Source organism: Drosophila ficusphila, unplaced genomic scaffold (assembly GCF_018152265.1).
Source record: "Drosophila ficusphila isolate 14025-0441.05 unplaced genomic scaffold, ASM1815226v1 contig_198, whole genome shotgun sequence".
Classification (NCBI taxonomy): Eukaryota; Metazoa; Arthropoda; class Insecta; order Diptera; family Drosophilidae; genus Drosophila; species Drosophila ficusphila.
In genome coordinates this window covers 9,457,986-9,596,803 of record NW_025064092.1, presented here as the reverse complement: position 1 = coordinate 9,596,803, position 138,818 = coordinate 9,457,986, and the positions used below count along the sequence as shown (strand labels likewise).

Here is a 138,818-nt window from a genome sequence, read left to right as displayed (position 1 = left end):
GAAAACCCGCTCATGCAGCACAGTGTAAACAACTGCAAGCTGATGAACTCACAACTCAAGCTGTTCGCTCCCTTCGCCTCTCGCTCGAATCCCGAAACTCGAAACCCAAACAGTTGACAAGTGTTAATTGTGGCGACTTCATTCGCATTCGATTCCAGGAACTGCATGCGAACAGCAGATCGTTGTGTATTTTGTGAGTAAGTGAGTACTTGCACGAGCACTTCCCAAAAATATGATCGATACTTGGTTAAACTGAAAGTGTGTAGACTTTGCTGTGACTTGGAGGAGTATCTATAATGTACTCCATTAAAAACCAATAGGATGTCGTCTTATAATAAAATATATTGTTGCTCTACTAAGAGGGACAGAGTTTTAAGAATTTCATTGGCTAAAGAATTGCGCTCTGTGCATATTATTCTGCATTTTGAGCCGACTCCAACTCATTGTTCGTGTCGGGTCGCCGTTTGGGCCAAACAATTGCAACTGACAGCAGAAACGCAGAAACGGCAAAAGGCGTTTACAGATCTCGGATCTCGGATCTCAGCCATATGTCGCACATGGCGTCATTCGTGTCGTGCGTTCTGTTCTCTGCTATTCTTTTCGATCCGAACTCCACATTCAGCCACTCCCCTGGATCACCACTATCCCATATCCATTGACTCGTACTCCAGGGGCTCCAGTTCCCCTCGCTCTTCTCAAATTGCACTCTGCAGTGCGGCACTTCATTTGCCAGGCGTCAGCGGTTGTCAGGCGGCAACATTAGACCGCTTTACGGCGCTTACCGCTTACCGCTCACCGCTCACCACTCACCACTTACCGCTTATAGCTAACAGCAAACAGTTTACCGCTGACCGCTGCACATGCAATTCTGCGGCTCTAGTTTTGCAGAAACAGCTTTTAGAAACAGAAACCGCTGAGTGGACAATTTAGTGTTCAGACCTTTCTGGGGCTGGAGAACTTTGAGTTTGTGGATGTGGATTATGGACCGGTTTGCTGGCGAAACTTTCGATTGGCCGCAAATGAGGTCGAGAGCAGCAGGCCAAAAGCGAAAGTCAAGTCCAGTCGGCACTTCGGCTTCGGAATCGGCTTCATGAGTTCCATGTGGCTGCTGCTGTTAGGGTGTGCCAATTGGTCACTCTCCATCAAAGGAGTCCGAAAACCTGTCGCAGCTGTTATTGATACAGTGATACAATGATACAATGATACAGTGATACAATGATACAAGTCTGAAGTTCTCCACCTTCCAGTGGCTTCAAGTGAATTGCTTAGCTGCGAGTGTAGTACTTCCTCCTTAATTGCTGGGGGTTGCATTTCCCTTTCCACTTTCCCCTTTTTTTGGGGGCTGACTCTACACTTTTGGCCGCACTTCCGCTGGAATTCCAACTTCCCTTTAAACAGTTTTTTTGAGCTGACTAGGGAATATCTGAATATAGGCACTTAACACCCGGACTGCCAAAAACTCGAGTTGCTAGCGAAGAGGCTTGAAAGCTAAGCGATTTCCTAAACAAACCATTTCCACAGTGACAGTCTCGTGTTGGTGGAGAGAAGGCACTGAAGCCCCGACCACCGGAAGCCCAGCAAGATGATCAAGTTCCGCTACAAGAGGAAGGAACCCACCAATGTGGTGGGCGTGGCAAGTGCCAATCCTGCAAATGGAGCAGGATCAGGATCGGGATCGGGAGGCGGCTCGGGAGGATCAGTCAACCCAGCAGTTGCCACTCCGAATGTGTCCGCTCCCCTGCCCGTTCCCGTGACCCTCCACCACCCGCAGCTGGGCCACCTGATGAGCAACAACGGAGGCACCCTCCCGCGGAGCAGTCCCCGCAAGCTGCTCCTCGACGGAGGCGACAAGTCGGCCACTCTGACCCGCCACCAGTCGAAGCAGAAGGCCTCGGTCAGTGCGCTGGCCAAGGTGGCCAGCAGCGTGGAGCTGGCCGTGATGGGATACAACGGCAGCAGCAACATCAGCGGAAGCAACATCAGCAACATCAGCAACATGAGCAACATGAGCAGCAGCATCGCGGGAAACTCGGAGAGGGATCGCTGCATCAATGCGGTTATTGTAAGTCCAGGGAAAAGCACTGCAACTTTACATCTACCATAGTACATATTCCATAATATATAATATATTTATTATATTTAATGCTCATTCAAAGTCTACTATAGTAGATATTCCATATGATAATATGATAATACATAATGTATTTATTATATTTATTTTATATAATATATTTAATACCTATTGAAAGTCCAGGGAAATGCACAGAATCTATCATAGATCTACCATAGTAGATATTCCATTTGATAGTATACTTACCATTTTGTATAACTCATTGTAAGTCTAGGAAAAGGCACAGAAAGTGTGCATCTAGTATGGAGAGTATTCCATGCGAGTAATATATTTATAATTTTTTATGATTTATATAGCTTGATAAGCAGGTTTAAAGTTACCGGGTTTAATTGTAGGAAATGCTTTATATTTTGGCAACTTACACGTAACCGAAGATGAGATAAGCCAGATGGCAAACAAAGCCAACGAAGCTCACGAAAGTCAGTCAGCGATGTCTTGCGAAAGAGTGGTTCTTCTACGGGTAGAAGTAACTTTAAGAGAAATCAAGATAGATTTATGATATAATATGATTCTTCTGGAAGAAGAAGCTTTCAAGAGAAATCAAAATAGATTCGTGGTATAAGATGGTTCTTCTAGATGATATGATATGATATTTTGAATGAAAGTAGCTAACTGAATTCTCTTCCCCCTCGAACAGGAACTGTTCCAGCAGCTGCAGACCAGCTCGGAGCCCGCGTTGTGTCCGGAGCCACTGCGTCGGGCCCTGGCCAGTGGTCCGCTGGCGGGGAGGAGGTTCCCCCTCGGATGTCTGGGCGACGCCGCCGAGTGCTTCGAGCTGCTGCTCCACCGCGTCCACTCGCACATCTCGCCGGACGACGGGGACGCCTGCGAGTCCTCCGCCTGCATCGCCCACCGCCGCTTCGCCATGCGGGTCATCGAGCAGAGCGTCTGCAAGTGCGGCGCCAACTCGGAGCAGCTGCCCTTCACCCAGGTGAGTAGGGGGATTCCGAATGGGATTGGGCAGCACAACTGCATAGTTCAGAAGTTCAGATCGTAAAGAACATGTGTGCAGGGTATTCCCAATAAGCGGAAGAGATTGAAAGTGCGGCTTAGGTTAACTCTAGTATTTTAATACCCGCCTGACTTGTTTCTGCCTCACTTTGCATACCATTTGCATCATTATCTTCCAACCTAATGAGCCTTATATATATTTGGCTGTGAGCTTAGCTTAGATCAGCTTGAGTTGGCTTTATTACCCATCTAAGTTCGGGATTACATGTGTTTCTGTTGTCTTCTTGGCTCTTATCTTCCCAAGAAGCGCAATAAATAACTTCTAATTGCTCTGCTCTCTGTACAATCTCTTACAATCTGTTAGACAGACAATCCTTGAACTTTTCTGCGAGTGTAGGCAACTCGTTTGCTCCGCCAATCCACCAATCCACCAATCCACTGATCACAGATACCACAGATCGCTGATCGCTGAGTTGGAGAAGGAGAAAGAGAACTAGTGGCGTGGGCTTCGGTGTCTGAAGCTTGGAACACCTGCAACACTCGCTATTGCTGTTGCTGTTGTTGTTGCTGTTGCTGTTTATTTTGCTGTTGCTGCTGCACTTGTGGTCCGTGGCCTGAGTGTCTGCCACTTGTCGCTCCCTCCGAGAACAGAGAACAGTTACCCGGGTGACCAGAGCACCGATCGAAACGGGTTTACTCCATGCCAATGCATATGCCAATGCACATGGACATGCAGATTGGCCAGCGAAAAGCCGCCGGACCAGTTGGACCCTTAAAAGGGGGCACCTATTCAGATACTCAGATACTCAGATACCCAGATATTCGATGGCTCTTTTCCAATAGAGATACTCTTGCGAGTGTGTAGAATGTGTGTAGAAATCTCTCGGGGTGACGTCAGCAGTCCACTTAAGTCGCTGGGATGTGGGATGGGGGATGTGGGCGTTCCACTTCCGCCTTGACCATATTACTATATATTACTCGCTAATTGCTAATTGGCTTCTGGCTTCTCTGCTCTCCTCCTACAGATGGTGCACTACGTCTCCGCCTCGGCGCTGACCTCCCAGAAGAGCCTGGCCCTCCAGGCGCACCAGCAGCTGAGCTTCGGCCAACTCCTGAGGGCCGCCGGCAACATGGGCGACATTCGCGACTGTCCGGTAAGTAATCCACTAATCCTTAATCCCTCAAGGAATCCCTCCTAACTATCTACTATCTATCCATCTCCTTAAACAGAACACCTGCGGCGCGAAGATCGGAATCTGCCGGGCGCTGCTCAACCGACCGGACGTGGTGTCCATCGGGATCGTGTGGGACTCGGAGCGGCCGGCGGCGGACCAGGTGCACGCCGTGCTCAAGGCGGTGGGCACCAGTCTGCGGCTGGGCGACGTGTTCCACCAGGTGAGCGAGCAGCGGTGGGCCCAGCAGACGCAGCACGAGCTGGTGGGGATCGTCTCCTACTACGGCAAGCACTACACCACCTTCTTCTTCCACACGAAGCTCAAGGTGTGGGTCTACTTCGACGACGCCAACGTCAAGGAGGTGGGTCCCAGCTGGGAGGGCGTCGTGGACAAGTGCAGCCGGGGTCGCTACCAGCCGCTGCTGCTGCTCTACGCGGTGCCCCAGCAGCCCTCCTCCAACGGAGGAGGAGGTGCCTCCACCCTTGATGCCGCCACCATGCCAGCCATGCCAGCTATGCCGGCCAGCGTTCCCTCCAGCGGATCAGTGGTTCGTAGGGCGGTCACTCCCAGTCCGGAGAAGCCCATCCTGGGCAACACCCGGCGGGCCATCACGCCCACGCCCACGCCCACTCCGCTGAGGAGTCCGCTCAACGACTACCAGAACCTCAGCGTCATCCAGAAGAACATCTTCCCGGGCGGCGACGAGACGGACGCCTACATCAGCCGCAAGACGGTGGAGCACGTGCTGAGTGCCCAGTACCAGAACCTGAGCGTGATCCAGGACAAGATCGGAGGAGGAGGAGGGAGTAGCATACCCAGCATGAATGGAATTCAGGGCATTCCCCCCCAGAACGCGGACAAGGACGGGGGATTCCTCAGCAGGAAGCCCATCGAGGCGGTGCTCAATGCGCAGCTGGCGCGAAGGCAGCACCTGCAGCTCCAGCGGAGCCACAGCGCGGAGTCCAGCTCGGGCCACGCCTCCTCCTCCAACGGGAGCTCCCCGCCCAGCGACGGACTCACCATGCCGGAGCACCTGAACCAGCCGCGGCGGCGGGACTCGGGCAACTGGTCGGGCGACAGGAACAGCGCCAGCTCCGCCAGCTCGACCACCCTGGACAACCCGTACCTCTACATGGTGGCCAAGCGGGGCGTCTCCGGCTCCGTCTCCGCGGTGCCGCAGAGTCCCACGCGGCACGGACTGCCCTACGATCCCGGCTACGACTCCTTCTCGCTGAGCTCCACGGACTCGTATCCGCCGAAGCACGCGCTCAACCCGCAGCTGGCCAAGATCCCCGAGGCCTCCATGGGTGTTAATGGAGCTGCAATGGGAGTGGGTGCAGTGCAGCATGGGCATACCCATGGATTGCCAGCATTATCGGGCGACTGTGAGAAGCTCTGCCACGAGGCGGACCAGCTGCTGGAGAAGTCGCGCCTGGTGGAGGAGTCGCATGATTTGGAAACTGCCTTGGTGCTCTGCAACGCGGCGGCGGGAAGAGCTCGGGCGGCGATGGACGCGCCGTACAGCAACCCGCACACGATGACCTTCGCCCGGATGAAGCACAACACGTGCGTGATGCGCGCCCGGAGCCTCCACCGGCGCATCCTGGTGGAGAAGGGCGCCGAGGCGGAGGCCATGCCGGAGCTGAAGCACATGCGCGAGGGCAGCACCTCCAGCGTGAAGCACGTGCGCCAGAACAGCAAGGATCGCACTCTGGAGAAGGAGCAGCAGCAACATCAGTTGCAGCAGCATCACCAGATGCAGCAGCAACAGTTCCAGATGCAGCAGCAGCTGATCCCGGCCAGCATCGAGATCTACGCCACGCTGCCCAAGCGCAAGAGTCCGCTGAAGGCGATGGTCGCCGCCTCCGCCTCCGCCTCCGCCTCCGCCTCCGCCTCCGCCTCCGCCTCCGCCTCCGCCTGCGACGACTACGCCATCGAGTACGAGCAGGAGCGGCAGGAGAAGCCGGAGAAGCCGGTGGCCGCCAGTCCGGGCAAGCCGGAGCGGGAGAGCCGCTCCCTCTTCGGGCGCAAGGACAAGGACAAGGATAAAGAGAGGGAGAAGGACAAGGAGAAGGAGAAGCGCAGCCGCAGCGAGGACAGGAACAAGCTCACCCGCGAGTTCTCGCTCACGGAGACGCTGCTCGTGAACGCCAAGGACACGCTGAAGAAGCACAAGGAGGACAAGGACGAGAAGAAGGAGAAGGACAGGAGCGGCAAGAAGCAGCACAAGATCCGCCGCAAGCTGCTCATGGGCGGGCTCATCCGGCGCAAGAACCGCTCCATGCCCGATCTCACCGAGGCGGTGGACGACGTGACCACTGCCGTTCATCCTGGGATGGCCCACCACCACCACCACCCGCACGTCGCCTCCTCGGGAGCCGGGATCCTGGGCAGCTCGGTGGACGACAGCGGCGTGGGTCTGGGCAAGCACAGTGGCCATGGAGGCCACGCCATGAGCGGCTACATCTCCGAGGGGCACTTCGACTACCCCGGCTGCTCCTCCGCCGGATCAGGGGGAACTCCGGAGCGGGCAGCAACCCCAACCCGAACCTCGAGCGCAGCAAGCTGATGCGCAAGAGCTTCCACGGCAGCGGCCGCCAGCTGACGATGGTGCCCAAGGTGGCGCCTCCGCCGCCCATGCGCACCAGCTCCGCGCTGACCCCGCAGCAGCAGCAGCAGCAGCAGCAGCAGTTCCACCACGAGGCGAACCTCTCGAACCTCTCGGCGATGAGCTCGAACACCTCGATCAGCGAGGACTCCTGCCAGACGATCATCACTACCTGTGCGCAGGTGCACTCCGAGCAGAGTCCGCTCAAGGAGATGGTGCAGGCGCTGTCCGGCCAGGAGGAGCTGCCCCTCCCCCTGCCACTGCCACCCCCGATGGAACTCCCGCCCTATCCGAGTCCGCCGCACTCCGCCTGCCACTCGCGCCAGGCCAGCGAGGACTTCCCGCCGCCGCCGCCGCCGGAACTCGACCTGGAGCCCCTCAACCAGCAGCTCAGCCAGCTGCAGGCCCTGGAGGCGGCCAGCAAGCAGCAGCGCCAGCAGCTGGACTCCCTCGAGGGCACCACCAGCATCCTGGCCCAGCTGCAGCAGCGCCAGCACCTGCTGAAGCTGCGCAAGGAGCAGGTGGGAGCAGGCACCCCGGCGGACGCCACCTGGCTGAAGGAGCTGCAGGTGCGCCAGGCCAACGATCTGCGGGCCATGCAGCGCAAGCTGGAGGCATCCTCGCCAGCGAGCGTCCGCGATCTGGCCCACCGCTTCGAGCAGAGCTCCTCCACTTCCACCTCCTCCGCCTCCGCCTCCTCTGCATCCTGCATCCGCTCGTACGCCTCGCAGGAGCTGCTCTCCCAGCCACTCCAGAATGGCCAACAGCAGACTGGCGGCCAGCTGCGCACCCAGATGAACGGACTGCCCAGTGCCAAGCTGGACGTGGATGAGGTGGACGCGATGCCGCCGGCAAGGAACTCGATGACCGCCCTGCCCTCTTTGCTCCCCAGCCACCAGATGCTGCCGAAGCCCAAGTACGAGATGAGCCAGTCCCAGATCGCCGAGGAGATCCGCGAGGTGGAGCTGCTCAACACGATGGTGCAGCAGACGCTCGGCCAGAGCCAGAACCAAAGCCAAAGCGGAGTCACTGCGCCGCCCAAGCGGGTGAAGAAGAAGAGCGTCTCGTTCTGCGACCAGGTGATCCTGGTGGCCACCGCCGGCAACGAGGAGGACGACGACTTCATCCCGAATCCGATCCTGGAGCGGGTCCTGCGCACCGCCCAGCATCCCAACGAGAAGGTGACCGCCCAGATGATCCAGCAGCAGCAGCAGAACATGCTGCGCCTGCAGACGGAGGCCCAGCCCCGCCAGCAGTTGCAACAGCAGCAGCAACAGATGCAGCAGCAACAACAGATGCAGCAGCAACAGCAGCTGCAACAGCAATTGCAGCAGCAGCAGCAACAGCAGCCGTCGCCCATGTTGGGCAGACCAGCGGCACCCTCCGCGGAGATGCAGCGATATGTGCAGAGGATGCAACAGCAACAGCAACAGCAGCAGCAGCAACAGCAGGAGTTGTACCGCCAGCAACAGCAGCAGCAGCAGCTGCAGCAGCAACATCGCACCAGCATGAGCGGCATTGCCAGCCAGCAGCACTTGCAGCAGGTCGATGCCCAGTACACCAGCATGCCGCGTCCGTTGCACCATCCCCAGCTGCTGGCCCAGAGCTACTCCGTGCAGCTGCAGAAACACCAGCAAATGCAGCAACAGCAACAGCAGCAGCAGCAACAACAGCAGCAGCAGCAGGCCCCGCAGCAACTCAGCCTGGGATACTTCAGCAACGGCACCTGCAATGTGGCGACTTCCGAGCAGGTGCCTCAGCCGCTGCCCTCGCCCTACCAGCGCGTTCCCCTGCCCCATGGCTACCAGCCGGCGGCAGCGGGACCCTACTACCCCCTGCCCAACGCCCAGCAGCAGCAGCAGCTGCAGCAGCAACTGCAGCAGCAGCAACTCCAGCAGCAGCAGCAGCAACAGTTGATGGCCAAGCCCGTGCAGAAGAAGGTGAGCTTTGAGCCGGGAACGAAGGGGGAAACCGAGTGCCTGCCACCGCCGCCGCCGCCGCCGCAAACGAAGCTGGCCCTGCAGAACGGACTGCCGGAGGCGGGATCCGTATCGGGATCAGGGGCACCAGCAGCAGCAGCGGGGACTGGCACCGCCTCGCCCGCCATCACCGCCATTCCCACCCGCGTCTACAACAATGCCATCGTGAAGGCCTCGGCCAAGGCCGTCGAGTGCAACCTGTGCCGCAAGAGGCACGTGATCGCGCCGGCGGTCTACTGCACCAACTGCGAGTACTACCTGCAGATGCTGAACCAGCGCAGATGATGATTGATCTTCGATCGGCGATCCGCGCCCATCTCTAGTGCAACTTTCTAGCCGTACATGGAACCCGTTAATCTCAAGCAACGCAATGCTGCCACGTCGCCAATAAGGATCCGCCAAGGATGTACATACATAGCATGGATACAAATACGAATAGCTAGCTGTAAGGATTTAGGGTCGCGAGCTGCCAGCCAGGAGTAGAATAGGGGATCGGGCGGAAGGCAAATCGGAGGGGGGACACCACACAGTCCTTCTATGGTTCCACATGAGAAGTTCCCGCTGTGCCAGCCAGCCCACCACCACTGCCACCCACCACCCACCACCCAGTACCCAAGAATCCAAGAACCCAAGCACCCGCACACAAGCATATTGTACACGCTCATCCGCACCTACACATATACTTGCCCAGGAGCTGAGTTGGTGGCGAGCGGAGCAGCCAGGAGCAGCGGCATCCCGGAGTCCTTGCTGTCCTTGCCCCGTTTGCCACGGCATCAGCGCCACACGTCGCCCCATTGGACATCAATCGCTTGACTAAATGCATTCCCAGACACGAAAACATCTCAAGCCTGGCCAGCTGTTAGAATAAGTTTTTTTTTTTTAAGAAACCATTTTTAATTCGTTTTTTTTTGTCAACTAATATCGAATATGTTTTGTCTTTCTGTATGTGACGCCGGCAGTTCGAAACTCAGTCGCTGAGCTTCCTTGTGCGTGATGTTGTCCAACGACACTCGCATTCCCATTTTTTTTACTTATTTGTTTATAATACTTTTTTTAACTCGTATTCAGTTGTAGCATTTATTTTTTTACAAAGTGTGTACTTAATTAGATGTAAGAAAGTATTTTGTGTCTACTGCATTTACAAGATTCTTGTATTTATAGTGTTAATAATTCTTTTACAAATTACATATATAGTATTAAGAATATATATTTTGTATAAGGTTTTTTTAAATAGGAAATAAGCGCGAAAAGAGATGTCATCATCCACAAACACAATAAACAATTATTTTTTCTAAATAAACACATAAAAACAAAAAAGCAATGTCTTCTGATTTGGGAATAATTAAATGGGGGAATTCATCTAAAAACGATTTCAAGGAGCATTTTTGTCCATTCGGGCAGCCAAGTTGGCAGCCAAATTGGCAGTTTCTGAAAACGAAATACCAGGCGAACATAAGTGCCTAGAAGGTGGCTGCACTAACTGACGAACGAGCGTAGTCGAGACTCGAACTATTTCCTTTTTGGTGAATAACGTCAGCCACAACATAGTCGAGTTTCAAACCATGCCCTCTGGGTGGTCAAATTAGCCAAGTTTCAAACCATTTGATCATGCGGTGGCTGGTGTAACTCACCAAAAAGGAAATAGTTCGAGTCTCGACTAATGCTCGTTCGTCAGTTAGTGCAGCCACCTTCTAGGCATTTATGTTCGCCTGGTATTTCGTTTTCAGAAACTGCCAATTTGGTTGTCCGAAACATCTCCCACAGTCCAAAAATCAAGAACTTCATTAGTTAGTTTTTATAATCTTTAATAATGCGATTTCTACATAAATAATAATTTTGTTTCTTATGCTATATTAGAAATACATATATTGATATTATTATAGTGTAATGTAACGCTGCGCTCCTCCTCGAAATATCTGGTCCCAAGCTCTGCCATGCACGCCAGACTCTGCCACTCTGGTTTCCAGCTGCCCCCGTTGATCACTGAATCCTGCTCAAGCTGCCACATAGGTAGCAGTATACCCGTTAAATAATAAATATACACTTATTACTTTTTAGTTGTAATAAGGCCAAAAAGTGACTTACAGCGGAACCAAACACTGTTTTGAGCACCTTATGACCACAGTTAACGAGCCCAAACACTTTTTGGACGATTCAAAAAAAATGATTTTTGGCCAATTTTCGCATTTTTCATAAGTGGTAACACTTATGACTTTTTGCGAAAAATGGCAAAATTTCAACTTTTTTGGGTGTTTATACCATCGGATAGGAAATTTTATTGCGAATTCAACGATGTATGCCATTCCACATTTGGAAGAGTACTTCCTTAGATAATGCAAAAAAACTGGGGTTTTTTAAGCCATTTTTTGTAGTTTTGGGCAAAAAAAACTTTTTCCATTGGTAATTTGTCTGTTATTTGGGCAAGAAACAACTTACAGCCAAACAAAGTATAGTTTTGAAAACTAGAAAAGCCCAATATTCATGCCACCGAATGCAATTTCATTGTCATTTAACTGATCCTCTAGTTAGTTCATAAAAACTGATTTGGGAAAGATCAGTTGACAATTCCGGTAGAAAACACTATATTCTTAGTGGTTCGACCTTCTACCGTTTATGTTCGCTTGGTGTCTGAAATCTAATCATTCGATGGAAATCAATGAGTTCGAAGACCATTTTTGTCCATTCGGGCAGCCAAATTGGCAGTTTCTGAAAACGAAATACCAGGCCAACAGAAATGCCTAGAAGGTGGCTGCACTAACTGACGAACGTGCAGTAGTCGAGACTCGAACGATTTCCTTTTTGGTGAGTTACACTAGCCACCGCATGATCAAATGGTTTGAAACTTTGCTATTTTGACAACCTAGATGTCGTGGTTTGAAACTAGAATGTGTGCTGGCTATTGTTACTCACCAAAAAGGAAATCGTTCGAGTCTCGACTACTGCACGTTCGTCAATTAGTGTAGCCACCTTCTAGGCATTTCTGTTGGCCTGGTATTTCGTTTTTTCAGAAAATTTTTATTTGGTTGTCCGAATGGAAAAAATTCCTCTGGCCGGCCTTTGCTGTCTTTAATCGAATAATGAAAAAATCGTTTCCTTTCATTTAATTTTAACCCCCAAATACAAAATAAATAAGATAATGAGGAAAACATTGGACAATAAATACTCCTCGGGATTAGGTTGTCCGATTGGTGCTTAAAATTGCCAAATCTCCCAGACATCCATATTTTCGACAAATACCCACCCCCTCCCCCACCCAATTAAGCAAACAAAAATCATTTTTTTTATATTTATTATCGCCAATTCTTCAAATTCCTGTTAAATTATAAGTAAATAAAAGGTGATGCTTTAGATTTTAATTAAGCGGGTTATGCAATTTGCAATCATTTGAATCCCATGCCGACTCTCAAAAAAATCCACACAGGGTTCACATTGTTGTGCTCCATCAAATAAACATACTTTGTTTTTTTGTGAGTCGGCTCAGGCGTATAACGGTTCCATTATTTGCATTTTATTCTTTGGGCACATTGTGAAGATTCGTATAACGGTTCCACACACTTTTTATTGTACTGGCATTTTGTGTGTTTCAATATTCATTCATTTAGCAAATATATTTTCAAAAACTGCGTAGAACGCTATTGTGCTCTCGGTGCCATTTGATTTATTCGTTTTACGCAATTCAAAAATATTGATTCTTTCGTTTCTGTTTCGGTTAACATTTCAAAATTGCCCTTTTGACGCGTTCTCCGAAACACAAACTAATTTTAAAAGGCGAATGCGTGTCAAAAGCGAGTTTAATCTGATGCCGTGGGATTTTAATGTGTTTTGGGGTTTTATAAAAGCAGAAAGCATGCAAAGCATGTATCCAGGATAAGAATGATGAGTGCCGGATGGATAAGGATTTAAAAAAAATCAGGCGGCAAGTACACACATAAAAAACGACGGGACGAAATGGGTTCCAATGGGGGCACAACTGGGGAGATGTTAGTTTGGACAGATCAAGGATCTTAAAAAAAGGAAGAGGATTGGATCTCGAACAGACAAAAACAAACAGAATCACATAGAGGGTGGACCTAGAAATATGTTTAGAACGGTTAGTATTCTCTTCTCTTGTATTTGGCGGAGCTTCTTGGCTGTGGCCTCTAGTGGGAAGGACTGGGTTTCGTTGGCTCTATTTACATCTGCTTGCATATAAAATTCAAGGGAAAGCACAAGTTTTAATTGGATACCCTTAACTGCAGGACATTTGCATAAAACGGTTAATTAACCAGGAAAATTAAATAATCTCAACGTTTTAGTTCAAGCAGGTTAGCAATGTGATGAAGTTGAATGTTAATGAAAGCACAAGATCAAGAATCAGCTAAAGGATGTTAAATGAAATCTTTGAAAAAACTGGAAATCGCCTTTCACACCGACTATCAAATTAAAATTAATTGAAAACTATAGCTCGGCGAGGCTCCAATTTTCTCGTCTCTGCTCAAAACTCATCTGAAAAAACACAACACAGAAATATGTTAATAAGGATGGCCAATACGACAGTAGCTTTTGCTTTAAGCCCTGGAGGAAACGCTTTGTTGGTGCCAAGCAGGAGAAGTATTTAAAGTTGTTACCAAGCTTTATCCTAAGTTTAGGACAACGTGTTCAGTAATTTGCAAATCAATTGCAGGTCAAACGATTGACCAGCATTTAATTTTCTTTTTCATCGCTCTATTTTTTTGGCTCACGAAGCGCTCGTTTTTATCGAGCGTTTTATGAGCAATCTTTATATTTTATTTTAGTTCCACAACTTTTGATCAGCTTGTATAACAATTTATTGCTCTTTTTGGGTTTTTTTTTAGACAGGCTTTGCCTTGCCTGTCTTCTCTAGTTGGCACCAAAGCAACGTTGTCCAAGGACTAGAGACAAACACTCACCTCCTGGCAGTTAATCTAAAGGCTTTTTCAGCTAAAAAGCTGGTTAAATGGCTGCAAGTAATGTTCTGGTTATTAGAAACACAAAACAAAAAACTAAAGCAACAAAAATTGCAACGTTAAGGCGATTTCTAGGCACTGCGTCAGTGGATTGCCAATGGAAGGTTAATCTAGGCTGATTCTTGATTTGTTCGAGATGAGTTTGTGTTGCGTACAAGCCTGAGTTTCCAACGTTTCTGTGTTTTATAAGGTGTATTATTTAGCGGTCCCTTAGTCGGTGGGAGTCCGTGAAGACTTTTTGCTTACTTTTAGAACCTATGCAGTGGCAGTTTCTTCTGGGCGTAGCTTCTTGGCTTTAATATTATAGTAAGGCGGCGGCATGGCGTCTGACTTGAGTTCCCTAAACCCAATTTCCAGTTCGTAGTTCCCCTAACTTTGATGAGTTCCCTTGGCCAGTGACAGCAACTGAGGCTTATTCATTGAAATTTGGGGCTAACTACCGCTTGAATATCGCTTTGCTCCGACCAGAAATGGGATTTCGATGGACTGTGAGGTGAACGTTACGATGACACTCTTGGGACTTTCAAAAGAGCTCAAAGCTCTCGCCTTTATATCGTTACGGGGGTTATATCTGATAAGACAGTATTTGACTGATTTATGGCGACTCAACGCTCCTGGCCGGCTGATTCCAACGGGTGCGGAAACCTTCCTCGAACGCGGCGGTGTCCGTGAGTGCGGTCTGTGCCTGCTTGCTCGCCGAGGGACGTCCCTGGGTTATAGGTGAGCACATCTTTCGATGCGCTCCTTAGTGTTTATGGGGATTGTATTGCTTCACCGCTCTCTTTCGGGCCTTGCAGTCCACCCTATGGCCGTCTCGCTTGTCCGCTTGCGATGCAAACGCCTAGCCGGCGCGAGAAAGATGGAGAGAGGGAGCCGTCTCCCCTTGTCTACAGTATTGCCGTCTCTCTCGCATTCGCGTGCCGCCATATGCGCCCGATAGAGGTATGCGTACGCGTCTTCTCGAAACGCACATGACGCCAAGCGAATGCTCTGGATTCTCGGGGGCTTTCTCGTTCCGGTCAGACTTTTCCACCGCAAGCGTTTTCAGATTCTTCTCGTTTCGGTAGAGTGGTTCTTCTCATCCGATTCTGGGCCATAGGGAAGCAGGAGGTAAGACTGCAAGGTTGCGTTTACGGGGCTCGTCCGCTGCGCTCGCCGCAGCTCAAGTTGCACCACATGCACCACTGACGCTCTCCAAGGAGTCCGCGTCTCCGCGAGAAGACGCCACCCGAAAGAATTGCAGCTCAGGAGGAGAATCTCTCGGTTGTTGATGGTTTTTGGTCGTTATGGCGAAATGACTTGATGTGGCGAAGCTGGACGAGAAGTTGTGTAACTGGTCACGGATTCTGAGGGTTTCTAAATGGGGCTGAGGGCCCTGAAGATGTCGCTGCCCAACGGAACACATCTCGTCCTGTAACGTAGCGTCTTGCTGCAGGGTACACTCTCTAAGCTAATTTCACCTCTAAAAAATAACCACTTTAAAAAAATTAAAAAAAAGTACACTTTGAACTCTTTTAGGAAGAGTTTCTTACGAGAAGTTTTCACTAGGCCATGCCGCCGACGACTGATATTCGATTTAACGAGGACGGCGAAAATGTAACCTCGGTTTTCACAGTTTCTGGGCCTTTTGCCTACCTGAGATCCAGTCCTACCCCTATAATCCGTCTGGGCTCGGTTCCCAGGGGTTCTATTGTTCGGTCTCCTCAAGGCCGAAGGTCTGGCTCGGGAATGCAGCAGCTGCAGGCCCCTTTTCCGCATATGTGTATCTGCATTTCCACACTAAATGGCTTCTTTTCGCCTCGTTCTTTGGAATTTTCCGCAGCGCTGGCAATGCCGTTCTATGAGTTTTCATTTAATGCACACGCCGCTTCGAATGAATGAAATGTCCCAAATTAGGTGCAGTTCTATAGATCACTTTAGATGGAGTCTTATTTCTGATAGATAGAGTCTTGATTTGAACAACTAGCTAGCTGGTTTTTGGTTTCTTCTAATTTTTTTACTTCAAATAATTTTTTTAACGGAGAGGCCCTGTTTCTACAACTTTTCTTCGGCGACTACGCAGTATCATTGAATTCTTGTCGGCGAAAAAACGAGTGCCATTGGGGCTGCCACTTGTTAAAAGCCGAAGGCAATAAACCCCCTTTCAAACTACGCCCCGTTCAATATCAGCACGCTTTTCACGACTAAAGCAGTCGTATTAGAAATAACTGAAATTGTTCGAAGCTTGGCTTGCCAACATGACCATCAATTATTTTAAAAAACCGAGTTTCACTAATCACTTTTCATTATGCTGGTTTTTTAATTTTTAACAACGTAGGTAAATGTTCTCAAAGATACGTGCTTGGCACTACAGACGCCCACCACTGTATCTTTTCTCGGCGGCCTGGCAACACCGTTTCTGTTAACCCTAAATAACAGGGGCTGTTTAACATAAGAATAAAATGTTACTCACAATTCAAATTACTACTTTTCCGATTGTGCATTAACTACTCTTTTTCCTCTCAAACCGTCTTAGAAAATCCATTAAACGCGATTCAAAACATAAACGCCATCTACAATAAAACGTATAAAATGTATTTACAAGACAATCGGGTAAAAAAATGCATATACAGAATACTCGTCGTTCAACGAACGGATTACAGCCGACTAAACGAATAAATGCGAACGAATAAAATAAATACAAGAGTTAACTATAACTAAATGCGATTGCGATGATGAGGGGATGTGGGATTCGATATTTGAGATTTAAGTACGAGCCCTTAGGCCTCCGAGAAATCGTTGTCGTAGGCGTGATTGCGATAGGCCCCGTGGCCCGGCTCCTCCAGTCCCGCGGTTCTCCGCTGGGGAGCCTCCACCGGCCGGGGCTTCGACTGCACCACATCCTCGATGGCGTCGTCGTCCTCGTCCTCGTCGCGGTCCTCGGCCTGATCCTTGTACTGGTAGCTGCGGGTCAGCCACATGAAGATGAGCATGTCCACCAGCATGAGCGTGGCGAACAGGCTGAACTCGCCGGACTGCGAGGTGGTGAGCCTGAACTCGGCGATCACCACCACAATGAAATTGCCAATGGCCACCGCGAGCAGCCAGCAGGCCTGCAGGACGCTCTTCATGCTGGGCGGCGACTGCGAGTAGGAGAACTCCAGGCCGGTCACCGAGAACATCACCTCCGCGGCGGTCATCATGACGATCTGGGGCAGCTGCCACAGAATGGACACGGCACTGGGGCTCACCACCTCGAGCAGGTTGTACTGGTAGCCGTCGAGGGCGTTCCCCGCCACCAGCAGGCTGTAGAGAGCGCCGCCCCTGGCCTCGAAGTCGGCCACCTTCTTGCCGTTGATGTCCACCTCGAAGGAGCCGGCTGGGATCCTGTGCAGCTGCGACACATTCCGGCTGTCCAGGGAGAGCGGTGCCGCCTGGCTGCCAGCTGCCGATCGGCTGGTCAGCCGAACGGGGCCCTCGCCCTCCGGCGTATTCAGCAAGGCCCGCACCAGCGTGGGCCCACTGTCGCTCGGCGCCATCTGCAGTCCGTCGGCGAACTCGAGCAGCTTCTCCTGCGCCAGAAAGTAGCCCACGGACCGGCCCGGCTGCAGGCGCAGCTTGCCTTCGACGGCGGGACACACTCCCGAAACGGGTTGGGCCCTGAACGCGTACTCCTTGGCCGTGGGCACGGAAACCGAGAGGTCAGTCCACATCTTGAGCGGCTCAAGGAAGCCCGTCTTCTCAGCCACCTCGCTGGAGAACTCGTAGCGGCAGGGCATGCCGTTGTATATCCGCAGATGGGCCATTTCCGGCTCCGTGGGCAGGGCTTGGTAGGCGGCCTGCTCCATTTTCATCTCGAGCGCGGCGGAGAAGAAGAATCCCAGGGCGGCCAACAGGAGGCCGATGGCCAGCTTCTGCAGGGGTCGCCGGATGCCCACGCGGCGCAGCAGCGGGTAGACGATGTAGTCGAAGAGCGGCAGGAAGCCGAGGATGAGCAGCGGGTTGATCACCTGCATCTGGTCGGGCTTGATCTGGAGGCCCAGCACCCGGCCGTCCATCCGCGTGGCCTGGAAGGTCCAGCGCGATCCCTGCTGGTCGAAGAGGGCCCAGAAGACGGGGAAGGGCAGGAAGAGGCGCAGGATCCGGCCCAGGCACTTGGTCTCCCTGACCATCCGGGCGCCCACCGTCGGCTTGGCGTAGTCCAGGAAGCTCTCCGCCGGCTCCGAGTGCCTGCGCTTCTGCCATCCCTTGAACGCGTCCGCGATGCAGCGCGACACTCCGAATATCATGTTGCCGGCGGGCGGCTGGCATCTGTACAGCCTCCTGCCGGCCATGAAGATCACCACCGAGATGACCATCAGGACGGCCGGCACTCCGAAGGCCAGCGAGAAGCAGTCCTGGTCGCCGAAGCAGTGCACATCGGCCCGCAGGATCGGGGTGCACGTGGTCGAGATCAGGGATCCGGCGTTGATGGCGAAGTAGAACAGCGAGAAGAACTTGGCCAGCTGGAGACTCTGGGCGGGCAGTGTGAACTGATCGCCGCCGAAGGCCGCGACACAGGGCTTTATCCCGCCGGTTCCGATCGCAATCAGCAGGAGTCCCACAACGGTCACCGCTCTAAGGATACGATGTGTTAAAATACAAATACTCTTCAGTACTTATTAGAATAGAGTTAGTTACTCACTTGGTGGGCATCCCTGGCAGGGGAACGGCTCCGAAGGACACCACCATGGCGCCCAAGCTGTAGACCAGCGACAGGTACAGAATCGTCTTGTACTTCCCCAGCCAGCCATCGGCGACCAGGGCTCCGATCAGCGGGCAGATGTAGACCAGCATGGTGAAGGTGTGGAAGAGCACCGTCGAGGTCTCCTCGTTGTAGCCCAGCTTGTTCGTGAGGTAGAGCACCAGAATGGCTGGACAGCGAATTTAGATTCATTAGAGGGGGGTTTCTGGGAAACTTACTCGTACTTGGAACTTACTGCGCATGCCATAGAAGTTGAAGCGCTCGCAGAACTCATTGCTGATGATGAAGCCCACCGACTTGGGATACGGAATGGGCGCCTAGAAGGGAAGAGAACGGAGTCACTGAGTAATCTCGATCTAATTGCACGCATTTTCTTTATCAGATCCCTATCTCCGTGCCTTTCTTTATCGAATACCGCCCAGAATGTGTCGACTCATTCGCTGACCAGCCAAAAGTGGTACTACGTAAAACAGATTTTTAGTCTTAGGTGCACATTGGGTTCATCGGAAATTCCATCGTTCTTTCAGACGAAGAGCAGTCAAAACTTTCTAGTTAGTGCCACTTATCTTTGTTTCAATACTTGAATTAGTTTCTAGTTTACTTCAATACATTTCGACAAAGGACAGAGTTGTAAATCAAGTCTTTTGTGTGAACTCTTTTAAAGCTTGTAACTCTTAATCTGCTTATAATGGCCCCAAAGTAATAGGCGACAATTCCCTTCTAGAACAACAATAGAACGTATATGAATAGGTTTAAGGGTATTGTTAGGGTATTGTTAAACCTTGTACGTTATTAAATGCTGTGATTTAATGGAATATATTATATGAAAAAATCAACAATGTTTCACTTATCTTTGGGTGTAAGGGAATACTTTACGAGGGGATTTCAAACTTGTATGAGACTTTTGTTCAATCATCATTACTCTGGGGAAACTTTTACAAGACGCTTAATTGATTTAGGGGAAATCTTTGAAACTCTTGGATGAGATCATTTTGAGCTAGAGTATTTGAGGGTGCGGCTAGTGAGATACCCCTTATCTTTCTGGCTTCTCTATACTTATTCTCATGGTAATGCCGCTTTTTGTCGTCACAGCGTCTCGTTTCGTTTTGGCTTTCGATTTTGTTGTGATTCGTGGCGTCTGTTTTGTTTGGCTTGGCTAAAAGTATTTCTATTTTTTTGTTTTGATTTGCAGCGTCTCTTGGCCAAGGTGAGCAACGGAATGCAAACGGGTTTTCTCCGGCCGAAGCTTGCGATCAGTACTCGTATCTCCATCTGTCAGCGGGCAGGTGATCCATTGATGATTGGGAATTCTGCACGCACCACGGCCTAGGTTACCTCGCTCCCCCCTCGTTACTCCCCTGGCTCCGCACTCTCTAGAAGACTCACCGTTGCTGATTTGCAATTCTGCTGGCCAACTGCATCGCCGACAAATGCCATAACAAGCTTTACGTAACGCTCGCCTTAGTAAGACTTTTTGATTTTGGCTCAAACTTCGAATCTGGCCAAGACTTCAATGTACAACTCCACTTTAATTGGACCCCTAGCAGATCTGTAGCTCGACTGCCGGAGACAACGTTCGGTATCCAACTAAGAATTCTCCGGCGCTGGCGCCGAGCTTTAAAAGTTCGATTTGCCACCCGTCTTTCTTCGCGCCCTTTCTTCCGCCCCTCGCCCGCCCCCTTTGGCGGCAGTAACAGTTGTTAAGCGTAGGCAAATAAATTAACAAACAATAGTGGATCGGCGGAGAGTGGAGGGGCTGCGACTGAGGGGGATTGGGGGAGGCTCGGCGAGATTAAAGCTGTGGCTAACAGTCTCGGGCTCGTCTAGACCCAGTCTCCGGGAACTTCGGATAAGAAGTACGAAGGAGGCAAGCACAAAGTTGGGGGTAAATACGTTCGAGAAAAGTGGGTCAATATCAATCTTACCCCTTAGAGCCAGGAGTATATTCTTGAACCGAGAATTACAAGGAATGGTTTTTTAAAATATTTTTAAAAAAAAACTAACGGCGGAAATATTTGCTACTTTTTAACTGAATTATTCATTAAAACCCAACTATTAAACTTATTAATTTCATTTATACTGTGAGTTTCATGCGGCAAATTAGTAATTACCAAATTAGTGTATTAAATATATAATTATGTTTGATGAATAGAGGGTTAACGTTCTGGTTGACAGATGATGAGATTTGTACAATATCAAAAATTAAATTTTTAAATGAATTTTAATAAACGTGAACAAGCCTATTGATTTTTATGCAGAGTAACTGGAGTGCAATATTTTTACTTTATTTTTATTTAGAAAAGACCCTTTAATGGTTGTTAAACCTCTTCGACTCTTGTTTTGATTCTGACATTTGGCAATTAATTAAATCAATTTGCGTGTGATAAAAGGATCTCGATTTGGTTGACACACATTTCTCGATTGTTGGGGGGCGTTCAAGGTCGCCTGCGCTGCGACTGCGATCAATAGCCTTGGTGGGCAGAAAAAATAACGAACAAGAAGCGGAGAAAGAAGAAAGAAGAAAAGTCATTGGAACTTTGTGGGTTCGCAGCTTCATCTTTCGCTTTTGCTTTTTCTTGTTTTCTTTTTTGTTGAGCTTACACTGCAAGCACTCTAGGTACACTAAATTGAGGGCCTTTGTGGACACTGTACTTTCTCAATTGACAACTGAAAGTGATAAGTAGATGTTTTCCGATCTCTTCTCTTCTCTCACCGGAAGAATATTGGATTCGGTCAGTATTATATTTACGAAATTAAAAAAAAATTGTAGTTAAAGGCTTTCCAATATTTTAATTTGTTTATTTTTTACCTGATCTAATGTTGCAAATACCTGTATACTACGGCATCCTTTTTTTCTGTGTACTATCTTATTTCCTTTACAACTGAGTTTTTCTTATTCGCCTGCCTTATTCGGCATTGCGTTTACCGTTCTTTAAGAGCCCTAACCCTCTTTTGCCACTTACCGAATTTTGGGAATCTTCGGGCTTCCCTTTCTGTCCATCTTTACCGTTAGTTATTTCCTTTACCATTTTGGCTTTGGTCACCTTTTAATTACGCGACTTAATGAGAGCACAAATTTGTCCCCGAGTTGCTGGGCACTTTGGAATTTTATCAAAGTACCCCGAAAATCGGAGAAGCAGCGACAGAAACAGAAAACACACGCACACGTTTTGACAAAAGGTTTTTTGCACTGATTGCCAAAAAATAAAAACACAAAAGGTAAAAAGTGTAAAGCACAGGTGGAAGGGGCGACAGGTGGTGGGAAGTTGAGGGCTACGTTAACGCCACAAAACGATCGACGTCGCTGGCCGACGATAAATGATGCTCTGCCCATTTGCAAGCTGCGCTTTTAAGCTTGACTCGCAGTCGCAAGCGGCAGAGGCAGCGCGGTCGAGAAACCAACACAAAAAAAAAAAACAAGAACAAAATCAAATTAAATTTTTAGATAAACAGGTGGTTACGGTGGAGGGGAAGAAAGGGGATGTAAGAGAGCGTGCCAAGCTTTGCTCTTGCTCTAAGCGGTGCTCTCCACACTCAAATAAAATGAAACCTTTGGTTTCGGTTGTATAAAAATTACTTTTTCATTTACATGATTGTTTAACTGAGATATGTATGTAAACCGCAACGGATTCTACTATTCTAAAGAACTCTCTCCAACATGAAATTTATCTGCGACAACATAGGTTTTTTCTTGTGTAGTTCCAAGCCCCCCTCCCGCTCTTTCTTTTCCAGAGATCAATGCAGCTGCAGCGGCGAGTTTATATTTATGGGGGTGTTCCCACCTCCTCCTCTCTTTAGTGAAAAGCTCTTGCCAGTCAAGTTCAATGCTGTTGAAACGACGACGCGACTCTTTCGTTCTGCCTCTGCCGACGCCTCTGCTGCTGCAGTTCAGCACAGTAAGTGGATATGTCACCGATTAGCATTATCACTGCAGCTAGGAGTCCCCTATTGAATGGATAAAGTCCACTGGGTGTGGGAACAGCTGTTTGTGTTCCTCTTATCTTACTGCAAGGTTCTGGTTTGGTTTGCAAGAACTGGTGTATCTTTCAAAACAATATATGATACCCCTTGCCATGTTACAGAAAAGCTGGTTTCAAAATTCTAGTTTTATCTGAGCCGTTGGTTTAACTTTTCCTTGTTTTTACGCAGCTAACAACCTAAACTTACAACTTATTACGAGTCTAACGATTTATGACATTCCATAATCCGCCCAATATTTCACTTGTAATGGCTTAAAAACTGGGTTTTTTTTGGTGAAAAATTACAATCAGCCATTTTTACATTTTTGGTAAGGGGTAGGGTCACGTGATTTTTAATATGGCTAAAATACCGATTTTTGAACCAACAAATTTTAGATACTTTTTACATGAACGATATACATATGTTTAACTTATGTTATGTATGTTTATATTATGTTTTACGCATTGTTAAAACATCTCTATCTCTATATCTACACTCAGATAATTATTTTTTGGGCTTATTTGACGATATCTTGAACAAACCATCTTGTTTGCTTTGTGCATTATGGTTTCTACCTGTCTCCTTTTTCAGGCTAAGCTATCGAGCTGATAGGTCGATCGAAGTTATCTCCTTTCGATCCTATTCCTATTCCTATCTGGCGATCGGACCCCAGCCGTGTGCCAAGTGGCTGTTATCTATGTTTGCTTTCTTTACGGCTTTGAGTAATTTGTGGACTTTCCCAGGCGGCCATAAATCTATCTGGCTGTAAAGATTTACAACCCCTACTAGCAATTGTTTCGCAGAGAGATTACTGAGGTTTTTCATGAGAATATTGGACTGCGGAACGCCGTCTGTGTCATTAAGTTCGGCGCTCCAGGAAGAATGTACAGAGTATATGTCTAAATGGTTTTTAATTCTCTACAAATTTCTTGGGCTTACCTCCTCTTCATCATCCAAATTTTCTAGCTCATAGTGGACATGCTGTGCAGGACTTTGGTTTCTTCGACTGCGTTTACCCCGATGAACTGTAGGAATCGTTGAAGTCACCAAACATTTGTTGAGGTAAAACTCACTTCTGGTGAATTCGGAGCCGGCTATCAGGCGACTCAGATCGGAACTTGAGCTGCAGAGGGAGCTGCTACTGCCGGAATGCTCTGAATTTCGATGCCTGTAATACATGATTGAAGTATTAATAAAATTCTGATTAGTAAGTCAGAGGGGAAAAAGGAAAAGCAAAGAGTGAAGCCTTTGCAAACAAAATAAAAACATATTAAAAAGACAACCACTCAACGAGTTCACGTGAAGCCTTCATATCGGTATGCAAGTGCAATCAATTGGGCAAACAGTTTACCAGCTATCAGCATCGATATGGCAGAAGTGGGCCTTCGACCTGAGGGCTCCACGAGTGGCCTTATCGGAAACCCCTTGAGACACTGCCCCACGAAGTGGATCGATGACGGGGTATCTACCTATCTGAGGCAAGGACACGGCAACATCCTTATCTCGGTGTGGCTTCGTGTTTATGGCCAGGTTACTTAATCGGCACAAAGTGCGATTCGGCAAGCTCGTGAGATTGGGCCATTGATTAATGGTAGGTGGGCTCTAATCGGATGGAGCCTATCGCCTATCAGATTGATAAGGCCAAAGGCTGATCCCCAGGATCAGTCATGGGTTTCTTCACCCAGATTCCCCGCAGATCTGCAATGCCTGGGATGCCTATGGGTATCTGGGTTATCTGGGGGAAAGAGCGCACGACACGCAAGCCACCCGATCGACACACAGACACCGTTTTGATGGCTTTAATTAAGTGTTGCTCAATCGATCCGATCGCATAGCTCGCATTATACAGACTAGACACCATGCAATCTTGAGCGAAATTACAATCGTAAAACCGAACGCAAGAAGCAAAACAAAAAGTTCACTTGTCGCACAGTCAGGGCCCCTCGTTGAGCAATAATGGTTAGCAAAAGCAAAAACAATAACAAAAACAATAACAATAACACTAGCAATAGCAATAACAATAACAATAGCGCTGTCGGCGGCTATCGGGAATCGGCAATCGACTATGGCCAATAGATGTTTATACTTGTTTCTGGGCATGGCTATAATGATAGGCGGTCATAAATACTATTCGCAGCTATCGAACAGCGATTAAGTTCATAAAACAAAAACGCGACAAGTTTGCGAACATGCCGATTAGATGCCAATCAACTGGTGGAGAGCCCAAATGAGCTCTATAAGCTCTATAAGGGTTTCAGAGAAAGTAGGTCGGCAATACCAATCAGGGTGAAGGATCTCCACGTGTCGCAGAATCCCATTTTAATTCAAGGGTTAAAGGGTTTATCCTTTAAAGGGTTATCACATTGAAAATGGGCCTGTAATTCCTATAATTCTTTAAGTCTTTAAAGACATGTCCACCCTTATGATAACCCATTGATACGAACCTATCACTAATCTAGGCAATTGGCATCACACTACTTAACTCATTTCCAATGGCACTCGAAGTGTTATCAACTGAAGGGCTTAATTTAATTTATGGTAACGCAAAAATAATGACAGTCACTTGGGCCTTTAAAGGAGTTATTTACGCAGGGAAAAGTGTAAAAAAGGAAAGTCATTTAGATCGTATTGCCAGTCATGAGTTCTACTTGTTGAATCAAATGTATCAGCTATAATCTTTTGCTATTATTATTTACCCAGAGTGATATAAATCTGTCTTTTTTAACCTCCAAATTTCCAGTTGCACTATCTTCTCTATTTTTTGAAGCACTATCAGCGTGCAGACGTACTAGCTGTCTATCTTCGGAGCGTATAGTATACCAGCCTGCTCTTCGATTCATAACTTATGGCCGTTGGAAGGGGGAAGCTCCCAGCCCACAGATCTGCAAGTAATGCCCAGAGATAAACCATGGGACGTCGCAAAATATTTGGTTAATGACTGGGCGCAATCTGCACTGCCACCGCCCACCGGCTGATGTCAGACGGGGCGTGGCAGGTGCGATAAGCACACAGCCCTAAAAAAAAGCAGTTGGCGAAAGCAATTGTGATGGACGCTGATCTGGAATTGACAGGTGTCGGGGGGAGGGGGGCTATAACTATGGGGGTGGGGAGCTTGTGGCCAGCGGATCATAAATAACCAGCGCGAGAGCGAGCAGAACTTCATTCATTGTGGGTAGGCGAACACCGGGCCGTAAATAATTCCGCTTGCCTGTCGATAACACTGCGATTAGGCTTATCGCCCAGTTTTAACGCTTTTTGTTGTCATCCTCCGACGCTGCCAGCGGCGTCGACTGTGACTGCGACAGAGGCAGCGGCAGCGGCAGAGGCAGAGCACGCGCGCAGTCGCAGCGGGCAGAGCAGAGCTGAGCAGCGCCGTGAAACCGTTAACGGCTTCTTAGCCAAGCTCGTGGCCACTCGACTTCAGTCTGAGGCTGTTGATCGCCGCCGGCGGACTTGGTCGCGCATTACCCGATTCAAAACCGCTCCAAAACCGATCTGTCGATCCGACTACCCAGTTCGATCCGACTCGCGTTCTGTATATTTTTTTGCAGTTGTTAAATGATATAATGTGAGTTCCGAGTGCGCCAACAACGAAGGCAATTACAACGTGTGCTCATAAAACTTCCCCGGAGATTCCGAAAACAGACAATGAAAATCACAAGAACAGTAAACAAGTTGAAATAAATTATAACTTCGAACAAAAAATTGGGTTCAGTAAGAGCTAAGTTCAAAGTTAAATTATAACCATACAAAATTTTAGATATTTTTATTTAAAATTTATAGATTGTAATATTTTTGTAAGTGGTTGCAATTTACAAGAATATTTTATGTGCAATTAATTAATGGTAGTCCAAGTTCTCAGTTTATATCTACTTTCAAAGTAAATAAATTACAACTTAATTGAGATCGTAAATATATATTTCTCATATTGCAAGTGTAGGGCTTATTGAACCCCAAGCGAAGATTATTGATCTTTCTTTTTGTTTCATCTTTTGTTTCTCAATGAAAAAGCTACAGTACTTATTTTTTGCAATTCAAAAAGAAAGCTTGCTTTTATGCAACCCGTCCTACATATTATACATTTATAACGTAACGATTTTAAAATAAACGACATATTTCTCTTCGATTTCAAGTGACGCGTAACGGATGTAAAGCGATTCCAACATGACGGATAAGGAAAATGGTAATGCTAATCACAAAAACCCAAATGCATAATTATAGTTTTTCCAGCGGGTTGGTAATTATACAGACCACTGAACCGAGGTTATAGACCCATATTTTGAAGTAACACTTACTATCTTTTATGGTGGCTTAAACCGGGATTACAGGATTCTGAATCAGATGAGTACATCTGTTATCAGTTAGGAATCATGAGCTCAGGATCTGAGTCATAGCTCCGTTCTAATACAGTTGGCTAAACTGCAGAAATTCCCCTTTTTTCATAGATTGCGCTCGTTCTGAAAGTGAGGAAGCACTTTGTTCAATTTATGGCTGGCCTTTCCTTTCCAGCCCTTCTGCTTTTGCCCCCCGTCTTCAATGTGGGCCGTTGGGTAACGAGTTCGAGCTGTAAAGATTAGCGAAATATCTGGGGACACTTATTGGCATTAGTGACAGAAGGAGGAATGATTCTCAGAACGCTCGGCTCTCGCTCCTCGATTCTCTTGGCAGCGTGTGCAGGCCGCAAATCTAATCGCTCCGATAAGGCACTTCGAGTGGTAGAAAAATATCGACATCGCCCTGCGTTTCAGCCACTTGAGCGACTCCGTCGCAGCCAGGCCCAAATACGGATCCACGGACTTCGTTTTGCCGGTCCCCAAAACAAAAAAAAGAACTCCCAAACTTGGTCAATTGGCACGGACAGACCTTGCCTATATAAAATCTCGCCTTGCCTACTCTATGCCAACATGTATTCTCTGTTTTCTATTTTGTATAATTGTGGGCCTGCATTTCAATGTCAGAGACCCGGTCTCATTTGCATACTCATAGGCAACTTGCCATTGCGGGTGACTTAAACTCTGACTGCGGTTGCGAATGCGAATGCGACTTTTATTTTGTTATTCCCCAAGCGAACGAACAATCGCTGGGAATGCCTGTGCTCAGTGCAAGTGCTGGCAATTAGTGAGTAATTTGCCTGGTATTTGGTGTTTTGAATTTGTTATTCTGCTATTTGCTGGCTGCTCGCTTTCGGGACAGAACTTGGCCAAAATGGATGGATGGGGCGGCGACGATATCGGTAACATAATTGCCACTCCGAACGGAACAAGACAATCAAAGTCTGCGCACTACCGAATACACGGCACTTATCTGCCACTTGCACTGGCTGACAACTTCGGTTGAATAATTCTGTCTTTGCCTCAGTTGGTACCTCGGTTCCTCCATCAGCCAAAAACATTTGTAATTAAAACCGCCTTCTCAGCCAGCTATCATTGCACCGCATCTAATCGCTCGTAAATCAGATGGAGCAGGTGGATAGGCTCTCGGTTTTACCTGCTCTATATGGCGATTACGTTTTCGGGTCGGTGCTAAATTTACGACCGATCCGATGGGCAATCATGAAGCGAACTACATATCTGCAATGTCATTTAGCGCGTTTTATAGCAACACGTACGAATTTGCTGGATACTTTACACAAATTAGAAAATCATGGTATTTATTAATACATTTAAATCGTTGATTTTTATCCCCTATCTATACCCATCTATGGTTTCAAGACATAAGAGATTCGAACCCACTCAATTACCAACTAAAATATTACTTTTAAGCTCTATACTTCCATTTGTCGCATGTCAATTTTCCCTTTAAGTTGTAACAATCGAAGTGCCTATCAATCTGCTTAACCATCAATCTACTTCTTCATCTCCCTAAGAGCTTTTCGAAAAAAGAAATCTTGGGAAAGTGAAACTGAAATTGAGAACACTTTCACAACGCAACTGCACTCGGGCACTCCAGGCTTATCTTATTATTTATAGAAAAAGCCCTCGTATAGTATGTATTTGTTTTGTACTTATGTACCTTGTAAATTCCGGCGTATCAGCGATGCCGATTGTTCGGTCCCCGCCATCAAGCTATCGTATCGAAGAGCACTCCTGTTTGAATCCATCACCCGTGACACTGACATAGATCACCACACTCTATATACTCCTATGTGTACTGTGCAAATGCCGACTGGGCATGAATGAATGAGTGGATCGGATCGAGGGACTGCCAAACTGCCAAACTCACGACTACAAGCGGCCACCGAAGCGGGTCAATGCTGTACACGTCTCGTTTACGCATTTGCCTGGGTTCCCGGCGATAAGGCGCTTTAAGTTAATGGACGTTTGATGTGGAGTGCTGCGCGTGCAATAGCGATGTTTCCGCGCTTTATGGTCCCGTGTGCTTGCTGGCTTCATTGCTGCCTCGAATTGTGGCCATAAACGCTGATAAGGCATCGATGGATTAGCCCCAACCGATTCTGTCATTCTGGCATGGCCAATTCACAAGGCCCGTTGCCTTAGGGACTTTCCCTAACCACCCGACCACTTCCTGAACCAGTTGTCCGAATAAAGATGGCCATGGCCATGACTGCACCTCGATCACCGATCCCCGACTGCAATTACCATTCAGTCCGCATGGACATGACCATTTAAGCCGCGCCAGACATTCAGTCGCAGCATCGCGGGCAATCAGCCTGAGATTTATGGAGTGGAAAGCCTTGCTCTCAGATACTTGGCCGATCCCCGAGAGAGCGCTCCTCTCCTCTTTTCTGGCCGGGCTATCTGGCAGTCTGGCAGTGCCGTAATCCACGTATGTAAACCCGGCCGCTCGACGGCTAATGCTCGATAATTTATGCGGGGGCCAACGGAATTCACACGCCCGCCGATGAAGTAAAGGCCTGGCCAAATATAGAGCAGTCCTTATCTGCGAGGGAGGTGTCAAGCACAAGGCCACATCTCTCGTTCTCGTTCTCGTTTTGGGTTTCGGTTTCGGTCGCGGGTTCGGTTTACCTGTTCTGATGAAATGTCGCTCATCTAGCAGATCAAATAGCAGATCATCCGCGCCTCTTTCCAGGCAGACGAGATGGAACGCCCGGCGGAGCAAGTACCCCTCTTGGGTGGGCCTTTCGCAGTTCGAAACCCTATCGCACTGATTTCTCAACCGGACTCCTTTCTCCTCCGCAGAAATACAGCCCGCGGCTGAACCCGTGGCCGAGCCTGCGCCTTCTCCATCGGCGGAGATCGCTCCTGCGGATTCCTCGCCGAAGCCTTCGGTTGTAGAAGACTCCACCCCGATTGCTGTGCCAGTAGAAGAGCCTACCCCGACTGCTGCGCCCGTAGAAGATGTTACGCCGACGTCTGCGGTCTTCGAGGAAAGCCAACCCGCCGCCGAGAGCAATGGCAAGGCGCTGGTGGAGGACAGGAAGCTGCCCGTCCCCGCGGAACCCCTGAAGAACGGCAAGGAGCCGGAGCAGAATGGCAAGGAGCTGCAGGAGGTCAGCGACTTCAAGAACGTATCCGAGGCCGAGGGCCAGCAGAAGGTAACCACTTCACTCCACTCCATTCGCATCTCGAAACTAATCAGGAAACGTTTTATCTTGATTTAGAAACTTCCCTACCCCAAAGCCGTATTCTTCATCATCAGCAACGAGTTCTGCGAGCGCTTCAACTACTACGGAATGAGAAGTGTGTAGATCTCTGGGTCTCCCTGCACTTTCTGTCCTTCACCCAGTAAACCTATTGTGTCCTTGCAGCTGTTTTGGTCCTGTATCTGAGCCGAGTGCTGGGCTACTCCGACGACACCGCCACCGTGGTCTTCCACATCTTCACCATGTTCGTGTACTTCCTGTGCGTCTTCGGCGCCATCATTTCGGACTCCTGGCTGGGCAAATTCAAGACGATCCTGTACCTGTCAATGGTGTACATATGTGGCTCGGTGCTGCTGACCCTCGGAGCCATCGGACCACTCAACCTGCCCATCGAGACGTTCACGATGCTGGGACTGGCGCTCATCGCCCTCGGATCGGGTGGCATTAAGCCGTGCGTGTCGGCCTTCGGCGGCGATCAGTTCAAGGTGCCGGAGCAGGTTAAGCAGATCACCTCGTTCTTCTCGCTCTTCTACTTCTCGATCAACGCCGGCTCGCTGATCTCGACCACGGTGACCCCGATCCTGCGCGAGGATGTCTCCTGCTTCGACGACATCAACTGCTATCCGCTGGCCTTCGGCGTGCCCGCCATCCTGATGATCATCTCGGTGATCGTCTTTGTTCTGGGCCGATCCCTCTACAAGATGAAGCCGCCGGCGGGCAACATGGTGGTCCTGGTGAGCAGCACCATCTGGACGGCCCTGACGACCAAGTGCAAGGAGAAGAAGACCAATCCGCGGGAGCACTGGCTGGACTACGCCGACGCCAAGTACGACCGCCAGCTGATCGACGACGTGAAGGTCCTGATGCGGGTGCTCTTCCTCTACCTGCCGCTCCCCGTCTTCTGGGCACTGTTCGACCAGCAGGGATCGCGATGGACCTTCCAGGCCACCCGGATGGACGGCGACATGGGCTCGTGGAACATCAAGCCCGACCAGCTCCAGGTGCTCAATCCGCTGCTCATCCTGCTCTTCATCCCGCTCTACGATGTGGCATTCTATCCCGTTCTGCGGCTCGTCGGCATCCGCCGTCCGCTGCAGAAGCTCACCATGGGCGGCATCCTGGCCGGCATCGCCTTCATCATTTCCGGTGTGGTGGAGCTGAACCTGGAGGTGAGTGGTCCTTCGAGGGCATTGGTAACTTCACTCTGAAGTTCGCCCTGCTTCCCAGCTTCCTCCTTGTATATATACTGTAGTGTAGTGTTCCGTGCTCGCTCGTTCCGTACTTCACCTGCACTCTCCACTTCTCCTTCCTTCTCGTTGCACGTCGCTTGCTGTCGCTAGAAAACCTATCCCGACCTGCCCTACAGCCAGAACGTCCAGGTGCGCATCTTCAACCCGGCGAACTGCCCCTACACCTTCACCTCCAACCTGGAGGGTCTGCAAAGCGTGGCGGTGCCCGCGCTGGGTGTGTTCACCAACAAGGAGGTCTACGTGTCCGGCTCCTTTGACCTCCAGTACAGCCTGACCAGCACGGACGCGGCCTGCTCGATAAACGTCGCCGGGGAGAGGCACACGCTGACGGACAAGACGGCCTGGTCGCTGTTCCTCAATCCGCAGAACGTCACCACTCACTACTGGGAGGAGGACTTTGTGGACAAGCCGAGCGAGAGCTACCCGCTGGTCCGGAACGTGGCCAACGTGCCGCAGGGCCTGTCGATCAAGTGGCGCAGTGTCTCCAAGGGCGAGGTGGCCTACGAGGAGTTGGCCAGCCAGACGCTGCTCACCCGCGTGAACTCCGGGGAGTACGATGTCCTGGTGGGCGACAACTCAATCGGAACGTTCGATGTCCACACCGGCGGAGTGTACACGCTCCTGATCGCCACCGACGCCAGCGGGGAGTATGTGCCCGAGTTGCTCGTGCTCACGGAGCCCAACTCGATGAACATCCTCTGGCTGGTGCCGCAGTACGTGGTGATGACCCTCGGCGAGGTGATGTTCTCCGTGACCGGACTGGAGTTCTCCTACGCCCAGGCGCCGCCGAGCATGAAGAGTGTCCTGCAGGCCTGCTGGCTGCTGACGGTGGCCTTCGGCAACGTCATCGTGGTCATCATCGCCGAGGCGGCTCTGTTCGAGTCGCAGGCCAGCGAGTTCTTCCTCTTCGCCGGCCTCATGTTCGCCGACATGCTGCTCTTCATGGTGATGGCCTACTACTACGTGCCCAACGACCCCAACAAGGTCGAGGAGGCGCAGCCCCTGACGGGGGGCGACGCCAAGTCCGAGATCCCGCCGCTCGAGGGTGGGGTCGAGAACAAGGGCAAGGACATCGACGAGTAGGATCCCGGATCCCGGATCCCGGATTGAGGATGTAGGATGCAGGATGTCCTGCTCGCTCGTGCGTTGTGTATTATATGTATTTGTAGATCTGTTTACGTGAATCCTTAGTGGCCTCTGTCCATTCCCAAACTAAGTGTAAGTGAGCTCTGACCGGGCGTTGTTGCAAATGACAAGACATCCGTCTGGTTAATCAAATAAAAGAAAACTACCGATATAACTGCATGTGCGTTCTTACTACGTGCTCCTTCTTGTCGCTCCTAAATGTGTCTTTCTATCTGAACTTTGCTAGCTGTGCTGTAACGCTTGATGGTCTCCTTTGAGGGATTCCAGATGCTAGTTTGGGTATCACTCGAACTTAACAACTTCATGTGGGAGTTCCGACTCTGACTGTTTCTTTCAGAACACCTATCCCCTGATCCCGAGTATTGGCAACACCCAACTGCGGGTCTTCAGCGGAATTCCCGACTGCGAGTACCGCTTCAATACGAATCTCGGAGCCCGTGAGAGCTTCACCCTGAAGGGTCTGGACTACTTCTATTCGGGTAGTGTGGCCACGAGCACCGACGGCTCTTTCCAGTTGACCTACTCCGTCGAAAGTCTGACCGAGGGTAAGTTGTTGCATCAGAATCAAAACTAACATACCAACGGAAGGATGAAGTCGTAGATCGCTTTTAACCAGAATTAAATAACATACTGTATATTGAGCTGGGGTTCTTGAGAGTTAGTTGTTTTTATGATAGCTGTTTCCCATTGTCGAAACCCCTTAGGTTGCACCGTTTTGGAGGGCGGAACGCAGCAGCTGTACGAGGCCACCGCCCACTCGCTGTTCCTGCGACCCTCACACGCCATCGCAAAGTACTGGTACGAGGACGAGGTGCAGAAGTCGAATCGTTCGTGGGCCTTCGTGCGTAACCTGGCCAACCTGCTGGCCACCACCCGAGTGGTTTGGACCGAGGAATCCGGGGACGCGAAGGCGCTGGACCTGCCGGCCCGCAACCACGATCTCTACGAGCTGAATACCGGCGGGTACAGGGTGCAGGTGGCCGACCAGAATCTCACCCAGCTGGAGCTGCGGGCCGGCGGCGTCTATGCCCTGCTAGTGGGCCAGAGCCAGGGGGCCTTCGTGTCGCGACTGATCGAGGTCACCAGCCCCAACTCGATGAGCGTGCTCTGGCTGGTGCCGCAGTACGTGGTGATGACCCTCGGCGAGGTGATGTTCTCCGTGACCGGACTGGGCTTCTCCTACTCCCAGTCGCCGCCGAGCATGAAGAGTGTGTTGCAGGCCTGCTGGCTTCTTACGGTGGCCTTCGGCAACGTAATTGTCGTCATAATTGCCGAGCTCAAGTTCTTCGAGTCGCAGGCCAGCGAGTTCTTCCTGTTCGCCGGCCTGATGTTCTTCGACATGCTGATCTTCATGTTCGTGGCCTACTACTACAAGCCGTACGACGAGGTGGCGGCCCTCACCGAAAGGATCAGGGCTAGGAGGCGCGAAAGGCAGCGGACGTGGCAGGATCTCAACCGATTCAAAAGGGACTAACTATACTAGGGGCTTCTAAAATAACCAATAGTATGTGTATTTACTTAATAAATATTCACACGAAAAAAAGCTAACAAAATGTGTTCATTCAAGTCGGAGGGATTGAAAGTTTCAATAACTTTTATTTTGTAATTTTTATTATATAAATTGAAAAATAAAAATTATTCGATAACTTTTATTTTAAAAATTTAAAATAAAGATTGAATCTATATATCTTTTGATCCGTAGAAGCCAGATCCAATATATATGTATATATATGATCTACACATCAATACCTTTCAGATGGTATATAATAAGTATATATATATTTATATATATATATATGTTTATCCCCTTATGTGCCTATTTAAATTAAATAAATATATTATTTTAATATATATTTATATTAAATATATTATTTTAATATTTGATATTAGTAAAAATTTTTAAGTACACGCTAAAAAAGTTCGATGTATCGCGATACATCGATGTTTTTTTCTGAAAAACATCGAAACATCGATGTAGGTGAACATCGATGTTTTTCCAGCTCTAGTATTAATGTTAAGGTTGTCAAGCTTAATGAGATGCGGACACACTTCAGAAGGAGAAGCCGAACAGAGCGGTCGAAGTCAAGAGTTAAGTTGTGAAAGATGAAGCGTAAAAGAGGAAAATATATATATATATATACTTATTATATACCATCTGAAAGGTATTGATGTGTAGATCATATATATACATATATATTGGATCTGGCTTCTACGGATCAAAAGATCAATCTTTATTTTCAATTTTTAAAATAAAAGTTATCGAATAATTTTTATTTTTCAATTTATATAATAAGAATTACAAAATAAAAGTTATTGCGTAATTTTTATATAAAAATGTATATTTAATAATTATTACCAATTTTTAATTATTAAAATTAATTTTAAGTATTAAAAATCAATTTTTTTACGTAAAAATTAAGAAATAACTTTTATTTTGTAATTTTTTGCTTTTTTAATTATAACCGTTACAGTCCCTGATTGAAACTCAAAGGAGTCTTCAAAACGAAAAGATAGTTTGCTCGCAATTCATTTAAACAAATCTTTTTAAACATTTTTAGGAATATGAATACTTTCAATAAGAAATTGTGTTGTTGAGTTGTGGGGCGGGTCTTCCTTCCTTCTCAATTGTAAATTTAGGGTAGAATAAAAACGCGGGCGAAACTTCGATTGAACGTTATAAAACTTCACTCTTTATTTCACTTGTCGGTTACACTTGTAAATTAGAACTGAACTTAAAGCTACGGGGTGGAAACTTTAAGAGCCGCTAGGAGAGCGGATTGGAGACCCTTAACAGTGCGTATCTGCATGCTCCAGACACGACCCATCCAAATACCGTGCTCTGTGCGACGGGCAGCCCATCACGTACATTTATAATGAAAAAATTTATTTGTGAAATGATATTACAAGAAATATGGGAACTCCCTCAAAAGAGTCTACGCTTAAGACTTCAAACTTTTTTGAGATTGAGTTTTACTGCTCCCCATTCCTTTTTGCAAGGGTTGCAATTTGTGATACTCGATCAGCACTTTTTGCTGAACAAAAAGTGTTAGGTTAAGAAAAAATTTATTTGTGAAAAGAGTCTACGCTTAAGACTTCAAACTTTTTTGAGATTGAGTTTAACTGCTCCCCATTCCTTTTTGCAGGGGTTGCAATTTGTGATACTCGATCAGCACTTTTTGCTGAACAAAAAGTGTTAGTGAAAGAACGTCCGAATAAATACGTCTTTCTTTGTTGAGTTGATATTTCAAACTGATTTTATTTAAGAATATGTTCTACTTAAATAGCTAACATGAGATTTACAACTATTCTTATCTTTAAGGGCGATAGAGGAGATAGCAATTACTCCGATCGTACTTATCCCTGAACATGTGGTGACCACTCGCAGGAGGTCATTTTACAACCTTTTTATCTCGTTGTTTTTAGGTATGCACACATGTGATACATTTGGTGCGGCTACAATTCCGCTACCTAAATATACATTTGTATATATGCGTGTTCATGTTTGAACAGTTAGGTTAGGAAAAAATTTATTTGTGAAATGATATTACAATAAATATGGGAACTCCCTCAAAAGAGTCTACGCTTAAGACTTCAAACTTTTTTGAGATTGAGTTTAACTGCTCCCCATTCCTTTTTGCAGGGGTTGCAATTTGTGATACTCGATCAGCATCTTTTACAAGAAATCGTAGCTCAGCTGCTGTGTAGTCGTCTGCGCCAATATTTTCCATTTTTCTACGAACTTTTACTTTTGAAATAAACTTTTAAAACTCGTAGGCAGAGTTTTAGGTGCGAGAAAAAGAAATTTTCGCACTAATCCCAATTCTGAAATTGTAGTGATACAATCAGGGTCTTGTTTCTTCAGTGGTCGCAGCAAAAGTGATCTTTATTTCATCATCTCTCTTAATGCTTAGCCTATTTGACAATCTCGTATGTGCAAGAGAGAGACGTACATACTTATAGATGGGTTTACATGGTGTTTCTTAAAGGAGTAAGGGGGACAAAAAGGATGACTTAACTTAAGGGATACACAATAATGTTAACTGCTTATCAAGCAGTGCTTAATAATTGGTATATGTACATAGGGATGCTTGCTACAGTTGCAATTTGTGATACTCGATCATTCATTGGGTTGGTAAGCTCCAAGTTGCGAGTTTCCTGGCACTCCGGGTTCTTTGAATATCGCTCATCTGAATCTTGTGAAGTTTGAATTTTTTCTGGTGAGTGGCTGGTTAACTGGGAAAGGCTCCTCCTCAGTTCGTTGGCGGTTTCCTTGCTCGGAAAAGCCAGTAGGCGGTCCTGAAATTCAGTCGCACATGGTCGCACCTGGAATTGGTAATTGTGGCGAATCTCGGGAGTTATGGGAACTCCCTGCATCTCCTTCCTTTTTGCAGGGGTTGCAATTTGTGATACTCGATCAGCATCTTTTACAAGAAATCCGTTTGAAGCTAATTCTGATTTCCGCACCTCATAAGGCTCGTTCGGACATTGACCCTTAACAGTGCCAGAGAGCGAGATGCAAGCGATCTGGAAGAACTGCTCTCACGACTGTTAAGACTCCAGGGGCGGTTCAAAAAAGGACTGGAAAGCGCCGCTTTGGCGCGAACAGTGTTATAAATGCTGTATTGAAGTTATAAACTTATACCAGTTTTTAAACAACCCAAAAATATTTAAAATTTAAAGATAATTAAATAAAGACTTTTCGGTTGTAAATAACATTGATCGTTTGCAAACGCGGGCTGTTTTATGAGCTGTTGTTATTTTGAGTTTCTTTTAATTTTAATACGCGCTCGTTATGTTAGACAACACAAAACCTCTAAGGCGTCAATTGCATACATTTTTGAAAGCAACCAACTAACAAAAACCAACCAACTAGAAAGAAAAATTCAAATTAATATTCAAATTCCCACAGTGTTGCCAGACCAGCGGGCCACTTAACAGAGTGCTGTTAGGCGCACGTCACCTGACATTCGGTTATTTTTAGCCCCTTTTGCGCTGACGTTTGGTCAAGAAAAAAACAAGAAGAGGAAGAGGTGGAAATCATATGACTTGTCGATCGATAGAGAAAAAAAAGGTTGAATTTTCACCGTTGCTCCGTTCCGTTTCGAACTGCATACCTTTCGCCACACAATTCGCGCAACTTTCGGTCGAGCGAGAGCAGCAGCCCACTGAAAAGGAATTCTGAATCCAGCAGCCAGTGGAATTCGTCGCCTTTTTTCCAATTTCCAGCCAGCTCTGCGTGTTTGTGTGCGTGTGTCATCAAGATGAACAGCTCGGGATTTATGTTCAACATCGATAATGGATATCTGGAGGGTCTCTGCCGCGGCTTCAAGTGCGGCATCCTCAAGCAGGCCGACTATCTGAACCTGGTGCAGTGCGAGACCCTGGAGGGTGAGTACCAGGCCCCATGGTCCCCGTAAACCCCATTTTCCCACACGCCCCTGGGTCACATGACCAGCGATAACAGAGAAGTGCGTGTGTGTATACATGCACGGCTGTTACGGCCCCACTGCGCCGGTGTGTGTAAGCTTGTCTTGTGATTTGTTGACGTTTTTCAATTGAATTTCCACCTGGGTTCTCCCTGGTTATCAGCTCCTTCTTACTCATTTTGCTGGATTTTGCAGGTACCTGGCTGCAGGTGCTCTTGCAACTGATAATTTTTAACATATTTGTCAAAAGAACCCTAATTTCCGCACACTGACAATATTCTCTTCTTAAAGTAATCTTAGAATACGGACTTTTGTTCAGATTTAGTTAATGTATAGCTGCCGAAGGTCACTATATTCATGATTTGAAGTCACTTAGATTTTCCCTGGTCGTTTTTCACAGTTACGCTTAGCAAACATCTGTTGAAATAATATAAAATTGGCCAAACTCACCCAAATTACACAGCTCCAGGTCTCCAAAAGTAGCTTAAACTTTCCATTGCAATTGTTATTTTCTAATCCTGTGTTTTTCTGGATTTTATAGATCTCAAGCTGCATCTGCAGGGAACGGACTATGGCAGCTTCCTGGCCAACGAGCCCTCTCCTCTGTCAGTGTCCGTTATCGACGACAAGTTGCGCGAGAAGCTGGTCATCGAGTTCCAGCACATGCGCAACCACGCGGTGGAGCCGTTGTCCAACTTCCTGGACTTCATCACCTACGGCTACATGATCGACAACATCATCCTGCTGATCACCGGCACGCTGCACCAGCGACCAATCTCCGAGCTGATCCCCAAATGCCATCCGCTCGGCAGCTTCGAGCAGATGGAGGCCATCCATGTGGCGTCTACGCCCGCCGAGCTGTACAACGCCGTGCTGGTGGACACGCCCCTGGCGCCCTTCTTCGTTGACTGCATCTCTGAGCAGGATCTGGACGAGATGAACATCGAGATCATCCGCAACACGCTCTACAAGGCATATCTGGAGGCGTTCTACAACTTCTGCAAGAACATGGGTGGTGCCACCGCCGATGTCATGTGCGAGATCCTGGCTGTAAGTGGTTTTCCAATCTTTATTCTTAGCTAAAATTTCGAAGGGGAAAAATAGGGTGTTAATTCATAATACTTTGAGAGCATAACTAAGGTTTCCTTAAAAATGTCTTCAACAATTTTCTAAAATATTTTGATACATCAAAGCTTGATTGAGATGTAACATCAAAGTTAGTTGTTAAGTAGATAACAACCGGTCACAATAGTACTTAAAATTCTCAGCAATATGATTTATATGATGATATACTATTAAGTAACAATGTGTTTTCCTTTGCCAATGCAGTTCGAGGCCGATCGTCGTGCCATCATCATCACCATCAACTCCTTCGGCACGGAGCTGTCCAAGGACGACCGCGCGAAGCTGTACCCCAACTGCGGCAAGATGTACCCCGACGGCCTGGCCGCTCTGGCTCGCGCCGACGACTACGAGCAGGTGAAGACGGTGGCCGAGTATTACGCGGAGTACGCCGCCTTGTTCGACGGATCCGGCAACAATCCCGGCGACAAGACGCTGGAGGACAAGTTCTTCGAGCACGAGGTCAAGCTGAACGTGTACGCCTTCTTGCAGCAGTTCCACTTCGGAGTCTTCTACGCGTATCTGAAGCTCAAGGAGCAGGAGTGCCGCAACATCGTCTGGATCGCCGAGTGCGTCGCCCAGAAGCACCGCGCCAAGATCGACAACTACATACCCATCTTCTAAGCGTGCTAGAGCCCATCGCTACCCATTTTGGCATACAAATAATATTATATGTTTTTTTTTCCTGCCTTTTTCGATATGCGTTTTTTTTTTGTTTGTCCCCCCTACCCTTGTTATTCAATTGTTTAATGTATATTATATTATGATACTGTGTCTGTATGTTTGTATGTAGTTTTGTTGCGAGTATTATTGCCGGTCCAGGCAAATTTTTTGTCAAGTGTTCAGACCCAGACCCAGACCCAAAACCAAAAGCTAGAGTTCTCCGATTCCGCCCCTCCTCGCTCCTTCTCCGATTATTGTCAGAATTGGCGGCCCATAGATAACCTATAATATGTATTGTATTCGGGGGACCCAAAGTGTCCCTTCTGGGCTTCGTGTTTGTGTACATATGTATTATTATCGAACGGAACGAAAACAGTTCAAATTGAATGTAGAGAAAGAAAAAGAAAATCAGCACCATATGTTAACTACTATATAGAAAATGCATACTTATACAAAAACTACATATGTGAATGATAAATCAATTATTAAAACATGTTTTCAAACATTCCCTTAAACGGTTCTGTCTAATAACTTATTTGTGTGCCTCCCCAATTCGCTAATCTAACCGTGCGAAGCTATGCATTCGATGCACCTTTATTCGTAAACTGTAACCCGAAGTATATCTATTGATTATCAAGAGCGTAGACGAAACCCAGTTTTACAGCCGTCACCAAAATAAGCAACTCGGATACGAACTTTCTTGTTTGCATAATCTTCAAAGCATTATAGTTTGTTTTCTCTTGTGCCTCCTGCAAGTCTTTTGGGTGCTTCATTAGCCGAAGCTTGAAATGTCAATCGATTAGACAAATAATCACGGCTCGTTTTAGAGTTACATAAAAATTGGATAAGACGGAAAACGAGTTATTCGGTATCGAATGGTTTCGAGTTTGTTGCCGTAGAAAGCTTTACTAAACTCACATTCAGAAGTCTTTCTATTTCACACAACATATTCTAGTTTAAGTGGTTCTAATTCTGTCTTAGTCACCAATATTATATATGTTGTTCTAGAGGCTGATGGATTAATGATAATCACGAATATGAATGACTTCTTCAGGTACTTTTTTATACAAGGCATAAAGAACACTAGAGGTTGCGATCAGCAGAAACGTGCGATCACGTAGGCTTCACAAAAAAGGAGTGTCCAAGGATGTCGGAAGACATTCTTTGTCTCCTGGCTGAGTTCAAGGTTTTTATATACTCAAGGTGGGTCCCCTGCAGTATTAGTCATCGGGGAATATCGAACCCAGACAAAGAAAACTGCTTTTGCTATCCACCAGCAGTTTCAGGAAAGAGCACTTCACTTGGCTCATCAAGAAGAGTGACTGTGTATGTTTTGTAGATATGTATTTCTGATTCTATAACTAGTGATATTTGAATCAGATTATAAGATGTTGTTTTTTAATAAACTGCATCGTTTTTTCATTGATATCCGATTCCGAACAGGGATATCTCAAAAAGTTTGTTGTTAAATTCTCTAAGAAACTGCATCATTCGTTTATATTTTATTTTTTACTCGAGTTTTTGCTATTTTTATGACCCTTTCCTAATTTTCGGAAAATGTGGTTTGTCGCAATTTACCCAAAATTCATTATTCCTAGGTCTATAACTTTTTAAGTTGATCTCCGATTTTGAAGTGGGATACCTCTGTGACCTTGTACTTTAATTCTCCAACAAACTCCATCATTAGTTAAAATTTTATTTTTTAGCCGATTTTTTGCAATTTTTGTGAAAATTTCAAATTTTTTTGAAAATAGGCTTTCAAAAAAGTTAACAAAACCCAGCTATTTCAAAGCCCAAACCTTTTTTTTATTAAATATCCAATTCAAAGTGGAGTATCTCTAAAAGTGAAGTTTTTGATGGTGAAGATAGCGCTCAACGAGCAAAGATCACCGAGCTATAACGTTTCCTGATTTGATATCTTTTGAACCAGTTATAGCGTTGTAGAGTTGCCCCATTTTTCGGTTTGTTTGTGCACAGTGAGTCAATAGGAAACCGACGGTGATCGGTGTTCGGTGATCGGTGATCGAACAGCGTTTTTCTTTCTGTGCCGTGGGTTAATTGCATGCAGCGTGCTGCGAGCTACGTGCTACGTGCCCATAGATCGGCGCACAACCGTTAGGTGGGTCTTGGGCCAGGCCACAGCTTTTGGATCTTGGCCTAGTGCGTACTGTGGAGTGTGGAGCAGGTGGAGCACCTGCGAACGACCAACTGCCGACACGAACACGTTCGATGCGATGCGATGCGAAGAGAAAAGAAAGCTGCTGTTGTTGGTTCGATCAGCTGGCGGTCGGCAGTTGCAGCCCGTGGAATCGCCCATAACTCTGGCCTGGTGGCTCCAAGTCCGCGCAGTCGAGTTCCGCGTCCCCGAGCGTTGAGTTCAGTCTTATAAAGAGCAGCAGCACAGCATTTCCTGGCCAAGCGGAAAATCCATAACGCGCGCCAAGCCAAGCCAAGTTCAAATCCATCTATATATATCTCATTTTTTTTTTTTTTTACACGGAGTGCTTTAGTTTTTTTTGTGTTCCCAAGTGCAAAAGTCCGGAAGTGTGTCGCAGCAGCAGCAGCAGCTATATACTATATATATAGAGCTATATAGAGCCCACAGGATACCAGGATAACCCACTCAGAGGTAAAGATATGCGAAGAAGAGGTGAAACCTCTATCGGTCTATCAACACTTAACTGGGCCAATAATGAGGAGCACTCGAGTTGGAAAAACCAAAGACAGCCAAAGCCAAAGCCAAAGCCAAAGCGACAATTGCACGTAAAAGTCCAAGAAAAGGCCAGTTGCCAGTTGCGAGTCGGCAGTCGGCAGTCGGCATGGCATGGAATTGTGTCAACCAGTTTGGTATCCACTGTACACCATACATGTCCCCTCGAGTACCGCCGCTCCCAAAAACTCCCCAGATCTCCATCTACGTAGCCATCCGCTTCTGTTTGCGGTGTGCGTTCTTCTTTTCCTTGTCATTAACTCAACTTATTTGAATTTGGCAAAACAAAACGAAAACAGAAACAAAACAAAAGAAATGCGACGCGGGTTCTTCGTTTTACTTTCTACAACAACCTCATCAGCAGCACCGCATTCTTGGCCGTCCGATGGTCCGGTGTCCCAAGTGCTGGTGTCTCGGGTGCTGGAAAGTGGAACTGTCTGTCTGTCCGATGATTGTTGCCCATCTGGTCCACAGCCAACCAACTTTTGGCTCAGGTGGTTGCTGCTGGCTTGGTGGCTGGCTTGTGGCTTCTGACCAACAGGCAGCCGCGGGGGCTGCGGGGCTTAATTGATGATCAAAGCCAGCTGGAGTTTTCCAGTTATCCAACGGCTGACAGCTCCCAAAAAAAAGCTAAGCTTCTCCCCAAAAACCATTCAATAAAAACTTGAACACTCTTCTGCATCGTATCATTAATATTGTACAGACTTAAAACTTCTGAGCCCTTTAACTTTAGATACTTTGAGTCACTATATCAGCGAAAAGCATTTCAAAATGATAATATTTTTGAAAGCAAAAGGTATATCACAAAGAACATTTATTCGTTTGTGTGTTGATCTGAGCGCTGAAATCCAAGGTTTCCCAACCGAAAGCGGACTAATTTTCTGGTCCATCGGACCAGCCTTGACCGGAAATGTCGACCCCGACCCCTTTTCCCCTTTACCGCTTTTCCCCTTTACCGCTTTGCCCCGCCTCTTCACCTTTTCGCCCCGCCCACGCCAATGGCAAGCTGAAAATTTCACCATTGGCTGCAGCCAAAGAACTTAACCTTAATTTTGGCATAGGTATGGGCCTCTCGACATGGTCATCATTATTATGGTAACTTTGATTTTTACCTCCTCTTCGCTTTGTGCTATTGTTGTTGCTGCCCAGCGATTTCATTCACACACACACAGCAAGAAGAAAGTGGTAAGCACACACACACACACACTGAAAGTTAAGAAAAAACACAAATCAAGCAGAAAAATCTCACAGCAGCCGAAAAAACAAAAACAAAAACAAAGGCCGTAGAAAATTATGCAAATTTCTTTGGGCTTATACGAATGTATACGTATATAGTATATGGGGTTATATAAACCAAACCGAACCGAAGGATGTAAAAGTCTGACAAACTGTTTAGCATAATCGAAGCGCGCTGGTTTCGTAATCACCAGCGGTGGATTAGAAGCACAGATGCTGCTGGCATCGAGAAAAAATCAACAAAAAATCAACAAAAAAATCAACAAAAAATCAACAAGATATATCTACCATTATAATGGCCGAACGAGACGAGATGAGAAAGAAATCTTTTGAGGGAATTTTTGCATCACTCGAACACTTTCGCTGCCGCACTGAATAATTAACAGAGTTCGATTTTGGTTTCGATGAGCGAACCCATCGCCGCCCAAAAAAATCAGATTGTGTTATGATAATTTTCGATAAAAGAAGAAAAAAACCACACACTGTCTCACTTTCTATTTTCCTATGCGTTTAATAATTAATTAATGCTAATAACTTTTCACAACCGTTATAATTTATTGACAAAATTCGAAAATGCTCGAAAACAAACTGAAAAGTGGGAGTGAGAAAGGCCGCACACACGTGGACTCTTTTTTTTTTATTATTTTTTTTTTTCCGTCTGTTTTCAAATGCGACATGCAAATAAGGCGAAGGCCTAAAACTGGACTTTCGAGACCCTCGATTACGTATTGGAATTTGGTGAAATTATTATAATAATAATATAATAGATTATTTCACCTTTGGTGAAATTATTCAGAAGTGAGTGCAACTGAGTGATCATGCGGAAATGTCAGTTGACAAGCATCAAGAATGGGTGCAGTGGCCTCTTCCCAAACAAAAATGGGAATAACGATTCAATCACAAATTCATTCTGTTCTTGCAAAGCTTAAGGACCTTTAGGATTTGCGTCGAGAAACCCGGAATTTGAACCATTCAATCTCAGCCAAGTGGCTTTACGTTCATGGGCCGCCAAATGCCGAATGTCTGCGGTATTGGACACTGAATACGTGCACATATTGGCCAACCCAATGCCACTGGCTCTATTCCGAGCATTTATTCTTGGACTCGAATCGAGACTTAGACGTGGCTTTAGCTGCTGCCATATTTAGCCACACTTGGCCACTTTCTTCGCCCAAATGGCCGACGACGGTGGCGGCACCACCAACTGGGTCACAAATGGTGTTTGTTGTTGTTCCGTTCGAGCGGAAGGTCATCAACGGAATGTCCAGATACCACACATCACGCTGGGAGCCACGTACCATTTACCATTTACCATTTAAGAGGGCCAAGTAGCGAAGAAGTAGCCAGAAGGAGGCGGCGACCAGAAAAATGAAAGTGGAACAGAGTGGCGGCCACATGGAGCAGGTTCAGCCGCTTGGCCGGTCGAGATTTCTGCTGTTTATTATTTACCGTTTCCAGACAAATGATGGAAATGGAAATGGAAATGAAAATGATGTAAGGAAATGGGCGCCATTAGAATGGGTGGGCAAGCGCAGATAATACTCGGTAATAAGCCAGTTATGGAAGAATAGATTACCCACATCCCATGTGGTTTTGGCGGGGCAACTCGCTCGCCCAAGACTGCACAAATTGTCGTCTGAAGACAATGTGAGGTGGGCGGGCAAACGAAGTGCTGGGAAAAACAATAATCCACACAGCATGGTTACTTGGCTAATGCTCAATAAATTAGTGAGGGAAATTCGGTGGGAGTTGGTGAAATGTATTAACTAATTTGACAAAATTGTAGATGAATTGACTGACATAAATAGAAAGGAAATCACTGTTGTGTAATCATATTTTAAAAATTAAATCTAATAAAAAGGGTGTCGTAAGGCTGCATCGCTTTAAGCAAATTTTAAGATAAATATATACATCATCCAGTGAGAAATTAAAGCAAACTTTAAGATATATACATCATTCAGTAAGAAAGTAAAGCACACTTTAGGATGAATATATATACATCATTTAGTAGGAGATTAAAGCAAACTTTAACATAAATATATACATCATCCAGTGAGAAATTAAAGCAAACTTTAAGATATATACATCATCCAGTAAGAAATTAAAGCACACTTTAGGATGAATATATACATCATTCAGTAGGAAATTAATGTCCCCACCCAATCCAACTTCTGGCCGGAGCGTTATACATATTTATCTTTGAATAGTTCTGCTCTTGGCTGAACTGAAACCCTTGGGTTTCTCCACCAGTTGAGCTCCAGTTAAGAGCCGCTAATTGATTTGGACATCTTGGGGCGCTCCGGAGCGAAGCTCCCCCCTTTTGCCTCCGAGCACTTGAGTTAAATGAGTCAATAGCTGAAATTTCACTTTGCCATCGGTGCGGTGACTGGTGACTCCCCCTGCCGCCACCCGAGAGAAGAAGGCCCCAAAAAACAATGGAAGCGAAGTTTGAGTTGGCAACGAGCTGCAACTTGTTGGCTCTTAGGAAACGAAATGAAATGAATGAATTTCGGAGTGGATTCGGATGACTGGTGGCAATTCTAATGGGGCTAACCCAATTCGTCAATTAAATAACTTCGCGGAGAGATTTCACTCTCGTTTTCTCGTTGTCTCTTTCCGTTATTTTGGGTTTTTAGTTTTCAAAGCCATTGATTTTCGATGTTAATTTGTTTACTTTTGCATTTGGAAGCGCTGGCCGCGACGAAAACGATGCGAGAAGCGAAAAGAAGTGAGAGAAATTATGTCAATATTTATTTAAATTCATTTCTTTTGCAAAATACGAGGCGGCCAAAAAAAAAATGTGGAGGAAGAATGCGGTGAAATTTAATCGCTGGCCACTTGAAAGCGATTTCCGAGCTGTTGACTTTTGGAATACCTCTCAGTATTTATTTATTTTTTTTTTTGTGTGTGTGCTCGTATTCCCACCTTCCTCAACCGCTCCACTTTGATTTCGATTTCGAATTCCGATTCAGATTCGGATTCTGCCTACGCAGAGAAAAACAAAGCGAAAAGCTTGTGGTCTTTGTGGAGTAGTTTGCTTCGGTAGGTCAACCCACAGATGGTAACTAATGTATTTAATATTTTTCAGTGCATTCAACATAGTTAAACTCGTCTACAAACTATAAATTCTGCTTTACAGATGAATTAGGGTATATCCCAAAGGATTGCTCATAGTTTCACCCACTATTTTCGCACCATGATTACATATTCCTCTACTTTTGTTTGCAGATTCAAGATGACGAGCTCAAGGAGCACCCTGCTGATCCTGCTCCTGGTGGCCCTTTCGGCTGTTGTCCAACTGGAGGCCAAGACCGTGTTCCGGCGCACGGACAAGATATCGGAGAACTTCAAGCAGCTGGACCTGCCGCCGGAGGAAATCGATCCGAATGTGGCGCCACCAGAATCGGAGCCTCCCAAGATCGAGGACGTGGCGGACGAGGTGGCCGCTGCCGTGACTCCCGCCTCCGTGATCGATGAGAGCGCCAATGAGATTGCCACCGGCGAATCGGAGACCGCAAATGCTGTCCAATCCGTTCCAGAAGCCGCTGTCGAGGCTGCTGCCGCTCCAGAGGTTCCAGAGGCAGCTGCTCCTGCGGTGGCCACCACCTTGGCGGCAAAGCCCACGGCCGCTCCGACGACCGCCAAGCCGGAGAATCCCATCAGCAAGTTCTGCAAGTGCACGGAGAGCCACTGCGACTGCTGCCGCAAGATCGGACTGCCGCTGCTGCCCAGCGGACCGGGCTGCGCCAAGATCGCCTATCTGGGCAACGACGAGATGAGCGTGTCCCTGAAGTACGGCGACATCACCCTCGCCTCGCGCCGCATCTCCAGCAAGAGGGCGCGGCCCATCTGCGTTGGCCTCCCCGGCGGCTACTCCAAGTTCTGCGGCAAGGTCTACGGACTGTCGCGCTCCAAGGAGTCCAAGGACTTCAAGGCCTGTTTGGCCTTCGAGCTGCGCGCCGACGACGAGGTGGAGGCCTCCCTGCGCGTCTCCTGCTTCAAGTTCGGTCCGGAGGGACTCCGGGTTGCGGAGGCGGAACCGCTGCCCGTGAAGCCGAGCTCCGATGACGACGACGACGACGACGATGACATCTTCGGATTTGCCGGTAAGCGGAGGTTTCCGCAATTCAAATGGCACACCCACGCGTGGGCTTAACCCATGAGCAGGAAAACCCCCAAAACTTTGGCTGGCGAAACTATCTTTGACGTATACTTGATTTTTGTTTGCCGTATTACGCATCCGACTAGTTGAACAGCGCTTGATGGCCAAGACATTTACAAGTTTGCCAACTCGAAGCTCTCTTTTACTTGTTCGCTTATTTCAATCATAATTTTCTCGTTATGCAAAAAGTTAGTTGAACTCCAATTTTGATATATTCTCAAGGGAAATTGTTTAGTCTGAGGGTAGTGTAATATTTGGAATACATTAAAGAACTAGTTTTAGTTTCTCACCTATTTCCTCATAAGCCCCACTAACTTTTTCCGATGCTTTCCTGATTTTGACTTATTTTATATTATTTTCCTTATTTTGCCAGCTGGTGGCGACGACGACGAGGATGACGAGGACGACTACGACAACGATGCAGATGCGGATGCAGACACCGATTCGGATACCGACGACGATGAGGACTACGCCGACGACGACGAGGCCGAGGCGCCCGAGGACGCCGACTACGGTGGCTTCAGCTTGGCCGGACTCCTCGACGAGCTCGACGACGACGAGGACGAGAAGCCCGTGAAGAAGCCAGCGGCGGCGGCTGCGGTGGACCAGACCCGCGAGCACGTTGCCGCCACATCCACGTCAAACGGGGAGCAGGTGCAGGTGCAGAGCAAGGACGAATCGGGTGCTCCTGCTGCGGCAGCTGGCGAGGCTGCAGTTGCTCCCGCCGAGGGGGAGTTGGTGGCTGCGGCTGCTGCTGCTGCTGTGACCCCGGCACCCGCCGCCGCCGCCGATGACTCCACCACGCCCAAGTCCAAGAAGTCGAAGAAGGCGAAAAAGAACAAGAAGAAGAAGGCCGCCTCGGAGGCGACGGGAGACGAAACAGGATTCGCCTATGAGCTCCTCAATGGCATCCTGGATTTTTTCAACTGAGCGGCCAGCGCGAGTTTGCCAACATGCTGGGCAACAGTGTAAATACCTTGTACCGCCGCAGCTGGTCGGAGAAATAGTAGAGTTACATTCGTAGTGCTTAAGTGCTCCCCCTCCCCCAACTCCCCGAACTTTCACTTATTTATTCCCTATTTATTCGAACCATTAATTTATTTTTTTAAATTTACAACGAATAAAACTTGCAAATTGTCTACCCAATCCAATCAGTGAGTTGGCACTTCGATCTTTTGAATTATTTCTCCCTCTCGTGGGGTTCATTTACATCTAAATCGGAATGTGAGGCCTTTCTGGCCAAATATCTACACTTGGATTCGATTCAATTTGCATCGGAGTACCAGCTGCATTGCGGAGTTAGCCGCAAACCTGCTGAAGTTGACAGGATATATGCAATAAAGGCTTGTCTTGGTCAATGGTGTTTGTGGCACTGCAGTTGGCATTTGATGCACAAAAATCTGAGGTTCAGTTAAGTAAAGGAAAACCAAGGGAGCGAAAGCCGCAACCCGAGGCTGCAATTGATTAAGCAAACATATCATACAAGACCTTCATGAATCCCTAACAAGCAATTCCTGTTCACTCAATGTGAGAGAACCTTTATCTAAGGGAACCTTTGGCTATCCATATTACTTGTCTCTCCCTTAATTTAAAGTGAGTTCCTTACCTTGGGTTTAACTCCGGCGTTCCTGCTTCCGTTGCTCGTTTCCCATATGCCTGTAATATGTATGATAGGGGGCGACCATCGGATGAACATAATTAATGTTCCAGCAGCCAGTCAGCTATCCCAGTTATTTGGTCGCCCCCTTTTCCGTTTTCCGTTTTCCGTGGTCTCGGCTTCTGCTGGAATTTTGATTAGTCATTTATAGGGGCCACTTGGCCGCTTTGCCACTTGGCAACTTTCGCCATCGCCTTTCCTTTCCTGGGACTTCGAGGACGGACACGGGCATCCCAGCTAAGCCGCAGAAAACAACATTTTTGGCGGTCGTGGCGCTGCGTTGATTAAGTGCCGGACCATTAGTCTAATACTCTGTCTGCAGAGCCCGCATGGAGTAACTTTTAATTGGGAACTATGCGTTGCAGTTATGTGGTGAGTCGTGATGGATACCCTTCATCCTCCTTGAGATCCTTCCAAATCGTAGCCCTAATTGGCAACCGGGCAACCTGCAAATTTCCACACTCCCGCTCTCCGCATTAAAAGACTGAAAGTTAATGCAGATATAAGCTTTAATTCAATTGTACACACAGAGTAAAATATTTATTTATGGATAAAAGTGACCATTCAATTTGATTGAATGTGCCTCTCACACAAAAAAAAAAAAATAGAATTACAAATGCTTACGCATACGTACTAAATGTGGTCTTCTACATAATAAGTATATATCATATATATCCACGCGGAACCATCATTTCCTTTGCTTACCTAAATCAATTGCTTACTTGGAAAGTTTTAAATCGCTCGAAATCGTTTTTGGGAAAGGAGCAAATGTTCGTTCGGTTTATGCTTATATGGATTAATTACAATTAGAGTTTTCTTGCAAACACACACTTATCATAAATTGTATTTATCGTGTGAGATCTTGTTAATTAGAATCAACTAGAGTGTCTTTGATTTGTAAACAATTTCGTAAGTCAACAAAAATGTCTCCTTTGAGAAGTGTTCTAAGGTGATCTCTTGCCTTCGGATTCGATTCGAACGGAGTGAAAGGTGGAAAGGTGGCAAACTATAACAGCAGGAAGATAGTTTAGCTTAATTCATTCAACTAAACCTCCGTTCGCGTATAAAACTTAAATGGTATTTAAGAACAAGTTAATCATAGTCGTATGGTTTCCCATTAAAATGCCGCTGAACCTGTCCGAAATTCGTTTAATGTTCAACTTAACTTAGCGCTCTCGAATGGCACGGAGTAAAACTTGTGTGTAAATACTTAGTCGTATATATTCTGTATACATATATGTATAATATGGGTATATAATCGTTCGTATAAGATATATTTGTATTCAAGTAGTTTTGTATATTCCAGCCTATCAAAGCGATAGGCTCTTTAGTTTGTAAATGTATTCCTAAATCGTCGGTTTACCGGTGAATGCGAAATGTGTTGTTGGGATATGAAAGAGTTCAGGATGTCAGGATGTCCACTCTGTCATTTCTGATCTGGGATGAACCATACCTATATATGTTCTTTATCGGATGCGTTGTGCTGTTTGGGATAAGTAAAATCAGTCTCGATTTGAAGTAGTAGGTAGTGGGTTGGGTTCCGAAGTGATTCTGTCCGCAAGAGTGCCAAGTCTGAGTGTCCAAGTGGTGGTTCTGGGTCTCCAGGTTCCCTTTTCGTCGACCCAGCTTCCTGTCCAGTTCCCATTGCTTCCTCATCCGATTCAGGGACTCCTTTGAGTCCCGTCGCCTTGTCTGCCCCCTCACTGTAAGCTCAAAAGTGTCAGTTGTGTCCAGGATTAATATTAGTTAAGTTCAAAATAATGCTGGCAATAATAATGATAATATTTCCTGACTTGTGGTCACAGTCGGTGATGTCCGGTGAATGCTGGGTTCGCCGCTTTCTCCACCCAAATCTCAATCTCAAGCTTGGTGCATTCGCTATTCGTTGTTCCGAAACTTGTATTTATTTGTCCAATTTTAGTATTCCCTTTTTTTTCGGGAGCTTCGATCCAGTCACGTCAAGAATTTATTTTCAATAAAAAAAGAAGTCCTCTACCAGTTATTCTTTAAATTTTCCCTTGCAACGTCTTCTTACTTGGAGCAATATAATTTATCGTTCTTTGCATTTTCCACATTTCCCAATTGTTTGAAGTGAATGTTTATGGGGGAGTTATGTATGGATGGTTCAATGTGTTCTCTTTTCTTTTTTCAATTTTTCAATTTGTTTAGGTTTTTTCTGTTTGACTTTGTGTTGCTTTCGGTTGTGCAAACAGCCCAAAACAATGGGGAAACTGTGAGCTTGTTCTTTGTTCTCTTATACATTCAGTTATTTTGATCTGTTCTTACGGCTATTTACGTATCTCTTTTTTTTTGCAGACCTCAACAGGTATTAGCTACCATGTTTAGGTTGGTTTAAGTAAACAAACTAAAATACGTGCGTACAATTATCAGAAGTAAATGGGATTGGCATACACTGATTTCTGATTCAAATAGTTTCAATGGTATTCGAGGTAGCTTAACACAATTACCAAACGTAAGTTTACAAGTTGGTCATTAATTGGAGATAAAGCTGGATATGAACATACGTAATAAGGTAAGTAGATACAAACGATGAGTGTAAAGTTTACAATTCATAATCTGTCAATCATCTGCTTTCTGCTGGGAAACCTTTCATAATTTGTGTTACTCTGTGAAACCCCTCCTTCTGCTCCCGCATCCATATTGCCATGTCCTCCTCCTTTTCAGTGGTGCAGGCTTTGGTTAAGCTCATTAAGGATTTTGCTCGACTGGCTCGAGTACCATCGACTACCAGTGGAAACGAAAAGGGGGCGGAGCATTAGGGGGCGTGCAGATAACTATATACTTTCTAGATCTATTCAGTGTGTGTTTTGCCAATTGTAGGTCAGTCCCTTTTCCCTTTCCTAATTTGTAGTTTGTAATCTCTGCATTTTGATGATTAAGTTAGTTTTTTTTATTTAAAATTCCTCTGTGCACAATGTTTCTTGGATTGTAAATGGTTCTAAACTTCTTGCCGTTTTATAAGTGAAACACTTCCACTCGGACTGACCCGATATACACTTGTATAATCCTTTCCAAATGTTTGCATCGAACCCTGGTTCTGATTGCCCCTGTAATTGTGTTTGTCGTGTAATGTGCTTTCGGTATACTCAACCACACGACACTTAGAAATATGAAAATCTTATCTGTATACGCTTGGTTATGGGCGCCTCTAAAAAAAAAAATGTTCTCCATCCCACTTCATCGGGCGCTAGACGACTAAGTATTGAATAATCTTAGTTCAGCAATAGCCGAACGAGCAGCAGGTATAAAGGGTCACCCTTTACAAAAAGTTCTCACATTGCGTTTATAGTAAGATACGTTAAGGGTTTATAAACTAAAATTATGGAAAAACCAGATATATATCTACGATGGAAGGTCTAATAAGGAATCAACTACATAAGCTATCACAAATAAATGTAAGTATATAAATGTAGGTGTAAAGTAAACCATTTCAGTGTGCCCAATGTCGTAAAAGGTCATTCATAGTTGAGCAATTGAGCTGGTCACATTAAGAAAAAGTCGTAAAGTTTGCAATGGTGTGAAATTTTTGCACTGCTCTTGTTTTTGATCGTACTCTTGATTAGCTAGGATAAATTGTATTCGAGTGGTGCCTTTATCTTGTCATTATAAGCGATTCACTCTTTGGTAGGCCCCACTTCATAATAGGTTGAAACTCATCAGAAACCACGCGTTTGACAATAACCAGAAACCACAAAAAAATATAAAATTACTTATGGAAATAATTCATTCATTCATTTATATTGCCTTTGCCATTGTTGTCTGCTCTTGCGATTTCCACTGAATTTACATTTTTTTTAAGCGGATTGGATTCAATTTTGCATTCGCATACTACATGCATGCTCTTAATTTGTATTTCGAATATTCGATTTTGTAAAATTTTATGGTCAATATCTTTTTAAAAATAAAATTATTGTCCGCTTTTGCAGCGCCAACTACTGTTTAAGATTGGTTTCGTTAAAATGTTAGTATTCAAGTGCCCAAAGAATCCTCTAAGAGTTCAAAATATATATACGATCCAAGTATCGTTAAAATATAAACCGAAACACTATATTTTCATCTTAAAAATCATACTTTTTGGTTGATCTTAGAAGTCCCTAGAGATTTCTTTGGAAAATTATATAGTCTTAAACTTTTTGAAGGGTTTACCTGGCTTTACAAACTGCAGACGTCTTCTAAAATATTTCTTCTAATACTGCAATTTTCGCTGGCCTCTTAATAAGATTTAAATTTCCCTGTAGTTGTTGTTGTTTTGTTTGTTTTTCTTTTTTGGTTTTTATGGAATTCGTTGACCTCCTCACAAGCTGACTTCCTCATTCTGGCATCCGTGTTCGACTCCACCTCGGTTTGCGCTGCTGCTTCGATGTGCCTGGGTTTTTGGATCTCTGGATTTCTGGGTCTCCCGAACTTGCTCCTCCTTTTCCGTATTTCCGGGGGATGCTGCTGCTCCTCATCCTTTGTGCCTTCTATGTACATTCAGTCTATACTCAAATCCCTCCTCCTCCAAGCGATGCTTAGATCACGAAGAGATCGCTGCAGCTGGAGGAGTTGCGCCGCTTGAGGCTGATGGCCTTCTTGAAGCGCAGCACCGACGTGATGAACACCTTGGTGCGGGCCGTCAGTTTCTTGACCACCTTCCTGTTGCAGTTACCCTGCCGTCGGTTGGCTCCTTCGGTTCCCTCCTCCTCCTCCGCCTCTCCATCGCCATCCCCCTCTCCATTTGCATCTCCATCTGCCTCCGCCTCGAGCTCCTCCTCTTCGTCGCTGTCGGCGTGCAGGTTGTTGTTCAGTCGCCTATTCCCGAAGCGCTCCTCCGCCGCCCGGCGGTTCTCCAGCTGCAGGTCGTCCATCGCCCGGAGCTGATAGCGCCGCTGCAGCTCGGCGGCGGCATCCGCTGCCGCAGATGTGGTAACGCCGCCGTCGAACGAGCGACGCTTGCGAAAGGGCCGCCGATGCCTCAAAGTGGCCGCGAGCATATTGAATTTGCTCAGCTGCGACGGCTTCTGTCCCTGCCGCATCCGCTGACCCCGATGTCCGTGTGCCTGGTTCTGGTTCTGGCCATGGCCATCCTCGTCCTCCACCTCGCTCTCGCCCATCTTGAGGATGCTCTCGAGATTCAGTGGCTTGCGGTTGGGGTTCTCCACCCGCGACCGGCTCGACCTCGAAGTACCAGGCTGGGCGTCGGGATCGCCGTCGCCGTTCGGCAATCTCTCCGGCAATCCGCCATCGAAGATCTCCCCGTCGCCCTGGCACATGCTCATCTGGCGCACCATCCGCCGCGACTGCGAGTGCATCCCGCGGTGCTTCTGTATCGTGCTCTGCAGATTCAGGCGCTGCAGCTCCTGCTCCGTGAGCAGCCGGAGGCGCTGCGGGTTCAGCTTCACCTGGGCCACGATGCCAACCAGTAGCTCGTCCACATTGTGGTCCAAGCCGGAGGAGGTCTCGATGAATTTGCAAGCGATTTCCTTGGCCACCTTGCGACCCACTGCAGTTGGATTAAATAGAAGATTGGGAAAGAGAGGGTGTGAGTTAAAAATATGAGATATCATATATAGTTATGAGTTATATTTATATGAGTTATTATGTGAGTTATTATATGAGTTAGAATATGATTTAATATATGAGTTATTTTATAAGTTATATGAGTTGTTATATCAGTTATTATATGACTTATTATATCAGTTATTATATGACTTATTATATGAATTATTATATCAGTTATTATATGACTTATTATATGAGTTATAATATGAGTTAATATATGAGTTATAAGTTATTATATGAGTTATATATATATGAGTTATTATATGAGTTATTATATATAATATAATAAGACGCATTTTAGTTAAACAAGTTTGTGTATGGATAATCAGGGGAAGGTACTTACTTTGACGGGTGACCACCCGATGTCGCTGCAGATCCGTTTTGTTGGCCACCAGGATCGCGCCACGGGACAAGAGCATCTCGTTCTCCTTCAAATACTGCAGGACCCGCTCGGCTGCCGCGAAGGTGTTGCGGTCTATAACCGAGTAGACCACCACGAAGAGGTCGATGTTGTAGGTGGCACAGAAGGCCTCCGTCTGAAGGACCAAGCAACCAGGGAACCAAGCAACCAAGTGTGGTGGCGGCGAAAAGAATAAATAACAAAGGGACAGAGATGAAACATATGGTGCAGAAAACGGGGCTACAAAAAAAAGCATTTTAATGAAATTTCCAAGCGGCGAGAGGGGTAGGGAAAGTTGGCAGGTGGGTGGTGGGAGGTGGGATACCCACTCGAGGATGGGCCTTGCAACCCAGTTCGTCTGAGCGCTTTTCGCAGCTGCGACCAATGACCTTGGCCAGCTTAAAGAGACTTAAGATCCTCGTTAGACAACACATTTAAGCGGGCTAAAAAATGGAATATGGAATGTAACACGTAAGCAGATGCAATCACAATTTATCAAATCAACATTAAATGGTTTACCCAAATCCGCTTAAAAATCCAAATTTTTGATTTTCTCATTTTGTTAAAAGTTAAAAGTAAATTCAAACATTCACAACACTTAATTGTTTTTTTTTTTTTTTGATAACAATGTAAATAATTCCTTTGTAAGCACTTTTAAATTAAAATACAATTTTAATGGTTAGCCGCTTGTTAAATGATATTGAAATGTTATTGCCTGAACTTCGAACCCAGCCTTTTCAAGATTTATTAGAAGTGCACACTTTTAGTAGACAAACTGATTGTTCCAATAGGTGTTTTCCGTTTATGCAAAGTAAAGAGAGAGTTCAGAACTCGCCGAGGGAATATTTGATGGGAAAACCAGACTGCTGATGCTGCAGAGACAAATACCAAATACGAAACCTTTGTCCGCCCAGACCACACTCGCATCAGCCGTCACATCACTTTGTTTCATCTTTAAAGTGACAGGGAAGCAGGGAAGCAGGGAAACCGGGAAGGAACTCGGAGAAACACAGAAGTGTTAATGACATTTGGCAAATGTGTCAGAGGCAGACGGCTTGGCTTGGCTCTTAACCCACAAGCTGGCGCAGCTTGACCCACTCAGCCAGACGGGGGGGGAAATCGGAAAACGGAGAATGGAGAATGGAGAGTAGAGATTGGTAAATGGAGAACGGAGTATGGAGAACGGAGTCCCCGGATGAGAAGGGTCTGAACCGACGATGGACTCGTATTCGAAGGGTGTTCGTTTTTAGGGGGACACCATTATTAGGGGGTACTACCATTACTTTCTGTTTGCGGGGAGGAGGTGCCTTCCACCTCTCCGCTCGCTGCTTACTCACCGACATCTCGCATGCGGGATGATCAATAATTTCCAAATCCGTTTCAATGTTGTCGACTAGCACCGACACCGTCTTCTGTCCATAATCATCATCTAAAAGAACGCAGCCAAAATATTTGTGAGCTGGGGAACAACAGCCTTGTGCGTCAGACATTCCCTTAATGCTAGATCTTACTGGTTACTGGTTACTGGTTAGGTGTCGAATAAAATATGATGGATATTACGAGTATTAGTGTTATTGTTAGTATGAAGCTACTACCCAAGCAGGAGTGCATAGTTCGAGCGTGCCTGTGTTGGAAAACGACGTTTGGGGTGGGGGAGAACAACCCTACACTGGCGGGGACTTCCCGAGGACGTTCAAGGAAATTAAAACAACTCCCGGTCGCTGAGTGCAATGCCAAGGGTCTAAAATCGATCAAATTGCACCGCAGGCGGCGACAACCTTTGGGGGGCGTTGGTGGGCGTGCCGCCCATAAAACCGTAATCAAAGTGATTTTATTTGCCGGGCAAGTTAATGACGCAATTGACGCCCCTTCCCCCCTTTTTCTTTCTACCCAGTACCCAGTCTGCATTGACTCGTTTTTTACCACAATCATAAAACGGGGCAGGGAAGGCAGACAGTGGGCATGAAGTGGGTGAGGGACTTGGAACTCCAGTCTCGAAAAGCCTTCTTCTCCGGTGGTGCACACGGAAAGTGCTACGTCACCACAACACAGCCACAAAACACCAAGGGATTCTATATCCTCAAACTGGGAAAAAGAGGGGAAACTTTCCGCTAGCATGTTATTAATTTAAGCCCACACAAAACTGAGTTTAAAGGTGGGTTTCAGAACAAAACTTCGTGCTAATTTGGGTTAGTTTTAAATGTAGTGGCTAGTTACTGAACTAAAGAAAGAACTACTTATATTAAAATATATCATAGTTATGAGTTCTTAAATGGGTAAATGCTTTTATGAATTTGCATGCTATTCCAGTACTTTTTTCCCCGGTGCAGGAGCACCGCCCAATACACGCTGTGTCAGCAGTTCGACACGGGCAAACGGAGTGGGGGTGGCAACTCTGGGGTGGCAGGATTGCCACCACTGGAAAAAAAACGACGACGGGATGGGGAGGGGCAAAGAGCCGCAGGAGCAGACAATGACTGCAGTTTGCGACTCTGTCCGCCCATCTCTGTTTGCATTCAGCTGTGGCAAATATTTAGACGCCAGTCGACCCGCATCCGCAAGATTCCCCTTAACCCAGAAGCCACCCAGAAGACCCGTGCCGTGCCGAAAATCCATATGCGAGTAAACTCCGCCGTTGTCCCGGGTTAATTTGCATGTTGCCAGTAATTTTCAATGCGTGGGCGGTGCCGCACAAATTGAATAGGAAAAGCAAGCTTTTCCGTGTAGCGCCGCCGCACTTTGTGTGCCAGGCGAAGGTCCTTTGGGCGAAGGCTTAGCTGATTAGTCATGCCATTGACAAGCGGCGAAAGCCAACTGCGTCGACGGGTCATTGCAATGCAATTATTCAAATGCTACTGCAAACAGTCGAACTAACCGAAACCGAAGCCGAACCTCTTAAACCCCCCTCGACAACGATTTTCGGTGGGATTAGTGGCGGTGCAATTGCGGGTGTCCTTGAAAGCAAGGCGTTTCAAAGGGGCGCGTGTGTGGGCTTCGTTGGATGGTAAATTATTAACGCCAAATGGGATTATTAGAACTTAATAGTTCCTTGATGGTGCGGCGCCTCCTCTTACCCCGCCATTCACATCGCACTCTATTTGCGATGCCATTCAACAGGTACAGTCGTGCTCAAATCCTTTAAGGCGCTTAGCAGGCAACAGGTCCTTTGCTTTCAACTGCCATCGTTCAACTGCAATCAACTTGAAGTTCTGCGGGGCAATTGCAGCTTACAGCTGAGCCCGAGGAGCGCCTGATTGCATCAGCATAAATTCAAGTGAAATTAGGGCTTTGTTTGAGCTATTTTCCGCAATCAGAAGCACTTAGATTTACTCTAAACGGAACGGACATGGCATGTAATAAATTCTACCATCTGGTTTTTTTTTTTGGGGGAGTGGCCACAGAGCAGTTCCGCCGCCCCCAGAGTTTTTGTGGTCATGCAATGCTGTTGGCCATTAGCGATAGATGGCCAAAAGGACGGACGCCCACACGCAAAACCCGGCAGTTTGCGTGTCCTGCAGAAAGGCATTGTGAAATGCTGCACAATGGGCGGAAAAACAAAGCACGATTCAAGCATTCAGGGCAAGCAGTGCAAGCAGTGTTAAAGCAGTAAAAAGCAGTGGGCGACATCCAGGAGGACAATCCGTCCATGGAAATTCCCCAACGAAAGTGAACACACAAATTGTCACAAGCCAACAAACCAACAAACCAACAAACTAACAAACAAAACTCAAAACGATGGCCACATGACTGTCGTCATAAACCTTGCCATTGCTGTGGGGCTAATTAAAGCTCCGAGTTTTATTATCTCGACCACAGAGAGCAGCAAATTCCTGCGTGGGAATGAATTCCTTGGTTCCAAACAACAGGATACTGTACAGTAGGATGCCAAGAAATGCCAACAGAGAAGCAAGGGCAACCGGAAATAGAAACGAGCAGAAGCTGCACGCAGTCCGTAAAAACCAAACCACAGAATATTCGACTGGTAATTCGGTAATACAAAAATGCGGTTGCAATCAGGAAGGGAAATTGTTGGTTAATTGTCACTCAATGATTTCATATGCGTCGTACCATCTGTTTTTTCACTGTGTACTTTGTGCCAAATGGAGATATTTGGTCCTAAATTCCTCTGGAGTCCTCCGCCAAGAGAGCAAAAATCCAAGGCAACCATATGGCACTCCGTTCGTTTTCATTGTGCACACGGAAGTGAGGCATTCAGTCCGAAATTCCTTCAAAAGTGAAGAGCAGTTGCAGTGCGGCAACTGTTGCTGCGACCGTGTTGCACACGTGTTGCACCCACTGCTCACCGATTGCAGCTGCAATTAGCCACTGCTAATGAAATATTGGGTTTCGGCAACATTCGATCTGCGATTCCATAAGCCGGACCACCGGTGGTGCACAACCACTTGAGTGCTAGAATATCTGAGATGTAATTAACTCAGTGCCAGCTTAAGTGCGGTCCATTAAAGTTCGCTGCTCAAAAGGTAATTCGATACAGCTGCAATCCAATTAATTCAAAGGGGGAATTTTGCACAAGGCGCCGGCAGGTGGTGGCTGCATCTTCTCCTGGCCGTCCAATTAATTAAGCCAATTTTCAAGCAACGCATTTCGCAACTTGAGGCGATTCGAGCTTTTCGAGTTTTCAGATCCAAGAAGGGCTTATCCTTGTGAGAGTATAAGTACGCATGTCCATCACCAAACAAAGTAGTATAATATTATATGTTTTGTATTGGGGATCCCTGGGTGTCCTCGTGGTGCCCATTCAAACAATTTAAGTAGGGAAGTGTCTTTGGGCAAAGTTACCGGGTGCTGAATGCTAACAATAACAGAAAAAGAAAAAAGAATGACCTTCTCCAACCAAAGGAGCTTAGAAACGCTTCTTGTGAAACATTTTCGCCAAGGTTAATGCGATTTTATGGACGAGGAGCAGGACTTTAAACCGATGCCAGTGCCAGTGGAAACAGTGCTCCACTCCAGTGGGTAAATCCACTTAAAAGGTCCAAAGCGGTTATCAAACAAAGTGCGGGGCAACCGACGCGCCCATTCTCTCTGGCATTTCCCTCACTCCAGATCCCAGACCCGGTGATATGGTCGCGAAAGTTAATGAAATTAGCGCTGGCGCTTTCCATATTTTATGACTTTGTGCCATAATTAAAATGCAAATGTGTTTGATTAAAAGCCGCATAGTGGAGATGGATGAAGCTGCCTGTCGTGAAAATGGGAAAGCGACTTCGTTTTCAATTACATATTTCGGCAGACATGTGCCAAAAGGAAAGTGAATTATGTTACGGGTAAGCCAAAACTACAAGACGATTAAAATCCTACTAAAGAATTGATTTAATTAAATGCTAATACTCAATATCAGCTAATAAAAATAATTGAATTGAAGAGATATGTATGTTTGATTAGTACTAGATATCAGCTAATAAAAATAATTGGATTGAAGAGATAAGTTTTGTCAGTACTTGATATGAACTAATAACGATATTGATATAAGCAGAAACTACCAAAAAAGAGTTTTCAAAGTGTGAGATACAAAAGTGCAAGGTAGCAAGGAAAAGCAGCTTTCGATTTTTGGTCGCACTCATAAAACTTTCTAAAACTTCTAAACTATGAACTACAATATACATAACCACTATGCGATGAGTATGTGCATAATGCTTGGATAAAACTAAGTACGAGTATTGTTCTAAATTCTGTAATGCGAACTGTACATTTGTGCAGAGAAAATCGCAACCGAAAGCGAAAAACCTTCGATCGGCGGCAGGCCTGATAAATATATATATATACTATATAGTACATTTTACATTTGCCAAATTAAAAAATTGCCAATTGAATAAAGCAGTGTGGTAAGTAATAAATAATAAACAACGAACGACTTACCGAGACTCAGGTCGTAGGCGCAAATGTAATCGGAAGTGGTGAACTGGTAAGTCAGGGTCGTCTTTCCCACTCCAGAGCCGCCGAGCATCGCAATTTTGTAGGCAGGAACATTCGGATCCCCGTCGATGACTTCGCCCGATGCCCCCGATGCGTTGCTACGGGGATACGAGATAAGATATAAGAGTAATGGGCGAAAAGGGCGAGGCACAGTGGGTGGATTTGCTTAAAAAGCTGCTAAATGTTCAAAACTGTCGAGCAAATAAATATGAAATCCAGCTAAGTTCTCAGCATAACGTTTGCATCCACTTAAGTCTTTTTTTTAGATTCGAACATTGCAAATGTGTGTGGTAAGTCAGCGAAATGGCCCACTGTGCTGCGTTCAAAAAATTGGCAAATATTCAAAACTGTCGAGCAAATAAATAAGAAATCCCGCTAAATTCTCAGATCATACGCAAGCATTTCGTTTGGATACATTTAAATCTTTTAAGATTTGAAAACATAATTGTGTGGTAAGTCAGCGAAATGGCCCACTGTGCCGCCACTGTGTTCCCGCAACAATGAAATGGAAAACGCCTTGACATTGTTACGAGTCGAGTCATCTTCATCTTCGACTCCCCCGCCACCGAGCACCCCCGTCATCTTCATCGGCATCGGTTGTTAATGGCAGCGGAAATTGTTTGGTGTGGAAATTGTATGAAATTAGTCAGACCATATAGACGTGAAAATGTCGCACGTTTCCCATTGTTGTCGCCATGTGAACTGTCATTTCATAAACAATTTATTGCCAGCCACTTTTGTTCGCTCATTGAGCCTCGCTGAACGTCGAGCGGTTGAAGGATGAACCACTGAACTGAACTCACCTATTGTGTCGATCCACGCCGCTGTTTGAAGTGCCAGTGGATGTCACGGAATTGATCGAACGTGACCTGCGACTTCTGTTGCGAAAGAAAAGTGCAAAAATGGAAGTGGGAATACGAATACTGAATAAAGGAACGCAAAACAAGGCAGACGGATGGGAGAACCTACCGCAGCGAGTCGCCCAAGTTGCAGATGCCGTGCGAAGTGATGCTGAAGCTGCGGAGACGGTAGTAGGTCATGTCCGGATCTCCAGCGTGGATGGCCGAGCGACGCATCTCGGCCAAACGGGGCTAGAAAAGACCAACAGGAAGATATAATATTATTAACGTAAAATAACAAACATTTGTCGAAGGCAAACCTCAGATTTAAAGACTATTTCGAAAAGGCAGTGGAGAAAACTAAAAGCATAATAACGTATATGTAATGTGTGCTTTCATCTTTGACTTAACGTATACGCCCCGCTGACTTTTAAATACAGTCGCTTGACGAACAGGAAGATATAACATTATTGGTTTTAAATAATAAACATTTGTCGAAAGTAAACACAAGGTTAAAAGAATATTTCGAAAAAGCAGTGGAAGAAACTAAAATGCTTATTATAACGTATACGTAATGTATGCTTTCATCTTTGACGTAACGTATACGCCACGGTGACTTTTTAATAAAATCGCATGACAAACAGGAAGATATAACATTATTAATGTAAAATAACAAACATTTGTCGAAAGTAAACACAAGACTCAAAGAGTATTTCGAAAAGGCAGTGGAAGAAACTAAAAGCAAAATAACGTATACGCAAGGTGTGCTTTCATTTTTGATAACGTATACGCCACGGTGACTTTTCAATAAAACCGCATGAGCGTACTTTTAAGTCAATAAATTCGGACTCTGACAAGGATGCTTCAGAGTAAACATATATTTGAGTCAATGGCTTCGGTCCTCCTGCATCTACCTATTAAATAAATATAAAAATCTAAGCAAATAAATGGCCATTGCGGTCCTTGATGACATCTTTTTTTGCAGGAGAAGACTCGACAGCTGGCCGCAAATAAATAAATGTCCTTGCACTGAAACACAATCATGAGGAGAACTGGCGAGTGTTTGACTTCATTCGTTCAGTCCAATAAGGTATGAACAAAGCCCCAACTGATGGCATATCCGAATGTATGCGGATGCATGGATGTTAAGACACCTTTTGTGGCTGTGGCTCCTGTTCCCTGCCAATTGCAGGACGATGTTCCCCAATGGGCTTACACCACACAAACACACATACACCAAACACACACACTCACACACACATAATATGTGCGGTTGGCCTTTTGGGCCACGGTGGCACAAAAGTTTCTGCACTTTTTCGGCTGCCTTCGGGGTTTCAGTCCTTGCGACTCTCGATTTTTTAAATTTCTCTCCTTTTTTGTTTGGCAGCAGCCACCGAAGAAGAGGTGAAGTGTGAATGGATCTGGAACTGCAGTCGACAAGTTTGCTCGTTCGGTGTCGAGTACGCCGCACACTTGACACTATTCCGCATTTAATGCTGCCCCCAGACTTCAGACTTTAGACTTCAGCCGAATCCAATCGCAATGGCAATCCCAATCGCAATCGCAATCCCTTTGGCCGGGAGCCATCTCCCATTTACGTGCCTGCCATTGATTCCTTTTTTGAAGGTTCTCGCTCACTTTAATCGCAGACAGCAGGCAGCAGGCAGCGCGCGTATTTCTGGAATCAATTGCGAGAGACGGGGCATCCATACATAATATAGAATAAAGTTCTGAGCCGGCGGATATGGTGAAAACTTTGGGTCAACGACCCCGGCTGCTCCAGTTTTTGCTTTTGCCGGCTGGAGAGTCCCCGGCGACTGCGGCAAATTCAGGTGGCACGTAGCGCGGCGCAGCACGCGTTGCACAATTTTCACTCGAGCAATTTCCCAAACTAATTACATTAACTGCAGCGACTAGACAAGTGCAAGTCAGCCGAAGGAGCGTGGGGCTCATGGCTTATGGGTTATGGCTTATACACCCCACCACCCACTACCATCACCACCCACCATCACAATCGCAGCCATAAATCCACGTTAATGGCACACAGCCATGGGGTGAAAATCGGTGACACGACTTTCGGGTACCTTCTCATTGAATATTGATAAGTCCAGAACCAAATATCAATAATCAATAAATGTGAAAACAATGAGGTCTGCGAGGTGTCTCTTTATGCTTCGAAGATGGTGTACAATAAATACGTTAAAATTCTTCCTTCCTTTAACAAAACCCCTCAAAATACCCTTCGAATAAAGTAGATAAATAAAGTAGTAGAGGAAAAGTATATTACAGCCAGGGGAGTGCACTTAACTTGCCGCTGATAATGGCGATTTTTCAAATGTGCCAAAAGCGATACAGGGAAACTGAAGGTGGCGCAGGTCCGCCCACTTGGGGAATCGGGAATGGCGGTTTGGAAAATGATAAGCTGCCAGCGGCACTCCCCCCAAAAAAAAAAGCGATTCAGGCAGCCAATGACCCGGGGAGCAGAGCAGAGGACCAAAAGTAGAACCATGTATCAAATGCTCAGTCATGCTGAATGCTGCAAACTTGGCCAACAAGCCCACAGCCAAAGGCCTTCCAACCAACCAGACAAACCCAGATCCAGATACATGTGTAATCTTTCCTTCCTTCGTCTTGTGTATATCTAGTTCCTTTCTTTTTTTTTTGGCTAGTGCCACTATTAAGAATATTTCACTGGTGAGTGGAGTGCTAATGGCTGTCCTTAAATGGCTTTTGTTCCCCGGCCGAGTTTCAATTACTTGTCGTCCCAAGTCGGTGCGATAATCCCCATGAGCCTGCTCCTTGAACTGGCTTAACTGGTTCCCGTCTCCAGTGGCTACGAGTGACTAGGCATTGGCCAAAAATGTAGGCAAAAATAAATAGCTTCAGTGACTGCCGAGTTTTTCTGAGGGGGCAGAGTGGTCTGTGCCTTGAATATGTAATATTTATATGTATCAGGATATCCTATGGTCCTCATTAAAGTTTAAAGACTGAATACTGTTTGTTGTGTAGTTTGTATAAATAGATTTCATTGCATTGCTATTGTTCAATGAAAATCAGATATAGGATACTATATGGAAATTGTTTGCTTAAATCATCTAGGGATTTGCGTAGTTTGTGAAAATAAATTTCATTGCACTCAATGCTATCGCTCAATGAAAACTATCGGATATAACATATATAAATTATTTACCCAAATCCTCTTTGAATTTCAGCATGAATAAGATATTTTGGGCCACTCACCCTGCGACTTTCCGCCGGCATGCTGGAGGTCCTCAATCGCTGGCGGTCGGTCAGGATTTTTCCGGAGCTCGTGGCCAAGACCACGGAGGCGGCCAGATCGGCAAGGGCCGTGCCCGATGTGCTGGCTCCCGAGGACTCACCCACGCCGCGCTCCCGATTCATTGGCAAGTGGGTGGGCAGATGCTGCTGCTCCTGCTCCTGCTGCAACTGCGATTGCTGCTGCTGCTGCTGTTTAGCTGCGACCATGGACACCGGGGATGGGGAGTCGGTGGAGTCGCCGTTGCAGTCCGTGCCACTAGTCACCTCGGCGACAGCAGCCAAGGTGGTGCTCGATCCACCTAGAAACCCCAAGCCCACGCTCAAGTTGACATTCTGGGCAGATCCGCCTGGTAGACCACCGCCTCCTCCTCCTCCTCCTCCTCCGCCTCCGCCTCCCATGCTTCCCAAGGGATCGGCTCCAACCATTCCCGGCTTCCTCTCGCCGGATCCGGAAGTTGGGTTAGTGGGATTCAGCGATGACAAAGTGCCATACTGCGGCGACACTGCTCCGGACATCACTTGCTGGAAGGTCAGCACTCCGGCCACAGTAATGCGATCTCTAAAAGCAGGAGAAAAATTCAATTTAAAATTAAAATTACATTCAAAAAAGAGTTGCTTATTTTCGTATTTAAATATGTTGATTTTTAAATAATCAACATTCTAGAAATATTTGTTTTGGTAATTGTTAATTGTTTACCAGTAAAGTTGTTGCTTGATTCAAGGTAAAATAAATTTAATCTCTTTATAAGGCTAATTACCATAGCATAGAGTTATGAAATCTGAATAAAAAGTGCATCAGCGAAATTTCAAGAAAATATAGTGCTTGACTAAAAAAGCGAAGAATATTCTGCATTCAGTTGCCAGGAAACGAAGTAAAGAATGTTTACATGCTTACAATATGTGAAGATATGTTCGATTTAATATTGTACCTTACTAATTAATTTTTGGCTCTAAAACCTCTTGAATTTCTTCTTGCAAAGTTGTCATATAATACATGTGGCAAACTTTGCACTCATTTAAATTCCTTCTCTGCCAAATGGAATGTTGCAAAACTTCACTTTTCTTTGTGCCAAATGCAGTTGTGTGTGAATCGGAATCCTCACAAGCCATTTGCTGGTGAATTGTGAATGAATGGAGCGTAAAACATTTGAAAAGCCATTTGGCATTTGGCAAATCTGCAGCCTCCATCTCAGAATGGAGGCCCATTGGGCCAAGGTCGCCCTGGGACGCCAAAGACAATGGCAATGGCAAGTTGTTGGCCCACAAGGAGGCAAGGCGGCAAGAGGTCACAGTCGAGGACTACAGGAGGTTGGGTCACCTAATTAGAGTGCCCCCTTCCCCTTGTTCCCTCGTTCTTGCCCCACCTTCTGCCACCCATTGTTGCAAAGTTTTTAATTATCATTTTTTCTCGTCCATGACTGGACGCCTTTCTGCGGACTCATGCCCCAAGCCGCTGCTACTTTATCATCGTCTTAATCTCAGCAAAAATGGCAAAGAATGTTGAACATATTTTGGAGGAAAATGAGGAGACATCTACAGTTTTGTTGGTTTTCAAATTCTAATTTCATTATCCGACGACGGAGATCTACTTCTACTTATATATTTATAACATATATTTAGATATATATTTCGAACATATGAGTTTAGGAGTCGGATAACTCTTACCTGATGCTACTGCTGTGCGAAATGCGTGGGAAATCGGCGGAATCAGTGGGCACTCCGCCAATACTGTTCCGACCGTACGAAAACTCCGAGTTCAACACATTTCCAGCAATCGATGAGGCGCGACGTCTGTGCAAAATCGGCGACTTTTGGGCTCGCAGACTCTGCTGTAAATTTTTATATAAAAAATTCGAATATTTTATATTTGAATAAGGTAACAAAACGTTTTGTAAAACTAAGCAGTTATAAATTATTAATAATATATGATAACTCACACGACTGCCAGCTGGATTCTGGGAGGCGTTGAGGTAGTCGTCGAAGGTGGACAGCTGAGGAGCCATCTGAGGAGCTGGTTCCTCGTCCAGTTCCCACTCCGAGTCGTTGTCCAATTCGGTGTCGTCTGAGTAGAGCGGATAATGCTGCTGCTGCTGCTGCTGCTGTTGATGTTGCTGCTGCTGCTGAAGCGGCTGATATTGTTGCTGCTGCTGGAGCGGCTGGTATTGCTGCTGCTGCTGCTGCTGCTGAAGCGTCTGATGTTGCTGATATTGATCGAACTGCATATTCTGGTGCGGATCGTACTGCAACTCCTGCTGCTGGTCGTACTGCACCTGTTGCTGCTGTTGTTGCTGCTGTTGCTGCTGTTGTTGCTGCTGTTGTTGCTGCTGCTGGTGATCCAGAGACTGATTATAGGCATAGGCCGCCGCCGAGGTGCTGGGCCCGTCGATGTAGTAGCCGCTCTGCTGCTGCACCCGCTGCAAGGCCGCCTCCCGGGTGTGGAACGCCCCCATTCCGCTGTGAGTGGGCGGCGTGGGCAGCCGACGGTGCACCACATGTCCACCGGTGGCGGTGGCGGGCGGATGCTGCTGCTGCCCTTGCATCGCGACCTGCTGTGGCTGATGGGCCACCTGTTGGTACTGCTGGTGCTGCTGGAAGGTTACTCCCACCTGGTGCTGCTGCTGGGAAACCCCCTTCTGTTGCTGTTGCGGAGCAGCAGCCTGGTACTGCTGGTGGCACATCGTCTGGTGCTGCTGCTGCTGCAGCGGCTGGTGCGGCTGAATCGATTGGATCGGCTGAAAGGAGACCTGCTGGTGTTGCTGCGGCATCAACTGTTGCTGCTGCTGCTGCTGCTGCGGCATTATCTGCTGCGGATGCTGCTGCAGATCGAGTTGCTGGAACTGCTGCAGCATCATGGGCTGGTGCGGCTGTATGTTGACCTGCTGGTGTTGCTGCTTCTTCATCTGGAGATGTTGCTGCGGGTTAACCTGCAGCATCCCCGGCTGGTGTTGCTGGTGCAGCGGAGACTGGTGGTGCTGGTAAGCGGTCTGCGGATGTGGCTGCTGCTGCATCAGGGATCTCTGCTGCTGTTGCTGCTGCTGCTGCAACTGCAACTGCGACTGCGGCTGCTTGAGGATCGGCTTGAGCACGTTGTAGGCCAGCTGGTGGGGAGCCGGCGAGGGCACCGGAATGGGGGTGCTGCTCAGGCTGTCGCTCTCGTCGCAGCTGGTATCTGAGCACCCTGACCGGGACCACAGGCAGCAATCAGGATAAAGGAAAAGCAATCACAAAAATCTCATTAAAAGAGAACCGCACGAGTTTCCAAAACTGGACAATCCCATAGTCAAGCTATTGCCATAATGGAAATGAAAATGCCTTTCTGAAGGGAAAAGGTTTCCAAAGCCTTTTTTGTAAAGCCTTTTCTTATCGGAAATTCAGTGCACACAGTGCGATTAGCATAATCTCTCGAATAACGAGGTGGAATTATAACCTTTTATTAAATAGACATTTAAATCCCGAAACTGTTTTACAAACACTTCTTGGTCCAGTGCAGTTTACCCGGACACTAAAAACCAATTAACTTTAAATCTAAGCAATTAAATTAAATGCGGTTGGTAATTTCGTTAATTTTGTTTCTTTTTTCTAGGCTTTCAGTTTTCAACCAGTTGGCAAACCGCAACCATTTGGCCAAGCTAATGTGGCCGCCAGTTGCGCAGGGACAACCCAGCATTCCTTCCACTTTTCAGCCTTGAATGCATGGCACCTGGGGGGGAAAAACTGAGGAAAACTGTGGAAAACTGGGGACACCTGGGGCACCTGTGACCGGGTGTCTATACATCGCTCTCTGTGTGTGTGTGAGTCTGTGTAAATGTATCTGTGTATCTGTGTTTCGTGTGGCTGTCCCAGGAATTATGTTTCCCAAGTTGAAGTCAAATATGAAAATGTTTTGCCACAACCCAGAAAGTAAACTTTTCCGAGACATTTCCCCAAGAACGCTCTCTCTCTCTGTGTGTGTGTGTGTGTGTTTGCTTTTCTGTTTACATGTTTATAGCCAAGCTTAAGTTTTCTTTGCCGTTTCCTTTTGTTGCTGGGCGCAAAGAAAAAATTTAATAAACTTTGGCTCTTTGTGCGTCGTTGGGCGCCATAAAAATTGTCGGTTAGACCGGAGGAGCATCGCTAAAAATATGGCCACACACACACACACACACACACACACACATGACAGGTTAGCAGACTCGACCCCACGGATACCCCGTTAAATATTAATTTGCGTTTTGCGTTAAACGAATCCTGTCACTCAAAAGCGGCGATTTCGAGAGGTGTGAACCCCGACATTATACAGGAAACCACCTGACAACTTGCCATAAAAACACACACCAAAAAATCTCTAGAGGCCTAAATTATTAAAAAGGACCTCAAGCAGATTAATATGAGCGTGCTGAAACGAGTAGTTTAAAACAAGGTAAAGGGATTTATTTTGATTGAAACAATTATGTTTGAAAACACACAATTTCTTCAGCAACCTACGTTCTCATTATTTTTTGATTTTCTTCGAGAAACATAAGTATCCCCGAAAATTTAGTCATGTCCAATGGGTGGCCATAAAAATTGTTTTCAACATATTTATGATTAAATTTCACGACAGCCGAGTTTGTCTAGGAAACTTTCAGGGTGCTTTCTCTTAATTAGCGTGTGGCACATTTTTCGCCGGCAGAGCTTAAGAATTTTATTATGCTGCCCCGCCATTTAAAATTTTGGGAAACTGAAGCCAGAGGTCCATTAAATAAGTAAAATGGTGTGTATTTTAAAGACAGCACTTGCAGTTTAATCATTCGATTAAGGAGTGCGCCCCATTCGGGGCATTTGTCACTTGTTTCTGCTCATTTGAGGGCATGATTTTAACCAGTAATTCGGTTGATCCCGCTGATTAATAATAGCGTTCGAGGCTCTTTTCGGTTGCAAACATTTGTCGGCCGCATTCAGTCGAATTAATCACCATGAAGGGCTCATCCATTATAGAAATGAGTTGGTCGGTGGCCCTTTTATCGAGCGGCTCCATTCAACAGTTTACTAAACGCAATTAAGCGGACAAAAGGCGGAAAGTATCTTTAAGTTGGAATACTTTCACCTGTTCGGTTCGGTTCGGTTAGGTTGGACCGACCCAAGCCAAAGGCTCCGATTATCCATGTAACCGGTCAATGTCACCCGCCTCCGTTTTTCCCTCCGAGAAAAAAAAAAAAAAAAGAAAAACGCACGGAAAAGGATTCAGGCAGGCTGCGGGTAAATGCCGGACCTTTTTTGCTTTTATACTCTTCATTTGCCACTTTTTAAGTTGATGTTTAATTTTCGTTTTTCGGCTCCCTTCCGGCTCGCTCGTTTGTTGTTTGTTGGCTCTTTGGAGCGGCCTTGACTTATCTGTTTTATTATTTAAAGCGAATTTAAAGCGCATTTAGCCGCAGCGAAAGTTTTGGGTCCTGGGCTCCTCGTCCCAATTTTCCCTAATTCTCATGTCGCTTGCTGACAGAGGATTAAAAAAATGTAAGTGTATTTGGCTTTTAGACTTTTAAGCAAATTATCTTTAGAACAGGAAGAAAAAGCCATCGTCTGAGCTTCTTAAATAGAATTTCTGGCTTAAAATGTATACTCTTTAAGGTCGAGTATCGAAAGCGGGTGTCCCAATCTCCCAATTGAGTTAAAGTTGTGTTTCTTATAGTGTATAGGTGCTTCGAACAGAACGAGGAGGACTTGGATCGAGGAGACGTGTCCCCTGTTTGCTTGTTGTCAGGTGCCACAAAAGAGTCGCAATTGCATCAATGTGGCAGCCACAACGATGACAAAGCAAAGGGAGCTGCCTGCCATCCGGCAGGTGACTTGCGGCCTCGTTAGCCGGAGTCTGAAGCAAGGAGACTGGAGTCCGGAGAACGGAGTGTGCCCCATGTCATTGTCACCGTAAAGTGTCACGTTGTGCTCGGAAAAACATGGGCGGAACGGAGTCTTAATTAACCTGCCAGGCGATGGCCGTGCAGCATGCAAGCAGGCAGCAGAAAGCAGGCAGAAGGCAGCCCGTTCCGCAATCGGGGCCACCGCCTGTGGCACGCACTTCCGACACACTTCGTGGCAGGTTCAGCACTTCGTACTTCGAAGCCCCTTTACTGCCCACTAACTGGTGACTAATTCCCTAATCAAGCGCCAGCCCCTGCAGCGAGTGCAGTTCCGTTCCGTTGCGATAAGCCAGCCAGATGGCCGAGATTTCCTACGGCCGCTGAGAAAAAGTTGGCATTGCGTGCGCTTTTAATTGCTCTTTACAACACTGTCAAGCGAAAAGAAGCACTGAAGCACTGCGGATACTTAATCAGGGGAAAATTGTGGCACTCTGAGGCGTTTTTGTTTTAAAATATTGCCCTTACTGCAGTGCCACGTTCAAGTTATTTAATACGGGGAGTTTTGCGAAAAAGTTGGTCCACTCTTTTCGAGCAGCTTTTCAACTCTAAATGAAGATTAAGGTGTTCCACAAGGCTTTATTAAAATAGTGTCCTAAATCCTCTAATGTTACCAACTAATATTTCCTTTAGAAACTCACCGAAATCGAATGCCCTTTCGAGGATAACCGATCCACGTTTCTCCTGCCGCTCCTGTCGCTCCTGCAGATCCCGGTTTTTCGAAGCTGCCATCTCGGTGGATGTGATGGTGCTTGGCTTGTCGATCTTCTTTGGTTTCTGTGAGGGAATCGCCTGGTGACCGCTGGTGTATCCCTTCAAGTTGTTGGCGCCACAATTGTCCTCTCCATCGGGACCGGAACGGGGAGTTTTGCCGCTGCCGCAAACGCACTCGCAACAGGTCAAAGTCATGTGCTTCTGCCCGGCACTCAGTTGCTGGCTTTTGAGCTGCTGCTGAAGTTGCTGGAGGCCGTCGATCGAGTGGTCGTGATGCAGACAACAATACTTGATGTGATTGCACAGCAGTTCACCGTCGTCGTCCAAGAAAAGGGAACAGCTGCGCTCGACCGAGGGATTGGTTGCTTTCAAAGCCGACTTGAGGTTCGGTTTTGAGGGCGATGGGCCACTGCTATTTCCACTGGCTACGTTGGCTGCGTTGACACTTGGACGAGTCAAGTCCAAGACACTGCCGCTGCTGCTCGAACTGACGTTGGGAGCAAGGGCCACGGGCCCAAGGCCCAAGGCGTTCAATCCGCTGCTGCTTAGCGATCCTCGCGAGCGGTTCCTTCGCAGCGAATTCGAACGGCTTGAGGTGTTGCCGAAGCTTACGCTCCTATTGGCGTAAAGATCGACACTACTGCCACTGCCACTGCGACTTCGCGGCTGAAAGGCGCGCTGCTGAAAGTACACGACAAAAAGTGTGGAATAAGCAATTAGAAAGCTTCCCAATTCAGTGTTGGAAAATCAATATTTTTTTTGTCATTTCTGTACACGTAACACGTAATATCAACTTCACATGATGATGACACCAAAATAAGCTTATACTAATCTTATGATACATCAAAATCATTTGCCAATAACACTGTGCAACAGCAAGGAAAATTGGGGATTAGGGCCACCAAATTTTAGATATGAGTCGTGCTACATACAATCTCTCACCTGTTGGGAATTATGCGATACCGGTTGCGTTCTGTTGTTCTGTTGTTGTTGTATTTGCTGCTGGTGCTGTTGTTGTTGTTGCTGATGATATTGCCGTTCTGTGCGATCCCTGCGATCTCCGCCACTGTGACTTCGCATACTGCCTCCGTACCGCTGGCGTTGTGGCTGTACGGGGCTACTCTGCCGCGGGATCACCTGGAAGAGCCCCCATGGGAAAGACGGCGAAGGGAATGGGGGTTAATGGTTTATGTGAAATGGATACATGCGCGCAGGCGGAAAGGAATCCGAGCGGGTGGGTTTTAGGGGGTTTAGGGGGTGTGCGGGATACCTTGTCCTCCAGGAGATTGGCAAACAGGCCCACGTGATCCTCGTCTTCGTTCATCATCGCAAAGAAGTTCTTGAACGTGTCCGGAAACGAGGCCGGAAACTGGCCACGAGCCTCCAATTTGGTATCCATGGCTGTGCCACTCTTCTTCTCCGCCTTCTCCGCCTACTCTCCTTCTCTTTCTTCTCCTGTCTTTCTTTCACCTTCTCTTGTATTCTTTCTTCACTGAAAACACTTTTCTTTTCTTTTCTTTTCTTTTGTTTTTTTTTTCTTTGGTCCGTCGCAACATGCAAGAAGAGAACAGGCAACTAGGTTAGAGTGGGACAGCGAAAGCGATAGAGTCCGCGCTAGGGAACAGAAAACTATAATCGAAATAAATAAATAAAATAAATAAATAATATAAATAAATAAAATAAATAAATAAAATAAATAAATAAAATAAATAAATTAAATAAATAAATAAAATAAATAAACAAATCAAATACAAATAAAAATACAATATTTAGTTAGCTAACCTATGTTGAAACAATGTATTGAATTTAATGCAGGTTGCTAAATTAAAGAATTCAACCAGATGCTTAGGTGTTTGTTGATTCTGTTGGGATTTGTATTTGGATATAAATTTAATAATATACATAAACTCCCAGTCTTTTTTAAGTTTCCAGCTTACGATTTTTCTCATTTAAATGGAAATATGGCGGCGCAACACGAAATGCTAATCCCCACAGCTTGCGGACCCACAAATGTAACCCACAAAACGAATAAAAGCCGTTTTAGTTCACGAAAATCCAGTTTACTTTTGTGCAAACATTCAGTCAACAATCGCATCCATACCTTTTATGGGGTAGCTGTGATTAAGATTAAGACCAATACCCAAGTTCTCCCAGTTGTTGAACTTTAATTGAAAGCGAGCGAACTTCTTTCAAGCGAAACTCAAGGGTAAGTGAGTGGGTGGGAAATGCGAAATGGAAAATCGCGATGGGGAAAAGGGGAAGGGGGGCCACCAAATACTTAGCATACTTTTTGGCACCCCTCGCTCGCCATATCCCTATTTTCTGGCTCCCATTCAACTTCTCCCTCATCCTGGGCTTTTGCTTTTCCTCCTCGAGCCTCTTCACACACTTTTTCCGAGCGGCTAAATTTGAAAAGTTATCAGACCGCCGCGACTCGCAAAACTGATGCTGAAATGCTGAAGTTGTTGACGTCGGAGGTGTCACTCCAATGCGTGTATATAATACACATTATATATATGACGACGACCCGCAAGAAATGTATATACCTCCATCTCGAGTTGTACCCAAAAAAAAAAAAAAACAGGGCGCAAAAAGTTATTTTAATGGCGGTTTTTTCGGACAAATGGACTAAACCGGCACTTTTGCGTTACAAAAAAATCCCTCCATCAGGCATGTAAATTAGGTGCAGAGTTTTAAGAAATAACTGCCTTTAAATTATCTAAGAAGCTTAAGTTAAGGTTGCCCAAGGATCAGGGAGAAACTAATAAAACAATAAGTGGAATTAAGTTAGCCGGAAGATTCTATTTCTGGAAGAGAATATTGAGTACGTCGAAAGACTAAGTGAGTATCACTTGAATGCCTAACCAGTGGTGAATTAACAAGGTAATCAAATGAAATATTAAGAACTATTTAATGGAGGTTGTATTAAAGCATAAACCGAGTGATTTAATATGCCGCTATAAAATAATGAGACGAAGGTACGGCGAGTGCACTAGAAAAAGTTGCCGGATTAATTTCGCATCGGTTGACTCAACAAGTTGGCTTCGTTTCTGGGCTGGGCCATTATGCCATGTTGGCATTAATGGGCGTAGACGGTAGACGGTGCGGTCTAGACCAGAAGGCCAAGCCCAATATTCCGCTTTCCGCAAAGAGGTCAACGGTCGTCGCAAGCAACGATTAATTAAAACGCCACAAATCGTTCGCGACACAAGCGCAATCACACTTTAAAAATTGCACTGCCAAAGGGATCGTCGTCATTCACTTGAAATAATAATAAAATGTGTTCCAGGAAGGTAAACATTTTCGTTATTATTTACCTTTTTTGCCTTAACCGTAACAAGTTGCGCTAAACGCGGTCGAATTAATAAGCCAACATATTCCACAGGATGGTATCTCCCGCTCCTGTTCGCTGCTTTTCGTAATGAGGGGATTTCCTAACCTAATCCGCTTTATTAACGCGTTTGATCTAACCGCTGCCGGGCTATAATAACGAATAACGAATAACGAATAACCACAACGCCCTCTAATTTTCCACTGCAGCTCGAATACGCTTTCAATTTGCAGTGGGAAAAGTTTAGCTCACAAAACCCCCCTTCGGCAATTTGCGAGGCGTCGGCGGAAGCAATCCCCCCTCACCCTTCCACCTCCCCCTCCGCCCACCTTCACTTCCTTCCCCTCCTGTTTTTTTTTTCACACACAAACATTCTGGGGCTGTAAAACAACGAGAAAAAGTTAGCCTCTTTCGTCAAGTCCCCAGCTCAACCATGTCAAGTGGGAACCTGGCCCAGACTCTCGCGTCAGGCTTATTAAAAAGTTGCGGACACAGTGAATGGCTCTTGGGGGTGTGTAGGTGGATACACTCGAAAAAAATTCCCATATAGCATGAGCCATGCCACAAAATCGAATCCCGGTAAAACATATTCAGATGGGGTTCATGCTAAAAAGAATTCTCAATTCACAGTTCAGATTTGAATTATTTCATTTGGGTTTCTCAAATATATTCTTTATAACCATTACATTTATTCTTTCTCTGCATAAGGGAATGGGCTGGGGGGTTTCGCAAAAGCGTTTAGTGTCCTCAGATGATTGTACGGAAACAAGGACAACGTTTCGGAAAACATGAGCATACCTTAGCTCAGATGCACCGCTGTCCCGCCTCCATGGCCCAGAATCTCCGGGTCCTAAATCGCTTCAGCCTTTTTAATTAGCAAACCAAATGCAAATTTGCCCAGGCGGAGGAGCAGATTTAAATGGAGGCTAGCACAACATATTATTCTCTGTCTTATGGTTTATTCAGTCGTTCATGCCATATATTAAATGAACGAGGAGTTGAAGGCACCAGGACATGGGCCACAAAGTATATTGGGCCGAAGGAACAACTGGCCAATTTCATTCGGAAATTCATTCCTTCATTCAAGCTGTCTGTCTTTTTGTTTTTAGCATACAGTTGCGGTTGAAAAATTAGTGGCTTTGGCGCATAAATATTTTCAATTACACCAATTGCAAATTTTACTGGAATTTTTTTTTTGTCGCTTGTCAAAGTTTTTTAACGTTTATTAAATATTTGCTGGGGAAAAACGTAAATATTAAGAAAATTATTGTTCCGTTTTAAAAGGTTACCCTTTGGATAAAAACCAGAATTAATTCATTGTTTTGCCGAAGGAAGATCTTTCAACTGACGTCTAAAATTGTTTTCCCAAACATAAATAATACATTTGTAGCCTCAGTTGTAGGCACATGTGTATGGATTTATGGCCTGCCCAAATAGGTATGCTACAAAACGCCAAATGAGCCACAGCCTGTGGCCAGTGAGAGCAGTGAAAGGGGGCTAAAAAGGGCCTCAGAAGGGGGCCAAAAGGGGCTGAAGAAAGTGGGGGAATCCGGCCTGAGATGTGAGCCAATTGAGGGCTCCTAGAGCAAGGGCAGTCATATGAAACGACGGACGAGATGGCGCTCTGTGGAGGTTAAGTAGCAGCCACATCCGGGGCCAAAACGAGGTGGTTGCCAGTCTTGTGGGCAACTAAGGTCCTCGCTAAGGTCAATGCAGATGCAGCCCACATTTTTTGCAATTTAATTGAAATTTCTCGCTCATTGTTGTGGGAAACGAAAAAAAAAACAATTAATAAAATACCAAAAGTAACCCAAAGGTCTCTCATTTATATGATATTTTTGGTCCGGAAAATATCTAGAACACAACATAATAACTTTCTGATTGCGGACATCCGCAATACAACTTTAAAGCCAAACAAGTAAACACCTGTAATGAAATAAAAAGTGGAAAAGCAAAAGCCATCAGTTCGTTGACATTTTCCACTGCAACTCTTCAAATATACATTTCCCTAAATAATTTCACGGTTTGTCAATCAATTCTAGAGGCAAATAAACAACCTTTCTCCGTTTTTTCGTTTTGACTTCCAACCGTTTCCCAGTACTTCAACATTTGGGAGTGTGCATACACAATACCAAAGGTTTGTCATCTTTTTTCCCATTTCCACTGGTAACATTTCTACAAGTTTAATTTATCAAATATATACCATGACTATATACAAATTGGAATGCTTTATTTTATAAAATGCTTAGCATATCAGGTTTAAATAATAATAATTAATTAAGGGGTTATATCCAGTTGCGAGGCCAAAAAAATGAGCTTTTTTGAAAATTATTTTTGAAGAGGCTATTTATTGTATGTATACGTGTTGTATATGAAAAGATAGGTAATTTTTTCTAGTTTTAGAATACATTTTTCAAAAAAAAATTTTTTGGACTCCGTCGGTCCTGTAGAGGATCTCCCGAGGGTCCACTTCAAAAAAGGGTTTTGCGGTGAGGAAAATATCTCCGGTCCAAATGATCAGAAATACAAAAAACCAGAAGGATTACGTAAAGAATAGACAAATGCTGGTAATGAGACTTGGGATTTTCAAAATTTTGATTTTTGACAAAATGGCGGCTTCCCAAACATAAACTTTTGTTTTTGGCACAAAAATTTCAACTTTGAAGTGGCTAAAAAAATCGAAATTTTTGTCGGAGCCAAAATTCCAAGTCTCATTACCTGAAAAAAATATCTAAGAAGAGAATGTGAAAGTTTCAAGTCAATCGGTCCAGCCGTCTCCGAGAAATTTTCCTCACCGACTTTGAAGACATAGTTTCGAGAAAAACGCATTTAAAGTTTTGGCTACTAGTTGAACTACATGGGAGACGTCTTTACAAATACACTGATTACTCCAATACTATTTACCGGAATACTTTGAAATTTTCAGATAATCTTCTTAGATATATATACATTCAAAATAGGGAAAAAAAAATTTTCGATTTTTTCAAAATCGCAACTGGATATAACCCCTTAACAAACTCTAAGAGCTTTCGGTTACTGTTTTAATCATTGATTACTTGATGACTTTTAATCGAGCCAAACTCAATTTTTCTCAGACACTTTCAAAGTTTTCCCCGCAGTATTTCTCAATTTCGGAATCGAAACTTTTCCGCCGATTGTTTGCAGAGGGCGCGAGAGTATGCGAAATTCTTGAAGGAACGTTCCCATCTGGGCCTGATAATTTATACCAAAGTGACCCAAAATCAAGAGCTTCCCAGAAGAGCAAAGAAATGTCCTCGAGTGGATGGATGAAGTAAAAAAAAAAGGGCCACTGGATGTGGAGTGGCACTTGGACATTGGCCGTTGCGCTGGGCAACAAACTAACACAAAACATAAAACTGGCCAAAAGGAACCAGAAATAAATAAAAAGGCGCATGAAATTGGATTTGCACAACTACAACACATGACGAGAAAGAAAGTGGACAAAGTGGGTGAAAGTGGGTGAAAGTGGGTGAAAGTGGGTGAAGGTGTGGGCAAAATGAATGGGCTCCATCGGAATGAATGAAATGAATGAATGGGGCGAAGAAGGCGAACAGCAGGGGCTGAACCTTATAAATGTTTTAGGGAAACCTCTTCCCTTTTTCCTTTCCTTCTTTTCCACATCCCTTGAAAGCGAAAAAACAGCAGAAAAAAATTATGGAGAAGAAAAAGAATAACAGAAAAGGAGACCGACCAACCAGCACCATGAACAGTTTTTCCCAGGAAAATGTGATACACAAGAAAAAATCACAATGCCATTAGAAATCTCTATACGCCTTTCAATTAGCTAGTTCAATAAATAAAATAAATTTGAATCGATTTGAAGTTCTTGTTCTCCTATATTCATTCATTTTCTTCGACTTTGTTACCTAGTTATCTTAAATTTAATATCATCACCTTAAGATGTATTTAGAATACCCATCAAAGTACCTTCAACTTCAAAATTTATGTTGTGGGACGCGTAAAAAGTGCAATTTCTCAGAGTGCTGGCTTGCAATGCCGTACTTTTCTATGAACTTGTTTTTTATACGTTTGCTCGTCATTCGGCCAAAGAAAGGAACTCGAAAACCAGGAGGTTGATATTTATCCAGGGAGAAGGCCACTTGCTGCATGTTGATCTAGCTGTTAAGGCGTTTGTAATGACAGGGATAAAGTTTTATGACAACAGCCACCGGGTGGCTGTGCTAAACTTTGGCTTTCACCTTCTACAGATTGCTCGGTTCATATTCGGTGGTTCGGTGTTTCGTTAAAGCCACGAAACACCGAACCACCCACATAATCCAAATGTTCAGTAGGTGGCACTGGCCTATGGCGAACTGGCCAATCAACGAGTCTTTTCACAAAAACATTCGGGCCAAGGCAAATGTAGAAGTTAACTTTGCCACAGAATGTATTTACGTGGCCAAAAATATGGAAAGTAAAACCTTGATAAAATGCCTCCTTTGCACTTCAAAATGAACATCAAAACCAGATCTCAATAATTGTGTTGACTCATGTTGACTCCGAGCACATTTATAAAAATTCTTTTGCTATTGCAAAAATATCGTTTCACTGGTTTCTCAAATGTGTAAATAAGAGTATTGCAATAAATATGCATATTAGAAATGTTGTCTACGGCATCGTTTTAATAACAAACTATATTTAGACTTGCATAGCAACGATTTAAGGAAAAGGATGGGATTCCCTTTATTTATTGGAATTTACAATATTTGTTGCAATCTCTTGCCAAAACCGCAATTATGATTTCCATTGTGCGAAATTCCCAACAATGCTCCCTTGCTTTTCAACAAGGGATAAACAAGGGGGGGCGTGGTAGTTCCCAGAATAGAATGCAATAAATCAAGTAACGACCATTATAATGATCGTTTCTGGTGTTCCGAAGGGGGTCACCTAAGAACTTCCGACTGGTCGAGAAACGAGAATAATAACTTTATTGTTGACGGCGAGGAAACATGCAAACGTTGCCGATGGGCTGCAAATAAATTGCCAAATGAAATAATAATGCAACCGATGGCCCAGGAAGTGGCCACTCGGTTTGTATTTATTTATTGATGCTTCCGTTTTGATGGCTGAATATTTGCCTTTCTGGGTGACCCCGATGCGTTGTGCGGACAGCCTTAAGTGGGTCACCGGGGCTAAAAAAAGATTCCCAGCGGACCAATAGTAAAGTTTCAAGCGGACATGAATCCACACATCGGCGGAAGTCGGAGGTCACATAAGTAGTTCAATTGAACGATTGATTTTTTCTATTCCACAAGAAACATTGAAAGTGCGGTCTCAATAAACTGAGTTGATTGGCCATAATTCTGTGCTTTGTTCTCGCTTTTCAGATAACCCTTGTTCCGGGGGAAGGAAATTAGGGTAAATGAAAATGCAACATGACATGTGATATACCATATGATAGGATAGGATAGGATATGCAAACGCATCGAAATTCAGTGTGTATGAAAAAGGCTTTAACGTGTGTCATCGATGACATGCTTTCATGTCATGATTGTATTAATTGCACTCGCTACCCGCGAAGTAAAAGGGTATACTGTATCTGTGGAAGAGTAAGCCAAAAGATATAATATGATATGATATGCAAACGCATAGAAATTCAGCGTGTGTGAAAAAGGCTTTAACGTGTGTCATCGATGACATGCTTTCATGTCATGATTGTATTAATTGCACTCGCTACCTGCGAAGTAAAAGGGTACTGTATCTGTGGAGGAGTATGCCAAAAGATATAATATAGAATATAATAGCAATATTGTGTACTGCATTCTCCCCGTATCGAAGAAAACAGTTACGCAGTGCAACCTCTGACCCTTCGAAGCGTCTTTGAAATCACTTTCCACTCACTGCATGGACCCATCACCCTGGCATCCCGCCATCCTGCCATCCAGCCATCCAATTCTAATTAATTAGACGCTAATTGGTGCCCACTGCCGCTATTAATTGATTCCACTACAGACACTTCGGTTTGGTGGAGCGCATTAAGATGCCGCTGGATGTAATTGAACACATGTTCGGGGTACGAAAAGTCACTGAAGGATGATAGTTTTCCGTGCCGCTTCAATGGCTTCGCAAAGGTTAATTGGACGACGACATAGCGGCCAATTGAGCACTGCCATGTGCATCCACAGATGCCACACACACTCCCCGTGGTGTCCACTTAAAGTCCTGCTTAATAATGTCGTGAAAATATTATTGAAAACTGCAGAACTACTACTACTACTCTTAGTATTACTATAACCGATTAAAAGCGAGTCCTTGAAAGGCGTTTAATACAGATAAACCAAGGACTTCAAAGCTTGAACGACTTTGAGTGTCCGCTTACTCCATTCTGCAGCTTTCTTCTACTACCATCTTTTATTTTGTGTTGCCACCTGTTGCGCCGCGTTTGTTGTAAAGCTGATCAGCGAAAAAGAGCAAATAAAAACGGGAAAATATAATCCAGTTGAATGTCGCGGGGAAGAGCAGCCTAATCGGATAACGTGTTTAAAACAATAGAACAATGGGCAAACAATGGGAGTTGAGTGGAGCAACGTTGCGATAAATCACAGAGAACTGATCGATTGGATCAGACTGCATGGTATTCATTGCATACCATTCCCTCGGGGGACTTGACACTCTACTCCTTTCCTTGGCCATCTTAATGCATTCGAGCCACGGTTGATTGACTGCCGAGCACATTGAGTAATCCAACAATCCAACAGAGCGACGGCGAACACAAGAGCCAACAAAAGTGTTGATTGCAAAATTTATTCCCGTGCATTTCTCCTCCATCGGCTCCCTTCTTCAATCAGGTTTTGGACAGCACAAAGGTGCCGGGCTACGAGTGTGGAATCCATCGTGTTTCCATGGTGCCTCCACTCGCTGACGAAGAAGGGTGACGATAAGTGGGGTGTGTAATCAGTTGTCGGGCATCTGTCAGGGCATCGGCATCGGCATCGGTATCCCCAGCCGAAATCCAAAAGCCAAGAGCTGTCAGCCGAGGGCTTCATCACTGTCAACTTGCCGGCCGGATCATTATCGCGACGTTCCCGCCACCGATTTCTATCCAAAAGGCGAAATTGTTTTCCTTTTTCGCCACATCTGAACCATCTGAACAAAAACCTTTACATGAAAGCTTTTCAAGAGTTTTTGATCTACAATGCTACCATGATCGAAATGAATCTGTTTACCGCCGAGTGACTCATGAATAATGAAGGACAATACATCGACGGCAAAACGAATTCAACTGATGGAAGAGCTCTACTTTAAAATGTCATAGAGCTCCAAAAGCTTCACAGTGTTGTTTCAATTTTTTAGTCAAGCAGCCAGCAAACGCTCGCTCCCGAGAGCTCAAAATATTTTTAATTAAAATTAATTTCACATAATAAAGTGCGCCAGTTGAAGTGCCAACTGCTGGGAGATTTTCACAGGAGCGGAGTGCTGCTGCCGCAGGAAGGTGAAACATTTCAAGCGACTGTCACGCTGGCGTGCCACTTCATTTGTACTGTTTGCTCCCCCTCCCCCTCTCCCACTCTCCACGCCCACTTCCTGCACCCGCCGCCCACCACCCACAGGCAACCGCCCAACCGAGGCAGAACCGCCCCCAATGGCATTTAAATACCAGCAACATCAGCCACGTTGCATTTTAGCTCCGACTCACGGCTTACTTTTATTGCACGCAACAATTTCGAGCATATTTCCCCAGTGTGCACTCAAAAAAAAAAATCAAATTTCACAGAGCGATGAAGGGGAAATAGAAAACATCAATCTTTTCCTCAGACAATCGTATAATTACACACCTAATTAAATGTGTTTTCGGTAAAAATGTTGTTTCTGAATAATGTTTGATTCAGAATATCGAGCAAATCTTGGTAGTTATGCGTAAATATTTGAACATTTTCAAAGGCAATTACAAAAACCACTTCTTGAGGTCCAAGACTCTGTTGATGAGTGCAACTTGTGGCTAAAAGAATAACAGCAAGCACAAACGGTGTCCTTTTGCTAAAATTACATTTTGTCTTGGTGTAAAAGATAGCAGACGAGGATGCCGACAGCATGCCTGGACGCTTTCCTTTGGAGTGGGAAAGAAAAGGAAGGGAAAATGGGGGGAAAAGCAGGGAAAAGTGGTGGTCGGGAATGGAAATGGGAGTGTGGCTACAAAGCCTCACTCCTTGGAATCAACTTAGCCGCAATGCGCCTCCAGGTGCTCCGCATTGTGTCCTGCCATTGCCAGGACGAAGCCAAGGATGCGGCAGATGGCTGCCTTCCTGGAGCCGCTTTGAGCCGCCAAGTACGTTGAGCCCGGGACAGTGACACTGGGAGAAGCCAGGAGGAACCAGGAGGAGCCAGGAGGAACAGGCAGCCGGAAACGGCTCATGCAAATGATCCAGCCCTTGAGGGTCCGCTAGCTCTTTACTACTGCAATGGGATGATGAATATCAACAGAGCCGAGAGACTTTAACTGTCAAAAAAGGACTCAAGATTTGGCTTGCCCTGCTGGCATTACATTAAATTACTGGCCAAAAGATTGCAGTCAAGCTCAACAACAGGGGTTGCTTTTAATCGGAAAATTTATATGCATAAAAGCTAAAATATGTATCTCTAAAATGAGTCCTAGCCATTAGTCCTCTTTTTGATTAGTCGATGTCGACCCGCAAAATGATTTGGTATTATTACTTTGCATGACAGACATTAAACATTATTTTTATGTTGTTTTTTTTCCCCAGCTTGTTTGCCACTCGCTGCCGTTGTCCCTGTCAAAAATTCGATCATTAATCACCATTAAACTAGACCAGTGCGACGCCGACTGGCTTTTTTTTCGAGTACAGTGGCTGAGAATCGCAGAAACGTAGTTTGAAGGACTGCTGGGATTCTCGAATTATGATTTATTGCCCACTGTGCCGTAGTGGGTCATCGTTTTCGGCCATTTGACTGTGGCCCAGTCTCCTTTTGTTTGCTTGTCTTGGTAAAACATATTTCCGCACTTAACACAAATGTGCAGTGACATCTGATTGCAAACTGATTACCACCAGGAACCTTCTGTCAAAGCCCTTTCTCCCGAAATTTCTCAACTTGCAATAGCCTATTTGGCTGCAAAAATGAGTATTGCCAATTAGTAGTACCTGCATCCCGAGCTTAGTGACTTGTCATTTGTCAACTTCAATTAGCAAGCCTTAAAATGCGAAAGTCTAACATTGCGAATTTTATGTTTTACAAATAACCATTAATTGCACCTGAAGGACGATCTATTGTAGAGTGGTATTAAGTTTTCAGTTCGTGAACTTATTCAAAAATGTTTGCTTTCCCTAAGAAACCATATAGTGACCACACACTCCATTATAATTTTCCTTGATTAAGTTATCGCGTTGTAACAATTACTAATTCTAGGTCTGAACAACGGAAATTTCAAAGTGGTTCAGCAAATTAATTGAACTTGATTGCGGTTCGTATCGGTAGATTTCTGCAGCTGTCAGAATACCATTTTATAACCGCTTGACGCAACTGTACTTGCTTGAGACTCGACGATTGTCAAGTAAGAAATCACGCTTTCCCCTTTCCCTTTGTTTTCTATACTTCAATAGAGATGATATCATAATTTTCACTTCGAAACAAGACTTTAAACTATTTTGAAATGATATGAGAAAACTATCAAAGTAATTGTCAAAAACGTACGTGTTCACTGTACTGTACTTTGTGGAGCAGCACTGTCACCATAAAATGCCAACGCAGCCATCGATAGCGTAGTCGTCGGTTAAGGTAAAGGTCACTCACTTTATTTAACCCGGTGTATTTCCGTATTTTTTGTTCGGCTTTAAGCGCCAAAGCCAGTCATTCATTTGAACCGTTTGAACGGAACGGAACAAGTTACTTTAATTATTGATTTTTATTCGGGTGCCGCACCGCAGGACGAGAACGAGAACGAGAACGTCGAAAGACGTGGACAAGACGGTTAAGTATGTTGGCTGATGTATCTTGGTGCGTGCTGCCTGGCGACACATTTATATTATAGTGCTGCTTTACCTTAATTACATTAAATCGATATTGCCCGTGTGTGCCAGAGAGGTTGGTTGGAGGAAATGAAGCTGCAAATGGAGTCCCGAGTGAAGGAGCTTAGCCGCAAAAAAAAAAGGAAATTGTAAAAGTAGAAAAAAAACGATGGGAGCAAAGGAAAACCTGTCCTCCATTAAGCTGTTTTATTTCGTGCGCAATTCATATTTAATTCAGATGGCAGTCCCTCCAAAACCAAAACGCTCTTGTTGATTAGTTTAAACGCTTTTGTTCAACTGCCACCCATCCCACCCATCGGCTAAAAAACCCAATTTGGGGGGCGGAGGAATTGTAAATAGGAAAAGGTGGTCGACGGAATTTGAATAGGCTGCAATTAAAATTAGATGAGGCCTGCCAATTCGAAATGTGATGCGGATTTCGCGTAAGCAAAATAAACAAGAGCTTGTAAATAATACCCTGAATTTGGGAAATCAGTGAAGTATACACCTGCGTGCCTGTCCGAAGATTTCCCATAAAAATGTGCGTTTCCTTTCGAACTTTTCCCCGGTAGAACAAAAATAATTGTCAATCCTTTGCCTGGTCATAATTATAAGTTTGTGGATCTCTTAAACTTACAACTACTTGTATTACTTTTCAGGGAATGTCTGCAACGGACAGAATCCATGTCGAAATCCGACAAGCTTCCATTGCCAATTTTAATTTGCAGTAGACACATCTAGGATCCATTCAGGTTTATCTGGTCGATCCGTAGCTTTTTCACTCTCCTTGCCACTGCACTCCATTACGGATTTTGATTTCGATTTGATTTTTCCGAGCAGATTTTCCACATCGCTGCAGCCGCTGTCACAGGAAATTCTTTTCTTGCTAACACCTTTTTACACTTCGATTGCAGCCGAGCATTTAATTTGGTTTTTTCACACTCGCACTCCACGCCACAACATGTCATCGCTAATCCGGGGAACAGGTGTTAAAAGAGCTTTAATTGAATATGGCATCTATCATATGAACCATGGTACATCGAAGTTGACATTTTGGAAACGAGGTAATTACAGCATGCGAGGCGCAGTGTCTAGGATTCTGAAGTTAAATACCGACGTAACCTTACACGGTTTAGTCTCTAATTGCGCGAATGGCTAATTGGTCCTAAATGGTTACTAGTTGGCTGAAACACTGCTCCCTTTGTAAATACAATTACAAGTTCAGGGTTTTATTTTCCGGCTTAGTTCCAAATTGAAATTCGAAATATTCAAGGGCACGTTCATTATATCTGACTTATTGAGAACCAACAAAAATCGAACAGGCTGTTATTACGACCTAAACCCCAACAGGTTAGGTGAGTCATTAGGTATTTTCATGCCTTTACCTCTCACCGTCAGAATATTTTTTGAGCTATTTTTTTATCGGGGGGCAAAGAGCGCGTAATTAGTCGAACCGTGTTTCCATATTTGCCTGGAGCAAATAGTAACCCCAAACCACTTTATCCCCCCAGCTGGAAGCCACTTTACTCGGGGGTTAACCGAACCCCCAAGGCCCTTCCCCCTTTTCCCCCTTTTCCGCATTTCCCATTCCCGTTTTCAGTACTCCATTTTCCTCTCAAGTTGCGCGAGTTTGCGAGTATTGTTTTGTTTCCGCCAACTAAAACCTGAACTTCCAGCCGGAGAAGAGGTTACATGTGTCACCCACATCCTCACAACCCATAGCAGCCCCACTTCCCCACTTTCCCACTTCGCGCACTCGGGTTTCTGGTTTAGATTAAATGCCAGCCTGGCTGCCAAAAGATAAGATAAGATATACACACAATTCACAAACACTCGCTGCTGTTCGAAGTGCCCGAATCTTTTTCCATACACTGCCTAAAATAAAGAGCTAAATTAAGGATTATTGTTTTGGAACTTTTCATAAATATAGAAGAAATTCATTTTGCCAGCCGGAATTCAAGGGATCTTGGTTGTGTTCGATTTATCACAATCTATTCTCGTTCGGATATTTGAGGTGATTAAAAAGCGCTAAAGATTTTATGGAGATATATCTGTGAGTATTTTGAACCATGTTAATATCTCTTTACATATCTGTACAGATTTCCCAGATATTTCCTCATCTTTTAACGGCGACGATAAAAAATATAATTCCACAATTAAGACGGAGTTTTCCGGCAGTGAGGAGGTCTTGATGGTGTTGATGGTGGCGATGTTTTCAAGGTTTTTTGCTTCGTGGGGTTCCGAGGACCAGCGATGGGGAATCCAAGTTTCCTTCATAATTAGTTTGACAATACGGGGTGTTCGGTTTAAGTGGCTTCAATTTAAGAGCTGCTGCTGCTGCTGCATGCTCTTATCGCCGATCAGCGGCGGCATTTTGAATTGTATCAGCGGGCGGCAAAATCGAAATGCGTGTTGATTGAGCCTATTAAGTATACGCTCTGTTGGATCCCGAATAATTATGAACAACGAGGGCCGGCAAATGGCCGCCGTCCCAGTGCCGCATTGCCGCAGCGGAGAAGCTAGTATAGAGCTTAATTTTATGATTGATTAATCCATAAACATTAGATCAATAACAGGAATGCGCAGCAGGCAACCGCACACGTTGGAAGTCAAGGCGAAAATAACCGAAAATCTTTCAATTTTATGGCACACAGAGCTGCGCCTCAAGTCCATTTAAATGTCAATAAATATCGAGGGACTTCCCTTTCCGCCCGCGTCAAGCCATCCTAGCCATCGTAGCCATCCTGGCCATCCTAGCCATCCTAGCCATCCTGGCCACTTGGCCCCTGAGAAAAAGCTGCCCCCATCATTCGAGTGCATTGACTTCGACGCCTTAATGGCTTTTTAAGTCGACTCGACTCGGCTCGTCGACTCAACTCGAGTTGAGTTGAATTTTCTGTTTTTCTGTTTTTTATTTCTGCAGAAGGCGCTAGGTGGAAAGCGGCCGTGGAAAACGGTGAAAAACGTTCAACAACGGCACACATGAACGCGCTTGTTCGACAGACAGGCGAATAACAATAAGCAAAACACACGCATCAGAAAACTCTGTGCCGAAAAAAGAAGGCGACGAGGCACAGTGAGCTCAGAAATACTCGACACTTATGACTTTCTGATTAATATATCAAATATATCTCATAAATATATCATAAATCATAAATGTATATCATAAATATTTCAGAAACAAATTATATAAACACAGTTTCGAAAACTATCGAAACAAAAAGAATTCTTTTAGGGATATAAATCTGAAATATGGTAAACTTTTTGTTAATGTAAACTATATTAAGAAATAAATAGTTATATACAAAAACCAAACCATTCCCCGCATTTTATATGTTACAACACCAATGTAGCTCATAAGTGGGGTCTAATCTCTTTCAAATATTTCTCTACAATCAATTATTACAGGAAAATGCCAATTTATAGATTCCCGGGAAAGCAGAAATAAATAAATAAATCTCACTCAAAAATTCGGTTAAAGCCCTGTGATTGACAAACTGAATCCGCCGCTTTCGACGCTTGACTTGGCTGCATATGGATTGGCCTATTAAGCGGGCCAAAAGCAGAGAAAGAGACGAAAGTTGAGGCACAGGTGTGGGTTTTCTGGGTTCCCCGAGTTCTCTGGGTTCTTCGGGTTCATGTGGGTGGCTTTTGGGCGGTTCTGGTATTTGGTATTTGGTTATTTGTTATTGTGGCCAGGACACGCACGCCAAGTCAAATTGGCTCATTTATCTTATTTCACTTTGCTCAGTTATTCGAGGGAAATGTTGAAATGTTTTTCAGCAAGCGGTTTTGGGGCTGGGGGCGTGGCATGTACTGGTCCGTGGCCTTAATGACCTAATGCTCGTATAGGGAATACTTATTCTTTCACAAAGCCAAACAAAAAGATTTTACTTTTTAAAAACGATTTTTGCATAAGAAAATTTTACAGCTTTGTTTGGGCTTGTTGGCCATAAACCTCAAAGCACAATTGTACACAACTAATAAAATTGCATTTTCAAAGCCTCTTCCTTGGGAATTTTAAAATGGTTGGTTTTAATAAAATTCGAATTGTTGTTTGACTTGGCTTCACTTTTTGGTTCAAAATGCATACGCATAGATTTATTTGATTACATTGTTTTATTTGTTCCACCATGCGAGTTGAAAGTTCGTGTTTGACTTGAGAATCGCACACTTGTTTATGAACGCATACAGTGCGGGCCATAAATATTTATACGGCCAGACGCGTCGTCGACCAGATTTGACTGCCATTTGCACATTGTGCGAAGAGAGAGTGACAGTTTGGAAAAAGTTTGCAAATTACATTCGTGTGTGGTGTATGGTATATGATATAGACACGATTTGAATGATTTTAAACGCATTAGCATATAAAATACACACATGGTCCCCACGGTTCTTTCTTCTTCTCGCCGAAACACACAAATTCTCATTGCCGACACTCCGACTTTTCACACGGCCAAAGAACCAAGCGTTAAGCAGAATGAATTTTCAGGCAGACATTTTCAACATAAACATTCTGGCAGACAGACATAAGGTGAGGTGTGGACCCATAAATGCTGTATCAAAATATATTCATACTTTGTGACAGGGGGAAAATAGGAACTTTGACCTTGTTTTCGAGATGGTTTATCATATTGCAAACACCAGATAATTCCTCCAAGATAAGTAATATATTTCGTTGCAAGGCAGTGAGAAGGGTTTTTAATAAATATTTTGCACTAAGGGGGTGCTTTTATTGTTTTTCTCCTATTGCTATTTCTTCTGTGTAAACTGTGTATGGAAATTCTGCACGTCTTTTGTACTTTTTCATATGCAAATGTAAGTAATTTTTCATATTGCCAGTGGGCGAAGACTTTTAATGTGATTGCACAGCTGCCGAAAAAAAAAACGAAAAAGAAAAGCATCTATTTTTTATCCTGCTTATACCACCCAACTTTACAAGTTCCTGAAGATTTCATGCCGGGAATGCAGATGCAAAGCACTTAAATCTGAGTTGTTTTCTGTTCAATGAAGTTCTAGTGCCCGCCTTTTGTTGATTTTCTCTCCAGAAATTTGAATGTGAAATGTAAAACTCTTTGCTGGCTATTGGTTACTTAAATCCTTGGATTAAGTTGGAATTCAACTTATTATCAAAGATAAATGCTTTGTCGACTCATTTCCTATTCCGCAAAATGTTGACCTTTCGATTGAGTCACGTCTTAATATAAATATTTCCATAATCAGAACAGTCATTCAATTAGAATCGTTATCGCTATCGATAACGTCTTTTAATAAACTTCAATCAGAGTGATCGATTTATCGCTCGCTTTTATGAGCTTTCATAAAAAAAGCCACGAATTCCAAAAAAAAGACCTTTACTTCATGCTTTATGACCATGTGATGTGTACCTATCCGCGAGTCCCCATTGTTCCAACCACAGTCTCCCAATTTTCCTGTATTTTTGGAGAAAAAAGTTAAGCTCCTTTTGTGGGTCAATCGGCGGAAGAAGATTGAGTGGAATTCGGGAGGGAATTCAGGGACGTAGGAATCTCTGGGGAAGATTATTGAACATTTCAATTTCGCAAAAAAGCATATGAGTTAAAAATCCTGTCGCCTTAGCCTAAGATCTCGTTTTTTGCACAGAGAGAAAATGTTGAAAAAAGAATAGGCTTGGTAACAAAATAAAACCAAAAATAAATCAGTTTCCTGAAGTGAAACCAGACAGCTGAAAATATCAATTAAAGGGGAATATATTTATCCGCTATATATCCTCTCAAATTGCAACACGTTCCCGGAGAAAGTCCGTAGCAATTTTCGCATGGATGAAAATAGCGGGAAGGCGGACGGAAATCGGGGAACGAATAAAGCGTTTCACGGGAAAAAAAAGTGGCGGAAAGTGAAAGCGCTAGCGTAACCAGACATCGAAAAAACAGAACAATAACCACAGTAGGCACTTCAAATTCAAACAAACTAAAATAATATGTATACGTTCTTATAAAAACAGGAGAACAAACGACGAGGACAACAACAAGAGGTTGCGCCGTCGGCATCAGCAACAGCTTTTAAATTGTAGTTATAAATAATGAAAATCCAACAAACAAACAGCGAACATGAAAAATGGTTGAAAACAACTAAAAAAAGACGAAAAAATATGAACCAAAGTGCATGCAGCTCAATTTTTAATTCAATTTTTAAAATTGAATTGGAATTTAGAATATGTTCTGAAGTAATCACATCAATTGTAACTATAGAAAGATGAAACGATGTCACATAGAGCTAATGCTTCAATGTCAAATGGAAAACGCAAATAAATTACATAGTATAAATAAACAAGGTCATGGAAAACACTTTTTTTTTTCGTGAAGGAAAGATGAACCAACATTCATTGGGAAATACAAATCTCATTTATTTTAGGTACAATGAGGTAAGGGAATTATGGAAATGAGTATTCGACATGGAAACTTATGAAGCTCCCTTAAATCTTACTTAGTTTTTTAGAAATTTTTCAAAATTCATTTATGAAACGCATTACGAGTTGGTTCATGAATTAGTTCGGCCCACTTTGATTTTTATTTGCGCGTCCAACTCTCGTGTTTTCTTTTTAGTTTTATATTCGCAAGGTCCTTTCGACAAAGTCCAGGACATCTGACAACAAAATCGGGAACGAAAGGGAGGAAAATGAAATTAACAGACGCAGCAATTCCACCTCCACATCCACCCTCCACTTTTCGTGTTTTTTCCCTCCATCAAAATATTTGTATATATTAGGGGAGGCAACAAAGAAAATATGTGGAGCAAAACGCCATAGGACATGGCCGGCATTTTTGATTTTGTTTACATTTGGCATTTTTCATATTTTTTTTCCATTTTTTTTCGCCTTTGAGTTTCCCGGGGCAAATGACAACGAACGAAAAACAAAAGTGTAGCATACATTAGAGGGTCTGAAGTACGGGGTTATCCAGCAGGAAAACCGGGCAGTGGGTGAATTTCAGGAATCGAAATGAACACTTCAAAGGCACTGTATTGTTAAACTATATTTGGTGTTATTTTACGAAAATAATATCTATAGATACGAATTAAAAAAAGCAAAGCATTACTGAATTATCATTCAATACAATATACAGTAGAATAATTTAAAAAAAACTCCTTTGAATCAATAAAAACTTATTGAATGAAACTACTAGCCAAAATGGCAACATCAGTTCTGAGAATCTTGGATACCACAGAGCAATTCCCAGGCGAGAAGCAACAATCAAAGTCATATGATTCCGCCAGCAAAACGAAAAACCAAAACGAAAACAACAATTCCAAGTCCCTGAAAAATAAACTCGTGACAAACAAGAAGAAAGCGAAAAGGGCGCCAAGAAAATGGGGGGAAGGATGAGGATAGAGGGAGGCCACCAGGCAGATGTTACCCTCTTAGCAAATGCAAGGATACCGATGTCCTCGGGCCCTACCAAGCAATGTGTGTGTCTAAATCACACTGAGGAAAATCACAGGTGGATAGTTCAAAAATCTGACTTCGATATTAACAAGTTTAACCAATGTACCAAGTAATTGAAATAATCGACTTTTCGAAACTTTGAAACACTTTTCTAATATAGAAAAACTTTTTCTATATCGCATCAATCGAAGTTAAGTGAAACCAGAACTTCGGTGGTTCGAATTTTTTAGGTTTGATTTGCCAGGTTCGGTTTATTTTTTCAGTGCAGACAAGTGTGAAGGATTGGTATAAAATATGAGGGGAGAAAAGGCCAAATTGTAGGCAAAGACGTGAGTTGTCTAAGCGTCTGTCTGGCACAATCAAAACAAGAAGCCGTCAACCGGGCCAACGCAATTCTAATTAACTGCCAGATACACAAGGACACTCGCACATCCAAGTGGAGATGGCGGATTGTAGGCAGGTGGCCCAATACCCAAGTCTGCGTTTTTAATCCACAAATTAAGTCGAAACCCCGAATATCCAGCGAAAACTAGCGACTGGATGCGAAGGGTGTTTAGTTGGAAGTACTTTGTATTACTAATGCGCAGTAAAAGGCATTAAAAGACAAGCTTTTCGCGAGTGTCCTTTTCGTTTTTCTCTCGCGCAAATAGATGTTGTACCTTCGTATCTTTTTGTCTGCTCGTTCATTCATCGCTTTCATCTCGCTCGTGTACTCAACATTAATTGTAATCGCAATAGCAGTTGTAATTGCAAATGACATAAGTAAGAGCTACAGAGCGGTGATAATGATAATGATAACAACGATAACAACGGAAACAACGAAAGCAACAACCAACAGTAATGGCACTGCCAACAACTTAATGACATCGAAATTGAATTTGAGTTACTGGTCCCAAAGCTTCTCACCTGTTGGTAGCGATGTCCTTAGATCACAGGTCCTGGCCGCTTTTTGAACCTCATGATGAATAAATTCGGCTTTTGGTTTCGGCTTGGTCAAAAGGTCAATATTTGCCTACATCGGTTTGGTGTCGATGCGCGATCGCGATTTAATTGTCCCTGAATCGTTGATTTCACTCTGTTGTTGAATATTGGGATTATATTATAGTCTGTTTTGTATTAAGTTTTAAGTTGAGTATTTAAAAACGATTCAATATTAAGTTCGGTCTGGGGACTCTTCACGTAATATCGAGTTAGTTGAAATGTTTTTTTTTCTTGATTATATATCGATTTTAAGTTGTGATCAGGATGGATCATTGATCAATTATTAGATGTCTTTAGTAATCCATCATATTAATTGGATTTGAACAATTTCATCAGTTACCCGACAGTTCAGAAGTGCGCTTTGATTTTTTTCTTAATCGAAGCAACTCAATCAAGTATCGAGTTATCAGCTTGATCTGAAATCGATCACTATAGTGTCGATCGAGTATGGGATGCATATTAAGCTCTTTAAAGATTTTTCATTGGTTTCAATAGTTTTCGATAAATATTTGTTAAATTTAAATTATTGATAACATCTAAATGGTTTTTTTTTTCCTTTTTCCAGATGTGTTTTTTAAGATTATTTGGAATTGGCGTTTGGAAAAATATTGTGTAGAAGTAAGTTCGATTAGGTGTTTCTTTTAATCAGTAAGATTTGTCTTAAATTTTGATTTTAATATTTAGACAGTGATCGTAAATATACAACAAAGTGAAGTTGTATTTTTTAGATCTTCTTGGATCATGTATTATTTTAAGCAGTATAATCTAATAGTTGTTCTTTAATATGGTTGGATGAATTTATCCGATCTTAAATAGTTTGTAGACTTAACTCCGAATTTTTTGTTTTGATAATAAATTGATATTCACTCCAAAAACTGGATTATTTAAAGTGATTAATATAGTATATAAAGTAAATGTTTACTTGATTTTAAGTTCGGATCAGATGGTAAGTTCAAATTCTGATCTGTAGTTTGATTTCCATTGACTTTGATTTCAATTTGTGATGTTCAGCACTGGGTAAAATTTCGACTTTGATTTCCTGGATTTTCATTCAATTCACTTTCGATTTGCGTAAGTACATATGTTTTTGTGATATGTTTACTGCAGGAACAAGAAAAAAAAAAAGAAAAAAATTGAATATTTTCAATTTAACTGGAAGCATACACTTGAACAAGCACTTGACCTATGCACTAAAAACGATTCATTGGCGCTTAGAACACGACAAAATAAAATTAAGCTTCTGGAAAACCACAGCAGCAGTCACAAATTGCGCGGCATTTTGGGTCGATGCTTTTAGTTTCAATTTTAAATTCCTAGAATGATAGCCGAAAAACTTGGTTGTTTGGCGCTCAACTGGTTTTCTTTTTTTTTTTGGCGCCCAACAGTTTGGGTAAGAGTGCCGCTGTGATTTTAACTTTTCCTGGGCAAGAGCCAACGAACCGTTTTCAAACACTTTCAGCCAAAGACTGGGAGCCGCCGCCGTTGAGCGCCTGAATTTAAACCTTTAGCCCTCGGCCCGCCGAGCTGCAAATCGGAAAAGCCGAGTACACATGGCTCGGAAAAGCTTTGACAGCTCCCACTCAAAAGCATTTCATTTTGCGTCGTACTGACCTGGTTCGCGGCTAGGAAAGCGATAGCTTCCCTGAATCCGGATGTGGAGCGGAAAAGCCACTTGTTGAGGCCGGCTGGGAGCTTTCCAGTTGCCAACCAAAGGATAAAGCTGATCGCAGAACAAGCTTTTACCACGCAAAATACAATATAATATAAAAAAAAAACACAAAAACTGTTCAAAAACAGTTAAAAAAGAAAATCACTTGAATTCTGATCGATAAAATCCCTAGACCTTAATAAATAACAATAAACAGAGTCAAATTTTCATTTTAAGGGATACGAGATTAGTGAAGTTTTAACGTTTGTTCGTATTTATCTTTAAGAGCAAATGTGTAGGAATATAATCGTCACGATTTCGCAACAGAAGCGGAAAATGTCTCGTGTTGCGGTTCGCTTGCCACACAAGTCTTAAAACCTTAAACCCCGAAACATTTTCCAATTAAACGCGACAGGCTTCTGTTTGTGTGCGAATTAAGTTCTTCATTAACTGAGAGTGTGTCTACTTATGTATGCAAATATGTACCTTTGTTGACGCGTGCAACTGTCGCAGCTCCAATCCTGCCCCTCATCCTCATCCTCCATCCTCATCCTCGTCCGCATCGTCATTTACATCCATATTCCCATCCAGGCGCTGAAGGGGCAAAACTCTTTTTACTTTCACGAGTTGAACGAATGTTTTTTGTAAATGGAAAGTGTGCACACTGACACCACCTTTGTTTTTACACTAAAGAAAATGGGGGGTGCACAAATAAAATAAATAGAAATTAAAAAGTTCATAAGCAAGCAGGTTTTCTTCAACATTTTCCCTTTCTTAGGAACATCATCAAGAAACTTATTAAAAAATGTTAACTTTATTGAATATCGCAGTGAATATCTTGGTATTTATAAATATTTTATGCTTTAAGAAATACTATTTAAAAATGTAAATGAGTTCTATGTTTTTACGTTGAACCAGTTCGCATTTAGAACATTGTAATCATCACAGAAAATACTTATTGGTTTTGGATTATATGACTTGAAAATAATGAGCATGATCTAAGATCTGGTTGGAATTTAACTACTGAATGAAAAATGTATTCTTACTAACCAACGAATTTCCCCGGTGTTGCCCAGACTTAGTGGCAGCTTGTTTGCAACACGTCTATTAGCACAATCTCTGCCCCGTGAAGCTCCAACATCCGTGTGCCCGCGTTACAGGATGCCCAGTTCAGTGGCCGCCAGTCCAAAGTTGGCTTTGTTTCCTGTTTTTTTTTCCCTTTTTTTCGCAAAAAGTGTAATAAATTTTCCGGCTGATGGCTTCCGCCCGGTGGCTTACAATGCGTCAAATAAGTATATATCCATTGCTTTATTATCTTGCTCTATACATTTGGTTTGCCGCTGTTTGTGATTGAGTGCGTATGTGAGATGTGGGTGAGTTGTTAAGTATTTTGTGCAAAATTTAATTAAAGCTACTTTATCACTAGGTTGTTTACGTAGGCGTCAATCATTCCGCTATATACAGCATATATATATATATATATGTTGCATATTTATAGTTTAATTAGTGTTTACGGTGCGTTCCAGAAACATAAAAATAATCATTTTGTTGTTGTTAAAAAAAACATATTCGTAAACAAAAATACAAAAAATATGGTATAGTTCTTAGCCTATAAACTAAATGAAATTAAGTTACTTTAGTTTCGAGTAAGGTCAATAATAATATAAGCAAACAGCTTCCATTAAAACGAAATTAAAATTTAAGTAATTCATTTTTCTTTAAATTATAACTTCGTATTAAGTTACAAAAATGATTCAGAAGGTAGTTCGATAGATGGAACGTAATTAACTAATTAATGTTTAACTTCCCGTTTCGAGATTTGGCTACGATTTACTTTTTATTGCTGACACGCACGATATAAACTAGGGTGGTTCGATTAGCATAAACTTGGAAAGCGTGTGGTGAAAAGTATTAAACAAAATCACGGATTATAAACAGATCTAACTTTTGCCTTTGGTAGATACATTGCTTTACATTGCTGTGGTCAAAAGGCAATATTTTACAAACTAGTGACGATGATTTACACTATTTATGATGAGGTCTTCTTATTGAGTTACCATATTATAATTAAGACTAAGGTCTTGAGGCCGAATGCCCTTCATAAAGAATTGCGATATGGCAAAACTTGTTAGACTTATGGTAAGCTTATAAAACCGATCCACCCTGGCGTTAAACTTATTGTTTATTTCTTTTGTGCCTTAAGGGCGGCTAACTACCGAATACTTTTGGGGTAACTACCTGGGCGGCAATTGGATTGCGGATCGCTCAGTGTCAGTATCAGAACATGCCGTCGGATCGGGCCACGGGTATAAGCACGATAAGAAAGATGACGAAGTTGCGCATGACCAGGCGCCAATCGCTGGGCACGGCATACGGCAGCAGGATTTGGGTGAGGCGGTGCACCTCGTGCGAGGCGCACACGAATATGAACGAGGTGATGATCATGTTGAGCGTGGGGAAGCCGGGCAGCAGCACCAGAACTCCATGGCGATCGGCGGCCAGCCAGATGTGATACTGGCAGACGAACAGCTCCAGCGAGATGCGGCCAAACCAGGCGAAGAACGCCGAGTATCGTGTGCGCAGAATGCCCGAGATGTTCCTCAGGACCACATAGCCCACGATCGGTATGAACAGGATGTACGAGTGGATCTCCTCGCAGTTCTGTACGTTGCGGCAGAGGAACGAGAACGATGTGTACACACCGACGCCCAGCAGCGCCAGCAATGTCACCGATATCGAGGTCCGCCGCGAGAACAGATTCCCATGGTTGTTGTCATCGAACACATTGTACTTTTGGGCGATGTGAAAGCACGCGGCGTAGATCATGCCAAAGGCCACCGTGTACCGGTCCAGCTTCCACTGGTGCCACCATTCGTGCAGGTCGTCGTCGGTCGTCACGAACAGCGCCTTCCACGGGCGCGTCACAAAGATCCGCTCGAAGAACACCTCCGACATGAAGAGCACCGTTATGCCGCCCAGACAGCCAATGCACTTGCACACCAAGTACAGATAGTGCAGCGGATTGGAGTCCACCGAGGCGGACGAAATCCGAGGCGGCAGGGCCAGCACAAAGTAGACGACGCACAGCCAGAAGGACAGGAGTGGCACAAAGTAGTAGAACTGATACGGACGGTTCATGCAAAAGCACAGCAGCACACTGAGGAAGTTCGCTCGGAACATGGCCTGGAAAAAGCGGACGAACAGCGAGCCACTGCCGCCTGTTTGCCACAAGTGCGTAAAATGTGTTAGCCGGTGAGGAAAAAATAGCCGGAGATCAGCAGCTTGATGTGCATATGAATGGGCAGCACTCGCTGCGCTCCGGTCATATAGTATATGAGTACCACCAGCAGAATCCAGCCGCGCAGCTCGTCCGTTTGATCGCGGTTCAACACCTTGGTAAACCGCGAATCCTCCGTGAAGAACAAGCCCAGGGCAAAGACATAGCCCACCGGTATCCAGAAGCTGAACTCCGAGTAATATTTGTTCTCCTTCATAAAGAAGTTGGTGCGATCGCAGAGGTAGAAATACGCCAGAATAAGGCCGAGCAGGGAAAGGGCCACCATGGGTGTGCCGTAATCGGTTATCAAAGCGGATAACGCATTCTTGGGCGCTCCTCCTCCTCCTGATCTGCCGCCCTCGTGCGATTGCTGTTGCTGCAATGGCACATACAGGGTCTGGCCGCGCAGGTGGAGCATCCAACGCCGCAGGCACATTCCGCACACGAGGATCATGCAGACGCCGAACAAGGCGTACGCCACTATTTGCAGCGTGGTGTGCGGTTCGGAGCTGCTGCAGCAGGTGCCGTCGTTGTAGTTCATGTAGTCGTTGCAGTACATGTTCCACAGCAGCTGGACCTCAAGTCGCTGTCCATGGGCGCACAGTTGATGGCCATCGATGGCGTTGTCCAGTAGACCATTGGATATATGCCAGGCGGATTCCCAAACAGAGGCCTCTGTGTACCGGAAAACATTCCTGGCCACATGATTTAAGCCATCAATGTTCTTGTTCTGCAGTAGCTTCCAGTTTGCGGGCAGCTTCTCCTCGTCCACGCGATCCGCTAGCTTCCAAAGAACGCGTGAAGTCTGCGCCACCAGGCGATGGAATGGGGCCACCAGCAGGGTGAGATTGGCGGCATACTGGCGCAATACATCGTCCGTGGTGTTGCCGGCCAGTAAGCCGGCATAGGTGAAGCCCACCACATAGACGGAGGAAAGCTGTTTCTCGGCCTCGAGGCGGTACAGGTGCTCCACCAGCGTTGGACTCACCTCTTCCGCCCGAATGTACTGGGCCAGCATGTGCAACTTTTTTGTCCTCAAAGCGAGCCGAGCCATCCGCCACCGAGGCATTGTTGTCCTCCTCCTCAGGCACTTCATCCGCGGCCAATGGCAAACGAAGTTGCTCTACAAATCGCTCGTAGAGCATCCGAACACTATCGTCGCCAATGAACACAAAGTTGTTTTTGTTGTCAAAGAATGCGAGGTAACGCAAACATCGTCGAGTATCACTGTAAATAATAGGGAATTTTTGGGTAAAGTGACTCATTAATTAGGGGCGATTGGGTTATCTCTTTTTAATTACTCACGTGAGGGAGTACTTGTGCACCATGCAACCGTACGGCTGCCACTCGTTGTCGCCCTTAAAACGGCCCTTGGACAAAAGCCATTGGCAGGAGTCACTCCCTACGAGAAAGACAGGACAAATCAATAACAATAGGAGTGAGACAAGGCAAAACATCTACCGATTATCAAGACAGTCTCACCAATTGTTACCCACGAGTATTCATGACTTAATACTTTGTGTGTAAAAGATAACAAAGGACTAATTATGTTTTGTGCTTGCAGTGAGACATAAGATATATGTAGCAACTTAAAATAAATCCACAACAAAATTTATGTTGATAGCACTCATGAGTCATGACTCATTTAATTTGATGAGGAGATAGCCTGGCTTAAGATATTAAAATAACAAAAAGTTAGTCCAAAACTTTAAATATTACTAGATTTAACTTCAATCTACGAAAATACAAATGCAATATCAACTACTAATACTATATGTATGTATGTATGTATTATATGTATAAATGCATATGTATTTCTCTAAGAAAGTGGTTTTTTACTTACCGTAATTCCAATTGAGCAGGCCGTGGTAGACGATAAACCCTAAAACCAAAAGAAGAGCCACTTTTTTGGCATTGGTGGCATTCAGTTGCTCCATGAATATGTCCGCTTTGGTGGGCATCCGTTGACCTCCGCCTGTGCCTCCAATGCAAATACCACCTAGCTCCGGACTTGGGGCCCCGTTTCCCAATGCTCCAGATGTTCCGGGCACACCTGCTCCTCCTCCGTTTCCACCATTTCCACCGCGCAATTCGCGAAGCTCCATAATTTATAGGCCCTTCTACCGCCGCCGCTCCACCTCTACCTCGGATTCTTGGGCCTTTCAAATAGATAATGCGGTCTATTGCATGGTCTTAACCCAGTTTCACTTGATCCTTGACAACCGTCTTTTCCTTTCAACTGCTCTTTCGCTTTTCCTCCACTTTGCTTTGGGTTTTCTTTTTACTTTGGCTTTTGCTTCGCCGGCCGATAGGCAACCGCCGTTTATCGCTGTCCCGCAACTTGGCCATCGATGCCAAACAGCTGGTATCGTCAAATGTCAAAACAAATGTTTAAAAAAATTTTAAAAATTATCACAATATAAGATTATTATATTATAATTGATATTATTATAAAATCGACCGAAAATTAGAAAAGAAAACGAACAATTAGATAGGTAAAAAAAAGGGGAGTTCAGATTTTAAGAGTTCAGGATTAAATTGGTAAGCTTCTGAACTCAGAATTACAGTTTCGGGTCACCAAAAAATAATTTGTAAGGTTTACCCAGTAAGTATTAAATATAAACAATCGATGTTGCAAACTAAGCAAGCTTGGACTTTTAGTTTCACTGGTCGTTACGATTTCACTTTTGGCCATTTAGCTAACAAGTCGATTATCTACGATTTGTGTGTCGTCTTGGGAGTTAAGTTTAACATCCCTTTACAACTTAAAAAATAAACATATACTTTTATTTAATAACCGCGGTTTTTTAAAAACGAAGCTTATTCCCAGGAGACACGGAATCCTATCGATAAGAGCCGGCAAATTATCGATAGTCGGTTGCCAGCACAAAACGCACATTAATTGAATTCGTTTTAAACAATAAGGGTTTCAGCAAAAAAAAAGTGGTAAAATTCCGAATCAACAGATATGGTGATCGAGAAGGAGCATCCACTGGACAATTGCCAGTTGTTTGTTCAGCTGAGGATGTTATTTCAGGACAAAAGCGGGCAGAGTGTCAAATGCCTGAAAAACTTAATTTACTGGAGCGGTTTGTTGGTGTAATTGGATATGAATCCCGATTTAATGGCTTTTTTTGACAGGAAACGAGGAGCACATTGCGGAGACTTGCAACTGGGTGAATGCCTTACTGTTGGAGCACGACCTTGTCATCCAGAAGCCGCATGCTAAGCGTCCCGAGGAGCTAGTGACCCTTCCATCTGTTCCGGAGGCATTGAACCACCTGCGTGGCTTGCTGGTCTATCTGATACTAAATACGGCCACAGAACAGCATTCAGATCAATCACAGTGGAGCGCCCGGTGCATCCATTTGTGCCGTCAACTGCCGGCTATCCCACAATTCCTAACTATAGCGATTGCCCTAAGATGCGGGATGCAACAGCCGCTAGAGGAGTTCCTCGCCTGCGGACCCCGCTGGCTGACCTATCAGTACTTCGAGTCGCTCAGCGAGACCATATCGCACATTACCAAGGACCGCCTGGATACTCTGCCTATGCTGTTTAGTGGTTTAAAGGCAGCCGGACGTTCCATCGTATATCACAATATCCCCGAATCCAACAAGCGGCTATTACGCTTGATGGCAAGCATGCTACAGCGTCATCTTGTGGACTCCGAGGCTCGCCGTAAGGAACTGCCTGTACCCGCACGCAGAGTTTACCTTGCTCAAGCTATGCAGCAACTGTTGGAGCTGCTTACGGAGATTCTCAGCGATCCCAATGGCCGCGAAAAGCCCAAGTGCTTTGCCATCTACAGCCAGATGAGCGTGGATATAAGTGGCAGTTACTCAACTGATTACATGTCAGATCTTCGACTATTTGCCTTCATTCTGCTGGATGCCCTGCAGCGCATAATGCAGCTTGTATCCTTGGACACGTATATGCAGTGGCTGGAATTGCCATCGGAGCGCGTCCTCTATAGCTACCAGGAGCTAATTTGCAGCAAGGCGGCCGAGATGCTCAAGCTAGTCCAGTCGGATGAGGAGCTTAGCCAGAATGCGGTCTGCAAGCAGTTGCAGAACTTTGCAGAGGCAGCGAAAAGCTTTGAACAGCGCCTGGCGGAGTTGACAATCGGAGACTTGCTGTCTTTTCTCGATGGTGATCTTGGTGAAACCACCAAGGATCAGCGGATCGCCGGCCTGGCCGAAGTTTTCGGCCGTGTCATAACCTTCGCCAGTGATGAGTGCGTGGAGACGATAGAAAAGCATTTAGACTTGCTCACCGCCCACCATGCAGAATTGCTACTGTCGCATTTGGGCCAGGTGGTGGACTCCAAACGGGTGGATATGGACGAGGGCATAACCATTAAAGAAATAAAGCAGGAGAAAGAGGACGACGACGGCGACGGCGATCAGTCCATGTCTATCAGCGAAGAGGATGATGATGACGATGGGGAGTATGCTAGTATACTGAACAAGATCCTGCGTCCCCTGTTCCAGAAATGTAGCACACAGGAAAAGATTCACTTGCTGGAACTACGCGACCGGCTCGGCGTGACAAACGTTTACAAATTCGAGACACCTGATCACCAGGAACGGCGCGTGCGCTTCTTCAATCGTTTGGAATTCCACAGGAATTTTCCACTGGGCGAATTCCTGAACCTGTGCTATGAGAATCCCGCACAGACATGGCTCGATCTCGCCCGTTTGGGAATGACGCACCAGCGCTTTGCTGAGCTTTTCTGGCGAGTGGCCTGCCATTGCGCCCTCCATGCTGTCCACCACCTGGCCGGCTGTTCCAAGGAGCTGTTGGTAGACGAACAGCTGCTGCTGAAGCCGAACGCCTTGTCCTTTCTGCTCTCCATGTACGGCCACCGGCAGATTCTCAACGGTCTGCGTTCAAAGTCCCGAAAATATTGGGTTTGCCTGAGGGCCGGCACCTGTCCCTATGACATGGAGCAGCTGAAGGAGGCACAGGGCACCTTCCTAGAGGCTTGTGCCGACGGCTTGGAAAAGTTTAGCGAGCCCTTGAACTATACCATCCTGCAGTTCATCCTGCGACTGCTTCTACAAATTTCAGTGGCCGAAAAGCAGCTGCAGTTGAACGGCAACTGCCAGTTGGCGGGACTCCAGAAGGATAAGGCGAAATCAAAGGACAGTGGTGGTAAGGCACCGGTTGTCCAGGAGGCCAAGCACTATCTGGACATGCACGCCTTTCTGCCTGAATGGCGTCAGGGAAACTGGCCACTAATTTCCAAGCTGATGGTCACCATTGATGCTTTGAGATGGGATCTCAACACATTCGAGCAGGCTCGAGTGGATGCTTTGGACATGGCGGTGAAGTATTGGAGCCGGAATTTTCCGCATCTGCAGATGCTGGGCGTTGGTGTGTTCTCCTTAAGATAAAGCCAAAAGATCTCTGCTAATAATTGGGTTTCTTTACAGAATTGCGACAGAAGGTTATTCGGTTAGCTAGCCAGCTGAAACGGATCGACTTTTGGGTGGCCAGGCTGGATGAAGACGACTCCAGTTATAAGCGGCGTGTCTTTAGTTTGCTGACACAAGCCAGTGGAGCGGAGGCCACCAACCTCTTTGCACAGAGCCTGCAAAAGGGCATTGTGTTCGCGCTGTTCGACCTTCTAAGCCATGCGGTTGTGCAGGCCAAGTGCGAGTCTGCCTTGGAAGCCTACAAGTTCCTTTTCCGCCGCTATATGGTCGCCTTTCGGAATCATTTCCTACACCGCAAACCGCGACCGGTGGGGAGGCGCACCTATTCTAAGCACTTAATGGACGTTGTGGCAAGGGCTCCGCTCTCGATTCGCAACGACATCATGGCAGAAGCTCGTCTGGCTTTGTGTCCGCTCCTCCTAACGCTATAATCACATACTCAACCAAAATCAAAGTGTCGCCACCAGTCTAATATTTAGATAAGTGTGATGCGACCTTACACCGTATGAATACGTTTATAACTTTCGTTTCCACAAAGATTGAGTGTACAATCTAACGATTTCGAAAAACAGAACACAGTGATTTAATTTCAAGTTATTTCGTAAATAATAACCTTAAAAAGAAATCTATGATGAATTAAGTTAATTTATAGTTTTCAAGGCCATGAAATCAATTATTAATCAGGGAAATGTTAATAAAGTTAATTTTCATGACCAAATGTTCAAAATACGCATTTTTAATTCACTTCCATTTGAATTTAACGAGTATTTGCATGTTTTATTTGAGCGCTTTACGTAAGTTAACGGAAAACTTTGCTCTAGTAACTTAGGCATAAATTCGTATAGTCATTGAAGATTTTTAATGGTTATAGAAATTATCCTGTATAATGATTTCAAAATACGTCCATGGATGTAGATCCCCGGGCTACGCAGAACATTGGTTGAAAACTAAGATAGTTAAATTTTTCACACACCCGCAGCAGCCGACACTTACGATAGTGTGTTTTATCGATGAATCGACACCACAATCGATTTATTTCCAGCTCTAGTGACGCATGCGTTGGACAAGCGGTTTTTTCTGCTGACAGAATTTCTTGCTTTTTTGCATTTGCGTTTGCAACTGGAATTTTTCGTAGAAATCGAAACGTGAAAAACCCGAAAACGAGACCGAAATTGAAGGAAAAATCAGCTTAAAGTCGTTGGAAATAGCGCACGTTGATCGTAGTTTTTTTTTTCGACATTTTCTGCAAGAAAAGCCTGTGCGTGCGTGTACGTGTGTTTGTCTCTCTCGCTCTTCTTGTCCACGCGTGTGTGTGTGGTCGCATAAATTTACCGATATTTCGCCTGTGAGAGCGAAACGGGCGAAAAACGAAAGAGGACAAAAAAAGCTAAGAGAGGCGAAACAAAACGAAAAACAGCAGCAGTTTCGTTGAAACATTGGGCAAAAACGCAAACGTAAGCGAAAAAACCACTCTTATTTTACATGTGTTTGTGTTTCAGTGTATGTGCCTTATAATACAATTTCGCGTGCATTTCCCTAACAGCAACCAACATCAACAACAAATATTGGCCAAAAGCAGGACGCACAAAAATCTGAAATCAAAGAAGAAGAGTGGAGAAAATACGAGAGAGAGATATCCCCAACAACAATAACTGCAGCGGAGAAGATACAGCAACAACAGCCGCCACAATGAGCAAATCACACTTTGATCTTCCGTTGACCATTGAACCGGAGCATGAGCTGCGTTTTGTGGGTGAGTTTATTTATTTCTTAATTTGCGGGGGGAGGTCGCCTCATATCGACCAAAAAATCCAATTCACCTCCAGTTTGTTGCAAAGAGCAAACTGCAAAGTTCGCTCCCTCTCTTCAACACAAACACATTCCAACGCGTTTTTCCATACTCTCTATCTCTCTTTTCCTCACTTTCCTTGACTTTCTGCTTATCAATAGTTTCCGTTGTTTTTGTTGTTATTTCGCATACGATTTTCAACGCATTTCATGTTGTTTTTTCTTGTCAACGTGTTTCGTCTGCTCTTTCAAGTTTTTTCTATAGTTTTATTTTTTTTGATGCCGGCCCGGCAGCTGGCGTCGCTCTCTTTCTCACTTGCACTCGATCTCCCTCCTGCTCTCACTCGCTCGCCCTGCGATTTTTGGCTAGCCTTTTATTTTTATACGCAAAAACTTGTCATGGGCCATTTTCATTTTTTCTTGTCTTTTTACACTTTGAATTTTGGCCAAAAAGCAACAGCAGCAGCGGCAACAACACTGCAATATAGGCTAAGAGCCTGCACAGTGGCTGAGGCAGGCACAGATTTTGCACAATAACAATACATTTCAAATCCCAAAGGGGGCTTAACTCTCTCACTAACAGATTTAGTTTTTCACCAAAAAACCAATATTTAAAATGTTAAATGAATAAACCATTAATTTAATAGTCGAACCCACTGTGCGCAAATATTTTCATATTTCTGTGTGTGCTCTTGTGTGTGTGAGCCTTAGCCCCATTCTTTTGCACCACCCTCCTTGTTTCCCGTTAGATCGCGAAGGGTGTGGGAGACGGAGGGTCAAAAACACATGCATGACGCGACTTTGTCTAATGAAATTTCCTTGACGCACACACACTCGTCGAAACAAATAAACGTACATTCAAACATACTAAAAACAAAAAAAAAAAAGAAGTCGGTGTGTAACTATTAAATTTGTTTTATGCTTTTTTTTTCGTCCTTAAAAATAAATTGAGAAAAGAAAGTGAAGAGTTTTGGGAATTTTCCAAGGCCTACGATCGATTTCTAGTTGTATGAAAATCAATGTACAAATAACCGTCAATAACATGATTCATAAATAATTTATTTAATAAATTATAAATGGATGGAACCATATAAATTATAAATCATATATGTAGATCGATGATACAATTTTTAAATTAATATTTCCTATAACTTGTTATAACATCTTATGAAAAAGTATCTACTTTGATTTGATGGGTAACTCCAAAAACGAATTCCCGCTATTTTAGTTGTATTTGTTCTGTTCGATATTTTGCCAGTTTTCGCTTTTGTTTTGCTTTTAATTCAATTAATTTGAACTTGCTTTGGCCAATGACGCAATGAGCGTGACGTGACACTAAATTCAGGAAGAGGGGGGACACTGAAAAGGAGAGAAAAGCAGGGAAAGTGCGATTATGGGGTGGGTGGTATGTTGGGTGGGGTTATCGCCAATAGAGTGTGACTAATCGGATGCATCCAGAAAGTGTGATAGTGCCGGCAGGCATTTTAAAAATTGTGATAATGCCTGACTTCTTCGAACCTAAGGTTAATTATTCAATTTTCCATTTCATAAGTAATCGAAAGTTATGTCTATCATTACAATCACATTGCAGGTCCCTTCAACCGACCCGTCGTCACAATAATGACCTTGCGCAACAATACGGCTCTGCCCCTAGTCTTCAAGATCAAGACAACCGCCCCGAAACGCTACTGTGTACGTCCAAACATCGGCAAGATCCTGCCCTGTCGCTCGACCCAGGTGGAGAGTAAGTATTACATGTTTATTTCCGCATATATCTGCTCTAATAACCGGTATTCGCCTTGCTCACTTGAATATAGTATGCCTGCAGCCGTTCATCTACGATCAGCAGGAGAAAAACAAGCACAAGTTTATGGTGCAGAGCGTCCTCGCACCTTTGGATGCTGATCTGACCGATTTGAATAAATTGGTAAGAACAAATAGCGTCAAACGTTTAATACTTTGTGCGAATAATCATTTATGAGCCTGATCCGTATTTTTCGAAATGTACTTATTTATATTGTGCTCTTCTTCCTCAGTGGAAGGAACTAGAACCGGATCAGCTGATGGACGCCAAGCTGAAGTGCGTCTTCGAGTTGCCCAGCGCTGATGCGAATGCGGAGAATACCAGCGGTGGCGGTGCCATCGGCGGCGGAAGCGGAAGCGCCGGAGGCGTCAGCGCGGTTGTCAACACTAGTTCAGTCAGCGCTGAGGCGCTTGAGAGCAACCCGAAGCTCTCCAGCGAGGATAAGGTGAGAATTACCTGAACCCTGGCCGCCCCCTTTAAATATATGCTTAAATAATCTCTGTTAATGCAGCCCTCGAATTTGCCTGATGCGTCAGAGAATGTGGATTCGCTGGTCGAAGAGATAAAGGCGCTGCGTGAATCCAACGGCAACCTGCGAAAAGAAAATCTACACTTGAAGGTATGGTACAAGCAAATAGTTTACGCCATTTTCTAGAGGCAATATATGTACATTTATATAATATAAATAATTGTTTAACCCGTTCGCAGGATCAAATCACACGCTACCGCAGCTCGCCGGCCGTTAAGCAGGTGAATGAGCCCTATGCCCCAGTGTTGGCTGAGAAGCAGATTCCAGTCTTTTACATTGCAATTGCCATTGCTGCGGCCATCGTAAGCCTCCTGTTGGGCAAATTCTTTCTCTGAATGCCATAAACGAACGCCAGCAACATGCAACATGCTACGTGCAGCAGCAACAGCAAAAACAGCGGCAACACCATCAAACAGCAGCAGCAACTAACAACAGCAACCACAACGAAAGAACAACAGCAGGCAGCAGGAGCATTCAAATCCATTATCGGCAAATAAGATGCAACACGCAGAGACGAAAATAAAAAGCTGACAAAACAACAAAGTAGCAGTGAAAGGGAAATATATATAGGAAAGACATGAAAACATATTCGAAGAAAAAAAAAAAAATCTTTTGAGAAATATTGTTATTGCTCAGATTTTAAATTGCATTTTATTTTCGCTATCACTTATGTTTAAGTTTAAAAAGTTTTGCAACTTCCTATTTAATTCGTTTGTGATGCATTTTTAAACGAAAAAGTGAACACTTTCAAAGAACAACCAAAATTATCATTTATCCCAGTGTTTAAAAAACTGCAGTTGAATTAGCAGGAAGCAGAAAACAAAAAATCATTTCTAATTTTCGTCGCTGATTGATTTTGGCCAATGCTTCGACTGCAACTTCAGAAGCAGAAGCAAAACCGAAACTGCAGTTTTTTTGAACGCTGATTTATTCATACTTTTGCATACGAGAATAAACTTCAGTTTTATTAATATTGGCAATTTCTTTCTTTTCTTCTTTTTTTAACCACGAGGACTCACATTTAATACCCAATCAACACTGTCTTATGCTGTTGTTCTTGTACCATAAAACTATGCTTAAATTCAGTCAATTTATAGGTGGCATTATTTTGATTATATTATAAAGATTTCATATTTTTAACTTTTTTTTCGTACATTTATTTAATTGCTTGGCATTGTTAGTCAAACGGACACTTGCTAAGATATTGATTTCGCACGAAAATACAAGGCAGTGTAAATTGAGCAAAAATTAAGTCAATGAGTTAAAAACCAAATTTCAAGGACAAAAAATTGAGCAAAATGCAAAACATAAAAACAAAAAAAAAAAAAAAAAAAAATTAAACCAAAAAAAAAAAAAGAAACACTTATATGCAAAACCAATTATTGAAAAAAGCTTCAGAAAATAAGAAAAAAAAAAACAATGTGCTCTGCAAAGCTGATGCTCTCTAAAGAAAAGTTGCTTCACCCCCTCGTTCTCTCTCTGTCTTTTTCACTGTCTGTCCCTCTCTAAGTCCGTAAACGAGATCAAAGGCGGCAGCTATATAAATAAATTTATATAGATTTATATTCATTACTGTTTTGGGTTTGCATTTACTAAGTTTTGTTTTAGTAATTTTAGTGGTTACATCTTCACACATACACACACCATTCGATGACCGCTATATACATACATACATATTAATATTGTACGAACATAATGAATTTCTATAAGCAAACCTTTATGTAATTTGTGTTGTTTGCCAAGGCCGGATTGATAAAGTTCCGAAGCCTACTTAGCAGCGAAATTCAGAAAATCCACTAACTATATCTGATACGATATATATGATCTATAAGTGCAGCAAAATCAATCAACTTTTTAAAAACATTTACGAACACGAAAACAAGCAAATGCAAACAAACACACACACAGACACAGACACAAACACACGTAATGGTGATCGTTTAAACTAGATCCATAGGTCTGCCACACCCACTTGGTTCCTTTTTCACCGCACTTTGTTTACTCGCTTTATACTTGTAAAAACCGGGTTACTAACTGGCGATGCAACTTGTTTTTAACCTTTATTATTTGGCTCACACCTCTCATCGCAATTGTTTGTGGTTACGACTTTTTTATTTAGTTTGCAAAGCATTGAAAAGGGTATATAGATTTATACAAGAATATATATTTGCCGACATGCATGATCGCTGTATTTTCATAGGCATGTGGAAACTCGTATTTAAACGTTTAACTAGAAATACAGAAAACAAACCTAAAAAAAAATAAATAAAAAGACAAGTGGAAAAAAAAGACAAGTGGAAATAAAAACAAATGAAAAAAAAAAAACAAGCAAATCATAAGCAAAATGTACTTGATGTCAGCTGTAGCAAAAAGGAAAAACAATATATATGAACATAATAATAATAAAATGTGGAAACGGATCTTAACATTCAACAATTGTTTCGATACATTAAACAACATTCAATTGCATTATTTAATTGAAATCAACCTACATACACACAGTGCATACACAGGTACACACACACTCACACACACCCAAAAGTCTCCTCGCTAAATAGGCGCAAAATCAAAGAAATATATAGATGTCGCAAAATGAGGAGATCGGAACACGAACAGGAGGAAAACAATTATAAAATTTACAGCATGAATCTTAAAAACTAAGTGTTTTTTTCTTAAAGGAAAAATAAAATGAAACATTGTTAATTAAACATCAAATATCATTTGAAATAAATTTAAATAAAACGAAATTCAATGGGCTTAATGGTTCGGTAATAATGAGTTATATCCATTCCGCAGTAAAAAAAACACACATTTTAAATTGGATTGAATTAAATCTTAAATTCTTTAGTTAAATTTTTCTTCTGCTTCTTCTTCTTCGTTCTTCGTTTCATTTCGTTTTGTTTTATACATTTTTTACATATCTACAACATAAAACGTACGCGTTTGGAACAATTCGGGAATTCCGGGTCGGGTGAAGCCTTTCAGCCAAGACCAAGGTACATAATATCGTATAAAGAACTAATGCTAACGCCATCGTCCGATCGTGCAAGGAAGGCCAGAGAATTGGAGTGAAAGGTAATGGTTCGGTTCGCGGTTAATTGGCCAGTTGTAGGAGTCCATTAGGAGGTTAGCCGGAGGAGAACTGGGTACCCGTCTCCTCGTCCTTGCTGTTGCTGCCCATTATCCAGTCCATGAGCATCATCGATGGCGAACGGAGTGCTGCGGACTGAGCTGCAGATGGGGATTGGGTTTGGGTTAGCACTTCATTGCATCTTGATTTCTTATTTTTCCGCACTCACAGAGATCCACGCCGATTGGAGGTGCCGCAATTGCTGCGGGATTGGCTGTCGTCGCTGGTGGTCCAGATCCAGATCCAGATCCTGGTGCCTGCGATCCCGCTCCCTGCTGCTTGGCCATGTCCTTCTGCAGCTGGATCATCTGCTGCAGGCGCTGCTCGCGCTCGTCCACGATGGCCTTGTCCTTGGAATGCTTCACCGTCTGCAGTTCGGCAAGCCTAACGAATCGAATCGATGATAAAAGGTTATAGCTTTCAACTGATTATCATGATCATATTATATATATATATATAAAATAATATATAATATATATAATATAAATAATATAATATATCCACTGCACTCCACTCACTTCTGCTTGAGGTCACTGCCAGTGGCACCCGTGTGGGCGGCGCCCAGATGCTCGCTGCTGCTGCCGGCACTGCTGGCCTTGCTGGGACTGCTCCCCGAGGCGGCCGACGAGGATGCAGTGGCGCAGGTGGTTGCTAAATTAATGGGACATCAAAGCTAATTAGAATGGCATCTATAATCCCCAATCGAGAATCCCCAACTCACGTTCATCGCTGACGCGACTGCGCTCCGTTTCCAACTGGCGCAGTGTGTCCGATAGCTTCAGCTGCAGGTGGTCGCGCTCCTCGAGCAGCTGCACCAGCTCCACGATCATCTCCTCGACGCGCATGTCCCGCTGGTGGAGCATCATCAGGGCGTAGTCCAAGTCCGCTTTGAGCACGTACTCCGGCAGCGGTTCATTGGAGGTCAAAGGTGGTGGCCCGCCGGCTGCCGACGGTTGAGATGGATTGGCGGATCCGGAGCCACGATTCTGCAGCCGGAAGGGATCGTATTGGGCGGCCAGACGGGCGTACTCAGCCGAACGGATGGCCAGCTGCTCCTTGAGCGTCACAATCTCCATCTCCTGCGTTTCCAGAGCCTTCTGCATATTGAGCATCATTTCGCCACCAGCTGCATTGGCGGCTCCTTCCTGCGGCTGAACGGGGGATGGTTCCTTCTGCTGGTGCTCCTGATTCTGCTGCTGGCTAAGCTTCTCCAGCTCCGCTTGGAAGGCCGCCTCCTTCTGGTTGAGATACTCCTGCCAAATGCTGGCCACCTCTTCGCACTTTTGCTCCACCACGCGCTCCCACTGCTGATTGATGGTGGTCAGATCGGGCACCTGCTGCTGAGCCACTGGATTCTGGCCGAGATTTTGGCCCTGCTGCAGCAGCTCCAGGGAGCGGCGCAGCTCGGTTATCTCGATGTCCTTCGTGTCCAATTGGAGCAGGGTCTGCTTCATCCGATCCTCCAGCTCCAGGCTGCTGAGCACATGGTTGTTCAGGACGCGCAGTTCCTCCTCCATGTCGGCTTTGTCCTGCTGCAGCTGCTCGCACTGCAATCGCAGCTGGTCGAGGGATTCGCCATCGCTTGTTGCGGAGGGAGGAGGAGGAGCAGTCACCTGATGACTCTGGCTCTCCCTGTCCTCCTCCAACTGCTTCACTTGCAGGCGGAGCATTTGCAGCTCCTGGTTTTTGGTGAGGATCTCAAAGACGAGCTTCTCCGTTTGGTCCTCGCGCATCAGCTCCTCGATGCGCTGCTTCAGATGCACAATCTCCGCCTCCTTCTCCTGCAGCTGCGCCATCTGCTCATCACTCCGTCCCCCGTCCACCGGAGACGCCTCCTCGCTTCTGATCTGACGCAGTGCCTCCAGTTCCGCTTGGTCTCGTGAGCACCGGGCTTCCAGTTCGACGAGTTGGTGACGCAGTTGCTGCATCTCCAGTTGATCGCCTTCCCGCTGCAGCAGCTGGGATCTCAGGTGCTCCACTTCCGGCTGGAGAGTCCTCAGGGTGTCCACTTCCGCTTGCAGGCTCCTCAGCTGCTCCAGCTCGAGGTGCTCCTGCTCGACTTGCCGGCTCTGCTGTTGATCCTCCTGGATTCTCTGGCTCTGCAGCTGCTCCTGCTGCACTTTGAAGGCCCTCAGGTGCTCCACTTCGGTTTGAAGGCTCCTCTGGTGCTCCACTTCGGCTTGAAGGCTCCTCAGGTGCTCCACCTCTGCCTTCAGTGAATGCAACTCCTCCAAATTGGTCTGTCCTTGGCGCAACTCCTCCACCTCCTGCAGACGCTCCTTTAGCTGCTCCTGCAGCGTTTCCCTTTGGGCCTGCGCCTGGGCGGCGGCTTCCTCCGCCAGTTGGACCAGGCGCCGCTCCTCCTTCAGCTTCTCCTGCAGCTCCTGGCACTCGGAGTTCAGGTCCTGGTTCTCCGCCTGCAGGCTCTCCAGTCGCGCCGCTTCGTCGCCGCTCAAAAGTGGATTGAAGGCGGCCGCAGGAAGCGGAGCAGCAGGAACTGGAGCAGGAACAGGGGCATCCCACTGATCCAGTTGGCTGAGCTTCTCCTGGAGCTCCCGGATGCGCGCCTGGTACATCTGCACGTCCATGTCCTGGCGCTCCTTCAGCTCCGCCATGCGCTCGTTGCCGGCCGTCAGAACATCGATGCGCTTCACCAGCTTCTCCTTTTCGAGGGCATGCTGCTGCGCCAGCTCCTCCGCCTTCGCTTGACGGGATTCGTGCAGCTGCAGCTGGTGCTTCAGCTCATCGATGATGGCCGAGTCCAGGTCGTTGTCCACTTGCAAAGTGGGCGTGGTCGTCGTCGTCGCCTTCGTTTTGTATTCCTTGAGGCGCTTCATCAGCTTGGCCGCCTTCGTTTGCAGTTCGCTCTTCTGCTGCTCCGCAGTGGCCAGCTGCAGCTCCAATTGGGCGATCCTCGCGTGCAGCGGCTCCACATCCGCTTGCGGCGCCTCGTTGGCGGCACTCGCCCACGGATCCTCGTCCACGCCCCAATCAATCGAAGTCGCCGATGGCTCCACGTTCTCCTGCTTCGGCTGGCACAAGTAGGCTTTCTTCGGCTGGATCAGCGGCTCCTCGACGGGCTCCGCTTGGGGCAGGCCCAGGTCCAAGTGCTGACTCACTGCATCGGTCACCGTTTCCCCGCCGAAGAACATGTCCAACGTGGGCGCTGTCGCTGCCGCTGCCGCCGTTGGTTGGATGAGCTTCTCCAGGGCGGCCAATCGTTCGCGCTCCTCGTTGGCCGCCTTGATCTCGGCCAGCTGCTGGTCCCGCTCCCTGAGCAGGCGCTCCAGCTCCACCAGGCGCTGCTCCAGCTGCAGACGCCGCTCCTCGTGCTCCGCCAAGCCCTGGTTCCGCGCCAGCAGCTTCGTCTCCAGATCCTGGGCATGCTTCTCCAGATCCGAGACGTTCCGCTGCAGATCCTCGATGGTGGGCGGCGGCGTCAGGGGCGGAATGGGTGGTGGTGGAATGCCAGCTCCGAGGGAGGAAACCCTCAGCGGTTGGGCGGCAATCTCATCGAAGGGTGAGGGAGCAGCCAAAGCGTCGCCGCCAAAGAACAAAGAAGTGGATGGAGGATGAGCCTGCAGCTGCTGATGCTGCTGCAGCTGCTGGAGCTGCTGGGATTGGGATTGGTGCTGCTGCTGGGACTGCTGATGCTGCTGCCTGGCCAACTGGGCCTGCAGCTCGCTCAGCTGCTCCGCCAGCCGCTTGTTCTCCGTCTCGATGTAAACCTGATCGTCGGTTTGGTTTTGGCCCAAGGTATCGAGCTCGGCGATCTGCTGCTGGAGCGCCTGCAGCTCCTGGCTGTGGTTGGCGCACAGCGAGTCGATCTGTGAGCGCAGGTTGTCCATTTCGGTCTTGTCCTGCAGCGCCTGCATGCGCAGCTCCTGCAGCTCCAGTGCATCCTGCTCGGCGCTGCTTCCCTGTTGCTGTTGCATAAGCAGCATGCTGCAATCCCGCTCCAAGGTGGACACCTTGCGCTCCGCCTCCTGGAGCTCTTCTTTGAGCCGCTGCACTTCCTCCGCCCGCTGGCCGACCAGCTCCTCGGATCGCTCCAGCTTTTGGTCAAGATCTCGCGACTTGGCCCATTGGTTCTTGAGCTCGTATTCAAGCTCTTCGAGTTCCGTTGCCTTGGCCTCCAGGTTGGCACCGTAGACATCCCGCTGCCGCTGCAGATCCGTCTCCTTGGCCTCCAGCTGGCGGCGGAGATCCTCGAGCTCCTCGTGGCTGCGTTGGTGCTCCGCTTGATTGGCAGCCGCAATCTGCGCGTGCTTCGCATGCAGAGCTTCGTGTTCCGTTTGGAGGCGGGTTAGCTGCTGCCTGGCCTCCTCCGCCTCGCCGGCCACCGACTCCAGCTGCTGGAGCTGCACCTGCTCCCGCCGGCCAAGCTCCTCCAGGCGCTCCTGCAGCTGCTGATCCTGCCGGCGCTGCTGCTCCTCACGCTCCAGTTGTTGTTGCAGCTGTTGCTGCAGCATTTGCACTTGATCCTGGGTGGCCGCATCCCGATTCGCCTGACTGGCGGCCTGCTCCTCGAGCGCCGCGCTTCGCGTCTGCAGCTCGGCGTTCTGCGCCTCCAGCGACTCAATGTACGAGGCGTCCTCCTGCAGTTTGGCCTGAATGCCCTCGTGAATCGTCTCCAGTCGCGCGATGGTCATCTCGAAGTTGGCCTTGTCGCCGGCGTACTGCTGCGCCAGCAGGGAGTGCTGCTCCTGGGCGGCCGTCAGCTGGACACGCAGCTGCTGCTGCTCCTCCTCGGCCGCTCGCAGGGATTCCAAATGCTGGAGGTTGATTGTGGGTTAGTAGATTGAATACGATCACTTAATAAGACAACTGGACTCACCGATTGACTGTCCAATGGTGGCGCTGTGCTCTTGGTTGCGTTGCCATCGATTCTTTGGCTCTCCAACGCGGCAATCTCCTTGCGCAAATTAGCAATCTGCGATTAAGAGATTTAATTTATATAAATAATAATAATAAATAATAAATGAATGAATGAATGATGAATGATAAATGAACGAATAAATGAATGAATGAATCAATGAATGAATTCATCAATAAATCAATAAATGAATGAGTGAATAAATAAATCAATGAATGAATAAATGAATGAATGAATAAATAAATGAATGAATGCATCAATCCACGAATGAATATATGAATCAATGAATGAATGACCCACCTCCGCGTCCTTCTCCGAATGCAGTTGCTCCTGGGTGGCTCTCTTCGTTCGCACATGCTCCACCTCACTGGCCTGCTGCTCCTCGTGATCCTGCTGCAGCTGCTGGAGTTCCCGCTGCAGCGCCTGAATGGTGGCATTGCGGTGCTTTATCAGCTCCTTGGACTTTTCGAACTTCTTCGACTTCTGCTCCAGCTGACGCCGCAGATCCTCGACAGCCGCTGGCTCTTCGCTGGACTGCTGTCGCAGCTTCTCGATCTCCCGCTGGAGTTGCGAAACCGCCTCCTTCAGTCTGGCGTTCTCCTGGCCCTGCTGGAAGACCTCCTGCTCGGCTTCCTGGCGCTCGCGTCGCAGCTCCTTGTTGACCAGCTGGGCGTCCTGGAGCTCCGCATCGCGCTGCTGCAACAGTTGCTCCTGCTCGAGGATTTGCTGCTTCAGCTGGCGCAGTGCATCGCGGTTCTCGAGGTTCACGTGGATCTTGGCCTTCAGGTCTTCGTTGAGTTTGCTGATCTGCTGCTGCAACTGCTCCACCTGCTGGGTGTCCACCTGCTGTGTCTCCTGCTGCCTGGCCTCCTGTTCCTGCTGCCTGGCCTCCTGGTCCTGCTGCCTGGCCTCCTGCTCCTGCTGCAGCTGGCTGGTCAGCTCCTGGACCTTCTGCTCGAGATCGGCGTTGTCCTGCGTGCGCTTCTTCAGGTTGAGGGCATACTTCTTGAGCTTCTCGCGCAGCTCTCGCGTCTTGAGCTGCTCCTCCTGGCGGGTCTGCTCCACACCCTGGTACAGCTCCTGGATCTGCTGGTTCAGGGCGTCGATGGTCTCCTGGCTGGAGGCCAGCTCGCTCACCTGCTGGGCGGCCAGACTCTTGCTGATGCGCAGAGCCTCGCGCAGCTGGTCGGGATCCTCCTCCTTGGCGCGCAGCTCCCGCAGCTCCTCCTGGGCGGACTGCAGCTCCAGCAGCTTGAGATTGAGCGTGTGCTCGCTCTCGCTGAGGTTCTCGATCAGCTGCTGCTTCTGCTCGGCCACCAGAGCCTGCAGGATGCTCAGTTCGCCCTCCAGCGATTCGCTGCGCGACTCCAACTCCCTGCGGATCCTCGTCTGCTGCTCCAGTTGCTTCTCGTGGCTCATCTCCTTCGAGTTGAGCAGCTGATCGAACTGCTCCGTCTGCAGCTGCAGCTGTGTGATCTCCGCGCTCTGCCTGGCCACCAATTCCCGCTGATCTGCTTCGATTTGCCGCAGCTCGCGGATCTGTTCCGCCTGCTCCTCCACCTGCTGGCGTTGCTCCTCGAGCGACGAGCGTGTGTCCTCCAGCAGCGACTGCAGTTGCAGCAGCTCCTCCTCATTCCTCTGGGAATCCGAACCACCAACGATGGCCAAAGGAGGGTTCTCCGACTCTGGATAGCTCTCCCTCAGCTCATCGAGTTCCTGGCGCAATCGCGAGATCACCGCCTTGAGTTCGGCATTCTGGGCATTGAGCTGCTCGTACTCCGCCAGAGCTTTGCCATTGGGAGCGGTGACGGCCACCACAGTCTCCACCACGGTGACCGTTTCCACCGCCGTGCTGGCCTCCTTCACCTTGTGGAGGAGCTCGCTGAGCTGCGTGTGACAGTTCTTGGCCTCCTTGGCCAGCTTCTTGGCCACGTTGAACTTGGCCTGGCGATCGTTGGCCCGGCGATAGGCCTCCAGCTCGGAGTTGAGCTTGCTGAGGGACTTCTCGCACTTCTCGAAGAGCACGGGTCCACCCTCGCCGGCGTCCAAGGCGGCCACCACCTCCGAGGAGCGCTGCATGGAGCTCAGCTCCTGCGAGAGATTGGAGGAGGTGGACGTGGAGGAGAGCAGATCCCTTTCCCTATCCCGCTCCCTCTCGCGCTGGAGGAGCTGCAGCGAGGTGGTGCTCTCCTCCAGGCGCGCCTGCAGCTGCACATTCTCGGCGGACAGCTGCTCCAGCTTGTCCAGCACTTCGCCGCGCTCCTGGGTGAACAGCTCCAGGCGTTCTCGCAGCTGGGAAAGACTCTCGCCGGACCGCTCCTCCTCCTCCTCCTCCGCATCCTCCGTTTGGGTGAGCTCGCTGACGTGACTGGGAACCGGTGGATCGACCACCTGCTTCTGCTCCTGGGCATCGCCCTCGCTGGCCGGTCTTCGTTGGCCAAAGCACTCCAGCTGCTGGCGTTCCACGATCTCGATCGATTCCGCCGAACTGGACGAGCTGAGCTTCTCCAGCTTGTCCAGCAGCTCCATGTTCTCGTTGATGTAGTGGGTTAGCTTCTTGTCGAGGGTTTCTTTTTCGGATTGAAGGGTGTCCAGCTGCTGGCGCTGCTCCTGGGCCTCCTGCTCCAGCTGCTGCACCCGCTGGTTGAGCTGCTCCTCCAGCTGCGCCTCGCTGAGCTCGGATTCCACGCGGGCGGACTCGTGACCCTGCTGCAGTCCCTCCAGTGCCTGCTGGAGTTCCAGTTTCTGCTCTTCCAGCAGGCGAATCGTTTCCAATTGCATTTCGGCCAGCGGCTCTGGTTTGCTGGCTGGTTTTACCGCCGCCGTCGCCGTCTCCTCATCCTCCTCCTCCTCGTGCATGTGAGCCAACTGCCACTGGCCCTTTTCGTCCTCCAGCACGGTGATCCTCTGCTGCAGCTCCTCGTTCTCGGCGGTCAGCGTGGCCAACTGCTGCTGGCCGTCCTGGGATTGCAGCTTCTGCAGCTGCTTCTCCGCCTGCTTGCACTTGAGCTTCAGCTTGATGTTGGCCTTGTTGGACTCGTCCAGCTTCTGCTTCAGCTGCTGCAGTTCCTCCTGCAGCTGCTTGCTGGCCTCGCCATCCTCGGAGGCAACGTCGAGGAACAGGGGTTTGCTGCGACTGCTTTGGGCCAGCTTCTCCTCCAGCAGACGAAGATTCACATTGAGCACATTGAGTTCCGTGGTCTTTTCGGCCAGCTCTTCACTCTGGGCAGCCATGGCGAGCTTTTGCTCCTCCAGCTGAGCGGATTGTACGGCTATATGGTCCTCCAGCTCCTTGAGTCGCTGCGAGACACTCTCATCGCTCACCTGGAGCTTCGTTTGGTTGGCTATCTGCTGGCGCAGATCCTCGTTGGTGGCTTGCAGTTCGGAGAGCTGGTTGGTGAGTTCCTGCAGCTGTTTGGCCAGCTCCACGCTCACCTGAGCATCGGTGGACGACGCCATAGGCTGCAGACTGCTGGGGGATTCCTGCTCCTCCTCCTGCTTCTGCTCCAGTTCCAGTTCTCGCTGTCGTTCTCGTTCGCGCGCCGTGGTCAGCTCCTCCTGGAGTTCGCAGCGGGTCGTCTCTAGCAGATCGTTGATGTTCTCCAGCTCTGCCAGTCGTTCTCTTAGCACTAAAACCTCTCCTTGCAGGCGGGAATGCTCCTGCTCCTGCAGGCTCTCTCCCTCCTGCTTCTCCGCCTTCTCCACCTTCTCAACCTCCTCTTCTTTGCCCAGACGCAGCTGCTCCAGCTCCTCGTTGCGCTGGGTCAGCGTTCGCTGCAATTCCGCACCGGACTGCTCCAATTGCTCGATGAGATTGGCGCGCCGTGCGAGCTCTGTCCGCAATTCCTGCAGCTCCTGCTCCTGGCGGCCCTGCTTGAGTTCCGTCAGCTTCATGCGATTCCTGAGCAGCTTCACCCGGCCCTCGTCCACCGGCTCCTGGCCCTGGGCCTCCAGATCCAAGGCGGAACGGTGACGGGAAACCGGTGGATTGGAGGTGGACGTCGCTTGCCGCAGATCCGTCATCGAAGAGCCCAGCTCGGCAGTCGTTTGGTGGCCAATATTCGACTTCACGGAGAGCAGGGACTTGGCCAGATCCCTCTTGCGTTGCTCCAACAGCGCTCGGTTCTGCTCGGTGCGCTGGGTGAGCATCAGTAGCTTCTCGCTGCCGCTCGTTTGGAGCAGCGAACCATCTCCGCCGGGGGCGCTGTCCTTTGTGGGCGTGACCAGAGGCGTTGAGGAGTCCCCGGCACGCGTTTTCAAAACGGTGAGCTTCTGTCCGAGCGTCTTTAGCGACTCCATGGAGTCACTCATGCTGGACTGGCGTCGCCCATCCTGGGATTTCCTCAGAGCGCGCTCTTTTAAGGCAGTAAGGCGCTCCTGAATGAGGGGGAATAGGATTGAATAGTTACGTGTTAAAGTGGGTACAATTATTTAACTCGCTCACCTGCTGCTTGTAAAGATTCTCTTTAAGGCTGTCCAAACGGCCCTTGCCTTCGGTGCCTCTCGTTGTGCTGGCGGATACATTCTGCAAAGGCGATAATGTTCACAGGTTAAATGGTTTAATTCAAGCGTTAAATAAAGGATTTCCTCACCTGTAACAAGGACAGATCGTTGGAGCTGCCCATCAAGCGTATATCCGCCTCGCCATATTCGTGATCTTCGGGCTGCAATATAACATTTCAAGTTATTATATTCTTATTAATAGAAAACATCTACAATGAAAAACCCACCTGAACGATGGAGAAATCGTAGGAACTCTCCAAGGCAGCCGAATCCTCCGCCATTGTCGTTTCAATTACAAAATATTACTAACTATCTAGTAACCAAATGGGAAAAACAAACAAACCAAAAAAAAAGAAAGGAAGCAAACAAAAAAACAAAACAGAAGTCGGGGAATCGGGAATATATATATGCGGACTAGCTATCTGAAGGACCGATTATATATCCACGGTGGCTGCGCAGCGCTATCTATCGACATTGACTGCAACGAGAGAGGTATTACCATGTAGCTAGCATATATCTTCAAGTTCCGATCCGATCGGTTTGTCTGTAACTTCTAGTTTTTGTATTTTTTAGATTTCGTGGCACTGACGTGTGCACCTCCTTGCATGAGTGTGTGTTCGTGTCGTTGCGTGTTTGCCTGTGTGAGGGTGTGTGTGCGTGTTTTGTTTGCTGATTTTTTCAAGCGCTTTTTCACGATTTTCCAATGCGTTAACGACACTTGAATCGGCGACAACTCGATCGGAATGAAAGAACTTCAATTTGATTAAGCTGACAAACGTGTATTTACCAATTCTATTTAATGCCAGCGTAAAAACAATGCAAAATCAGGGCTGCGCAACAACGGAATTGGGTCAGTCGGCCCTGGGCGTTCGTTGCGAATGGCATTATCGTAAGTGTTGGGTAATTCCAGAAGGGTGCGAGTTATGCAGCACTGTCTGACCCACTTATTTGAAAAACACTTTTTAGAAGATTACATGTTAAGTTCCGGCTTTATTAATATAATATAACAAAATTTAAATACAATAATTTCTTTATATATGTTTACAATTTTTCGATGTTAGATATTTAATAATTAAACTATTGTAAAGCGGTGACATTTTTAATATATTAAACCATCATTTATATATAACACTGAAAACCACTAGAGTTTTATAAATAAATTAAAACTATTGAAAACAAAGGTCAAGTGACAGATAACATTATTTCTTATTTAAACATAAAAATCAAGCATGAGTTTGAGGTAAAGCTTTAAATAGCAATCAAAAAATTATGCTATTAAAATAGCTGTGTTAAACATAAAATATAATATGTGAGCTACACAAAAACATAATAAGGAACCACCAGACTAGATGCGATACTTAAGTACAAAAATATCGAAACTCGATGTGCCAAAAGCCTCTAGGACTTTGAATTTACAAAATCTGGTTAAAATGCAATTAATTTAAACAGGTCGTCCTCATGGTTTAGGAACAATTTCTGTGAGTTATGGTTTGGAAGAGATTTCTTTGGAAAGTTCCTGAGTTAGAGGGATTTTTTTAGAGCCTCTATAATTGCTGCATGCCCGCCACGTTCCGCATACTCCAAGGCGCTCAATCCGAGCATGTCCTTCTCGTGAGGATTCTCGAAATACGGGAGAACGTATTGCACCACCTCCAGAAATCCATGCAGTGCAGCCACATGCAACGCAGTCCTGCCCGAAGGATCCGATTGGGCCAGGTCAGCACCAGCCAGCTGGTAGGACTTCAATCTGACCATCGATCCTCGAGCGGCGGCCGCACAAAGCTGCTCGCCAACCGCACGCGAAGATCCCGTCAAATGGGAACCGCAGTTGATCAGCAGCTGGATGATCTCGTGACTATCGGTGGACACGGCCTCCAGCAGCGGCGTGCGATCATAGCGATCCCTCACATGCACGGATACGCCATTCTGCAGAAGGTACTTCACGATCTCCACGTTTCCCAGCTGACAGGCCAAGTGCAACGCCGTCCGCTGATCATGATTCGTGCCAGACAAATCGGCTCCATAGGCCTTTAGATTGTTGATCTTCTTGAGATCGGCCTCCGCTACGGCGGCATTTATCATCGCCGGGAAGAGGGTTTCGCCCAGTTGATCAAGTTCTTGGGGCGAGGATAAGTGCAAAGATCGCGCCACCGCATCCACCAGATCGTAGTCCTCCATCTTAGGTGCCTTAAGGGATGTCAGTTCGCCCCTCAAGTTTGACTGCATCATCTAAAGAAAAAAGATTTGATTGTAAACAAAAGAAGATTTCCAATTTGATACACATATTGTTAAATTAATAACACTTTAAAAGCAGTAGAGTTTTACCTGCTTTTTGACCTCCAATGACCAATCTTCCTTCCCAATGACATAGGCCAACTTGGAGAGCGCCGCCTCGGGGGTCATGTCGTAACCAGGAATGACGCCCACATCGCAGAGCACTTTTCCCGTATCGTAAATTTCGGCCACTGTGCCATTGGGACACTGCGTACAATTTATGATGATCACACCCCGTTCATCGGCAGCCCGCAGTTCGTCGATCAAGTCCGTTCGATTCGAGGGGATGTTTCCAGATCCAAAGGATTGCAGGACGACGCCGCGGATCGGTGGAGCCAAGAATGCACGAAACGTGGAGTGCGAAATGCTCGGGAAAATTCGCAGCAAACCAACGTTCTCATCAAGATTCAGATGAACGCAAAATCTTTCAATACTGCACGGCCGGAAAATCTGACGGTAGTCCACATTCACATCGATGCCGATCCTCGCCAGCGGTGGAACATTCGGTGAATCGAAGGCGTCCAGGGCATTCGAGCTGACCTTCACCGTCCGATTGCCGCGCATGAGCTTGTGGCCAAACAGGATGCACACCTCCGGAATGATAAAATTACCGGCTATAATCAAGGCCGACGTGAAGTTATCCTTGCCATCGGTTCGCGTCTCGAAAATGGGAATTTGGGAGCCCGTGATGATCACCGTCTTGCCCAGATTCTCCAGCATAAACGACAAGGCAGAGGCCGTGTACGAAAGTGTATCGGTGCCGTGGAGCACCACAAAGCCATCGAAGAACTCGTAGGATTGCTGCAAAATGGAAATAAAGGAAATTATTTAAACCATTACATAAAATGCATTTCCCAGGCAATTACCTGAATATCACTGGCAATTCGAGCCCAGTCGTTCATCGTCATATTACTGCTGTCCAGCAGCGGTGCATATTCTGTGATCTGATAGATAATCCTGCGGTCCACGCCCTGAACAAAGGGCAGAACCAGTGGGGCCATCGATGCGGACGTCCCAAAGCGTCGCAAGGCGTACTCCTCATCGTGGATGTTTGGATACTTCCGAATGCTGCGCACCAGGGCATTGGGAATGGGAGCCAGCACTGAAATGATAAAACACATACATTAGTCTTAAATATTATTAAGTGTTTTATAAATCCCTGATTAGAACGCGTAATACTAAGCAAATAAAATGCTACAAGTAAATATTTACTTAACATTTTTAATAGTTTGTTTGTTATTGATGATTGCTTGATTAAAATGAAAGCTTTATGTAAATACTTCGCATATGTTAATGTGATGCTCGTTTAAGTACATATCAACTTGATTAAGAACCATAAATATCCAGACTTCTAATCTACGAAAATGAATTGTCATTCCGTATTCAATCAAACTATGGCTCAGGTGCATAGTTCTATCTTTTATCTTATCTGGGGAATATTTTTGGGACTCTCCTTGGTAAAAAAAGAGAATATATCATATAATATGGTAAATGATGTAGATTGGCATTTCAAATTTTTTTTTGAACAGAAAAAATATCCAATCAGAAATATATTCCTAACAAAATGGAATTTTCTTGTAAACAATTCTTGTTTAGTTAACGGTAGATCTTGGTTTTCATATATTGCTCACCGTTCCGGTCGTTGCGCACCATTCCGATGGTTCCGCCCGTGTATATGACCTTCACCCGAGCTTCCTTCACATCCTGGGCCATCAGCTTGCCATCGCTCTTGTTCCTCCGGATCGTGGGACTCGGTAAGGTGGGTGACGCCGGCGGCATGCCCTTGTCCAGCGATGTGAGTCTCTCGTGACCATTGGTCTTCAGTGCGGGAATATCCACTCCGTTCGCGGACATGGCTGAATATTTAATAACAAATGAAAGCGGAACACCGGTTGCCAATCCGTCTTATCGCTTGATTACTGAATGGTTTCGGGGCGTAAACAGAAAATCCATTAACAACCCGTGCCTCTGATTATATTTGGGCAACTTGTTATCGGTCTAATCCGGATTCCAAATATATAATATATAATATGTATAGTTATTCGCGGGGGAGCTTTGATAGCACGTGGTTCCCGAGTTCTTGCCTTCAAAAAGGAAATTGGATTCCAAAAGTCAAATCACGACGGCGCTGTGATTTATATAGATAACGCTAAAGACTTTGGCTTGTGACGTTCATGACTAATCTAATGAAATTCAAGCGCTAGGGGTACTTCCTCTCTCAAGATAGCAATATTTTGACCATAAATAAACATCAAATCAGCTGGGCGAACTATCGATAAACTTGTTTGTTGACTTTTTCGTTGCGAATTTCCGGCTTATTTTTGCTAAATTTTGAAAATTTTCCCCTTGTCTGGTTTACGTGTTTACAAGTATTCAAAAATATAACATCTGTTTTTTGCTTTTCCCAGCCTTCTATATATAGAATAGATCTGTATTTTTCTGTATTGATTTGTTTAGTAGTTGGTAATGTTTCTCTAACGATGTGGCTACTCTATTATGGGCGAAGCCATATCAGCGAATATCGATAAATTTAAAAAGCTAAAAAATCTAATATATCCCAATTGGAACTTCCTGATACGTTTTCAGTGCCTGTTTCTGATAAAATATTTATATCTTAATGACTTATAATCTATGTCCCTTAATATTATTCTAAAACTTTTGCAATAATCCAAACAAATGTTTGTTTTGCACTAAATTTTAAGTTGACATGTTGTTAATGATGTTTGCGTTTTTCAAATAAAAATTGATTTTAAGAACTGATACTTATTAAGTTCTTAAACATAGTGAAAAGCATATTTAACCATATGTAAGTAATTTCCCGTAAATGTTGTACATCTATGTTTAAGTTAAAATTTTTCACCCAATTTTATCTTCTCTAAAAATTAGCTAGAAAGCATAATTTTGACGGTCTGGCAACCTCGAAAGCCTTCCCAGGTCCGGCAGCTTTTAATATCCGTTACCTTCGCGGCAAAACCAAAAAACCCAATTGCGCAATAAAATTTCATCTTGTGATTTTCAAAAATTGAAACGCCGTTGTAATGAAGTGCAATATGGAATACATTTGGATGAAAACTGTGAAAACTATAGCTCGTTGTGGTTGTGGCTGGCCGGCAAGTGGGGCTGCAAGTCCCTCCAAAAATCGACGCGCTGTTGCATTAGTGCATTCTCCAGTCGGAAAATTGACGGCGAATCCTCGATTTTGGTTCCCAAACGGGCATATTCCACGGGATAACTGGACGCAGGACTCCAAGTGGGCAAATGGAAGCTGACATTCGTCGGATTTGGATTGCTACAAGGAACAACAACAATAAAATCAAGGTAATCAACGTTTCAGTTTCAGCAGGTACAGTTACCCCGTTCTTGCAAAGCTGACCCACAAATGGAGCATCAGTTCACGGAGTTCCAGATCTTTTCGCGTGGGCACCGCACTCACAAACAGCTCCCGGCCAATCGGGAATAAATACTGCAGCTCCTCGGCATGACACGCGCCGTAGAATTCATTTCGTCCGCCCTTGAAAATCTCCGTAAAACTGGCGGCGCCCTTGTGATCGAAAAGGTAGACATATGTGGGTGCCACGCCCTCTTGGGACATCCGAAGGCGCAAGTACTCATCGATACCAGCCACAAACCAGCCATCCGAAATCAGCTGAAAGAGTAAGAAATGGATCATAATTGCAAATTGAAATGGCTCTCAATTTTACCATTTTGAATTCACATAAAAAATTGGTTTGAATCTTACAAGTTTTCTTTGCATTGTAGATTACCACTTACATCGGTCAGATTCTGGTGGTTGGCCTTATCGTAATCGTGACCCGCCTTGAAGTAAAAGCCCTCGATGCGCTGCGTAATACTCTGCTGCACGGTATCCTCGTGATGATCGTAGTTGAGGACGACGGGCAGGACCTGCTCGAACTGCGACTTAAACTCGGCCAGCAGCTGGGGAAGATTCAGCAGGGCGGCTGTTTTCAGGAGTCCCTCTTCGGCGGTGGCACCAACGAGCAGTGGCAGTTGTAATCCATGAGGCCGTGGCGCCTGGCGAGGTGAAACCGTGAGGAAGGCGTCCTCGTGCTCCGGTTCGATGACTGGCGGAAAGGGTATCATTGGGTCAAAGTCCCAAACCTGTCAATAAGTTAAGGTAAGACTGATTAGCCTAGTTTGTTTTCCCTTCACCTAATTTGCTTAATAATTGCATTGTATTCTTTTTGGTCAACCACTTCTGTTGAGTGGCTTCTTTTGTTAATTATAACAAAGTCTTTTAAATTATGTTGGATTTAAAGATCGAACGAATATTTTTAAGCACATACAACTTGGGAACTTACAAACATGTCGTATAAGGAGGCCACAATTTCATCGGCAGGCCTTTCCCGCAGGCACTCCAGTTTTTGCGGCCATTCACCGGCTGATCCGCAGCCGACCAGCTCGGCCAACTTGGTGGCCCTGCCAGCTGCGACTCCTTTATGAGCGGGCTGAGCCCAGGGATTGAAGTAGGTGCCCGACTGGGCGATGCCTCGGTGCAGTAAGCCGCGCGACTTCTCCGACAGCATGTGATAGGTGACACTGGCGCCGCCAGCGCTCTCACCGAACACAGTAACACTATTTTGATCACCGCCAAAGCTTCCGATGTTCGCACGCACCCAGCGAAGGACCTCCAGTTGGTCCTTCAAGCCATTATTACCGGGACAGTCGAGCGTCTCGGTGCTGAGAAAGCCGAGCGGGCCCAGTCGAAAGTTGGCCGAGACCAGGACGACGTCGTGGTCCAACAGGAAGTCCGGACCGTAGAAGCTGCTGATGCCGGAGCCGCATTGCCAGCCACCGCCATGGAACCACACCATCACGGGCAATGATCCATTCACTTTCGGCGTTTCGGGCGTGTAGACATTGAGATACAGGCAGTCCTCGGAGCCCTCGATGATCATGTCGCGTCGGAAGGGGTCGCGCTGCAGGCAGATAGGTGCATCCTTGATGGCCAGACGTTCGCCCTCCCAGGAGGCCTTCGCCACCGGCGGACGGAAGCGAAGATCGCCGAGCGGTGGCTCCGCGTACGGGACACCCATGAACGCCCGCATGTGCCGACCATTGTGGGTGGTCATGTGGCGTCCGATCAACCAGCCGCCGTGGGCCAATCGCACGTGCAAGCTCTGCGAATTGCGTCCATCGCCGCGCTGGCTGCAAACGCACAACAGAATCACCTGGATCAAACAGAAGGCAGCGTTTCTTGTCATCGCGTCCGCGCTTTTGAAGTCCGACTTCAGACTGATTTAGCGGCTGCACAGCGCTCGTAGTTTTAAGATTACAACATCATCCAATAGCCAAGCTGGTGGTGGAGAGCCAGCGAACTTGTTTACCGAATTTTTTTAGCGGCCCGTCTCTTAGCTCATTAATTCTGCTCATTTTTCGTACTCTACACTGCGTGTTTTGAAAATATGTCTAGAAGTTTGCTCTGTATACTTCCTAACCAGTTATTGTTTTTAATAACTTCACTAACTAAAATCACATGCCTTTATTAAATACCCTAGATGTCAGTTTATTTTATCGTTAACATTTTTTTTAATTTTAGGAAGCGATAACGCAGCTGGAAGAGTATGCAAATGGCAATGTGCACGCACTGATATGTTTTTTTGCCACTTAGCATCGTAATCAGCATCAGCTCAACATCAAGCATCGACATCAATTTCAGATGTTTAGGTTTCGTTTTGGAACATTGCGCAAAATTGGTCAAATCGAGACGTAAACCGTGGTATAAGGTGTGTCATTAAATCGATTAGCCACCGTAAGTAAATGTATTGTCATCTATTTATTAGCTGCGGGTGAGTTTCTTTGGAAAGAGTAGATATCATTATGAGATCATTGTTATTAATCAATTATTTTTTGGCAGTTAATTGTGCTTCAATTAATGGGAAAAATGGATTTTATTGAATGCTGTCTGAAAACTAAATAATATAAGGATAAACGAAACACAACCACCAATACCAGAAACTATTATTAAAAATGGATTTACAAGGATAAACAAAACACACCCATCAATATGAAAAACTATTAAAAGCGGGTAAGTGCAATGAATATCCGTTTTAAATTTAAGTTGGTTCAAATCCCCTTTGAGATAATATCCCTTTATGTTTTCATAAGTTTAATTTTGAAACGTTTGTTATTTGTCGTATTCGCCTGATCCCACTGTTGGCGGCATAATGATTTAATTTGGCCAACGTTGGTCTGTCAATGACAAGGCATATTAAGTAGAGTCGCTACCCCGTTGCGAGAACGATACTACAACTATTATATATTGAAAGTTATTCCTGAGCAGATGCAGATAATGTTCGTATCATTGGCCTTGGCTTGAATAGATCGCTCCTAAGCGTCTTAGATATTCTGTTAACACTTGGAAAAATTAAGATTGGGGCTTTGTAAATATTATAGGATAAATTACAAGCTTTGACATTGGATGGTCCGAAATTGTGGTGTTTTAAAAGACAAGTCATTGTTTTATTATACATTTTTGTTTACAAATTGTTTTAAGCAGAATGTAATAAATTTTTGAGTGTAGGAAAGCCCAAAGAGAGGGAGCAGCATCGATTAAATAATATGTTAATTTAAATTTGTACAAATTCATCTGAGCATATTTATGAGCTTGAGAAATATTTTCGGCGGGTCGAGCCCACAGAAGGAAATAAAAATAAAACGAAACCAAAAACGAAACCGAAACTGAAAACTTGAAAGTTGGTAAAACAGAATAAAAATGCGGCAGGGCGATGAACGGCGGACCCGAGATGAAATGCTATGTGAGATGAAGAAGCGCACTTAAAAAATGCCTTTGCATGCCGAAAAATGCCGTCGAGCTAATAGGTCCCTTTGAAGTTAAAACGAGAGAACCGCTGATGAGCCAAGCCTTAAAAAAAAAATAAAACAAGAACTGGGGAATTTCTAATAGAGCGGGATGGCTGAAAACTTTTCATTGTGAGGCAGAGGTAGCAGGGCCTTTTTTAATTCATAACTTGAAGTTACCTTTTTGGGAACTAATATGCGACACACAGACATGATATGCACCACCCCAAAACCACCTTCTTTCCGCCTGACAAATGTCCAGGCCGGGCACACAGATTTATTTAGCTGCAAACAATTTTAATCCACTTGAGTGCCAATTTATCAGCCGGCGAACAAACAAACGAAACGGACCGGACCGGGCCAAAATTGATATGTGTTACCAAGTAACTATATATCTGGTTGCATATATGAAGGAGAAGGGCAATGGTGACTCAAGGACTTAATTCATTTCCCCCATCCAACCGGAATACTCGTATATGTGAGTACTAGTTAGCTAGTACTTCAATCTCTTTGACCCATAATAAAACTGCTGGCTGACCGGTTGGTCTGGATAGGTTTTCTTCAGAAATACTGTAAACTGGTTTGCCATTTCGTTCGCAGCCCAATTTATGATAATTTATGAGAGATATTTTAATCTCTTTAAAGGTATAATACGGCATTTGTATTAATTAATTTGTACTTGCATTAACTATATATTCATTTGACCAACTTAGCCCCAAAAACATTTCTGTTTGCAGCTAAGCAAACTCTGATTTAAATTTGTTGAACTTAAAGTCTGCTGAAGGGGGAAACTCTTGGGGTTGACAAGAAACCCTTTTTTTTTTTTTTTTTTGCTGGGGCGAAGGTGTAAAGGGGATTTGCTGCCCAACAGCGAAATGGAAAATGATTTATTGAAGGTGAAATATTTATTGTTGGTTGTTTTTTTCTCTTTGGTTTTTTTTTTTTTTTTTTGTACGACTGTTGTGCTGTGTTTCGGTTTTGTTTCTACAGTAAACAATGGCTAGGCGGCATCTTTTGAATTCTTTCCACCTCCTTCGGCCGAAAAAGTGAAATAATTATTAACAAAAACAAGCGGCAAACATGGAACAACAGATGCTTCTGGAGGACGAGGCGACCCTCAGCCTCATCCCTTCCTTAAATATTTATTTATTCTGCGTTTTGGGTCAATTCCTCTGGTTTCATTTAATTAAAAAGAAAAGCCAACTCGCGAGGCATAATATCCATGAAAAACAAAAAAAAAAAAAAAAATAAAGCAAAAACGGGGAAAAGGGAATATAAATATCCAGTCACATGCATGGATATCTGGGTGTCCCTTTGGCTGCCGCTCGGCTTGTCCTGGTATTTACTTAGGATCAGGTGGTGAGCCAACCCCATCCCCTTGCCGATTTTTCCCCAACAACAATGCCAAGAAGCCGCCGCGGCAGGCGAAGCCAAAATTTCAATTTCGCGGTTGCTGCATATTTTCCCAGCCTTTATTTCTCCGCTTTTGCTTTTGACTTCACCAACAAGGGACAAGCCACTTTCGGCAATGGAATTTAAACGAATTTTTAAACAGGCAAAGTACCCACTTCTCCCACTCCCCCCCCTCAAGTTTTATGCCATGCCCATCATCTCAACTTTAAAGCCTTCGAGAGGAACAAAAAAAAAAAAAGCAGAGCTTAAGCGATAATTGGCCACTAGGAAATGTCGATGATGTTGAATCGGGAAATGCAAATTGCCAATGTCCGGAACGGGCTTAGCCGCCTAAGTCCAATAACCCAAAGAAGGCAAAAAAAAAAAAAAAAAAAGGAAAAAAAAAACTTTGCTTGCGGACTTAGGTCCTGGCGACCTGACATGGATCAGGTTAAGCGTTCGAAGCGGCGGCCAACAAATTGATATGCAGCAGATGTTGCCAGGTTTACATCCATAATAGTAATAATAATCAGAGCCCAGGGAAGTTTGTGGGGAGGGTATAAAGAACTTTGGATACGCTTACCGCAAAAACAGGGAGGTAGTATACATATAAATAGCTACACAATATTTTCAAATATTGTTATATCTTAAAATATTAATATTAAATATTTGTTGGTAGGAATCGAGAACTATTTTCTCGAAAGAAAAGAAACGAGGCATAAATCCATTTAACGCTTTTTTACGGGTAGTGTATGTAGTGAGCTAAATATCAAAATAAGGAGCAGCTTCTTACTCAGAGTCAGATTCAGATTCAGATCCAGAGGATGTGGATGTGGATGTGGATGTCGAAGCCTGTCAGAGGGATTAGCTCGCCTGATTGGACACGATGTGATTAACTTGTCGTCAACGCGGTGACTCCGCCGCTCATTCAGAACAGAATCTGAATCCGACTTTGGCTTTGGCTTCGGCTTTCCGCTGACTGTGTGACGTCGACACGTTCAACGCAGCTTCACTCTGGTGGATCGCACCACCACCCATTACCCATCACCCACCATTCACCACCCAAACCTCCCGTTGTCGCTAAACAAAAGTGCAAACATTGACAGACGGCCGAAAAGGGAGGAATGGGTGGTAGAGTGGGTGTTGCGGCGGAATTGCCAGGCCAAAATTAACCCATTACGCACTCCATTAACGCAGTTTGCCTATGCATGTGGGCCCCGGCTAATTAGTTGTGGCAGCTGATGCTCCACACTCCACATTCCCGACTCCCAACTCCCGACTCCCGATATTCCTGCACACATGTGTAGTTAATACAATTACCTTACCAACGAGAGACACAGGCGAAATGCCAGTCGCAAATTCAGTTATTCGGCTTGGTTAACTACAAATCGAATGCACCACTCAAATACCCCTCAGCACATCCTGTTTAATCCAATATGCCAAAGAAATATGGGAGGTTCGATTTATTTTTCAAGCAAGGGAATTCCCAAAACAGTTTAATTGGAATTTAAAATTTCCAAGTCAAAGGTCTTTTTACTTGAAATTTGTATCTGTACTTTAATTATGTTTTATAATAAACGATAAAAAAGCATCTTCTCTGCGACAAACAATAAAAGCCAACATATATTGTTGCTTTTGTGAGCAATTATTGTTGATTTTTCCACGGAAAGCCTGCTATTTCCTTTATATATATATTTTTTTTTTTTTTTTTTTTTTTTGCATTTGCTTCGTTGTGCTCTTTTCAGATTCTTTCATTTCGAGTCAAGTGCATTCTCAAGTCTTTCTCTCGATTGCCGGCTGCGGATTACGCGCCAGTGCATCCGAATGCCTGGCATTTGCATTGCCAACAATCACAACAATTGGCCAACAACCATATTGTTGGCCATATGGCCATATGGCATGGGGATTGCGGTCTGGGATGATCCGCCCTGTTGGCTGCCCAACAAGCCGCTAACAATCAAGTGCACAATTGCCATAAGGCCACAGAAAGAAGGGGGCAACTCTCTCGGTTCTGGAGACTGGGACAAATGGCCCGGGATTCCCATTAAATTGTGGTTTATGAGCGGCAATTTGGTTTGATTTACCATCAAATACTCCCTGGCATGTCAAGCAATCAACAGTTACGACGGGCAACACATTTGATTGGGCTTTAATTGATGTTAATGAGCTGAAAGTCAACTATTTATGGGGATAGTTTAGTTAATAAATTCAATTCATTGGGACACCTATAACTAATTACTAATAAATGATGTTAGTTGGTTTTAACCAAGATTTTATTTTGTTTACCTTTCGTTGCAATCAATTGAAATGCCTTTAATTAGGTAAAAAGTATTTTCCCAGATTGATTGGCCATTTGGCGAGGCAAATGCTTAGCTGGCTCACTTTAAAAGCTGTTGAATTTCAATCTGGACTTCTATAATCTTGTACTTTATGGATGGGACACAGCACACGTCCGCTTCTTTATCCAATTATGAATTTTTGTCATTACGCGATGCCATGACCATGGCAATGGCAATGGCAATAGCGTTGGCGATGGCGATGGCAATTGCTGCTTCCGTCAGTGGGCACTCTACCCTCGGAACCATCCCATTTCCATTTCCAATCCCCAATCCCATTCTCATTCTCATTCCCGTTTCCATTTCCCAGGCTTCCATTCTATTCTCCCTCTGCGGCGACAAAAAACGAACGCAAAAATCTCATTATGATTTCATTTCGTTCAAATGAAGCTCTCGTGCTGGGACTCCGCTCTGGCATCCGCATCCGCATCCGCATCCGTGTCGGTGTCCTCGTCCTCGTCCATGTTCTCGTCCTTGTCCAGCTGCCAGCGGGTGGCAGTTACCTCCCACTTTCACTCCCACTTTAACATCCACCTCCTGGTCTCATGTGTTCCTTGGCTGTCCGGCAATTGCCGCTACGGGGCATTGCAGCCAAACCAAAGAAAACAAAACAAACGAAATATTATACAATTCAAGAAACGATTAGTGGGATACTCTTAAATTTTAAAATATATAATACAATATAAAATTGGTATATACATATATAATACAATAATCCTATGTAGTCATTCGTTTCGCGTTAGAGAAACTAAAAACTAACATAGTTCTTAAAAGCAATTTTCAATGACTTCTTTATAGGGATTTATAGGGATTAATATTTACAAAATATTTAGTTAATTGGGATAGTAGTTCCTTCACTATACCTCTATATATTTTAATAATTTATTTATAGGGATTGTTATTTCATTTTATAAAGTAATATTCACCCCAAAAAATATTTAGTAAATTAGGATGGTAGTTCTCCACGTAAAAATCACTATACCCTCTATAAGGATATGGGAGAACTTGACTCTGGCGCTGTTCCTGCTTCAGTTTCTGTCCCTGACGCGATGTTCCTGCTGCCGCGGCTGCCGTGGACAACGGATAAGGCGATAAATTTATTTTAAAATAAAATTTACTTCCCCACTGTTGACTGCGCTTTCTCCCCCCCGAAGTTGTGCTGTTTAATTTTGTTTGCTTCTCAGGCGAGATCCTGTTTAAATATGTATTTTTTTTTTTGCGCCCGCTGTCCTTGTTGTCCTCCTCATTGTTGTTATTGTTGTACCTTCTGCTTACCTTAACGGCAAAAAAATATTGTTGTGTCCTGGCGTATTTAAATTAAAATGTTATTTATGTCAGCTGTTTGATTTCTTAACTTGGTCGCCTCTGCAACCACCAAACGAGCGAGCCAAAACCCACCCACCCACATTCCCTTTCCTTTTTCACCCAGGGACACCGGGCATTATTTTTTTTTTTTTTTCGTTTCATCGTTTTCTTTTCCTTTTTTTTTTTTTTGGGGCCAGTTTCCTTTTGTGTTGTATTAGAAAGTCGCAGGGAAAGTAAGCGGCTTAGTTAGTGTTAAACGGCTGGTAGCGATGCGTAATGTCAAGGGTATGAAAATGAGGGGCGGGGAAGGTCCATTGTTGCAATGCCACTTGATATTTTCACAATTGCAAGGGGTCTTGGAAATCTTAAAAAATGTTTAAAAACGTTTGAGGACTAGAAAATGCTTTAAAGAGGTTCAAAACAATTGAATATTAAATGTTATTACCATCAGTTATCGATACTATATGAGTGTACCTTACCAAACAGATGAAACAAAGGACTCTGCACACACACACACATGTCCTTTGCCCTTTCGGGGGGTTGCGTGTGTGTGTGTGTGAGTGTGGGTTTGTTTTTGGGGGCGGCAAGTGTGCGGCTCATTTGTCAGTTCGTTCGCTTGGATAATTGTCCTGCGATAAACAAAATTAGCAGCAATTTACGCGAAAATAGCTGAATGCCTATTTGACGGGGCGAAAAGGACGAGACAGGGCGAAGGACTCGGAATAGAATGGAACTGGCAATGGAAATGGAAATGGAAATGGCCAGAGAACGGCGACAAATGCCATCAGCAACGTCATCAGCACAAAAACACATTTTCCCGCCGCCTGTGTCTGTCTGTCTCTCTGGTTTTGTCGGGGTAAACCTAACCCAAATTTATAGTGCCGGGATATATGTTATATTCATGTGTCTCTCACGCATTCCCAAAAAGGGGGTGACGTGTGGGGCTCCACAGACCGATCCGATTCAGTTTGGTTTGGTTTGGTTGGGCTGGGATGGTGGACCCTTCAACATTCGTTATAGTTTTGATGAGTGGCATTAATGAGTCGTCTTCGTCGTGTGTCGCTGTGTCTCTGTGTCCTGTGCTCTGCATTCTGTCGTCAAACTCGGGGGTTGGCATTAATGACACCCACACATGGCATCCAATTTGACAGTCAACACGAGGACAAATTAGTGAAATCACAACGGCCACTAGAGCACCCCGTCCATTCCTTCCATCCACTAACCAAGTTAATTCCAAACGCCCATCCGGCATTTAAGTCACGCATCAGCTAAAAAAAAACTTAAAAAGCTTTAGCCTATTTCTAAATGGGGAAGCAGGTTCGCAAAAACATATTTTTATTTTTGAAACTATTAAAATTTACTTTTTGTATCTAAAAATTATCAATCTTGGTTTCTCATTTATTTTGCATGTAACTATATAAACCCCTGAGAAATTATCCCTTTAAGTTGCGCCGAGAAATTGTAGCATTCCGCCAGAACGCCCAAGAATTGAGTTGCTTATAAAGTGCCCGTGTAAATCTTGTTATTCGACAATCTCGGCGTTAAATCTGAGCCAAATTTGTTGACTGCCGGAGGCCGTCCATTTGACCCACTGTAGTTGAACCACCCCACCGTATCCTGCGAACTGCTGCTATCTGAAACTTGGACTCTATTAAAAATGCTTACAAATGCGCTTAGCAGCTGAAATAAATCTCCATATGTAAGATGACAGCTCCGGGATGGGAATGGGAATGGGATTGGAATCAGAATTGGAATTGGGATCCTGGGTTCTGGGTTCTGATTCAGAACAGATCTGGCTGTCACTTAAAAGCCATAAATAACTCATGGCCGTTACTCATTTCGATTTCTGTCGATAGCTATCGAAGAGAGCTTTTCGAGGTCCTCGTGGCCCTGATTTTCTTTGGTCAATGGCAGCTGACGCCACTCACATGGCCAAAAAAAAAAAAATAGTGGGGGATCGAAGTACATAGTGTTTCTGTGAGGTTTAAAAATAACAAAGGAACAATTTTCTGCTACCAGCTCAAGTTTAAATTTCAAAAAGGGCTAGTAAATATTAACGACAATACACAAATTTGGTAACTAACCAGATTTATCCCCTTCTTCAACTTCACTGCTTCAATTTGGAAGTCTCGCCAAAATGATTGGTTAATAAAGCCATTTGCCGAGTTCATCGAAGGTAACTCCATTACGTTTCGCAAGTTCAATATTTGACTTTAAGAACAGGTGCGACCATATGCCATAAAGACTTTTTGTTTTCGGGGGGTAAGGACAGCAGTAGAGTGTAGAATGTGGCTCTCAAGGACTGCCATAAAGGAGATTCCCCTTGCTGGCTTGCTGGCTGGCTCTCGTGTGTTTGAGAATTTTACTTAATTTTATTATAAAACCAAAGCAGGAATGGGAACTTTCGCTCCGATTTTCCCCTGCAGCTGATAAGGCAGCAGCGTCTTGTGACTTTGACTTTAATGACTGGATTTATAGGTCCTTGGAGATAATCTCGGGCAGCTCGGTGGCACACACACATACACTTTTATATACATATACAGATGGAAAAATGTTGGGGAGAGTGGAGAGGAATAGCTGCTGTTTTGTTTACCAAACTGAAGCGAGGAAGAGGATGGGGAAATTCGGGGTGGACTGAGGAAGACGCCGTCGTTGTTACAGGGTAATTAACATCAAAGCCCGACAAAGCTCATAAAAAGAAGCCAGCAGCCAGCAGCCAGAGAGTTGGCGAGATAAACAAGCTCACATGAGAGACTTCTCCGGAGGAGGACAAAAGCGATTCCAGGAGGAGGAGGAGGAGGAGGAGGGAGGAATCCGGGGGGAAAAGTTGGCTAGTGGAGGTCATCAACTTGTCTGGAGTGACGACGTGAGCGTTTGGCGACTATTTCCCAGCTCCTGTTCCCCGATTTTCCCAACGTGAAATAATGTTGACAGCGCCAAAAAGGATGCTACACACACACACACACACTTGTATTTGTATTTGTATGTATAAATACACACGATGGAGAGACAGTTGTGCGAGTGTGTGTGGGTGTGGGGAAAGGACAATGATGTGGCACGCACATGTTTGAAGCAATTAAAATCAGATAAGTTATAGAAAATGGCCTGTCGTCGCCATTTAGACATGGAGCTGCTTTCCGAGTACAGAAACGAGCAGATATGATATGCCTGTGTGACACGGCAGTAGGAAAATGTTTTGCAACTCGATTCATTTTCCAGTTATCTAAAGTAAGATTCGGGCTCTTAATATTATAATATAGTTTCGGTAATATAATGAGTGATATATACAATCTATACAATCAAAAAAATGATTAAATAAATGCTTAATTTAAATTACATATCTACAAAACAGTACAGTTTTGTCCTTTCTTCATTTTGGGACAGTGTTGTAAAAGCATAATTAGTGCAAATGAGTAGTGATGAGTAACAGCGGTCCGTTTCCTTACTTTCCGCTCTCCTTTTCATCCGCATGTCTGGTTCAGTCACACGGGTCCGTCTATTCCTCCGTCTGTTGTCTTCCGTTACGTTACGTTACGTTTGTCACGCCGCCTTTTGTCCGCCCACCGTCCCCTTTCCCCCCTCTTACTCCCCCTTACCCCTTGTCCCCCCAAAGGACTCTTCCGCTGGATGACAACTGCTCCGCTCTGCCTTGCCATAATGAATTTCAACGAGCGCTGTGAACTGCAAAGTGCCAGCGCAAAGTGACAGCCAAACGAGCAATCCACTGAAGCACAGCTAAGCTCACAATACTAGCAACACATTATTATCATATATCATATATTAAGACTAATTTATATACTGGTTTTAATATGTAATACTTTTGTTTTTTATTTTGACAAGGACCTTCAATTTTAAGTAGGTTTGCTTAAACACTTGATTTGCTAAAACCCCCTAAATATGTTACCGCTACTGTCCATTCAGTACATCCTTTTCTGTACGTG

The 138,818-nt window shown here is 45.3% G+C and overlaps 12 protein-coding genes across 16 annotated transcripts in view; 6 read left to right on the top strand and 6 right to left on the bottom strand.

The window, feature by feature from the left end:
- Nucleotides 1-10,145, top strand: part of LOC108091324 — a 13,898-nt gene extending 3,753 nt beyond the window's left edge. The window contains 5 exon segments of the mRNA XM_017190463.2: nucleotides 1,522-2,062; nucleotides 2,769-3,062; nucleotides 4,108-4,236; nucleotides 4,313-6,769; nucleotides 6,772-10,145. Of these exon segments, the coding sequence (XP_017045952.2) occupies nucleotides 1,583-2,062; nucleotides 2,769-3,062; nucleotides 4,108-4,236; nucleotides 4,313-6,769; nucleotides 6,772-9,129 (5,718 nt within the window). The 5' untranslated portion in view covers nucleotides 1,522-1,582 and the 3' untranslated portion in view covers nucleotides 9,130-10,145.
- A 6,219-nt stretch (nucleotides 10,146-16,364) lies between these two features.
- On the bottom strand, nucleotides 16,365-21,865 carry LOC108091320 (peptide transporter family 1-like). Its single transcript, XM_017190455.1, has 4 exons — nucleotides 21,498-21,865; nucleotides 18,770-18,851; nucleotides 18,475-18,703; nucleotides 16,365-18,407 (listed from the first exon to the last, which is right to left on the bottom strand). Exons 1-4 carry the CDS (start codon nucleotides 21,561-21,563, stop codon nucleotides 16,571-16,573), a joined length of 2,214 nt encoding a protein of 737 aa, XP_017045944.1. The 5' UTR covers nucleotides 21,564-21,865; the 3' UTR covers nucleotides 16,365-16,570.
- Nucleotides 21,866-25,908: 4,043 nt separating this feature from the next.
- LOC108091319 (peptide transporter family 1) lies at nucleotides 25,909-32,608 on the top strand. 2 transcript variants are annotated; one of them, XM_017190454.2, is made up of 6 exons: nucleotides 25,909-26,062; nucleotides 26,628-26,677; nucleotides 29,655-30,010; nucleotides 30,077-30,155; nucleotides 30,224-31,227; nucleotides 31,399-32,608. In XM_017190454.2, the coding sequence occupies exons 2-6, from the start codon at nucleotides 26,659-26,661 to the stop codon at nucleotides 32,389-32,391; spliced, it is 2,451 nt and encodes an 816-aa protein (XP_017045943.1). In that variant the 5' UTR covers nucleotides 25,909-26,062; nucleotides 26,628-26,658; the 3' UTR covers nucleotides 32,392-32,608. The 2 variants fall into 2 exon arrangements, with proteins under 2 accessions (XP_017045943.1, XP_017045942.1); XM_017190453.1 differs by lacking the exons at nucleotides 25,909-26,062; nucleotides 26,628-26,677 and adding an exon at nucleotides 29,539-29,587.
- Nucleotides 32,609-37,461: 4,853 nt separating this feature from the next.
- Nucleotides 37,462-40,180, top strand: LOC108091317 (V-type proton ATPase subunit d 1). The gene is made up of 3 exons (XM_017190447.2): nucleotides 37,462-37,842; nucleotides 38,422-38,930; nucleotides 39,210-40,180. The coding sequence occupies exons 1-3, from the start codon at nucleotides 37,716-37,718 to the stop codon at nucleotides 39,624-39,626; spliced, it is 1,053 nt and encodes a 350-aa protein (XP_017045936.1). The 5' UTR covers nucleotides 37,462-37,715; the 3' UTR covers nucleotides 39,627-40,180.
- Nucleotides 40,181-41,958: 1,778 nt separating this feature from the next.
- Nucleotides 41,959-48,919, top strand: LOC108091316. The gene is made up of 3 exons (XM_017190446.2): nucleotides 41,959-42,294; nucleotides 46,840-47,717; nucleotides 48,147-48,919. The coding sequence occupies exons 2-3, from the start codon at nucleotides 46,847-46,849 to the stop codon at nucleotides 48,701-48,703; spliced, it is 1,428 nt and encodes a 475-aa protein (XP_017045935.1). The 5' UTR covers nucleotides 41,959-42,294; nucleotides 46,840-46,846; the 3' UTR covers nucleotides 48,704-48,919.
- Nucleotides 48,920-53,471: 4,552 nt separating this feature from the next.
- Nucleotides 53,472-95,968, bottom strand: LOC108091313. 3 transcript variants are annotated; one of them, XM_017190442.2, is made up of 13 exons: nucleotides 95,890-95,968; nucleotides 73,308-73,666; nucleotides 72,980-73,174; nucleotides 71,965-72,718; nucleotides 67,385-68,616; nucleotides 67,113-67,276; nucleotides 65,409-66,006; nucleotides 62,299-62,420; nucleotides 62,133-62,207; nucleotides 61,273-61,427; nucleotides 56,730-56,821; nucleotides 55,336-55,528; nucleotides 53,472-54,933 (listed from the first exon to the last, which is right to left on the bottom strand). In XM_017190442.2, the coding sequence occupies exons 2-13, from the start codon at nucleotides 73,434-73,436 to the stop codon at nucleotides 53,963-53,965; spliced, it is 4,680 nt and encodes a 1,559-aa protein (XP_017045931.1). In that variant the 5' UTR covers nucleotides 73,437-73,666; nucleotides 95,890-95,968; the 3' UTR covers nucleotides 53,472-53,962. The 3 variants fall into 3 exon arrangements, with proteins under 3 accessions (XP_017045931.1, XP_017045928.1, XP_043063471.1); XM_017190439.2 differs by lacking the exon at nucleotides 95,890-95,968 and adding an exon at nucleotides 93,681-93,760 and having other exon boundaries at nucleotides 73,308-73,574; XM_043207536.1 differs by lacking the exon at nucleotides 95,890-95,968 and having other exon boundaries at nucleotides 71,965-72,715; nucleotides 73,308-73,591.
- On the bottom strand, nucleotides 93,681-100,982 carry LOC108091315 (N-acetylneuraminate 9-O-acetyltransferase). Its single transcript, XM_017190445.2, is given in 7 exon segments — nucleotides 93,681-94,856; nucleotides 95,890-96,090; nucleotides 96,454-98,651; nucleotides 98,654-99,710; nucleotides 99,712-99,907; nucleotides 99,986-100,082; nucleotides 100,524-100,982. Coding segments are annotated over 5 exon segments (2,583 nt in total). The 5' UTR covers nucleotides 100,786-100,982; the 3' UTR covers nucleotides 93,681-94,856; nucleotides 95,890-96,090; nucleotides 96,454-97,680.
- Nucleotides 100,983-101,532: 550 nt separating this feature from the next.
- On the top strand, nucleotides 101,533-104,839 carry LOC108091352. Its single transcript, XM_017190505.2, has 3 exons — nucleotides 101,533-101,769; nucleotides 101,822-104,059; nucleotides 104,119-104,839. The coding sequence occupies exons 1-3, from the start codon at nucleotides 101,649-101,651 to the stop codon at nucleotides 104,550-104,552; spliced, it is 2,793 nt and encodes a 930-aa protein (XP_017045994.1). The 5' UTR covers nucleotides 101,533-101,648; the 3' UTR covers nucleotides 104,553-104,839.
- A 311-nt stretch (nucleotides 104,840-105,150) lies between these two features.
- LOC108091302 (vesicle-associated membrane protein-associated protein B) lies at nucleotides 105,151-109,222 on the top strand. The gene is made up of 7 exons (XM_017190425.2): nucleotides 105,151-105,575; nucleotides 105,665-105,874; nucleotides 107,501-107,653; nucleotides 107,727-107,836; nucleotides 107,946-108,158; nucleotides 108,225-108,332; nucleotides 108,422-109,222. Exons 2-7 carry the CDS (start codon nucleotides 105,811-105,813, stop codon nucleotides 108,575-108,577), a joined length of 804 nt encoding a protein of 267 aa, XP_017045914.1. The 5' UTR covers nucleotides 105,151-105,575; nucleotides 105,665-105,810; the 3' UTR covers nucleotides 108,578-109,222.
- A 1,838-nt stretch (nucleotides 109,223-111,060) lies between these two features.
- Nucleotides 111,061-121,642, bottom strand: LOC108091300 (protein lava lamp). Of its 2 annotated transcripts, none has more exons than XM_017190421.1 (10): nucleotides 121,539-121,642; nucleotides 120,979-121,229; nucleotides 120,841-120,912; nucleotides 120,693-120,773; nucleotides 116,549-120,625; nucleotides 116,210-116,305; nucleotides 112,094-116,147; nucleotides 111,891-112,023; nucleotides 111,542-111,756; nucleotides 111,061-111,473 (listed from the first exon to the last, which is right to left on the bottom strand). In XM_017190421.1, the coding sequence occupies exons 2-10, from the start codon at nucleotides 121,030-121,032 to the stop codon at nucleotides 111,370-111,372; spliced, it is 8,886 nt and encodes a 2,961-aa protein (XP_017045910.1). In that variant the 5' UTR covers nucleotides 121,033-121,229; nucleotides 121,539-121,642; the 3' UTR covers nucleotides 111,061-111,369. The 2 variants fall into 2 exon arrangements, with proteins under 2 accessions (XP_017045910.1, XP_017045911.1); XM_017190422.1 differs by lacking the exon at nucleotides 121,539-121,642 and adding an exon at nucleotides 121,251-121,525 and having other exon boundaries at nucleotides 120,979-121,064.
- A 195-nt stretch (nucleotides 121,643-121,837) lies between these two features.
- On the bottom strand, nucleotides 121,838-125,429 carry LOC108091301 (L-asparaginase). Its single transcript, XM_017190423.2, has 4 exons — nucleotides 124,657-125,429; nucleotides 123,892-124,127; nucleotides 123,077-123,826; nucleotides 121,838-122,980 (listed from the first exon to the last, which is right to left on the bottom strand). Exons 1-4 carry the CDS (start codon nucleotides 124,877-124,879, stop codon nucleotides 122,273-122,275), a joined length of 1,917 nt encoding a protein of 638 aa, XP_017045912.1. The 5' UTR covers nucleotides 124,880-125,429; the 3' UTR covers nucleotides 121,838-122,272.
- A 631-nt stretch (nucleotides 125,430-126,060) lies between these two features.
- LOC108091280 (venom carboxylesterase-6) lies at nucleotides 126,061-128,274 on the bottom strand. Its single transcript, XM_017190394.2, has 4 exons — nucleotides 127,345-128,274; nucleotides 126,797-127,144; nucleotides 126,379-126,671; nucleotides 126,061-126,314 (listed from the first exon to the last, which is right to left on the bottom strand). The coding sequence occupies exons 1-4, from the start codon at nucleotides 128,245-128,247 to the stop codon at nucleotides 126,107-126,109; spliced, it is 1,752 nt and encodes a 583-aa protein (XP_017045883.1). The 5' UTR covers nucleotides 128,248-128,274; the 3' UTR covers nucleotides 126,061-126,106.
- Nucleotides 128,275-138,818: the final 10,544 nt, after the last annotated feature.

What these genes read in the sequence shown, in the direction of transcription:
- LOC108091319 (XM_017190453.1), top strand. Translation starts at nt 29,554, where the DNA reads ATGGAACGCCCGGCGGAGCAAGTACCCCTCTTGG. An exon ending in AGGCCGAGGGCCAGCAGAAG is followed by an intron (nt 30,011 to 30,076) that starts GTAACCACTTCA and finishes ATCTTGATTTAG; the next exon opens with AAACTTCCCTACCCCAAAGC. An exon ending in TGGTGGAGCTGAACCTGGAG is followed by an intron (nt 31,228 to 31,398) that starts GTGAGTGGTCCT and finishes TGCTGTCGCTAG; the next exon opens with AAAACCTATCCCGACCTGCC.
- LOC108091352 (XM_017190505.2), top strand. Translation starts at nt 101,649, where the DNA reads ATGGTGATCGAGAAGGAGCATCCACTGGACAATTGCCAGTTGTTTGTT. An exon ending in AAACTTAATTTACTGGAGCG is followed by an intron (nt 101,770 to 101,821) that starts GTTTGTTGGTGT and finishes TTTTTTTGACAG; the next exon opens with GAAACGAGGAGCACATTGCG. An exon ending in TCTGCAGATGCTGGGCGTTG is followed by an intron (nt 104,060 to 104,118) that starts GTGTGTTCTCCT and finishes GTTTCTTTACAG; the next exon opens with AATTGCGACAGAAGGTTATT.
- LOC108091317 (XM_017190447.2), top strand. Translation starts at nt 37,716, where the DNA reads ATGAACAGCTCGGGATTTATGTTCAACATCGATAATGGATATCTGGAG. An exon ending in GCAGTGCGAGACCCTGGAGG is followed by an intron (nt 37,843 to 38,421) that starts GTGAGTACCAGG and finishes TGGATTTTATAG; the next exon opens with ATCTCAAGCTGCATCTGCAG. An exon ending in TCATGTGCGAGATCCTGGCT is followed by an intron (nt 38,931 to 39,209) that starts GTAAGTGGTTTT and finishes TTGCCAATGCAG; the next exon opens with TTCGAGGCCGATCGTCGTGC.
- LOC108091302 (XM_017190425.2), top strand. Translation starts at nt 105,811, where the DNA reads ATGAGCAAATCACACTTTGATCTTCCGTTGACCATTGAACCGGAGCAT. An exon ending in GCATGAGCTGCGTTTTGTGG is followed by an intron (nt 105,875 to 107,500) that starts GTGAGTTTATTT and finishes ATCACATTGCAG; the next exon opens with GTCCCTTCAACCGACCCGTC. An exon ending in AGCTCTCCAGCGAGGATAAG is followed by an intron (nt 108,159 to 108,224) that starts GTGAGAATTACC and finishes CTGTTAATGCAG; the next exon opens with CCCTCGAATTTGCCTGATGC.
- LOC108091300 (XM_017190421.1), bottom strand. Translation starts at nt 121,032, where the DNA reads ATGGCGGAGGATTCGGCTGCCTTGGAGAGTTCCTACGATTTCTCCATC. An exon ending in ACGATCTGTCCTTGTTACAG is followed by an intron (nt 120,774 to 120,840) that starts GTGAGGAAATCC and finishes TCGCCTTTGCAG; the next exon opens with AATGTATCCGCCAGCACAAC. An exon ending in CACCATTGGACAGTCAATCG is followed by an intron (nt 116,148 to 116,209) that starts GTGAGTCCAGTT and finishes ATCAACCTCCAG; the next exon opens with CATTTGGAATCCCTGCGAGC.
- LOC108091301 (XM_017190423.2), bottom strand. Translation starts at nt 124,879, where the DNA reads ATGTCCGCGAACGGAGTGGATATTCCCGCACTGAAGACCAATGGTCAC. An exon ending in GAATTGCCAGTGATATTCAG is followed by an intron (nt 123,827 to 123,891) that starts GTAATTGCCTGG and finishes TCCATTTTGCAG; the next exon opens with CAATCCTACGAGTTCTTCGA. An exon ending in CATTGGAGGTCAAAAAGCAG is followed by an intron (nt 122,981 to 123,076) that starts GTAAAACTCTAC and finishes TTTTTTCTTTAG; the next exon opens with ATGATGCAGTCAAACTTGAG.
- LOC108091320 (XM_017190455.1), bottom strand. Translation starts at nt 21,563, where the DNA reads ATGGTAAAGGAAATAACTAACGGTAAAGATGGACAGAAAGGGAAGCCC. An exon ending in CAACTTCTATGGCATGCGCA is followed by an intron (nt 18,704 to 18,769) that starts GTAAGTTCCAAG and finishes TTCGCTGTCCAG; the next exon opens with CCATTCTGGTGCTCTACCTC. An exon ending in CTGCCAGGGATGCCCACCAA is followed by an intron (nt 18,408 to 18,474) that starts GTGAGTAACTAA and finishes TCGTATCCTTAG; the next exon opens with AGCGGTGACCGTTGTGGGAC.
- LOC108091316 (XM_017190446.2), top strand. Translation starts at nt 46,847, where the DNA reads ATGACGAGCTCAAGGAGCACCCTGCTGATCCTGCTCCTGGTGGCCCTT. An exon ending in TGACATCTTCGGATTTGCCG is followed by an intron (nt 47,718 to 48,146) that starts GTAAGCGGAGGT and finishes TTATTTTGCCAG; the next exon opens with CTGGTGGCGACGACGACGAG.
- LOC108091280 (XM_017190394.2), bottom strand. Translation starts at nt 128,247, where the DNA reads ATGACAAGAAACGCTGCCTTCTGTTTGATCCAGGTGATTCTGTTGTGC. An exon ending in CCTCCTTATACGACATGTTT is followed by an intron (nt 127,145 to 127,344) that starts GTAAGTTCCCAA and finishes ACTTATTGACAG; the next exon opens with GTTTGGGACTTTGACCCAAT. An exon ending in GTCAGCTTTGCAAGAACGGG is followed by an intron (nt 126,315 to 126,378) that starts GTAACTGTACCT and finishes TGTTCCTTGTAG; the next exon opens with CAATCCAAATCCGACGAATG.
- LOC108091313 (XM_017190442.2), bottom strand. Translation starts at nt 73,436, where the DNA reads ATGGATACCAAATTGGAGGCTCGTGGCCAGTTTCCGGCCTCGTTTCCG. An exon ending in GGCGTGGATCGACACAATAG is followed by an intron (nt 61,428 to 62,132) that starts GTGAGTTCAGTT and finishes GTATCCCCGTAG; the next exon opens with CAACGCATCGGGGGCATCGG. An exon ending in CGCCTACGACCTGAGTCTCG is followed by an intron (nt 56,822 to 61,272) that starts GTAAGTCGTTCG and finishes GCGTTCTTTTAG; the next exon opens with ATGATGATTATGGACAGAAG.